This window comes from Engystomops pustulosus, unplaced genomic scaffold (assembly GCF_040894005.1).
Source record: "Engystomops pustulosus unplaced genomic scaffold, aEngPut4.maternal MAT_SCAFFOLD_242, whole genome shotgun sequence".
Classification (NCBI taxonomy): domain Eukaryota; kingdom Metazoa; phylum Chordata; class Amphibia; order Anura; family Leptodactylidae; genus Engystomops; species Engystomops pustulosus.
Genome location: NW_027285121.1, coordinates 1 through 144,179, shown reverse-complemented (window position 1 = coordinate 144,179; position 144,179 = coordinate 1). Strand labels below are relative to the sequence as shown.

The 144,179-nt window shown below is 49.2% G+C and overlaps 2 protein-coding genes across 4 annotated transcripts; one reads left to right on the top strand and one right to left on the bottom strand.

The window, feature by feature from the left end:
• The first annotated feature begins 34,360 nt into the window (after positions 1–34,360).
• LOC140110295 (uncharacterized) lies at positions 34,361–101,010 on the top strand. Of its 2 annotated transcripts, XR_011851406.1 has the most exons (13): positions 34,361–34,500; positions 57,257–57,309; positions 82,699–82,811; positions 91,364–91,438; positions 91,618–91,752; positions 91,823–91,900; positions 92,039–92,190; positions 92,276–92,330; positions 92,833–92,907; positions 93,118–93,244; positions 93,500–99,035; positions 99,327–100,549; positions 100,581–101,010. XR_011851406.1 is itself a non-coding variant. In XM_072132146.1 (12 exons), exons 1-11 carry the CDS (start codon positions 34,415–34,417, stop codon positions 99,010–99,012), a joined length of 6,462 nt encoding a protein of 2,153 aa, XP_071988247.1. In that variant the 5' UTR covers positions 34,361–34,414; the 3' UTR covers positions 99,013–99,035; positions 99,327–101,010. The 2 variants fall into 2 exon arrangements, 1 of the variants encoding a protein (XP_071988247.1); XM_072132146.1 differs by having other exon boundaries at positions 99,327–101,010.
• Positions 101,011–101,097: 87 nt separating this feature from the next.
• On the bottom strand, positions 101,098–131,962 carry RTKN (rhotekin). 2 transcript variants are annotated; one of them, XM_072132148.1, is made up of 13 exons: positions 130,709–131,962; positions 122,214–122,413; positions 122,035–122,096; positions 121,046–121,099; positions 120,708–120,825; positions 120,418–120,630; positions 120,232–120,326; positions 119,611–119,717; positions 119,411–119,530; positions 117,122–117,287; positions 111,305–111,409; positions 102,427–102,529; positions 102,046–102,162 (listed from the first exon to the last, which is right to left on the bottom strand). In XM_072132148.1, exons 1-13 carry the CDS (start codon positions 130,829–130,831, stop codon positions 102,156–102,158), a joined length of 1,473 nt encoding a protein of 490 aa, XP_071988249.1. In that variant the 5' UTR covers positions 130,832–131,962; the 3' UTR covers positions 102,046–102,155. The 2 variants fall into 2 exon arrangements, with proteins under 2 accessions (XP_071988248.1, XP_071988249.1); XM_072132147.1 differs by lacking the exon at positions 102,427–102,529 and having other exon boundaries at positions 101,098–102,162; positions 130,709–131,957.
• Positions 131,963–144,179: the final 12,217 nt, after the last annotated feature.

Below are 144,179 nucleotides of genomic sequence, written 5' to 3'. Positions count from 1 at the left end.
TATATTATACACCGATACATCCTGCAGCATTACACCTATATATCACCACACCTGTGTATTATACACTGATACACCCTGCAGCATTACACCTATATATCACCACACCTGTATATTATACACTGATACATCCTGCAGCATTACACCTATATATCACCACACCTGTATATTATACACTGATACATCCTGCAGCATTATACCTATATATCACCACACCTGTATATTATACACTGATACATCCTGCAGCATTACACCTATATATCACCACACCTGTATATTATACACTGATACATCCTGCAGCATTACACCTATATATCACCACACCTGTATATTATAGACTGATACACCCTGCAGCATTACACCTATATATCACCACACCTGTATATTATACACTGATACATCCTGCAGCATTACACCTATATATCACCACACCTGTATATTATACACTGATACACCCTGCAGCATTACACCTATATATCACCACACCTGTATATTATACACTGATACACCCTGCAGCATTACACCTATATATCACCACACCTGTATATTATACACTGATACATCCTGCAGCATTATACCTATATATCACCACACCTGTATATTATACACTGATACATCCTGCAGCATTACACCTATATATCACCACACCTGTATATTATACACTGATACACCCTGCAGCATTACACCTATATATCACCACACCTGTATATTATACACTGATACATCCTGCAGCATTACACCTATATATCACCACACCTGTATATTATACACTGATACATCCTGCAGCATTACACCTATATATCACCACACCTGTATATTATACACTGATACATCCTGCAGCATTACACCTATATATCACCACACCTGTATATTATACACTGATACATCCTGCAGCATTATACCTATATATCACCACACCTGTATATTATACACTGATACACCCTGCAGCATTACACCTATATATCACCACACCTGTATATTATACACTGATACAGGCTGCAGCATTACACCTATATATCACCACACCTGTATATTATACACTGATACATCCTGCAGCATTATACCTATATATCACCACACCTGTATATTATACACTGATACATCCTGCAGCATTACACCTATATATCACCACACCTGTATATTATACACTGATACACCCTGCAGCATTATACCTATATATCACCACACCTGTATATTATACACTGATACATCCTGCAGCATTACAACTATATATCACCACACCTGTATATTATACACCGATACATCCTGCAGCATTACACCTATATATCACCACACCTGTATATTTTACACTGATACATCCTGCAGCATTATACCTATATATCACCACACCTGTATATTATACACTGATACACCCTGCAGCATTACACCTATATATCACCACACCTGTATATTATACACTGATACATCCTGCAGCATTACATCTATATATCACCACACCTGTATATTATACACTGATACATCCTGCAGCATTACACCTATATATCACCACACCTGTATATTATACACTGATACATCCTGCAGCATTACACCTATATATCACCACACCTGTATATTATACACTGATACACCCTGCAGCATTACACCTATATATCACCACACCTGTATATTATACACTGATACACCCTGCAGCATTACACCTATATATCACCACACCTGTATATTATACACTGATACATCCTGCAGCATTACACCTATATATCACCACACCTGTATATTATACACTGATACACCCTGCAGCATTATACCTATATATCACCACACCTGTATATTATACACTGATACACCCTGCAGCATTATACCTATATATCACCACACCTGTATATTATACACTGATACATCCTGCAGCATTACACCTATATATCACCACACCTGTATATTATACACTGATACACCCTGCAGCATTATACCTATATATCACCACACCTGTATATTATACACTGATACACCCTGCAGCATTACACCTATATATCACCACACCTGTATATTATACACTGATACATCCTGCAGCATTATACCTATATATCACCACACCTGTATATTATACACTGATACATCCTGCAGCATTATACCTATATATCACCACACCTGTATATTATACACTGATACATCCTGCAGCATTACACCTATATATCACCACACCTGTATATTATACACTGATACACCCTGCAGCATTATACCTATATATCACCACACCTGTATATTATACACTGATACACCCTGCAGCATTATACCTATATATCACCACACCTGTATATTATACACTGATACATCCTGCAGCATTATACCTATATATCACCACACCTGTATATTATACACTGATACATCCTGCAGCATTACACCTATATATCACCACACCTGTATATTATACACTGATACATCCTGCAGCATTACACCTATATATCACCACACCTGTATATTATACACTGATACACCCTGCAGCATTATACCTATATATCACCACACCTGTATATTATACACTGATACACCCTGCAGCATTACACCTATATATCACCACACCTGTATATTATACACTGATACACCCTGCAGCATTACACCTATATATCACCACACCTGTATATTATACACTGATACAGGCTGCAGCATTACACCTATATATCACCACACCTGTATATTATACACCGATACTGACTGCAGCATTATACCTATATATCACCACACCTGTATATTATACACTGATACACCCTGCAGCATTACACCTATATATCACCACACCTGTATATTATACACTGATACACCCTGCAGCATTACACCTATATATCACCACACCTGTATATTATACACTGATACACCCTGCAGCATTACACCTATATATCACCACACCTGTATATTATACACTGATACATCCTGCAGCATTACACCTATATATCACCACACCTGTATATTATACACTGATACATCCTGCAGCATTATACCTATATATCACCACACCTGTATATTATACACTGATACATCCTGCAGCATTACACCTATATATCACCACACCTGTATATTATACACTGATACATCCTGCAGCATTATACCTATATATCACCACACCTGTGTATTATACACTGATACACCCTGCAGCATTACACCTATATATCACCACACCTGTATATTATACACTGATACAGGCTGCAGCATTATACCTATATATCACCACACCTGTATATTATACACTGATACAGGCTGCAGCATTACACCTATATATCACCACACCTGTATATTATACACTGATACTGGCTGCAGCATTATACCTATATATCACCACACCTGTATATTATACACTGATACATCCTGCAGCATTACATCTATATATCACCACACCTGTATATTATACACTGATACACCCTGCAGCATTACACCTATATATCACCACACCTGTATATTATACACTGATACACCCTGCAGCATTACACCTATATATCACCACACCTGTATATTATACACTGATACATCCTGCAGCATTACACCTATATATCACCACACCTGTATATTATACACTGATACACCCTGCAGCATTATACCTATATATCACCACACCTGTATATTATACACTGATACACCCTGCAGCATTACACCTATATATCACCACACCTGTATATTATACACTGATACATCCTGCAGCATTACACCTATATATCACCACACCTGTATATTATACACTGATACATCCTGCAGCATTACACCTATATATCACCACACCTGTATATTATACACTGATACACCCTGCAGCATTATACCTATATATCACCACACCTGTATATTATACACTGATACACCCTGCAGCATTACACCTATATATCACCACACCTGTATATTATACACTGATACATCCTGCAGCATTACACCTATATATCACCACACCTGTATATTATACACTGATACACCCTGCAGCATTATACCTATATATCACCACACCTGTATATTATACACCGATACATCCTGCAGCATTACACCTATATATCACCACACCTGTATATTATACACTGATACACCCTGCAGCATTACACCTATATATCACCACACCTGTATATTATACACTGATACATCCTGCAGCATTATACCTATATATCACCACACCTGTATATTATACACTGATACAGGCTGCAGCATTACACCTATATATCACCACACCTGTATATTATACACTGATACACCCTGCAGCATTACACCTATATATCACCACACCTGTATATTATACACTGATACACCCTGCAGCATTACACCTATATATCACCACACCTGTATATTATACACTGATACTGGCTGCAGCATTACACCTATATATCACCACACCTGTATATTATACACTGATACACCCTGCAGCATTATACCTATATATCACCACACCTGTATATTATACACTGATACATCCTGCAGCATTACACCTATATATCACCACACCTGTATATTATACACTGATACACCCTGCAGCATTACACCTATATATCACCACACCTGTATATTATACACTGATACACCCTGCAGCATTACACCTATATATCACCACACCTGTATATTATACACTGATACATCCTGCAGCATTACACCTATATATCACCACACCTGTATATTATACACTGATACAGGCTGCAGCATTACACCTATATATCACCACACCTGTATATTATACACTGATACAGGCTGCAGCATTACACCTATATATCACCACACCTGTATATTATACACTGATACACCCTGCAGCATTACACCTATATATCACCACACCTGTATATTATACACTGATACACCCTGCAGCATTACACCTATATATCACCACACCTGTATATTATACACTGATACACCCTGCAGCATTACACCTATATATCACCACACCTGTATATTATACACTGATACACCCTGCAGCATTATACCTATATATCACCACACCTGTATATTATACACTGATACACCCTGCAGCATTACAACTATATATCACCACACCTGTATATTATACACTGATACACCCTGCAGCATTACACCTATATATCACCACACCTGTATATTATACACTGATACTGGCTGCAGCATTACACCTATATATCACCACACCTGTATATTATACACTGATACACCCTGCAGCATTACACCTATATATCACCACACCTGTATATTATACACTGATACATCCTGCAGCATTACACCTATATATCACCACACCTGTATATTATACACTGATACATCCTGCAGCATTACACCTATATATCACCACACCTGTATATTATACACTGATACTGGCTGCAGCATTACACCTATATATCACCACACCTGTATATTATACACTGATACACCCTGCAGCATTACACCTATATATCACCACACCTGTATATTATACACTGATACTGGCTGCAGCATTACACCTATATATCACCACACCTGTATATTATACACTGATACTGGCTGCAGCATTACACCTATATATCACCACACCTGTATATTATACACTGATACTGGCTGCAGCATTACACCTATATATCACCACACCTGTATATTATACACTGATACACCCTGCAGCATTACACCTATATATCACCACACCTGTATATTATACACTGATACATCCTGCAGCATTACACCTATATATCACCACACCTGTATATTATACACTGATACACCCTGCAGCATTATACCTATATATCACCACACCTGTATATTATACACTGATACATCCTGCAGCATTATACCTATATATCACCACACCTGTATATTATACACTGATACATCCTGCAGCATAACACCTATATATCACCACACCTGTATATTATACACTGATACATCCTGCAGCATTACATCTATATATCACCACACCTGTATATTATACACTGATACACCCTGCAGCATTACACCTATATATCACCACACCTGTATATTATACACTGATACATCCTGCAGCATTATACCTATATATCACCACACCTGTATATTATACACTGATACATCCTGCAGCATTACACCTATATATCACCACACCTGTATATTATACACTGATACACCCTGCAGCATTACACCTATATATCACCACACCTGTATATTATACACTGATACATCCTGCAGCATTACACCTATATATCACCACACCTGTATATTATACACTGATACATCCTGCAGCATTACACCTATATATCACCACACCTGTATATTATACACTGATACATCCTGCAGCATTACACCTATATATCACCACACCTGTATATTATACACTGATACATCCTGCAGCATTACACCTATATATCACCACACCTGTATATTATACACTGATACACCCTGCAGCATTACACCTATATATCACCACACCTGTATATTATACACTGATACACCCTGCAGCATTATACCTATATATCACCACACCTGTATATTATACACTGATACATCCTGCAGCATTACACCTATATATCACCACACCTGTATATTATACACTGATACATCCTGCAGCATTACACCTATATATCACCACACCTGTATATTATACACTGATACACCCTGCAGCATTACACCTATATATCACCACACCTGTATATTATACACCGATACATCCTGCAGCATTACACCTATATATCACCACACCTGTATATTATACACTGATACATCCTGCAGCATTACACCTATATATCACCACACCTGTATATTATACACTGATACATCCTGCAGCATTACACCTATATATCACCACACCTGTATATTATACACCGATACATCCTGCAGCATTACACCTATATATCACCACACCTGTATATTATACACTGATACACCCTGCAGCATTACACCTATATATCACCACACCTGTATATTATACACTGATACATCCTGCAGCATTATACCTATATATCACCACACCTGTATATTATACACTGATACATCCTGCAGCATTACACCTATATATCACCACACCTGTATATTATACACTGATACAGGCTGCAGCATTACACCTATATATCACCACACCTGTATATTATACACTGATACATCCTGCAGCATTACACCTATATATCACCACACCTGTATATTATACACTGATACACCCTGCAGCATTATACCTATATATCACCACACCTGTATATTATACACTGATACATCCTGCAGCATTACACCTATATATCACCACACCTGTATATTATACACTGATACACCCTGCAGCATTATACCTATATATCACCACACCTGTATATTATACACTGATACTGGCTGCAGCATTACACCTATATATCACCACACCTGTATATTATACACTGATACACCCTGCAGCATTACACCTATATATCACCACACCTGTATATTATACACTGATACTGGCTGCAGCATTACATCTATATATCACCACACCTGTATATTATACACTGATACACCCTGCAGCATTACACCTATATATCACCACACCTGTATATTATACACTGATACATCCTGCAGCATTACACCTATATATCACCACACCTGTATATTATACACTGATACATCCTGCAGCATTACACCTATATATCACCACACCTGTATATTATACACTGATACATCCTGCAGCATTACACCTATATATCACCACACCTGTATATTATACACTGATACATCCTGCAGCATTATACCTATATATCACCACACCTGTATATTATACACTGATACACCCTGCAGCATTACACCTATACATCACCACACCTGTATATTATACACTGATACATCCTGCAGCATTATACCTATATATCACCACACCTGTATATTATACACTGATACATCCTGCAGCATTACACCTATATATCACCACACCTGTATATTATACACTGATACTGGCTGCAGCATTACACCTATATATCACCACACCTGTATATTATACACTGATACATCCTGCAGCATTACACCTATATATCACCACACCTGTATATTATACACTGATACATCCTGCAGCATTACACCTATATATCACCACACCTGTATATTATACACTGATACACCCTGCAGCATTATACCTATATATCACCACACCTGTATATTATACACTGATACATCCTGCAGCATTATACCTATATATCACCACACCTGTATATTATACACTGATACACCCTGCAGCATTACACCTATATATCACCACACCTGTATATTATACACTGATACATCCTGCAGCATTACACCTATATATCACCACACCTGTATATTATACACCGATACATCCTGCAGCATTACACCTATATATCACCACACCTGTATATTATACACCGATACATCCTGCAGCATTACACCTATATATCACCACACCTGTATATTATACACTGATACATCCTGCAGCATTATACCTATATATCACCACACCTGTATATTATACACCGATACACCCTGCAGCATTATACCTATATATCACCACACCTGTATATTATACACTGATACATCCTGCAGCATTACACCTATTATACCGTATACCTATACAGAGAGGCAGGTGTTACCTGTGGGGGAAGGCAGTTATTACCTTTTAGGGGGAGGCAGGTTTTATCTACACAGGGAGGCAGCTGTTATGGGGGGCGGAATGTCTTACCCCTAGGGGAGTGAGGTGTTTCCTCTACCGGGAGGAAGGGGTTACCTGTAGGGGGAGGCAGGGGGTTACCTGTAGGGGGAGGCAGGGGGTTACCTGTAGGGGGAGGCAGGGGGTTACCTGTAGGGGGAGGCAGGGGGTTACCTGTAGGGGGAGGCAGGTGTTACATGAGGGAGGAGTCACAATCTGAATGGGGAGGCCGGTGGAATTTATAGAGAGAGGCAGATGTTACCTGTAGGGGGCGGCAGGTGTTACCTGTACAGGGAGGAAGGGGTTACCTGTAGGGGGACGCAGGTGTTACCTATATAGAGGGGTAGGCGTTACCTGTAGGAGGAGTCACAATATGAATGGGGAGGCCGGTGGAGGCAGAGGCCGGTAGAGAGAGGCAGATGTTACCTATACAGGTAAAAAATAACAATGGTGGAAAACCCTGAGGGCGCGTTCACACGTTGTGTTTTGACCTGCGTTTTCATTGCATTTGAAACGCATATACAACAGCTGAGGAGAGGTGATTTGCCTAATTACATCACTGTTAACATTTCCGTTTACAAAACGCATCATAAACGTGATGTTAACGCATGCGTTAACATTGTGTTTACAAACGCAAACGGTAATGTAATTAGGCAAATCACCTCATATCAGCTGTTGTATATGCGTTTCAAACGCAATGAAAACGCAACCAAAATGCAACGTGTGAACGCGCCCTGAGACACTCAGGTCTGGACCGATAGTCACTTATAGAGATTCACATAAAATGCGATTACTGTGGATATAGAAGCAGATCTGTGTGTTATGTGGAGGAGCCGGATCTCATCAGACGATGCAGAGGAGAGGACACAATGCTGGCTGTAGGGGTCTGTTCACACTGGTGCGTTTCTACCGATTATTGTCAGCAATGATTCATTTTCACGTCTGATATTTGGAGCAGAGACATTTCCTGGTTTATTGCAAACCCTGACAGCGAGAATAAACGCTCCGAGCATTAGACCTGCGAGAGTCATTGCTGGACTGTGAGTACGACCAGTGGCGCATGCGCTGCTGTCACTTATTGTTCTCCTTACACGTCAGGTGATCGCTCTGATCTGCACAATATTCTCCCTATAACACTACGACGAAAGACTAAAGACGCTCAAACAGCCCCAATGATGTGAGTCCCCGCCTCTCACACATCGGGGGCTGGTGTAATGTGAGTCCCGCCTCTCACACATCGGGGGCTGGTGTAATGTGAGTCCCCGCCTCTCACACATCGGGGGCTGGTGTAATGTGAGTCCCCGCCTCTCACACATCGGGGGCTGGTGTAATGTGAGTCTCTGCCTCTCACACATCGGGGGGCTGGTGTAATGTGAGTCCCTGCCTCTCACACATCGGGGGCTGGTGTAATGTGAGTCCCCGCCTCTCACACATCGGGGGCTGGTGTAATGTGAGTCCCCGCCTCTCACACATCAGGGGCTGGTGTAATGTGAGTCCCCGCCTCTCACACATCGGGGGCTGGTGTAATGTGAGTCCCCGCCTCTCACACATCGGGGGCTGGTGTAATGTGAGTCCCCGCCTCTCACACATCGGGGGCTGGTGTAATGTGAGTCCCCGCCTCTCACACATCGGGGGCTGGTGTAATGTGAGTCCCCGCCTCTCACACATCGGGGGCTGGTGTAATGAGAGTCCCCGCCTCTCACACATCGGGGGCTGGTGTAATGAGAGTCCCCGCCTCTCACACATCGGGGGCTGGTGTAATGTGAGTCCCCGCCTCTCACACATCGGGGGCTGGTGTAATGTGAGTCCCCGCCTCTCACACATCGGGGGCTGGTGTAATGTGAGTCCCCGCCTCTCACACATCGGGGGCTGGTGTAATGAGAGTACCTTATAACATCGTGTGTACACTGGCTCTCAACACCGCAATTAGGCAAACAATACGAAAAATACTCGAACCAACCGTGCAATCCAACTTAATACTTTATATAGATCTTGGATGACAAATGGACACAAAGTCTTATAAATACATCACCAGCTCATGGCTCAATATGCTGTAGTCCACGTTATGAAGATCTGGCTCCACTGAGACAGGGGTGACACAATTGCTTACAGTTAGAGATGAGCGAACATACTCGTCCGAGCTTGATGCTGGTTGGAGCATTAGCGTACTCGAAACTGCTCGTTGCTCGGACGAATACTTCGCCTGCTCGAGAAAATGGCATCTCCCGCGTTGTGATTTTTGGCGGCCAGAAACAGAGCCAATCACAAGCCAGGAGACTCTGCACTCCACCCAGCATGACGTGGTACCCTTACACGTAGATAGCAGTGGTTGGCTGGCCAGATCAGGTGACCCTGGGATAGACTAGCCCCTGCCTGCGCTGCTCGGATCATTCTGTGTCTGGATGCCGCTAGGGAGAGAGCTGCTGCTGGTCAGGGAAAGCGTTAGCCTGTTCTATTAGAATAGTGTTAGGCAGGAGTGATTCTACAAGAACCCAACAGCCCTTCTTAGGGCTACAATAGCGTTATACTTTTTTTTTTTAATTTGCTTGTGGCTGGGCTTGCTGGCACTAGTAGTGCAGCTAGTACTACACATATCCACCTCAAACACCAAAGTGGGACAATTTATTAGGGGTTTGATTTGAATTAGGCAGAGTCTGCTGATTTATTTTTTTTTACCTTTATTTCTTTTTGTAGCTCAAAGTCATCAGGCACAGCTCAAAATCCAGTTGTGTGCTGTCAGTGTAGGTTAGAAACTAGCCATAGCAATAGGATAGCATCGTTTTGTTAAAAAAAAAAACACAAAAAAAAAAAATTTGAAGTTTACACTTTAATTTTGAAAATGTGGGACGTGGGCGTCCAACTACTGCAGGGGTCAGAGGCCGTGGTCCTGGGCGGGGTGAGACACCACCTGCTGATGAGGGAGCAGGGGAACGCCGCAGAGCTACACTCCCTAGGTTCATCATGTCTCAAGTTACTGGGACTCGTGGTAGAGCACTGTTGAGGCCAGAACAGTGCGAACAGGTGATGTCGTGGATTGCGGACAATGCTTCTAGCCATTTGTCCACCAGTCAGTCTTCCACGCAGTCCACCCATGTCACCGAAATCAGCACTCCTCCAGCTCCTCCACCTCAGCCTCCTCCTCCCCAGTCTGCCCCCTCCCAGCAAAATTTGGCATTTGAACCGGCATACACTGAGGAACTGTTTTCTGGACCCTTCCCACAGTCACAAACCACTTGTCCGGTTGCTGCTGAGCTCTTTTCCGATGCCCAGGTTTTCCACCGGTTGCAGTCTGTGGGTGATGATGACATTATTGACGTAGTGGAAGAAGTGTGTAAAGAGGTGTCGGACGATGAGGAGACACGGTTGTCAGACAGTGGTGAAGTTGTTGTCAGGGCAGGAAGTCCGAGGGGGGAGCAGACTGAGGGATCGGAGGATGATGAGGTGACAGACCCAAGCTGGGTTGATAGGCCGGGTGAACACAGTGCTTCTGATACGGAGGAGAGTCCTCGACCAGAACAGGTTGGAAGAGGCAGTGGTGGGGCCAGACGGAGAGGCAAGCCCAGAGCTGGTGCATCAGCGCCAAATGTTTCACGTAGTCAAGCTCCCGTGGCGAGGGCTAGATTTTCAGAAGTCTGGAGGTTCTTTAAAGAAACACCGGATGACCGACGGACTGTGGTGTGCAACCTGTGCCACACCAGGATCAGCAGGGGTTCCACCACTACTAGCTTAACTACCACCAGTATGCGCAGGCATATGAATGCTAAACACCCCACTCAATGGCACCAAGCCCGTTCACCTCCGGCCGGGCGCACCACTGCTCCTTCCCCTGTGTCATCTGCTAGTCAGCCCCCTGCCCAGGACCCCGGCCCAAACACCTCCCGTGCGAAAACCCCATCTTCGCCTCCACGATCCTCCACAGCATCCACCAGCGTTCAGCTCTCCATACCCCAGACGCTGGAGCGCAAAAGGAAGTATAGCGCAACCCACCCACACGCCCAAGCCCTCAACGTCCACATCTCCAAGTTGCTTAGCCTGGAGATGCTGCCCTATAGGCTGGTAGAGACCGAGGCCTTTCGAAACCTCATGGCGGCGACCGCCCCTCGGTATTCGGTCCCCAGCCGCCACTACTTTTCCCAATGTGCCGTCCCAGCCCTGCACAAGCACATGTCAGATAACATCATCCGTGCCCTGACCAACGCCGTTTCTGACAAGGTCCACCTGACCACGGAAACGTGGACGAGTGCTGCCGGGCAGGGCCAGTATATATCGCTGACGGCACATTGGGTTAACTTGGTGGAGGCTGGGACTGAGTCTGACCCTGGGGCTGGTCATATACTGCCGACGCTGAGGATTGCGGGGCCTACCTCGGTCCAGGTCTCAAAGGTCTACTATACCTCCTCCTCCTTCACCCCTCCTCCACCTCCTCCTCCGAATTACCATCCGTGGGCATGGCGCCATCAGTCGGTAGCTCTAGGCACAGCAGCAGTGCCATTGCTAAGCGACAGCAGGCGGTGCTCAAAATGCTGAGCCTAGGCGATAAAAGGCACACCGCCCAAGAGCTATTACAGGGCATCACGGCGCAGACTGATCTGTGGCTGGCACCGCTGAACCTGAAGCCAGGCATGGTTGTGTGTGACAACGGCCGTAACCTGGTGGCGGCTCTGCAACTCGGCAGACTGACACATGTGCCATGCCTGGCCCATGTGTTAAATCTCATAGTTCAGCGTTTCCTCAAGACCTACCCCAATCTGTCTGATTTGCTCACGAAGGTGCGCCGCATCTGTGCGCATGTCAGGAAGTCCAGCACAGATGCTGCCACTCTCAGGGCAGCGCAGCGCCGCCTCCAACTGCCCGCTCACCAACTGTTGTGCGACGTGCCCACGAGGTGGAATTCAACATTAACCATGTTATCCAGAGTTTACCAGCAGCGCAGAGCGATTGTAGACTGCCAGATGTCAACTTCCACCAGAACTGGTAGTCAGGTCAGTCAGCTTCCTCAAGTCTACAATAAGGAGTGGACGTGGATGTCTGATATCTGTCAGGTGCTGAGTAACTTTGAGGAGTCAACACAGATGGTCAGTGGCGATGCCGCCATCATCAGCCTCACCATCCCGCTGCTTGGCCTCTGGTGAGCATGAAGTCGGAAGCTTTGCGCTCGTCACAAGAGACGGGGGAAGAAGATTCCCTTGTTGATAGCCAAAGCACCCTTAGGTCTATTTCTCAGTGCATATCGGAGGAGGTGGAGGTGGAGGAGGATGAGGAGGATGAGAATGTTGGCGATACAGAAGAGGGGACCATTGTTCAGTCCTTCACTGTTCAGCGTGTATGGGCAGAAGAAGAAGAGTTGGAGGAGGAGGAAATGGGCAGTCAGGCCAGTGAGGGGAGTGAATTCTTGCGCGTTGGGACTCTGGCGCATATGACAGATTTTATGCTAGGCTGCCTATCCCGTGACCCTCGCATTCAAAGAATTTATTCCAGCACCGATTACTGGGTATTCACTCTCCTGGACCCAAGGTACAAGCAAAATCTTTCCACTCTCATCCCTGGAGAGGAAAGGTGTGTGAGAATGCATGAATACGAGCAGGCCCTGGTGCACAAGCTGAAACAGTATTTCCCTTCTGACAGCGCTAGCGGCAGAGTGCGTACTTCTGCGGGACAAGTAGCGAGGGAGAGTAGGCGAGCAGGCAGCTTGTCCATCACTGGCAGGGGTACGCTTTACAAGGCTTTTGCCAGTTTTATGTCACCCCAGCAAGACACTGTCACCTGTCCCCAGTCTCGGCAGAGTAGGGCTGATCTTTACAGAAAGATGGTGAGGGAGTACGTAGCTGACCATACCATCGTCCTAAATGATCACACAGCTCCCTACAACTACTGGGTTTCAAAGCTGGACATGTGGCACGAACTGGCGCTGTACGCTTTGGAGGTTCTCGCCTGCCCTGCCGCTAGCGTGTTGTCCGAGCAGGTTTTCAGTGCAGCTGGTGGCATCATCACCGATAAGCGTACACGCCTGTAGTCTGACAGCGCTGACAGGCTGACGCTTATCAAGATGAATAAAGCCTGGATTTCTCCGGATTTTCATTCTCCACCAGGTGAAAGAAGCTCAACCTGAATAATGTATGCACTCCTCCTCCTCATTGTCCTCCTTCTTCTCCTCTTTGTACACTAAAGCAGAGGAAACTGGCTATTTTTTGCCAGGGCCAACTGGCTCTAGCTATAGTACTCTATGTATTTAATTTTTCTGGAGGGCCACCGACCCGGTCCTCTGTTTTAAACAATTTTGGGAGTGCCACATACAGTCACTTAATCTATTCAATTTTTCTGGAGGACCACCTACCTGCTCCTCTGGTTTGAAAACTTTTTTGGACTGCCACATACAGGCACTATCCAAATTAAATTGTCTCCATCGCAGCCTCCACATGTCGTCTTTTTAGCTGGCTCTACACGTTGTCTCCATTGCTACCTCCACACGTCATCGCCATAGCTGCCTCCAAAAGTCGTCCATATAGCTGCCTCCATACATCGTCCCCTTAGCAAACGAGCTGTGTCAGGCAGAATTTTGGGTTGTTTTCATGGATTCCACATCAAACTTTGTCGCCACCCTGCTGTGTAATCCACAAAATATACTGGCAAACTTTTATCATTTACCAATATTATCTCAGACGCTCCTTGCGCATCTGTTTACATTCCCCTCACCCGGCATATCCTAAACTTATAAGAACGCTACTACACTTGATCTTATACAAAAGGTTCTTAGAAGTGCTGTTTGGGGAGTAGCCTAGAGACAGGGGCTTGGATTGGCGAAAGCTCGCCTGGCAGCGGAGCGCCAGCTCCATCTCAAGATCCAACTAACATAGTTTTAACTGCAGCACCTTTAATCCACTACTAGTTCGATGCCTCCATACATCGTCCGCTTATCAAACGAGCTGTGTCAGGCAGAATTTTCAGGTGTTTCACCAGATACATAGTGGAACTCGGCCCATCTGTCGCCGCCATGCTGGAGACCTGAAGTTGCAATCATAGCAGCGCAATATGAATGCCCCATACTGTCGCTCTTAATCATGGAAGTCGTCTCCATGGCTGCCTCCACATGTCGTCCCCTTATCAAAAGAGCTGTGTCAGGCTCATTTTTCGGGTGTTTCACCAGATACGTTATGGAACTTGGTCACTATGTCGCCACCATGCTGTGTTATCGACTAAATATACCGTCAACCTTTTGTTCACATAGGAAATCATTTCACCTCCTTTGGTGAAACCTGAGTCCATTTATGGTATGTCGCCATGCCACTCTCTAGCCTGCCGCTGCTGCCGCTGCCTCTGCCTCTGCATGCCGTCCCCTATAGTGTCAGGGTCAATTATTGCATGTTTTAGATGCTATCTAGCCTCATTCTGTCACTCTGTCATGGCCATGCTGTTGCCCATAGTTTTGGCATAATGGTGCGATTAAGCAGCCTCAGAGGCATCCATGCATGCTGCCCCTGCTGTTTCCTGTCCATTTCCGTGGTGTTTCCATCCTTTCCTGAGGTTCCCAGGTGTTTGGCCAAGCTTTCCTGTGCAGAGCCTTGGTCCCCTTGAAAAATGCTCGAGTCTCCCATTGACTTCAATGGGGTTCGTTATTCGAGACGAGCACTCGAGCATCGGGAAAAGTTCGTCTCGAATAACGAGCACCCGAGCATTTTAGTGCTCGCTCATCTCTATTCCTGTCCCTTTTAGATACAATATTTTTAGCCCGTTCCAATGTCCAGCCTGGGTAACCCCTGTTGCTTAGACGTGTATGGATGTCATTAACCTCTTGTAGGTAAGTGTCTTCACTACTGCAGTTACGTCTGGCTCTAACTAGTTCGCCCACCGGAATGCTCTTGATGGTGTGTCGTGGGTGCTGTGACTTGGCATGTAAAATCGTGTTACCCGAAGTGGGTTTACAGTAGGTCTGAGAGCTGACGTACTCACCAGGAGTGATGGAAAATTTCAAATCCAAAAACGTCATCTCAACTGGATGTGTTGAAAATGTGAATTTTAAGTTAACAGAATTGTTATTCAGATAGTTAACAAAGAGTGGTATGGCAGACGCTGGACCGTTCCAGACAATGAGTATATCGTCGATGTATCTGCCATACCACTCGATGTTGTCAAGATGGGGATTATTGTGGGAATATATGTGTTGACATGGTGAGGTTGGCTAAAGATGGTGAAAATTTGGCCCCCATGCTTACACCTCTGACTTGCAGGTAGAAAACACCATCATACATAAAGTAATTATGTGACATGAGAAATAAACAAACTTCAATGATGTACTCCTTTAAGTCAGAGGTGTAGGCACTGTAATTATTGAGATGAAATTGCAAAGCAACAATGGCTATCTGATGTGGTATTGACGTGTACAATGACGTCACATCACAGGTAAGCCAGTGAAAGTTGGATTCCCATCTGAGTTTGGATAGAGAGAAAAGTACATCTTTTGAATCTTGCAGGAAACCTGGGACCTGACAGACAAGTGGCTGTAACAGTGAGTCGAGCCATCCACTAAGGTTTTCCAACATAGAGCCAATGCCCGATATTATAGGGCGCATGGGGGGTGGTGTTTGCCCTTTGTGTATTTTGGGGAGGGCATGTATGATAGGAACAACAGGATCCGAGATGTAGATCTTATCCATGAGTGCCTGAGTTATGACACCCAAGGAAACTCCCTCCTGTAGTAGTTTAAATAGCATCCCTTGAAAGCAGTCTGTTGGATTGCTGTGCAATTTTCTATATGTAGAATCATCATTAGAGATGAGCGAGCACTAAAATGCTCGGGTACCCGTTATTCGAGATGAACTTTTCCCGATGCTCGAGTGCTCGTCTCGAATAACGAGCCCCATTGAAGTCAATGGGAGACTTGAGCATTTTTCAAGGGGACCAAGGCTCTGCACAGGGAAGCTTGGCCAAACACCTGGGAACCTCAGAAAAGGATGGAAACACCACGGAAATGGACAGGAAACAGCAGGGGCAGCATGCATGGATGCCTCTGAGGCTGCTTAATCGCACCATTATGCCAAAACTATGGGCAACAGCATGGCCATGACAGAGTGACCGAATGAGGCTAGATAGCATCTAAAACATCCAATAATTGACCCTGACACTATAGGGGACGGCATGCAGAGGCAGCGGCAGCAGTGGCAGGCTAGAGAGTCTCATGGCGACATACCCTAAATGGACTCAGGTTTCACCAAAGGAGGTGAAATGATTTCCTATGTGAACAAAAGGTTGACGGTATATTTAGTCGATAACACAGCATGGTGGCGACATAGTGACCAAGTTCCATAACGTATCTGGTGAAACACCCGAAAAATGAGCCTGACACAGCTCTTTTGATAAGGGGACGACATGTGGAGGCAGCCATGGAGACGACTTCCATGATTAAGAGCGACAGTATGGGGCATCCATATTGCGCTGCTATGATTGCAACTTCAGGTCTCCAGCATGGCGGCGACAGATGGGCCGAGTTCCACTATGTATCTGGTGAAACACCTGAAAATTCTGCCTGATATAGCTCGTTTGATAAGGGGACGACATGTGGAGGCAGCCATGGAGACGACTTCCATGATTAAGAGCGACAGTATGGGGCATCCATATTGCGCTGCTATGATTGCAACTTCAGGTCTCCAGCATGGCGGCGACAGATGGGCCGAGTTCCACTATGTATCTGGTAAAACACCTGAAAATTCTGCCTGATACAGCTCGTTTGATAAGGGGATGATGTGCTGCATATCCTCTCGTGCTCCAGCGTCTGGGGTATAGAGAGTTGAAATGAGACATTGGTGGACGCTGTGGAGGATCGTGGAGGCAAAATGGACAGGAAACAGCAGGGACAGCATGCATGGATGCCTCTGAGGCTGCCTAATCTTGGGATGGAGCTGGCGGTCCACTGCCAGGCGAGCTTTCACCTGTCCAAGCCCCTGTCTCTCGGCTCCTCCCCACCCAAAATGGGCCTGGGGGCCAGAAGCGTTTACTTTGAAAAAATTATAATTTTCAAAGCAGGCCGGGTCGTTTGAATATTTCATCTAGGAATAATGGAATAGCATAGTGGTTCTATTTTTAATTGTTTTTACGGAAATGGTTCCATGATTAAGAGCGACAGTATGGGGCATCCATAATGCGCTGCTATGATTGCAACTTCAGGTCTCCAGCATGGCGGCGACAGATGGGCTGAGTTCCACTATGTATCTGGTGAAACACCTGAAAATTCTGCCTGACACAGCTCGTTTGATAAGGGGACGATGTATGGAGGCAGTGAACTAGTAGTAGATTAAAGGTGCTGCAGTTAAAACTATGTTAGTTGGATCTTGGCATGGAGCTGGCGCTCCGCTGCCAGGCGAGCTTTCGCCAATCCAAGCCCCTGTCTCTAGGCTACTCCCCAAACAGCACTTCTAAGAACCTTTTGTATAAGATCAAGTGTAGTAGCGTTTTTATAAGTTTAGGATATGGCGGGTGAGGGGAATGTAAACAGATGCGCAAGAAGCGCTGAAATAATATTGGTAAATGATAAAAGTTTGCCAGTATATTTTGTGGATTACACAGCAGGGTGGCGACAAAGTTAACAAGTTTGATGTGGAATGCCCTGTAATAGCTCTTGGGCGGTGTGCCTTTTATCGCCTAGGCTCAGCAGTTTGAGCACCGCCTGCTGTCGCTTAGCGACGGCACTGCTGGTGTGCCTAGAGCTACCGACTGATGGCACCATGCCCACGGATGGTAATTCGGAGGAGGAGGAGGTGGAGTTGGGGTGGGAGGAGGAGGAGGTATAGTAGGCCTTTGAGACCTGGACCGAGGTAGGCCCCGCAATCCTCGGCGTCGGCAGTATATGACCAGCCCCAGGGTCAGACTCGGTCCCAGCCTGCACCAAGTTAAGTGTAGTAGCGTTCTTATAAGTTTGGGATATGGCGGGTGAGGGGAATGTAAACAGATGCGCAAGAAGCGCTGAAATAATATCGGTAAATGATAAAAGTTTGCCAGTATATTTTGTGGATTACACAGCAGGGTGGCGACAAAGTTAACAACTTTGATGTGGAATCCATGAAAACAACCCAAATTTCTGCCTGACACAGCTCATTTGATAAGGGGACGATGTATGGAGGCAGCTATATGGACGACTTTTGGAGGTAGCAATGGAGACAACGTGTGGAGGCTGCTATGGAGACAATTCAATTTGGATAGTGCCTGTATGTGGCAGTCCAAAAAATTTTCAAACCAGAGGAGCAGGTAGGTGGCCCTCCAGAAAAATGAAATAGATTGAGTGCCTGTATGTGGCAGTCCAAAAAAGTTTTCAAACCAGAGGAGCAGGTAGGTGGCCCTCCAGAAAAATGGAATAGATTGAGTGCCTGTATGTGGCAGTCCAAAAAAGTTTTCAAACCAGAGGAGCAGGTAGGTGGCCCTCCAGAAAAATTGAATAGATTGAGTGCCTGTATGTGGCAGTCTCAAAAATTGTTTAAAACAGAGGAGCAGGTAGGTGGCCCTCCAGAAAAATTAAATGCATAAAGTACTATAGCTAGAGCCAGTTGGCCCTGGCAAAAAATAGCCAGTTTCCTGCTTTAGTGTACAAAGAGGAGGAGAAGGAGGACAATGAGGAGGAGGAGTGCATACATTATTCAGGTTGAGCTTCTTTCACCTGGTGGAGAATGAAAATCCGGAGAAATCCAGGCTTTATTAATCTTGATAAGCGTCAGCCTGTCAGCGCTGTCAGTCGACAGGCGTGTACGCTTATCGGTGATGATGCCACCAGCTGCACTGAAAACCCGCTCGGACAAGACGCTAGCGGCAGGGCAGGCAAGAACCTCCAAGGCGTACAGCGCCAGTTCGTGCCACATGTCCAGCTTTGAAACCCAGTAGTTGTAGGGAGCTGTGTGATCATTTAGGACGATGGTATGGTCAGCTACGTACTCCCTCACCATCTTTCTGTAAAGATCAGCCCTACTCTGCCGAGACTGGGGACAGGTGACAGTGCCTTGCTGGGGTGACATAAAACTGGCAAAGGCCTTGTAAAGCGTACCCTTGCCAGTGCTGGACAAGCTGCCTGCTCACCTACTCTCCCTCGCTACTTGTCCCGCAGAACTACGCACTCTGCCGCTAGCGCTGTCAGAAGGGAAATACTGTTTCAGCTTGTGCACCAGGGCCTGCTGGTATTCATGCATTCTCACACTCCTTTCCTCTCCAGGGATGAGAGTGGAAAGATTTTGCTTGTACCGTGGGTCCAGGAGAGTGAACACCCAGTAATCGGTGCTTGAATAAATTCTTTGAACGCGAGGGTCATGGGATAGGCAGCCTAGCATGAAATCTGCCATATGCGCCAGAGTACCAACGCGTAAGAATTCACTCCCCTCACTGGCCTGACTGTCCATCTCCTCCTCCTCCAACTCCTCTTCTTCTGCCCATACATGCTGAACAGTGAAGGACTGAACAATGGTCCCCTCTTGTGTCTCGCCAACATTCTCCTCCTCTTCCTCCTCATCCTCCTCCATCACCTCCGATATGCGCTGAGAAACAGACCTAAGGGTGCTTTGGCTATCAACAAGGGAATCTTCTTCCCCCGTCTCTTGTGACAAGCGCAAAGCTTCCGACTTCATGCTGACCAGAGAGTTTTTCAACAGGCCAAGCAGCGGGATGGTGAGGCTGATGATGGCGGCATCGCCACTGACCATCTGTGTTGACTCCTCAAAGTTACTCAGCACCTGACAGATATCAGACATCCACGTCCACTCATCATTGTAGACTTGAGGAAGCTGACTGACCTGACTACCAGTTCTGGTGGAAGTTGACATCTGGCAGTCTACAATCGCTCTGCGCTGCTGGTAAACTCTGGATAACATGGTTAATGTTGAATTCCACCTCGTGGGCACGTCGCACAACAGTCGGTGAGCGGGCAGTTGGAGGCGGCGCTGTGCTGCCCTGAGAGTGGCAGCATCTGTGCTGGACTTCCTGAAATGCGCACAGATGCGGCGCACCTTCGTGAGCAAATCAGACAGATTGGGGTATGTCTTGAGGAAACGCTGAACTATCAGATTTAACACATGGGCCAGGCATGGCACATGTGTCAGTCTGCCGAGTTGCAGAGCCGCCACCAGGTTACGGCCGTTGTCACACACAACCATGCCTGGCTTCAGGTTCAGCGGTGCCAGCCACAGATCAGTCTGCGCCGTGATGCCCTGTAATAGTTCTTGGGCGGTGTGCCTTTTATCGCCTAGGCTCAGCAGTTTGAGCACCGCCTGCTGTCGCTTAGCGACGGCACTGCTGCTGTGCCTAGAGCTACCGACTGATGGCGCCATGCCCACGGATGGTAGTTCGGAGGAGGAGGTGGAGGAGGGGTGGGAGGAGGAGGAGGCATAGTAGGCCTGAAAGACCTGGACCGAGGTAGGCCCCGCAATCCTCGGCGTCGGCAGTATATGACCAGCCGCAGGGTCAGACTCGGTCCCAGCCTCCACCAAGTTAACCCAATGTGCCGTCAGCGATATATAGTGGCCCTGCCCGGCAGCACTCGTCCACGTGTCCGTGGTCAGGTGGACCTTGTCAGAAACGGCGTTGGTCAGGGCACGGATGATGTTGTCTGACACGTGCTGGTGCAGGGCTGGGACGGCACATCGGGAAAAGTAGTGGCGGCTGGGGACTGAATACCGAGGGGCGGCCGCCGCCATGAGGTTGCGAAAGGCCTCGGTCTCTACTAGCCTATAGGGCAGCATCTCCAGGCTAAGCAATCTGGAGATGTGCACATTAAGGGCTTGGGCGTGCGGGTGGGTTGCACTATATTTCTGTTTCCGCTCCAGCGTATGGGGTATGGAGAGCTGAACGCTGGTGGATGCTGTGGAGGATCGTGGAGGCGACGATGGGGTTTTTGTGCCAGGGTCCTGGGCAGGGGGCTGACTATCAGCTGACACAGGGGAAGGAGCAGTGGTGTGCACGGCCGGAGGTGAACGCGCTTGGTGCCACTGAGTGGGGTGTTTAGCGTTCATATGCCTGCGCATACTGGTGGTAGTTAAGCTAGTAGTGGTGGAACCCCTGCTGATCCTGGTTTGGCAAAGGTTGCACACCACAGTCCGTTGGTCATCCGGTGTTTCCTTAAAGAACCTCCAGACTTCTGAAAATCTAGCCCTCGCCGCGGGAGCCCTCGCCACGGGAGCTTCACTACGTGACACATTTGGCGCTGATGCACCTGCTCTGGCCCTGCCTCTCCGTCTGGCCCCACCACTGCCTCTTCCAACCTGTTCTGGTCGAGGACTCTCCTCCGTCTCAGAAGCACTGTGTTCACCCGGCCTCTCAACCCAGCTTGGGTCTGTCACCTCATCATCCTCCGATCCCTCAGTCTGCTCCCCCCTCGGACTTCCTGCCCTGACAACAACTTCACCACTGTCTGACAACCGTGTCTCCTCATCGTCCGACACCTCTTTACACACTTCTTCCACTACGTCAATAATGTCATCATCACCCACAGACTGCGACTGGTGGAAAACCTGGGCATCGGAAAATTGCTCAGCAGCAACCAGACAAGTGGTTTGTGACTGTGGGAAGGGTCCAGAAAACAGTTCCTCAGAGTATGCCGGTTCAAATGCCAAATTTTGCTGGGAGGGGGCAGACTGGGGGGGAGGAGGCTGAGGTGCAGGAGCTGGAGGAGTGCCGATTTCGGTGACATGGGTGGACTGCGTGGAAGTCTGACTGGTGGACAAATTGCTCGAAGCATTGTCCGCAATCCACGACATCACCTGTTCGCACTGTTCTGGCCTCAACAGTGCTCTACCACGATTCCCAGTAACTTCAGACATGAACCTAGGGAGTGTAGCTCTGCGGCGTTCCCCTGCTCCCTCATCAGCAGGTGGTGTCTCACCCCGCCCAGGACCACGGCCTCTGACCCCTGCAGTAGTTGGACGCCCACGTCCCCGCCCTCATCCTCTACCCCTAGCCCTCGGGTTAAACATTTTGAAAATGAAAGTTATAACTTTAATTTTTTTTTAACTTTTTTTTGTGTTTTTTTGTGTTTTTTTGTTTTTAAAACCAAACGATGCTATCCTATTGCTATGGCTATTTTCTAGCCAAGTATGAAAGCACACTGCTATGCCAGATGAGATGACGCTGAGTTATGAAAAAATAAACGTAAAATAAAAAGAAACTGCCAGACTGTGCCTAATTGAAATCCAACCCCTAATAAATTTTCCCACTTCGGTCTTTGCGATGGATATGTGCGTCACTAAGCGCTAAACACAACGGTAGCAAGTCTGACTCCAAATTGCTCCCAATTTGCTAGTAGATGCACTGCAGCAACTACAGCCACCAGCAGATCAACCAGAAATAAAATATATAACGCTATTGTAGGCCTAAGTAAGCTCTTTGTATTCTCCTATGGCTATTTTCTAGCCAAGTATGAAAGCACACTACTATGCCAGATGAGATGACGCTGAGTTATTAAAAAATAAACGTAAAATAAAAAAGGAAATGGCAGACTGTGCCTAATTGAAATCCAACCCCTAATACATTTTCCCACTTCGGTGTTTGAGGTGGATATGTGTGTCACTAAGAGCTAAACACAACGGTAGCAAGTCCCCCTGCTAATTCCTCACAATATGGTACTAGCTGCACTACTAATGCCAGCAAGCCCAGCCACAAGCAAATAAAAAAAAAAAAAAGTATAACGTTATTGTAGCCCTAAGAAGGGCTGTTGGGTTCTTGTAGAATCACTCCTGCCTAACAGTAAGCTAATAGAACACCCTAACGCTTTCCCTGACCAGCAGCAGCTCTCTCCCTAGCGGCATCCAGACACAGAATGATCCGAGCAGCGCAGGCAGGGGCTAGTCTATTCCAGGGTCACCTGATCAGGCCAGCCAACCACTGCTATCGACGTGTAAGGGTACCACGTCATGCTGGGTGGAGTGCAGAGTCTCCTGGCTTGTGATTGGCTCTGTTTCTGGCCGCCAAAAAGCAAAACGGCGAGAGCTGCCATTTTCTCGAGCGGGCGAAGTATTCGTCCGAGCAACGAGCAGTTTCGAGTACGTTAATGCTCCCACCAGCATCAAGCTCGGACGAGTGTGTTCGCTCATCTCTAATCATCATTTAAAAGCGTTATTATTTGTTCATTGTTCAAAATGCTTTTGTCCAGCAAGACAACAGATCCGCCCTTGTCGGACATTCTGACAACAATGTCATCCCAACTTTTAATCTCATGTAGAGCTTCATTTAAAGAGTGTGTCAGATTATGTGTCTGTTTTTGGATGCTATTTTTCAAGCTTTTGAGGTCCCTCTCTATCCTTTCCTGAAAAAGGTCCATGTTATCTGATCGTGAAACCAGAGGGTAAAAATGTGAGTTTTTTACTCTAAAATCTTTAACAATATGCGTTTGTTGTACATTGAGTGTGTCTAGAGACATAAGATTACACAAGGTAAACTGTTCAAGAAAATTGAGCTGCTTAAAGACATTACCCTCTGGAACGGAGACGACCGGCTCTTGGAGTTCTGGATCCTTTTCTGTAAAGAAATGGCGTTTGATGGTTAAGTCTCGAACAAACTTATTGACATCCATTAGAGTATTGTAGACGTCAAAATCTCGATTGGGGACAAAATTGAGTCCAAGAAATAAGAGTTCGATTTGTGCGGCTGTGAGCGAGCGTGAAGAGAGGTTCACCACATCTGGTTCTTTTGTTGTTGTTGTTGACTGCGTAGTTGTCTCGTGGGGATGCCGTCCGTTTTTGGGATGGTGTTTACGCCCCCCGTGTCGTTTTTTGGATTTCTGTTTCTACTTTTTTTGTAGTAAGAGTTCTTCTTTGGGGTACTAGCAAGTTGCACATTCTCAGACTCAAGGGATGTTCCACCTGGCGAGTCAGGGTCTGAGGAAATGAAGCTCACTTTAGAGTTGGTGGATTCGGAACGGGAGCGATGTCTTCCTCTGTGGGTCTTTTTAAGAATAGAACGTGGGGGATGTGTAGATCTCTCCCACTGGACATTGGAACGGGCTAAAAATATTGTATCTAAAAGGGACAGGAAGTCTCTTATTTGTTTCTCCCCCAATCCTAAACACAGGAAGGCTACAAATGCAAAACCTACTCTGGTTCTTCAATACAGCCCTCAGTTTAACGACATATCTCAGATAGTACAAAAGCACCTACCCTTACTCAAATCAGATCCAATACTTGAAAAGGAATTGGACGGGGGATGCAGGATAGTTCCCCGTTGGGGTTTAACTCTTGGTAATCTCCTTTCCCCCTCCGTCCTTCAAAACACTAAACACACAAAACCCACCTGGCTCTCTCATCCTGGCTTCCACAGATGTGGAGCCACACGATGCACCACCTGTAAATTCGTACAGAAAATCGCCTCCTTTTCCAGCAGTGACGGCACTAAGGTGTTCCAAATCAAAAGCTACATTAACTGTAATTCCTTTAATGTAGTTAATGTGGTGCAGTGCATTGAATGTAACTTAATGTATGTCGGCCAAACATCTCGCAAACTTAAAATCAGATTTATGGAACATCTTAATGATATTAATAATCCGGAGAATCGCAATCTATCTGGCGCCTCAAAACACTTTTTACATGCACACGATGCGAAAACTAATTCCCTCCGCATTTATGCCATTGAAAGAATTCACAAACCACTAGGAGGCGGCAATATTAGCGCATTACTTCGAAATCGTGAAGCGTTTTGGATTTTTAATTTGGAGTCCCGGCACCCTTTTGGCCTTAATTTAAAAAAAGAATAAATGTATCATTATGTGTCCTAAAGTGCATCCACGCTAATTGTATCCCACCGTCACACAACTTGTTAACGCATCCTGTTGTTTCTTGAAGATAACTTAATGTCATTCTTACCTTTCCTGGTTGTCAACTTCTTGTTTACAGTCCTTTATCAGATTTCCACATGCAATGTTTTTTCATGTTTTTATACTTCCAGACTTTCGGATACTTTCTCCTTTTGGGTCATCAGAAAGACGCCGCTCAATACTTCTGCGATCGCTGGTTCTCTTCCAATATTAATGACAACCATTACCGCGATCACTCTTCTATGCCTTCATTCGTCTTTCTTGATCCCCCAACAGGATATACCATTGTGTATATTCTATTTTGTTTCTTTTAGTACTCGTTTTGGATTTACACACTTTCCGCCATGTCTTTTTGTGCTGTGATGAAGTGTAATTGCGGTATTTTGAAATATTGATAATACTGTATCTGCAATTGTAACTGTGTCCTCCCCCGTCTCCACCTCCGGATGGAATTCCGGAAATACATCACCCATTACATCACCGGGGGAGTGTCCGATACTTGTATATTTGTATAAAAGTCTGTCTTTAGTTTGTTCACATTAGCCATGACTAAGGACGGCTAGCCCATCCGAAACGCGTCGGCGTTTTTTCCCTGCTGTGGATTTTAAATACATGCCTCAATAAAGAGTTTTTCAATGTCCCGGAACCGGCTGGATATCCGATTTCTTTTCCATGATACTTCGCCCATACAGAGGGGCAATCCGTGCCGTACAACGACACTCACGCTGGAAGGTGAGCTGATTCCCAAATCATATTCCGGACACAAGAGCTTACAGTCTATGAGGATGAGGGGAGGACACAAGAGCTTACAGTCTCTGAGGATGAGGGGGTGACACAAGAGCTTACAGTCTATGAGGATGAGGGGAGGACACAAGAGCTTACAGTCTATGAGGATGAGGGGGGACACAAGAGCTTACAGTCTATGAGGATGAGGGGGACACAAGAGCTTACAGTCTATGAGGATGAGGGGGTGATACAAGAGCTTACAGTCTATGAGGATGAGGGGGAACACAAGAGCTTACAGTCTATGAGGATGAGGGGGTGACACAAGAGCTTACAGTCTATGAGGATGAGGGGGTGACACAAGAGCTTACAGTCTATGAGGATGAGGGGGTGACACAAGAGCTTACAGTCTATGAGGATGAGGGGGTGACACAAGAGCTTACAGTCTATGAGGATGAGGGGGTGACACAAGAGCTTACAGTCTATGAGGATGAGGGGAGGACACAAGAGCTTACAGTCTATGAGGATGAGGGGGTGACACAAGAGCTTACAGTCTATGAGGATGAGGGGGTGACACAAGAGCTTACAGTCTATGAGGATGAGGGGAGGACACAAGAGCTTACAGTCTATGAGGATGAGGGGGTGACACAAGAGCTTACAGTCTATGAGGATGAGGGGGTGACACAAGAGCTTACAGTCTATGAGGATGAGGGGAGGACACAAGAGCTTATAGTCTATGAGGATGAGGGGGTGACACAAGAGCTTACAGTCTATGAGGATGAGGGGGTGACACAAGAGCTTACAGTCTATGAGGATGAGGGGGTGACACAAGAGCTTACAGTCTATGAGGATGAGGAGGACACGAGCTTACAGTCTATGAGGATGAGGGGTGACACAAGAGCTTACAGTCTATGAGGATGAGGGGGTGACACAAGAGCTTACAGTCTATGAGGATGAGGGGGTGACACAAGAGCTTACAGTCTATGAGGATGAGGGGGTGACACAAGAGCTTACAGTCTATGAGGATGAGGGGGGACACAAGAGCTTACAGTCTATGAGGATGAGGGGGTGATACAAGAGCTTACAGTCTATGAGGATGAGGGGGTGACACAAGAGCTTACAGTCTATGAGGATGAGGGGGGACACAAGAGCTTACAGTCTATGAGGATGAGGGGGTGACACAAGAGCTTACAGTCTATGAGGATGCGGGGGACACAAGAGCTTACAGTCTATGAGGATGAGGGGGTGACACAAGAGCTTACAGTCTATGAGGATGAGGTGGTGACACAAGAGCTTACAGTCTATGAGGATGAGGGAGGACACAAGAGCTTACAGTCTATGAGGATGAGGGGGTGACACAAGAGCTTACAGTCTATGAGGATGAGGGGGTGACACAAGAGCTTACAGTCTATGAGGATGAGGGGGTGACACGAGCTTACAGTCTATGAGGATGAGGGGGGATGTGGTGACACAAGAGCTTACAGTCTATGAGGATGAGGGGGGATGTGGTGACACAAGAGCTTACAGTCTATGAGGATGAGGGGGTGACACGAGCTTACAGTCTATGAGGATGAGGGGGTGACACGAGCTTACAGTCTATGAGGATGAGGAGGACACAAGAGCTTACAGTCTATGAGGATGAGGGGAGGACACAAGAGCTTACAGTCTATGAGGATGAGGAGGTGACACAAGAGCTTACAGTCTATGAGGATGAGGGGGTGACACAAGAGCTTACAGTCTATGAGGGTGAGGGGGGACACAAGAGCTTACAGTCTATGAGGATGAGGGGGACACAAGAGCTTACAGTCTATGAGGATGAGGGGGTGACACAAGAGCTTACAGTCTATGAGGATGAGGGGTTGACACAAGAGCTTACAGTCTATGAGGATGAGGGGAGACACAAGAGCTTACAGTCTATGAGGATGAGGGGAGACACAAGAGCTTACAGTCTATGAGGATGAGGGGGGGACACAAGAGCTTACAGTCTATGAGGATGAGGGAGTGACACAAGAGCTTACAGTCTATGAGGATGAGGGGGTGACACAAGAGCTTACAGTCTATGAGGATGAGGGGTGACACAAGAGCTTACAGTCTATGAGGATGAGGGGAGGACACAAGAGCTTACAGTCTATGAGGATGAGGGGGGATACACAAGAGCTTACAGTCTATGAGGATGAGGGGTGACACAAGAGCTTACAGTCTATGAGGGTGAGGGGTGACACAAGAGCTTACAGTCTATGAGGGTGAGGGGTGACACAAGAGCTTACAGTCTATGAGGGTGAGGGGGACACAAGAGCTTACAGTCTATGAGGATGAGGGGAGGACACAAGAGCTTACAGTCTATGAGGATGAGGGGTGACACAAGAGCTTACAGTCTATGAGGATGAGGGGGTGACACAAGAGCTTACAGTCTATGAGGATGAGGGGGGACACAAGAGCTTACAGTCTATGAGGATGAGGGGTGACACAAGAGCTTACAGTCTATGAGGACCAGGGGGTGACACAAGAGCTTACAGTCTATGAGGATGAGGGGGTGACACAAGAGCTTACAGTCTATGATGATAAGGGGGGGACACAAGAGCTTACAGTCTATGAGGATGAGCGGGATGACACAAGAGCTTACAGTCTATGAGGATGAGGGGAGGACACAAGAGCTTACAGTCTATGAGGATGAGGGGTGACACAAGAGCTTACAGTCTATGAGGATGAGGGGTGACACAAGAGCTTACAGTCTATGAGGATGAGGGGGTGACACAAGAGCTTACAGTCTATGAGGATGAGGGGGTGACACAAGAGCTTACAGTCTATGAGGATGAGGGGGACACAAGAGCTTACAGTCTCTGAGGATGAGGGGGTGACACAAGAGCTTACAGTCTATGAGGATGAGGGGTTGACACAAGAGCTTACAGTCTATGAGGATGAGGGGAGACACAAGAGCTTACAGTCTATGAGGATGAGGGGGACACAAGAGCTTACAGTCTATGAGGATGAGGGGAGACACAAGAGCTTACAGTCTATGAGGATGAGGGGGTGACACAAGAGCTTACAGTCTATGAGGATGAGGGGGACACAAGAGCTTACAGTCTATGAGGATGAGGGGAGGACACAAGAGCTTACAGTCTATGAGGATGAGGGGTGACACAAGAGCTTACAGTCTATGAGGATGAAGGGGTGACACAAGAGCTTACAGTCTATGAGGATGAGGGGGTGACACAAGAGCTTACAGTCTATGAGGATGAGGGGGTGACACAAGAGCTTACAGTCTATGAGGATGAGGGGGTGACACAAGAGCTTACAGTCTATGAGGATGAGGGGAGGACACAAGAGCTTACAGTCTATGAGGATGAGGGGAGGACACAAGAGCTTACAGTCTATGAGGATGAGGGGGTGACACAAGAGCTTACAGTCTATAAGGATGTGGGGTGACACAAGAGCTTACAGTCTATGAGGATGAGGAGGTGACACAGGAGCTTACAGTCTATAAGGATGAGGGGTGACACAAGAGCTTACAGTCTATGAGGATGAGGGGGTGATACAAGAGCTTACAGTCTATGAGGATGAGGGGGTGACACAAGAGCTTACAGTCTATGAGGATGAGGAGAGACGCAAGAGCTTACAGTCTATGAGGATGAGGAGAGACGCAAGAGCTTACAGTCTATGAGGATGAGGGGGTGACACAAGAGCTTACAGTCTATGAGGATGAGGGGGACACAAGAGCTTACAGTCTATGAGGATGAGGGGGACACAAGAGCTTACAGTCTCTGAGGATGAAGGGGTGACACAAGAGCTTACAGTCTATGAGGATGAGGGGTTGACACAAGAGCTTACAGTCTATGAGGATGAGGGGAGACACAAGAGCTTACAGTCTATGAGGATGAGGGGGACACAAGAGCTTACAGTCTATGAGGATGAGGGGGGGACACAAGAGCTTACAGTCTATGAGGATGAGGGAGTGACACAAGAGCTTACAGTCTATGAGGATGAGGGGGTGACACAAGAGCTTACAGTCTATGAGGATGAGGGGTGACACAAGAGCTTACAGTCTATGAGGATGAGGGGAGGACACAAGAGCTTACAGTCTATGAGGATGAGGGGTGACACAAGAGCTTACAGTCTATGAGGATGAGGGGGACACAAGAGCTTACAGTCTATGAGGATGAGGGGGCGACACAAGAGCTTACAGTCTATGAGGATGAGGGGAGGACACAAGAGCTTACAGTCTATGAGGATAAGGGGGGATACACAAGAGCCTACAGTCTATGAGGATGAGGGGGGATACACAAGAGCTTACAGTCTATGAGGATGAGGGGGTGAAACAAGAGCTTACAGTCTATGAGGATGAGGGGGACACAAGAGCTTACAGTCTATGAGGATGAGGGGAGCACACAAGAGCTTACAGTCTATGAGGATGAGGGGAGGACACAAGAGCTTACAGTCTATGAGGATGAGGAGAGACGCAAGAGCTTACAGTCTATGAGGATGAGGGGGTGACACAAGAGCTTACAGTCTATGAGGATGAGGGGGACACAAGAGCTTACAGTCTATGAGGATGAGGGGAGGACACAAGAGCTTACAGTCTATGAGGATGAGGGGGGATACACAAGAGCTTACAGTCTATGAGGATGAGGGGGTGACACAAGAGCTTACAGTCTATGAGGATGAGGGGGACACAAGAGCTTACAGTCTATGAGGATGAGGGGTAGACACAAGAGCTTACAGTCCATGAGGATGAGGGGGTGACACAAGAGCTTACAGTCTATGAGGATGAGGGGGACACAAGAGCTTACAGTCTATGAGGATAAGGGGGTGACACAAGAGCTTACAGTCTATGAGGATGAGGGGTGACACAAGAGCTTACAGTCTATGAGGGTGAGGGGTGACACAAGAGCTTACAGTCTATGAGGATGAGGGGAGGACACAAGAGCTTACAGTCTATGAGGATGAGGGGATGACACAAGAGCTTACAGTCTATGAGGATGAGGGGGTGACACAAGAGCTTACAGTCTATGATGATGAGGGGGTGACACAAGAGCTTACAGTCTATGAGGATGAGGAGAGTCGCAAGAGCTTACAGTCTATGAGGATGAGGGGGTGACACAAGAGCTTACAGTCTATGAGGATGAGGGGGGACACAAGAGCTTACAGTCTATGAGGATGAGGGGGTGACACAAGAGCTTACAGTCTATGAGGATGAGGAGGTGACACAAGAGCTTACAGTCTATGAGGATGAGGGAGTGACACAAGAGCTTACAGTCTATGAGGATGAGGGGGTGACACAAGAGCTTACAGTCTATGAGGATGAGGGGTGACACAAGAGCTTACAGTCTATGAGGATGAGGGGAGGACACAAGAGCTTACAGTCTATGAGGATGAGGGGTGACACAAGAGCTTACAGTCTATGAGGATGAGGGGGCGACACAAGAGCTTACAGTCTATGAGGATGAGGGGAGGACACAAGAGCTTACAGTCTATGAGGATAAGGGGGGATACACAAGAGCCTACAGTCTATGAGGATGAGGGGGGATACACAAGAGCTTACAGTCTATGAGGATGAGGGGGTGAAACAAGAGCTTACAGTCTATGAGGATGAGGGGGACACAAGAGCTTACAGTCTATGAGGATGAGGGGAGCACACAAGAGCTTACAGTCTATGAGGATGAGGGGAGGACACAAGAGCTTACAGTCTATGAGGATGAGGAGAGACGCAAGAGCTTACAGTCTATGAGGATGAGGGGGTGACACAAGAGCTTACAGTCTATGAGGATGAGGGGGACACAAGAGCTTACAGTCTATGAGGATGAGGGGAGGACACAAGAGCTTACAGTCTATGAGGATGAGGGGGGATACACAAGAGCTTACAGTCTATGAGGATGAGGGGGTGACACAAGAGCTTACAGTCTATGAGGATGAGGGGGACACAAGAGCTTACAGTCTATGAGGATGAGGGGTAGACACAAGAGCTTACAGTCCATGAGGATGAGGGGGTGACACAAGAGCTTACAGTCTATGAGGATGAGGGGGACACAAGAGCTTACAGTCTATGAGGATAAGGGGGTGACACAAGAGCTTACAGTCTATGAGGATGAGGGGTGACACAAGAGCTTACAGTCTATGAGGGTGAGGGGTGACACAAGAGCTTACAGTCTATGAGGATGAGGGGAGGACACAAGAGCTTACAGTCTATGAGGATGAGGGGATGACACAAGAGCTTACAGTCTATGAGGATGAGGGGGTGACACAAGAGCTTACAGTCTATGATGATGAGGGGGTGACACAAGAGCTTACAGTCTATGAGGATGAGGAGAGTCGCAAGAGCTTACAGTCTATGAGGATGAGGGGGTGACACAAGAGCTTACAGTCTATGAGGATGAGGGGGGACACAAGAGCTTACAGTCTATGAGGATGAGGGGGTGACACAAGAGCTTACAGTCTATGAGGATGAGGAGGTGACACAAGAGGTATTAGAGTTTGTATCAGAGTGTTAAGTGTATGTTTGAAGTTTTACAGTTTGGGATGAAACATTTGCCTGTTGCCTTTGAGTTTTGGTGATACCGCTGATGGAGATGTCAGGGTTAGTTTGGTTAGCAGATGGTGGAAAGGCAAGAAGTTCAGCTTTAGAAAGATTGAGCTTCAGGTGGGGGTTATAGTGGGGACACGGGGAGGCCGTACACTGGGGACACGGGGGAGGCCGTACGCTGGGGACACGGGGGAGGCCGTACGCTGGGGACACGGGGGAGGCCGTACGCTGAGGACACGGGGGAGGCCGTACGCTGAGGACACGGGGGAGGCCGTACGCTGAGGACACGGGGGAGGCCGTACGCTGAGGACACGGGGGAGGCCGTACGCTGAGGACACGGGGGAGGCCGTACGCTGAGGACACGGGGGAGGCCGTAAGCTGGGGACACGGGGGAGCCGTAAGCTGGGGACACGGGGGAGGATGTTAGCTGGGGGAATGTGGAGGGCTCTACACTGGGGTATGGTAGAGGCCGTAAACTTGGGATATGTGAAAGGCTGACAGAGACAGAAGAAAGAGACAGCCAAAAAGGAAGAAAGATACAGGGAGAGCGGGTAGACAAGACAGACGGAGAGGATAGAAAAGAAAGGCGGAGAGGACGGAAGAGACAGACTGTGAGGATGGGAGAAACAGGAAGAGAGACTGGAAAAGACAGAAGACTGGAAGATGCAAGAGACAGCGGGAGAGGAAGGAAGAGACAGACAATGTAGTAGTGAGAGACAGTCAGGCTCAGCAGGAGTGCAGTATGGGTCACACTGGCAGAGAGTGAAGTTGAGAAAGTAGTGCGGGAGGGAGGAGGAGGAGGAGGAGGAGGAGGCCGGGGGTGAGGCTGAGGAGGAGGAGGAGGCAGAGGCACAGCCTGCAGACATTGTAGAGGAAGGAATCTCACAGTCACCCCGACCCTGATGACATGAGCGCCCTGAACCTGGACACCTACAGCCTGTCCCTCATCACTGCCAAGGAGGACATCCTCAGTGACAGGACCTCCACTGACTGGTGAGCAGCCAAGGCACGGTGTGAACTGTCACCTGTACTTTATATAGTGATCCTATAGAGGAGGGTACATCTATACCTGTCTGTACTGTGATGAGTACCTATAGAGGAGGGTACATCTATACCTGTCTGTACTGTGCTGAGTACCTATAGAGGAGGGTGCATCTATACCTGTCTGTACTTTATATAGTGATCCTATAGAGGAGGGTACATCTATACCTGTCTGTACTTTATATAGTGATCCTATAGAGGAGGGTACATCTATACCTGTCTGTACTTTATATAGTGATCCTATAGAGGAGGGTACATCTATACCTGTCTGTACTGTGCTGAGTACCTATAGAGGAGGGTACATCTATACCTGTCTGTACTGTGCTGAGTACCTATAGAGGAGGGTACATCTATACCTGTCTGTACTGTGCTGAGTACCTATAGAGGAGGGTACATCTATACCTGTCTGTACTGTGCTGAGTACCTATAGAGGAGGGTATATCTATACCTCTCTGTACTGTGCTGAGTACCTATAGAGGAGAGCACATCTATACCTGTCTGTACTGTGCTGAGTACCTATAGAGGACGGTACATCTATACCTGTCTGTACTGTGCTGAGTACCTATAGAGGAGGGTACATCTATACCTGTCTGTACTGTGCTGAGTACCTATAGAGGAGGGTACATCTATACCTGTCTGTACTGTGCTGAGTACCTATAGAGGAGGGTACATCTATACCTGTCTGTACTGTGCTGAGTACCTATAGAGGAGGGTATATCTATACCTCTCTGTACTGTGCTGAGTACCTATAGAGGAGAGCACATCTATACCTGTCTGTACTGTGCTGAGTACCTATAGAGGACGGTACATCTATACCTGTCTGTACTGTGCTGAGTACCTATAGAGGAGGGTACATCTATAACTGTCTGTAGTGTGCTGAGTACCTATAGAGGAGCTTTCATCTATACCTGTCTGTACTGTGCTGAGTACCTATAGAGGAGGGTACATCTATACCTGTCTGTACTGTGCTGAGTACCTATAGAGGAGAGCACATCTATACCTGTCTGTACTGTGCTGAGTACCTATAGAGGAGAGCACATCTATACCTGTCTGTACTGTGCTGAGTACCTATAGAGGAGGGTACATCTATAACTGTCTGTAGTGTGCTGAGTACCTATAGAGGAGCTTTCATCTATACCTGTCTGTACTGTGCTGAGTACCTATAGAGGAGGGTACATCTATACCTGTCTGTACTGTGCTGAGTACCTATAGAGGAGAGCACATCTATACCTGTCTGTACTGTGCTGAGTACCTATAGAGGAGAGCACATCTATACCTGTCTGTACTGTGCTGAGTACCTATAGAGGAGGGTACATCTATACCTGTCTGTACTGTGCTGAGTACCTATAGAGGAGGGTACATCTATACCTGTCTGTACTGTGCTGAGTACCTATAGAGGAGGGTACATCTATAACTGTCTGTAGTGTGCTGAGTACCTATAGAGGAGGGTACATCTATACCTGTCTGTACTGTGCTGAGTACCTATAGAGGAGGGTACATCTATACCTGTCTGTACTGTGCTGAGTACCTATAGAGGAGGGTATATCTATACCTGTCTGTACTGTGATGAGTACCTATAGAGGACGGTACATCTATACCTGTCTGTACTTTGCTGAGTACCTATAGAGGAGGGTACATCTATAACTGTCTGTAGTGTGCTGAGTACCTATAGAGGAGCTTTCATCTATACCTGTCTGTACTGTGCTGAGTACCTATAGAGGAAGGTACATCTATACCTGTCTGTACTGTGCTGAGTACCTATAGAGGAGCTTACATCTATACCTGTCTGTACTGTGCTGAGTACCTATAGAGGAGGGTACATCTATACCTGTCTGTACTGTGCTGAGTACCTATAGAGGAGGGTACATCTATACCTGTCTGTAGTGTGCGGAGTACCTATAGAGGACGGTACATCTATACCTGTCTGTACTGTGCTGAGTACCTATAGAGGAGGGTACATCTATACCTGTCTGTACTGTGCTGAGTACCTATAGAGGAGGGTACATCTATACCTGTCTGTACTGTGCTGAGTACCTATAGAGGAGGGTATATCTATACCTCTCTGTACTGTGCTGAGTACCTATAGAGGAGAGCACATCTATACCTGTCTGTACTGTGCTGAGTACCTATAGAGGAGGATACATCTATACCTGTCTGTACTGTGCTGAGTACCTATAGAGGACGGTACATCTATACCTGTCTGTAGTGTGCTGAGTACCTATAGAGGAGGGTACATCTATAACTGTCTGTACTGTGCTGAGTACCTATAGAGGAGGGTACATCTATACCTGTCTGTACTTTATATAGTGATCCTATAGAGGAGGGTACATCTATACCTGTCTGTACTTTATATAGTGATCCTATAGAGGAGGGTACATCTATACCTGTCTGTACTTTATATAGTGATCCTATAGAGGAGGGTACATCTATACCTGTCTGTACTGTGCTGAGTACCTATAGAGGAGGGAATATCTATACCTGTCTGTACTGTGCTGAGTACCTATAGAGGAGGGAATATCTATACCTGTCTGTAGTGTGCGGAGTACCTATAGAGGAGGGTACATCTATACCTGTCTGTACTGTGCTGAGTACCTATAGAGGAGGGTACATCTATACCTGTCTGTACTGTGCTGAGTACCTATAGAGGAGGGTACATCTATACCTGTCTGTACTGTGCTGAGTACCTATAGAGGAGGGTATATCTATACCTGTCTGTACTGTGCTGAGTACCTATAGAGGAGGGTACATCTATACCTGTCTGTACTGTGCTGAGTACCTATAGAGGAGAGCACATCTATACCTGTCTGTACTGTGCTGAGTACCTATAGAGGAGGGTATATCTATACCTGTCTGTACTGTGCTAAGTACCTATAGAGGAGCGTACATCTATACCTGTCTGTACTGTGCTGAGTACCTATAGAGGAGGGTATATCTATACCTGTCTGTACTGTGCTGAGTACCTATAGAGGAGGGTACATCTATACCTGTCTGTACTGTGCTGAGTACCTATAGAGGAGGGTATATCTATACCTGTCTGTACTGTGCTGAGTACCTATAGAGGAGGGTACATCTATACCTGTCTGTACTGTGCTGAGTACCTATAGAGGAGGGTACATCTATACCTGTCTGTACTGTGCTGAGTACCTATAGAGGAGGGTACATCTATACCTGTCTGTACTGTGCTGAGTACCTATAGAGGAGCGTACATCTATACCTATCTACTGTGCTGAGTACCTATAGAGGAGGGTACATCTATACCTGTCTGTACTGTGCTGAGTACCTATAGAGGAGGGTACATCTATACCTGTCTGTACTGTGCTGAGTACCTATAGAGGAGGGAATATCTATACCTGTCTGTACTGTGCTGAGTACCTATAGAGGACGGTACATCTATACCTGTCTGTACTGTGCTGAGTACCTATAGAGGAGGGTATATCTATACCTGTCTGTACTGTGCTGAGTACCTATAGAGGAGGGTACATCTATACCTGTCTGTAATGTGCTGAGTACCTATAGAGGAGGGTACATCTATACCTGTCTGTACTGTGCTGAGTACCTATAGAGGAGGGTACATCTATACCTGTCTGTAATGGGCTGAGTACCTATAGAGGAGGGTACATCTATACCTGTCTGTACTGTGATGAGTACCTATAGAGGAGGGTACATCTATACCTGTCTGTACTGTGCTGAGTACCTATAGAGGAGGGTACATCTATACCTATCTACTGTGCTGAATACCTATAGAGGAGGGTACATCTATACCTGTCTACTGTGCTGAGTACCTATAGAGGACGGTACATCTAAACCTGTCTGTACTGTGCTGAGTACCTATAGAGGAGGGTACATCTATACCTGTCTGTACTGTGATGAGTACCTATAGAGGAGGGTACATCTATACCTGTCTGTACTGTGATGAGTACCTATAGAGGAGGTTATATCTATTACTGTCTGTACTGTGATGAGTACCTATAGAGGAGGTTATATCTATACCTGTCTGTACTGTGATGAGTACCTATAGAGGAGGTTATATCTATACCTGTCTGTACTGTGTTCCTCCATTCTTCTTTGTAGATCTAGAGGCTGGAGGTTCCCCCATTCTTCTATGTACTTCTAGAGGCTGGAGGTTCCCCCATTCTTCTTTGTACATCTAGAGGCTGGAGGTTCCTCCCATTCTTCTTTGTACATCTAGAGGCTGGAGGTTCCTCCATTCTTCTGTGTACATCTAGAGGCGGGAGGTTCCCCCATTCTTCTGTGTACATCTAGAGGCTGGAGGTTCCTCCATTCTTCTCTGTACATCTAGAGGCTGGAGGTTCCCCCATTCTCCTCTGTACATCTAGAGGCTGGAGGTTCCCCCATTCTTCTCTGTACATCTAGAGGCTGGAGGTTCCCCCCATTCTTCTCTGTACATCTAGAGGCTGGAGGTTCCCCCATTCTTCTCTGTACATCTAGAGGCTGGAGGTTCCCCCATTCTTCTCTGTACATCTAGAGGCTGGAGGTTCCTCCATTCTTCTTTGTACATCTAGAGGCTGAAGGTTCCTCCATTCTTCTCTGTACATCTAGAGGCTGGAGGTTCCCCCATTCTTCTCTGTACATCTAGAGGCTGGAGGTTCCCCCATTCTTCTCTGTACATCTAGAGGCTGGAGGTTCCTCCATTCTTCTCTGTACATCTAGAGGCTGGAGGTTCCTCCATTCTTCTCTGTACATCTAGAGGCTGGAGGTTCCCTCATTCTTCTTTGTACATCTAGAGGCTGGAGGTTCCCCCATTCTTCTCTGTACATCTAGAGGCTGGAGGTTCCCCCATTCTTCTTTGTACATCTAGAGGCTGGAGGTTCCTCCATTCTTCTTTGTACATCTAGAGGCTGGAGGTTCCCCCGTTCTTCTCTGTACATCTAGAGGCTGGAGGTTCCCCCATTCCTCTTTGTACATCTAGAGGCTGGAGGTTCCTCCGATTCTTCTTTGTACATCTAGAGGCTGGAGGTTCCTCCATTCTTCTCTGTACATCTAGAGGCTGGAGGTTCCCCCATTCTTCTTTGTACATCTAGAGGCTGGAGGTTCCTCCATTCTTCTCTGTACATCTAGAGGCTGGAGGTTCCCCCATTCTTCTCTGTACATATAGAGGCTGGAAGTTCCCCCATTCTTCTCTGTACATCTAGAGGCTGGAGGTTCCCTCATTCTTCTTTGTACATCTAGAGGCTGGAGGTTCCTCCATTCTTCTTTATACATCTAGAGGCTGGAGGTTCCTCCATTCTTCTTTATACATCTAGAGGCTGGAGGTTCCCCCAATCTTCTTTGTACATCTAGAGGCTGGAGGTTCCTCCATTCTTCTTTGTACATCTAGAGGCTGGAGGTTCCTCCATTCTTCTTTATACATCTAGAGGCTGGAGGTTCCTCCATTCTTCTTTATACATCTAGAGGCTGGAGGTTCCCCCAATCTTCTTTGTACATCTAGAGGCTGGAGGTTCCTCCATTCTTCTTTGTACATCTAGAGGCTGGAGGTTCCTACATTATTCTTTGTACATCTAGAGGCTGAAGGTTCCTCCATTCTTCTCTATACATCTAGAGGCTGGAGGTTCCTCTATTCTTCTCTGTACATCTAGAGGCTGGAGGTTCCCCCATTCTTCTTTGTACATCTAGAGGCTGGAGGTTCCCCCCATTCTTCTCTGTACATCTAGAGGCTGGAGGTTCCCCATTCTTCTCTGTACATCTAGAGGCTGGAGGTTCCTCCATTCTTCTCTGTACATCTAGAGGCTGGAGGTTCCCCCATTCTTCTCTGTACATCTAGAGGCTGGAGGTTCCCCCATTCTTCTCTGTACATCTAGAGGCTGGAGGTTCCCCATTCTTCTCTGTACATCTAGAGGCTGGAGGTTCCCCCATTCTTCTCTGTACATGTAGAGGCTGGAGGTTCCTCCATTCTTCTTTGTTCATCTAGAGGCTAGAGGTTCCTCCATTCTTCTTTGTACATCTAGATGCTGGAGGTTTCTCCATTCTTCTCTGTACATCTAGATGCTGGAGGTTCCCCCATTCTTCTTTGTACATCTAGAGGCTGGAGGATCTCCCATTCTTCTCTGTACATCTAGAGGCTGGAGGTTCCCCCCATTCTTCTCTGTACATCTAGAGGCTGGAGGTTCCTCCATTCTTCTTTGTACATTTAGAGGCTGGAGGTTCCCCCATTCTTCTCTGTACATCTAGAGGCTGGAGGTTCCTCCATTCTTCTTTGTACATTTAGAGGCTGGAGGTTCCCCCATTCTTCTTTGTACATCTAGAGGCTGGAGGTTCCCCCCATTCTTCTTTGTACAACTAGAGGCTGGAGGTTCCCCCCATTCTTCTTTGTACATCTAGAGGCTGGAGGTTCCCCCCTTTCTTCTTTGTACATCTAGAGGCTGGAGGTTCCTCCATTCTTCTCTGTACATCTAGAGGCTGGAGGTTCCTCCATTCTTCTCTGTACATCTAGAGGCTGGAGGTTCCCCCATTCTTCTTTGTACATCTAGAGGCTGGAGGTTCCTCCATTCTTCTCTGTACATCTAGAGGCTGGAGGTTCCCCCATTCTTCTCTGTACATCTAGAGGCTGGAGGTTCCTCTATTCTTCTCTGTACATCTAGAGGCTGGAGGTTCCTCCATTCTTCTCTGTACATCTAGAGGCTGGAGGTCCCCCCATTCTTCTTTGTACATCTAGAGGCTGGAGGTTCCTCCCATTCTTCTTTGTACATCTAGAGGCTGGAGGTTCCCCCCATTCTTCTCTGCACATCTAGAGGCTGGAGGTTCTCCCATTCTGCATTGTAGCTGCCGCTCAGTGCCTTTGTTTGGAGAACGTTTTTAAAGCATCAGATTCTCATTGAGATTTGGGTCTCTACTGTGACTGGACATTGCACACACATGGTTCTGCTGTGATGTCTCTTCCATTGTAGTTGTGGTGGTATGCTTAGTTGTAAGCTTGGTTATGATCCTGTATCTATGCATAAAATGTGATCATGGTACTGTATCTATGTAGTAAGTGTGGTTATGGTCCAGAGTCTATGTTGAAAGCTTGGTTCTGGTCCTGTATCTGTGCTGTAAGCATAGTTCTGGTCCTGTACTAGTTACTGTGGTTCTGGTCCTATATCTTTGTAGTGAATGTGGTTCTTTTCTTGTATTTATGTTGTAAGCTTGTTTCTGGGCCTGTATCTATGTAGTAAGTGTGGTTCTGTATCTATATTGTGAGCTTGGTTCTGTATCTATATTTTGAACTTGGTTTTGTATCTATATTGTGAGCTTGGTTCTGTATCTATATTGTGAGCTTGGTTCTGTATCCATATTGTAAGCTTGGTTCTGTATCCATATTGTGAGCTTGGTTCTGTATCTATATTGTGAGCTTGGTTCTGTATCTATATTGTGAGCTTGGTTCTGTATCCATATTGTGAGCTTGGTTCTGTATCCATATTGTGAGCTTGGTTCTGTATCTTTTATGTGAACTTGGTTCTGTATCTATATTGTGAGCTTGGTTCTGTATCTATATTGTGAGCTTGGTTCTGTATCTATATTGTCAGCTTGGTTCTGTATTTATATTGTGAGCTTGGTTCTCTATCCATATTGTGAGCTTGGTTCTGTATCTATACTGTGAGCTTGGTTCTGTATCTATATTGTGAGCTTGGTTCTGCATCTATATTGTGAGCTTGGTTCTGTATCTATATTGTGAGCTTGGTTCTGTATCTATATTGTGAGCTTGGTTCTGTATCTATATTGTGAGCTTGGTTCTGTATCCATATTGTGAGCTTGGTTCTGTATCAATATTGTGAGCTTGGTTCTGTATCCATATTGTAAGCTTTGTTCTGTATCCATATTGTGAGCTTGGTTCTGTATCTATATTGTGAGCTTGGTTCTGTATCTATATTGTGAGCTTAGTTCTGTATCTATATTGTGAGCTTGGTTCTGTATCTATATTGTGAGCTTGGTTCTGTATCTATATTGTGAGCTTGGTTCTGTATCCATATTGTGAGCTTGGTTCTGTATCAATATTGTGAGCTTGGTTCTGTATCCATATTGTAAGCTTTGTTCTGTATCCATATTGTGAGCTTGGTTCTGTATCTATATTGTGAGCTTGGTTCTGTATCTATATTGTGAGCTTGGTTCTGTATCTATATTGTGAGCTTGGTTCTGTATCTATATTGTGATATTTTTTTATTTGCACATTTTACACTTCATAGAGGGCGAAAACATTTAACGAGGAACAAATTTTATCTTTGGAAAACGACATTTCTCCTATTATCATTTTTCTACGATTATTGAGAAGAATAATTTACATAGATGGGAAATTTATGACAATTCACAAACCATCAGGACTATAAAATGACGGATTAATGGGAAAGGTAAACAGAAAATCTCCGCAGCCGATTGTTAGGAAATAAACTTTGTGAGATAAGACACAAGGGAACTTGCGGGACATTATGGATCAGTACAAGAAGCGGGGCGGAGGATGTCCACGACCTCGGGTTCTGGAGCGCTGATGGTGGAGGCCGCCATATTGGGATGTAAGAGGTGGGGGTCTGTATATTTTTGGTTATTGTTAGGGGTTTTTGGGTTTTATTTTTGCAAATAGTAATAGAATAGCAATAATGATAATAGTGAATATGTTCTGTGCCAGTTGGGGCAGAGAATATTGTATTACAGGCGGTCCCCTACTTAAGGACACCCGACTTACAGACAACCAATAGTTACAGACGGACCCCTGTGACCTCTGGTGACCTCTCTGGATGTTACTATAGTCCCAGGCTGCAGTGATTGGCTGTAAGATGTCTGTAATGAAGATTTATTCATAATCCTTGGTCCCATTACAGCAAAAAATGTTTAAACTCCAATTGTCACTGGGGCAAAAAAATTTTTATCTGGATCTACAATTATAAAATATACAGTTTCGACTTACATACAAATTCAACTTAAGAACAAACCTCCGGACCCTATCTTGTACGTAACCCGGGGACTGCCTGTATTGGTGTCCAAAAACTTTTTAAATCAAATTTGTAAAGTTGTAAAATGTAAAGTTTTTTAAAAAGCCTTAGTTTTAAGGAACACATCTATTTATTAACCCTATGAATATATTAATCTTAGTTCTGGTACCGTACTTATGAATTAATCTTGCTTCTGGTAACGTATCTAGGCATCAGGACAATGCCTAGATATGTTTGTAGATATGTATGTAATCCTGTATCTATCTAGTAATATTGGTTCTGGTACCGTATGTATGTAGTCCTGTATCTATCTAGTAATATTGGTTCTGGTACCGTATGTATGTAATCCTGTATCTATCTAGTAATATTGGTTCTGGTACCGTATGTATGTAGTCCTGTATCTATGTAGTAATATTGGTTCTGGTACCGTATGTATGTAGTCCTGTATCTATGTAGTAATATTGGTTCTGGTACCGTATGTATGTAGTCCTGTTCTGGTCCGGTAATCTTGATTCTGGTAACATATCTGTGCAGTAAGCTTGTTTCTGGTGCTGTATCAATGTAGTAAATGTCAAATTTTGCAGAAATAGGATAGGAAGCTAATGAGGGGGGGGGGGGTAAACGTGTGCAGGTCGTGCCCGACTCCCCCAGCAGGATGAGAAGTTCTGTCCTATGCAGGAGGTACCACCAGAATATGGAGGAAGAGGAGGCCGAAACTAAGACAACTAAACGCCCTGGCAGAGTTTCATCACGAGTCTCACAGTGCAGAATGAGACAGGCAGCCTTATACAGCAGCAGATCTGTCACAGTGTGTGACGCTGGATGATAAATCTGGTGCAGGACCGTGGTGTTGTACTTTGCACCACCTATTAGTTGGACCAGTTTGGAGCATGGCTGGCCGGCTCAGTGGGTGCCATTTTCTTGCAGGGGGGACCAGAAACAATCCCATAACCTGGGGTGTCCCAGAATATTCAATGGCCCCCACCTATGATCAGGTGTGGACCTATCCATCAACCTGACCCTTATCTGGGGTGCACCTGCGACTGTATAATGGCAGCACATTCCAGTGAGGAGATCAGGACAAAGGTCTGTGTGTCACCGGTCACCGGAGGAGGGACTGGAAAGAGGAAGCCGAAGACAACCGGAGGGAGGGAATCAGGACACACAGGACATGGCAGCTGGCTGTGTATGGGGGGTGTAGTCACAGGCGGGTCAGAGCCCCCATGCTGACCCCTGACCACTGCTGGCTATGATAGAAAGGTGTCAGGACACAGGACATGGCAGCTCGCTGTGTATGGGGGATGTAGTCACAGAGGGGTCAGAGCGCCCATGCTGACCCCTGACCACTGCTGGCTATGATAGAAAGGTGTCAGGACACAGGACATGGCATCTCGCTGTGTATGGGGGGTGTAGTCACAGGGGGGTCAGAGCCCCCATGCGGACCCCTGACCACTGCTGGCTATGATAGAAAGGTGTCAGGACACACAGGATATGGCAGCTCGCTGTGTATGAGGGGTGTAGTCACAGAGGGGTCAGAGCCCCCATGCGGACCCCTGACCACTGCTGGCTATGATAGAAAGGTGTCAGGACACACAGGACATGGCAGCTCGCTGTGTATGGGGGTGTAGTCACAGAGGGGTCAGAGCACCCATGCTGACCCCTGAACACTGCTGGCTATGATAGAAAGGTGTCAGGACACACAGGACATGGCAGCTCGCTTTGTATGGGGGGTGTAGTCACAGAGGGGTCAGAGCACCCATGCTGACCCCTGACCACTGCTGGCTATGATAGAAAGGTGTCAGGACACAGGACATGGCAGCTCCCTGTGTATGGGGGTGTAGTCACAGAGAGGTCAGAGCACCCATGCTGACCCCTGACCACTGCTGGCTATGATAGAAAGGTGTCAGGACACAGGACATGGCAGCTCGCTGTGTATGAGGGGTGTAGTCACAGAGGGGTCAGAGCCCCCATGCGGACCCCTGACCACTGCTGGCTATGATAGAAAGGTGTCAGGACACACAGGACATGGCAGCTCGCTGTGTATGGGGGTATAGTCACAGAGGGGTCAGAGCGCCCATGCTGACCCCGGGCCACTGCTGGCTATGATAGAATGGTGTCAGGACACACAGGACATGGCAGCTCGCTGTGTATGGGGGGTGTAGTCACGGAGGGGTCAGAGCGCCCATGCTGACCCCTGACCACTGCTGGCTATGATAGAAAGGTGTCAGGACACACAGGACGTGGCAGCTCGCTGTGTATGGGGGTGTAGTCACAGAGAGGTCAGAGCGCCCATGCTGACCCCTGACCCCTGCTGGCTATGATAGAAAGGTGTCAGGACACACAGGACATGGCAGCTCGCTGTGTATGGGGGGTGTAGTCACAGAGGGGTCAGAGCGCCCATGCTGACCACTGCTGGCTATGATAGAAAGGTGTCAGGACACACAGGGCATGGCAGCTCGCTTTGTATGGGGGGTGCAGTCACAGAGAGATCAGAGCGCTCATGCTGACCCCTGACCACTGCTGGCTATGATAGAAAGGTGTCAGGACACACAGGACATGGCAGCTCGCTGTGTATGGGGGGTGTAGTCACAGAGGGGTCAGAGCGCCTATGCTGACCCCTAACCACTGCTGGCTATGATAGAAAGGTGTCAGGACACACAGGACATGGCAGCTCGCTGTGTATGGGGGGTGTAGTCACAGAGGGGTCAGAGCGCCCGTGCTGACCACTGCTGGCTATGATAGAAAGGTGTCAGGACACACAGGACATGGCAGCTCGCTGTGTATTGGGGGTGTAGTCACAGAGGGGTCAGAGCGCCCATGCTGATCCCTGACCACTGCTGGCTATGATAGAAAGGTGTCAGGACACAGGACATGGCAGCTCGCTGTGTATGGGGGTGTAGTCACAGAGGGGTCAGAGCACCCATGCTGACCCCTGACCACTGCTGGCTATGATAGAAAGGTGTCAGGACACAGGACATGGCAGCTCGCTGTGTATGGGGGGTGTAGTCACAGAGGGGTCAGAGCACCCATGCTGACACCTGACCACTGCTGGCTATGATAGAAAGGTGTCAGGACACAGGACATGGCAGCTCGCTGTGTATGGGGGTGTAGTCAGAGGAGTCAGAGCGCCCATGCTGACCCCTGACCACTGCTGGCTATGATGGAAAGGTGTCAGGACACAGGACATGGCAGCTCGTTGTGTATGGGGGTGTAGTCACAAAGAGGTCAGAGCGCCCATGCTGACCCCTGACCACTGCTGGCTATGATAGAAAGGTGTCAGGTTACAGGACATGGCAGCTCGCTGAGAATGGGGGGGTGTAGTCACAGAGGGGTCAGAGCGCCCATGCTGACCCCTGACCACTGCTGGCTATGATAGAAAGGTGTCAGGACACACGGGACATGGCAGCTCGCTGTGTATGGGGGGTGTAGTCACAGAGGGGTCAGAGCACCGTTGCTGACCCCTGACCACAGCTGGCTATGTTAGAAAGGTGTCAGGACACAGGACATGGCAGCTCGCTGTGTATGGGGGGGTGATAGTCACAGAGGGGTCAGAGCACCCATGCTGACCCCTGACCACTGCTGGCTATGATAGAAAGGTGTCAGGACACACAGGACATGGCAGCTCGCTGTGAATTGGAGATGTAGTCACAGAGGGGTCAGAGCGCCATTGCTGACCCCTGACCACTGCTGGCTATGATAGAAAGGTGTCAGGACACACAGGACATGGCAGCTCGCTGTGTATGGGGGGTGTAGTCACAGAGGGGTCAGAGCGCCCATGCTGACCCCTGACCACTGCTGGCTATGATAGAAAGGAGTCAGGACACACAGGACATGGCAGCTCGCTGTGTATGGGGGGTGTAGTCACAGAGGGGTCAGAGCACCCATGCTGATCCCTGACCACTGCTGGTCATGATAGAAAGGTGTCAGGACACAGAACATGGCAGCTCGCTGTGTATGGAGGGTGTAGTCACAGAGGGGTCAGAGCGTCCATGCTGACCCCTGAACACTGCTGGCTATGATAGAAAGGTGTCAGAACACATAGGACATGGCAGCTCGCTGTGTATGGAGGGTGTAGTCACAGAGGGGTCAGAGCACCCATGCTGACCCCTGACCACTGCTGGCTATGATAGAAAGGTGTCAGGACACACAGGACATGGCAGCTCCCTGTGTATGGGGGTGTAGTCACAGAGAGGTCAGAGCGCCCATGCTGACCCCTGACCACTGCTGGCTATGATAGAAAGGTGTTAGGACACACAGGACATGGCAGCTCCCTGTGTATGGGGGGTGTAGTCACAAAGGAGTCAGAGCACCCATGCTGACCCCTGACCACTGCTGGCTATGATAGAAAGGTGTCAGGACACAGGACATGGCAGCTCCCTGTGTATGGGGGGTGTAGTCACAGAGGAGTCAGAGCACCCATGCTGACCCCTGACCACTGCTGGCTATGATAGAAAGGTGTCAGGACACACAGGACATGGCAGCTCCCTGTGTATGGGGGGTGTAGTCACAGAGGAGTCAGAGCACCCATGCTGACCCCTGACCACTGCTGGCTATGATAGAAAGGTGTCAGGACACACAGGACATGGCAGCTCGCTTTGTATGGGGGTGTAGTCACAGAGGGGTCAGAGCGCCCATGCTGACCCCTGACCACTGCTGGCTATGATAGAAAGGTGTCAGGACACACAGGACATGGCAGCTCGCTGTGTATGGGGGTGTAGTCACAGAGGGGTCAGAGCACCCATGCTGACCCCTGACCACTGCTGGCTATGATGGAAAGGTGTCAGGACACACAGAACATGGCAGCTCGCTATGTATGGGGGGTGTAGTCACAGAGAGGTCAGAACACCCATGCTGACCCCTGACCACTGCTGGCTATGATAGAAAGGTGTCAGGACACACAGGACATGGCAGCTCACTGTGTATGGGGGGTGTAGTCACAGGGGGGTCAGAGCGCCCATGCTGACCCCTGCTGGCTATGATAGAAAGGTGTCAGGACACACAGGACATGGCAGCTCTCTGTGTATGGGGGGAAGGGGGTGTAGTCACAGAGGGGTCAGAGCACCCATGCTGACCCCTGACCACTGCTGGCTATGATAGAATGGTGTCAGGACACACAGAACATGGCAGCTCGCTGTGTATGGGGGGTGTAGTCACAGAGGGGTCAGAGCATGCATGCTGACCCCTGACCACTGCTGGCTATGATAGAAAGGTGTCAGGACACAGGACATGGTAGCTCGCTGTGTATGGGGGGTATAGTCACAGAGGGGTCAGAGCACCCATGCTGACCCCTGACCACTGCTGGCTATGATAGAAAGGTGTCAGGACACACAGGACATGGCAGCTCGCTGTGTATGGGGGGTGTAGTCACAGAGGGGTCAGAGCGCCCATGCTGACCCCTGCTGGCTATGATAGAAAGGTGTCAGGACACACAGGACATGGCAGCTCGCTGTGTATTGGGGGTCTAGTCACAGAGGGGTCAGAGCGCCCATGCTGACCCCTGACCACTGCTGGCTATGATGGAAAGGTGTCAGGACACACAGGACATGGCAGCTCGCTATGTATGGGGGGTGTAGTCACAGAGAGGTCAGAACACCCATGCTGACCCCTGACCACTGCTGGCTATGATAGAAAGGTGTCAGGACACACAGGACATGGCAGCTCACTGTGTATGGGGGGTGTAGTCACAGAGGGGTCAGAGCGCCCATGCTGACCCCTGCTGGCTATGATAGAAAGGTGTCAGGACACACAGGACATGGCAGCTCTCTGTGTATGGGGGGAAGGGGGTGTAGTCACAGAGGGGTCAGAGCACCCATGCTGACCCCTGACCACTGCTGGCTATGATAGAAAGGTGTCAGGACACACAGAACATGGCAGCTCGCTGTGTATGGGGGGTGTAGTCACAGAGGGGTCAGAGTATGCATGCTGACCCCTGACCACTGCTGGCTATGATAGAAAGGTGTCAGGACACAGGACATGGTAGCTTCCTGTGTATGGGGGGTATAGTCACAGAGGGGTCAGAGCACCCATGCTGACCCCTGACCACTGCTGGCTATGATAGAAAGGTGTCAGGACACACAGGACATGGCAGCTCGCTGTGTATGGGGGGTATAGTCACAGAGGGGTCAGAGCGCCCATGCTGACCCCTGCTGGCTATGATAGAAAGGTGTCAGGACACACAGGACATGGCAGCTCGCTGTGTATTGGGGGTCTAGTCACAGAGGGGTCAGAGCGCCCATGCTGACCCCTGACCACTGCTGGCTATGATAGACAGGTGTCAGGACACACAGGACATGGCAGCTCACTGTGTATGGGGGGTGTAGTCACAGAGGGGTCAGAGCACCGTTGCTGACCTCTGACCACTGCTGGCTATGATAGAAAGGTGTCAGGACACACAGGACATGACAGCTCGCTGTGTATGAGGGGTGTAGTCACAGAGGGGTCAGAGCCCCCATGCTGACCCCTGACCACTGCTGGCTATGATAGAAAGGTGTCAGGACACACAGGACATGGCAGCTCCCTGTTTATAGGGGTTGTAGTCACAGAGGGGTCAGAGCACCCATGCTGACCCCTGACCACTGCTGGCTATGATAGAAAGGTGTCAGGTTACAGGACATGGCAGCTCGCTGAGAATGGGGGGGTGTAGTCACAGAGGGGTCAGAGCGCCCATGCTGACCCCTGACCACTGCTGGCTATGATAGAAAGGTGTCAGGACACACAAGACATGGCAGCTCGCTGTGTATGGGGGGTGTAGTCACAGAGAGGTCAGAGCGCCCATGCTGACCCCTGACCACTGCTGGCTATGATAGAAAGGTGTCAGGACACACAGGACATGGCAGCTCACTGTGTATGGGGGGTGTAGTCACAGAGAGGTCAGAGCGCCCATGCTGACCCCTGACCACTGCTGGCTATGATAGAAAGGTATCAGGACACACAGGACATGGCAGCTCGCTGTGTATGGGGGGGTGTAGTCACAGAGGGGTCAGAGCGCCCATGCTGACCCCTGACCACTGCTGGCTATGATAGAAAGGTGTCAGGACACACAGGACATGACAGCTCGCTGTGTATGACTTGAATATTGTGTTATTGCCTGGTACCATCCCCCGGCCCTTGGCCACCGCTCCGCACTCAGTGCTGCTTCTCCTTCAAGATAAATAATTAATACAGGTTTTACTTAAGCAGAAAAGAATGTGACCCCCCCCCCCCCCGTCATCCTCCCACTTCTTCATGCGACATCCACATCCACTCACCTTGTTTTATTTGGCTGCAGGATCATCTTTCCTACAAGCTCCAATCATCAATTATTGAAAAGGATGTTTCAATCATATATCTGCCATGTGTCTGTCATGGGTCAGCCGTCTACCTCATGTATCAGCCGTCTACCTCATGTATCAGCCGTCTACCTCATGTATCAGCCGTCTACCTCATGTATCAGGCGTCTACCTCATGTATCAGGCGTCTACCTCGTGTATCAGCCGTCTACCTCATGTATCAGCCGTCTACCTCATGTATCAGCCGTCTACCTCGTGTATCAGCCGTCTACCTCATGTATCAGCCATATATACAAAATGTATCAGCCATATATACAAAATGTATCAGCCGTCTACCTCATGTATCAGCCGTCTACCTCGTGTATCAGCCTTCTACCTCGTGTATCAGCCGTTTACCTCGTGTATCAGCCGTCTACCTCGTGTATCAGCCGTCTACCTCGTGTATCAGCCGTTTACCTCGTGTATCAGCCGTCTACCTCGTGTATCAGCCGTCTACCTCGTGTATCAGCCGTCTACCTCTTGTATCAGCCGTCTTGTATCAGCCATATATACAAAATGTATCAGCCGTCTACCTCATGTATCAGCCGTCTACCTCATGTATCAGCCATCTACCTCATGTATCAGCCGTCTACCTCATGTATCAGCCGTCTACCTCATCTATCAACCTTGGACTTTTAGAGTCTTGGTAACGTCTGATCCCATGAATATCCGGTTGAATTTCATGTGCAGTAGAGGAAACTCCATGACACGTAGACTGTGGTGGAACACATTTCTCTGTAGACAAGAAGGTTTAGGGCAAGGGCAGGGGAGGGCTCTGATGCGTAGGATTGTTGTAGGCTCCTATTCATGGTGTGAGGGTTTCTCCAAGGCCTCAGCTATAGGTGGTTTCCTGGTACATGGTGGATGTAGACTGTAGTAGGACACATTAGTACGGAGACAGGGAGGGCGAGAGGCTCTGTTGTGTAGGATTGTTTTAGGCTCCTATTTATTGTGGTCTCTCCAGGCCTCAGCTATAGGTGGTCTCTGGATCTAGCCTGGTGGGATACACTGGGATGGAGATGGGAAGGTTTAGGGGCAAGGTTGGCGAGAGGCTCTGTTGTGTAGGATTGTTTTAGGCTCCTATTTATTGTGGTCTCTCCAGGCCTCAGCTATAGGTGGTCTCTGGATCTAGACTGGTGGGATACACTGGGATGGAGACAGGATGGTTTAGGGCCAGGGATGGCGAGAGGCTCTGTTGTGTAGGATTGTTATAGGCTCCTATTTATTGTGGTCTCTCCAGGGCTCTGCTATAGGTGGTCTCTGGATCTAGCCTGGTGGGATACACTGGGATGGAGACGGGAAGGTTTAGGGCCAGGGATGGCGAGAGGCTCTGTTGTGTAGGATTGTTGTAGGCTCCTATTTATTGTGGTCTCTCCAGGGCTCTGCTATAGGTGGTCTCTGGATCTAGCCTGGTGGGATACACTGGGATGGAGACGGGAAGGTTTAGGGGCAAGGTTGGCGAGAGGCTCTGTTGTGTAGGATTGTTGTAGGCTCCTATTTATTGTGGTCTCTCCAGGCCTCAGCTATATGTGGTCTCTGGATCTAGCCTGGTGGGATACACTGGGATGGAGACGGGAAGGTTTAGGGGCAAGGTTGGCGAGAGGCTCTGTTGTGTAGGATTGTTGTAGGCTCCTATTTATTGTGGTCTCTCCAGGCCTCAGCTATATGTGGTCTCTGGATCTAGCCTGGTGGGATACACTGGGATGGAGACGGGAAGGTTTAGGGGCAAGGTTGGCGAGAGGCTCTGTTGTGTAGGATTGTTGTAGGCTCCTATTTATTGTGGTCTCTCCAGGCCTCAGCTATAGGTGGTCTCTGGATCTAGCCTGGTGAGATACACTGGGATGGAGATGGGAAGGTTTAGGGGCAAGGTTGGCGAGAGGCTCTGTTGTGAAGGATTGTTGTAGGCTCCTATTTATTGTGGTCTCTCCAGGGCTCTGCTATAGGTGGTCTCTGGATCTAGACTGGTGGGATACACTGGGATGGAGATGGGAAGATTTAGGACCAGGGTTGGCGAGAGGCTCTGTTGTGTAGGATTGTTTTAGGCTCCTATTTATTGTGGTCTCTCCAGGCCTCAGCTATAGGTGGTCTCTGGATCTAGACTGGTGGGATACACTGGGATGGAGACGGGAAGGTTTAGGGGCAGGGTTGGCGAGAGGCTCTGTTGTGTAGGATTGTTGTAGGCTCCTATTTATTGTGGTCTCTCCAGGCCTCAGCTATAGGTGGTCTCTGGATCTAGCCTGGTGGGATACACTGGGATGGAGACGGGAAGGTTTAGGGGCAGGGTTGGCGAGAGGCTCTGTTGTGTAGGATTGTTGTAGGCTCCTATTTATTGTGGTCTCTCCAGGGCTCTGCTATAGGTGGTCTCTGGATCTAGACTGGTGGGATACACTGGGATGGAGACGGGAAGGTTTAGGGGCAGGGTTAGCGAGAGGCTCTGTTGTGTAGGATTGTTGCAGGCTCCTATTTATTGTGGTCTCTCCAGGCCTCAGCTATAGGTGGTCTCTGGATCTAACCTGGTGGGATACACTGGAATGGAGACGGGAAGGTTTAGGGGCAGGGTTGGCGAGAGGCTCTGTTGTGTAGGATTGTTGTAGGCTCCTATTTATTGTGGTCTCTCCAGGGCTCTGTTATAGGTGGTCTCTGGATCTAGCCTGGTGGGATACACTGGGATGGAGACGGGAAGGTTTAGGGGCAGGGTTGGCGAGAGGCTCTGTTGTGTAGGATTGTTTTAGGCTCCTATTTATTGTGGTCTCTCCAGGCCTCAGCTATAGGTGGTCTCTGGATCTAGCCTGGTGGGATACACTGGGATGGAGATGGGAAGGTTTAGGGGCAAGGTTGGCGAGAGGCTCTGTTGTGTAGGATTGTTTTAGGCTCCTATTTATTGTGGTCTCTCCAGGCCTCAGCTATAGGTGGTCTCTGGATCTAGACTGGTGGGATACACTGGGATGGAGACAGGATGGTTTAGGGCCAGGGATGGCGAGAGGCTCTGTTGTGTAGGATTGTTATAGGCTCCTATTTATTGTGGTCTCTCCAGGGCTCTGCTATAGGTGGTCTCTGGATCTAGCCTGGTGGGATACACTGGGATGGAGACGGGAAGGTTTAGGGCCAGGGATGGCGAGAGGCTCTGTTGTGTAGGATTGTTGTAGGCTCCTATTTATTGTGGTCTCTCCAGGGCTCTGCTATAGGTGGTCTCTGGATCTAGCCTGGTGGGATACACTGGGATGGAGACGGGAAGGTTTAGGGGCAGGGTTGGCGAGAGGCTCTGTTGTGTAGGATTGTTGTAGGCTCCTATTTATTGTGGTCTCTCCAGGGCTCTGCTATAGGTGGTCTCTGGATCTAGACTGGTGGGATACACTGGGATGGAGACGGGAAGGTTTAGGGGCAGGGTTAGCGAGAGGCTCTGTTGTGTAGGATTGTTGCAGGCTCCTATTTATTGTGGTCTCTCCAGGCCTCAGCTATAGGTGGTCTCTGGATCTAACCTGGTGGGATACACTGGAATGGAGACGGGAAGGTTTAGGGGCAGGGTTGGCGAGAGGCTCTGTTGTGTAGGATTGTTGTAGGCTCCTATTTATTGTGGTCTCTCCAGGGCTCTGTTATAGGTGGTCTCTGGATCTAGCCTGGTGGGATACACTGGGATGGAGACGGGAAGGTTTAGGGGCAGGGTTGGCGAGAGGCTCTGTTGTGTAGGATTGTTGTAGGCTCCTAGTTATTGTGGTCTCTCCAGCCCTCAGCTATAGGTGGTCTCTGGATCTAGCCTGGTGGGATACACTGGGATGGAGACGGGAAGGTTTAGGGGCAGGGTTGGCGAGAGGCTCTGTTGTGTAGGATTGTTGTAGGCTCCTATTTATTGTGGTCTCTCCAGGGCTCTGCTATAGGTGGTCTCTGGATCTAGACTGGTGGGATACACTGGGATGGAGACGGGAAGGTTTAGGGGCAGGGTTGGCCAGAGGCTCTGTTGTGTAGGATTGTTGTAGGCTCCTATTTATTGTGGTCTCTCCAGGGCTCTGTTATATGTGGTCTCTGGATCTAGCCTGGTGGGATACACTGGGATGGAGACGCGAAGGTTTAGGGGCAGAGTTGGCGAGAGGCTCTGTTGTGTAGGATTGTTGTAGGCTCCTATTTATTGTGGTCTCTCCAGCCCTCAGCTATAGGTGGTCTCTGGATCTAGCCTGGTGGGATACACTGGGATGGAGACGGGAAGGTTTAGGGGCAGGGTTGGCCAGAGGCTCTGTTGTGTAGGATTGTTGTAGGCTCCTATTTATTGTGGTCTCTCCAGGGCTCTGCTATAGGTGGTCTCTGGATCTAGCCTGGTGGGATACACTGGGATGGAGACGGGAAGGTTTAGGGTTGGCGAGAGGCTCTGTTGTGTAGGATTGCTGCAGGCTCCTATATCCGGTGCTGGCTGTGGGACAATAGGACATTCCAGGAATATTAACATCTTATGGCGTCCTGAAATAAAACTACAAGTAACTGTGTGTGGAGAGGGTCCTGGAAGCCCGTGTTTAACTCTGCCCATGCCGGGCGGCCCTGTGTACATGGGGGGTGGCAGGGGGTGTACAGACTTCTCTGGTGACATTCCTCACAGAGTAAATCTCATGGTATTGTATGACATTATTTACTTTGCTGATCACACCACTCCACCAGCTGCACAGCACTGACTCCCACACCCAGGGACTGAAAGAGTTAAAGCTACACCCCACTGATTACTGCAGCTAATTACAGGAAGGAAGAGGTGAGGGACAATGTGCAGGGGCTATAGGACCCACCAGCCCTCTGCCTCTAGTAGCCACAGACCACTGTCCTCCACCTGCCCAGTTATCAGGACTTCTATCCAGGTGTCACTAGTTCCAATACGTTATCCAGGCTCCTGCAGTGGTACCTGGGGCTGTATCAGATATCCGAAATTATTTATAATTATTAGGGACCCTGATCTATTATCAGCAGATCTCTCCAGTTACCAGAAGCCCTCTCTAGTTACTAAGGGTCCTCTATAGTTACAAAGTGTCTTTTTCAGTTACCAAGAGTTCTCTGTAGTTACCAGGAGTCCTCTCCATTAGTGTTCCTCTCCAGTGACCGGAGTTCCTTTCCAGTTACTAGTTGTCCTCTCCATTGATCTAGGTTCTTCTTCAGTGACACAATTCCTGCTCCAGTCACTGAGGCCCTTCCTACTTAATATGGTTCTTTTTTGTGATCAGGGGTCCTCTCCAGAGATTGAGGGTCTTCTCCAGTGATCAGGGGTCCCCTCCACTGATTAGGAACCCTGTCCAGTCAACAGGAGTCAACTCAGTCATTTGTGGTCCTCAAATGATCAAGAGTTCTGTTGAGTGATCAGAGGTCTTCTCTAGCAATCAAGGGTCCTCCCCAGTGACCTGGAGTCCTCCCCAGTGACCTGGAGTCCTCCCCAGTGACTTGGAGTCCTCCCCAGTGACGGGGTGTCCTCCCCAGTGACGGGGTGTCCTCCCCAGTGACGGGGTGTCCTCTTCAGTGACATGGAGTCCCCTCCAGTGATGTGGAGTCCTCTCCAGTGACATGGTGTTCTCTCCAGTGAGATGGCGTCCTCTCCAGTGACGGGGTGTCTTCTCCAGTGAGATGGCGTCCTCTCCAGTGACGTGGTGTCTTCTCCAGTGAGATAGCGTCCTCTCCAGTGACGTGGTGTCTTCTCCAGTGAGATGGCGTCCTCTCCAGTGACGTGGTGTCTTCTCCAGTGAGATGGCGTCCTCTCCAGTGACGTGGTGTCTTCTCCAGTGAGATGGCGTCCTCTCCAGTGACGTGGTGTTCTCTCCAGTGAGATGGCATCCTATCCAGTGACGTGGTGTCTTCTCCAGTGAGATGGCGTCCTCTCCAGTGACATGGTGTTCTCTCCAGTGAGATGGCGTCTTCTCCAGTGACATGGTGTTCTCTCCAGTGAGATGGCGTCCTCTCCAGTGACGTGGTGTCTTCTCCAGTGAGATGGCGTCCTCTCCAGTGACGTGGTGTTCTCTCCAGTGAGATGGCGTCTTATCCAGTGACGTGGTGTCTTCTCCAGTGAGATGGCGTCCTCTCCAGTGACATGGTGTTCTCTCCAGTGAGATGGCGTCTTCTCCAGTGACATGGTGTTCTCTCCAGTGAGATGGCGTCCTCTCCAGTGACATGGTGTTCTCTCCAGTGAGATGGCGTCCTCTCCAGTGACATGGTGTTCTCTCCAGTGAGATGGCGTCCTCTCCAGTGACATGGTGTTCTCTCCAGTGAGATGGCGCCCTCTCCAGTGACATGGTGTTCTCTCCAGTGAGATGGCGTCCTCTCCAGTGACGTGGTGTCTTCTCCAGTGAGATGGCGTCCTCTCCGGTGATCAGGATTATGCTCTAGTTAGCAATATTCTTCCCCAGAGTCCTTTGTTTACTATTCACTTTATACGGAGATTCAGACTTTTCCATTACTGGTTAATAGTAGAAGATGTATTTTGCACTGATGATCTTATTTCATGATCTTTTCCCAATATAGGGCTGTTTTCACGTATGAGAAGAAATGGAGCCTGAAGCTGTTGGACTCTGGAGGTAAGAGACAGCGGAAGGTGGATGTCCTGCACCTTCTCACCTTCCTATTGGGGGTTCCTCCAGCTTTGTTTCACAATGTTTTTAAAGGGTTTCAAAAGGTTTTTCCAAAATAAATACAGATCAATATTGTGTGAAATCAGCAGATCAAGCTCCATAAAGTAATATAGGAAAATAGCAAAGGAAGGGGAAGATCTGAGAGGGCAGCAGGGGGAAGGACCCGAAGGGGAATGAAGAGCAATGTTTTCAGATTCTCGACTGGTAGTCACACTGAAATACGTCCTCTTTATCATTAGGCAGTAAAGTCTGATATTTACTACAATCCACATTAGTTTGGTTCAAACTAAATCCACGAGGTCGCGATAGTGATCATTGCTGCAAGAAAAAATAAAAATAGGAAAATATTAATGGAATAAAATATATAAGAACCTGCCGATCCTAGAAGTTTCCTTTCCTATATAAGCAAAATGGCTGAGGCTGTAATCCCGGAACGAATCTGCGGTTGCAGGGAGCGTAGCCACAGGGGTATGTGGAGAAAGAGGAGAGGAGCGGCATATAATCAATGGTCGCCCTTGGGCAGGGCTTCTAGGGGCAGCTGTGGGCAGGCAGATTCCTCCACTCAGGTATAGTCGCCTTTCTTTGTAAGATTACTAGGGGCGTTAGCCTAGAAGCATAGTAGTATTTGAGTAAGTTGGGTACCCCCAGTCTCCCTTGAACTTTAGCAGAGTACAAAGTGGAAGCCTCCACCCTACCCCGTCTAGGGCCCGATCAAACTTGATTTCCATCTTGAAGGATTTTCAAACATAAAGGAGGTAAAACACGGGAACAGTTTGAAAACAGCACAAGAGACGCGGAGAGAGTCATCCCCATCACCGCATCCATGACAGGTTCGGGCTAGCCCATTGGTTCATATCCTTCTCAGTCTACGTAAAGAAGGGCTCCATCATCTTGGACTTGATTTGAACCCTAATCTCTGTTCTTTGTGATTTTTTGTAAATTTATGATGCATATGGTTCAGAAACCCTGGAGATACGGAGATGCCTTGGTTATACAATGATGGATCAGATATCTGCTTAGGGTTAGCCTGACATGGAGGGTCACTGTGGCTCCTCAGAAAGTCCTCTGTGTACTGAAGTTCTATATTCTTTATGTATTTCCATGTACGAACACCTAGTGGTAGTCAGGTAGGTGGAAAGTATTGGTCCTTATTTGCTATGGAAACTTGCAGCAAGTAACGAGCTCTGCTAACTGGTTATAGCTCCAGGGAAGGCCAATGATTAATCAAAGCTTCTCAAGTCTATAACGTCGGTCATGCCCAATCCCACGCACGCAGCACCTCCCAGTTCTACACCACTATCTCTAGTTCCGCTCTTGATGGCCTCATTAGTTACTGTGGGAATGTAGAGATACTATCTGGGTTCCCACACAACTCAGGGGCTACAAATATTTGTGGAAGCATCGGAGAGTTGCATAGTCCTTGCCTCGAGGTTCCTACAGATCCATTCCTCCTGGTGACAGACGCTCTCTACCCACAGATCACTCGCTCGCACGTCCACATATCTCCTGAGGTTCTGAGCTCACGTTCATTTGTGGATAGACTTTTCCATGTTTACTATCACCAGAAACAAGTCTATAACTAATGGTGGCCATGCGGATACCAGACTGGCTGATGGGTTCCCTTTCCTAAGGCTTCCTACGCATGAAAGTCCTCAGTCCATGCAAACGCATCCCCCCGAGCGAGCGCAGACGGACAGGGACTCCCTGTGATTTCTCTATGATGTAAGGACCCCCGGCCTCTGGTTTCATGTCTCTACTAGGGGGCTTCCTTATAACGTAGCCAGAAGTCAAAGTTTTGCTTATCTTACTCAGAAAAACATATTTGCATATTTACTTCCCAGAATCCTTAGTGGAACATGCTTGACCTCTCCGCACACCTGCAGAGGTGGCAAGTTTCTTCCCTCACCTGCAGAACTATATACATCGGTATTTATGTATATTATATATGAAGTATGGTGAGTGGGGGCTGGGGCCTCACGGACCTGGTAAGTATTTTCTCACGTACTACATAGAGTAGTTATGGAGGATGTTGTACGTCATCTCCCGGGATTATGTAGTCGTTCCCATTATAGCTCAGTCCTGTAGTCTCCTGTCCTGGGAATCAGCATGGAGGAACGCGCCTGACCTCCTCCCTCACACTGACAGCTGGGACAGTTCACCAGAGTCACAGCATCTCCCCCAATATATAAACACTACCCCCTCCTCACATTCCTCGGGTGATTGTCCCTGTGTTAATGGCTGTGGCGTCCTGTAAACATCGGCTTCCTTGTATATTACTTTCCCCGGGCCGGGATTTTCACTTATGTCTCTTGGTACAGAATTATAGGAGATGCTCAGATCTGTTCATGGGAATGTGAGGGACACAAGGGTCTTGAGGGAACCCGAGGACCACAGGAGAAGGAACCTACAAATCAGACTCAAACATTGCCTCCATATGTGTCCAAAGAATCTCTGTGTTCTTGTGCAAACCCATTAGCATGTAGGGATATGAAGAAGCCCCAACACATCTGCAGCACACCATGTGCAGTCCCCGGGTTAGAGGTGGCCCCTATGTGATTTTGGTTCCACCAGGCACCATCAAGGTGTCTCCACCTTTTGCTGCTCTCTGGAAGGCGTGATGCACCCTAATGGAAAATAAGTCATGAAGGTGGGATGAGGGACAGAAGACGTCCTCATTATTATCAGCTGCACCCCATGAAGGTGGGATGAGGGACAGAAGACGTCCTCATTATTATCAGCTGCTCCCCATGAAGGGGGGATGAGGGACAGAAGACGTCCTCATTATTATCAGCTGCTCCCCATGAAGAGGGGATGAGGGACAGAAGACGTCCTCATTATTATCAGCTGCTCCCCATGAAGGTGGGATGAGGGACAGAAGACGTCCTCATTATTATCAGCTGCTCCCCATGAAGGTGGGATGAGGGACAGAAGACGTCCCCATTATTATCAGCTGCTCCCCATGAAGGTGGGATGAGGGACAGAAGATGTCCTCATTATTATCAGCTGCTCCCCATGAAGAGGGGATGAGGGACAGAAGATGTCCTCATTATTATCAGCTGCTCCCCATGAAGAGGGGATGAGGGACAGAAGACGTCCTCATTATTATCAGCTGCTCCCCATGAAGAGGGGATGAGGGACAGAAGACGTCCTCATTATTATCAGCTGCTCCCCATGAAGGTGGGATGAGGGACAGAAGACGTCCTCATTATTATCAGCTGCTCCCCATGAAGGTGCGATGAGGGACAGAAGATGTCCTCATTATTATCAGCTGCTCCCCATGAAGGGGGGATGAGGGACAGAAGACGTCCTCATTATTATCAGCTGCTCCCCATGAAGGGGGGATGAGGGACAGAAGATGTCCTCATTATTATCAGCTGCTCCCCATGAAGGTGGGATGAGGGACAGAAGATGTCCTCATTATTATCAGCTGCTCCCCATGAAGGGGGGATGAGGGACAGAAGACGTCCTCATTATTATCAGCTGCTCCCCATGAAGGTGGGATGAGGGACAGAAGACGTCCTCATTATTATCAGCTGCGCCCCATGAAGGTGGGATGAGGGACAGAAGACGTCCTCATCATTATCAGCTGCTCCCCATGAAGGGGGGATGAGGGACAGAAGACGTCCTCATTATTATCAGCTGCTCCCCATGAAGGGGGGATGAGGGACAGAAGACGTCCTCATTATTATCAGCTGCTCCCCATGAAGGTGGGATGAGGGACAGAAGACGTCCCCATTATTATCAGCTGCTCCCCATGAAGGTGGGATGAGGGACAGAAGACGTCCCCATTATTATCAGCTGCTCCCCATGAAGGTGGGATGAGGGACAGAAGACGTCCCCATTATTATCAGCTGCTCCCCATGAAGGTGGGATGAGGGACAGAAGACGTCCCCATTATTATCAGCTGCTCCCCATGAAGGTGGGATGAGGGACAGAAGACGTCCTCATTATTATCAGCTGCGCCCCATGAAGGGGGGATGAGGGACAGAAGATGTCCTCATTATTATCAGCTGCTCCCCATGAAGGTGGGATGAGGGACAGAAGACGTCCTCATTATTATCAGCTGCTCCCCATGAAGGGGGGATGAGGGACAGAAGATGTCCTCATTATTATCAGCTGCTCCCCATGAAGGGGGGATGAGGGACAGAAGATGTCCTCATTATTATCAGCTGCTCCCCATGAAGGTGGGATGAGGGACAGAAGACGTCCTCATTATTATCAGCTGCTCCCCATGAAGGGGGGATGAGGGACAGAAGACGTCCTCATTATTATCAGCTGCTCCCCATGAAGAGGGGATGAGGGACAGAAGACGTCCTCATTATTATCAGCTGCTCCCCATGAAGGGGGGATGAGGGACAGAAGACGTCCTCATTATTATCAGCTGCTCCCCATGAAGGGGGGATGAGGGACAGAAGATGTCCTCATTATTATCAGCTGCTCCCCATGAAGGTGGGATGAGGGACAGAAGACGTCCTCATTATTATCAGCTGCTCCCCATGAAGGTGGGATGAGGGACAGAAGACGTCCTCATTATTATCAGCTGCTCCCCATGAAGGGGGGATGAGGGACAGAAGATGTCCTCATTATTATCAGCTGCTCCCCATGAAGGTGGGATGAGGGACAGAAGACGTCCTCATTATTATCAGCTGCCCCCCATGAAGGTGGGATGAGGGACAGAAGACGTCCTCATTATTATCAGCTGCTCCCCATGAAGGTGCGATGAGGGACAGAAGATGTCCTCATTATTATCAGCTGCTCCCCATGAAGGGGGGATGAGGGACAGAAGATGTCCTCATTATTATCAGCTGCTCCCCATGAAGGTGGGATGAGGGACAGAAGATGTCCTCATTATTATCAGCTGCTCCCCATGAAGGTGGGATGAGGGACAGAAGACGTCCTCATTATTATCAGCTGCTCCCCATGAAGATGGGATGAGGGACAGAAGACGTCCTCATTATTATCAGCTGCTCCCCATGAAGATGGGATGAGGGACAGAAGATGTCCTCATTATTATCAGCTGCTCCCCATGAAGGTGAGATGAGGGACAGAAGATGTCCTCATTATTATCAGCTGCTCCCCATGAAGAGGGGATGAGGGACAGAAGACGTCCTCATTATTATCAGCTGCTCCCCATGAAGGTGGGGATGAGGGACAGAAGACGTCCTCATTATTATCAGCTGCTCCCCATGAAGAGGGGATGAGGGACAGAAGATGTCCTCATTATTATCAGCTGCTCCCCATGAAGGGGGGATGAGGGACAGAAGACGTCCTCATTATTATCAGCTGCTCCCCATGAAGGTGGGATGAGGGACAGAAGATGTCCTCATTATTATCAGCTGCTCCCCATGAAGGGGGGATGAGGGACAGAAGACGTCCTCATTATTATCAGCTGCTCCCCATGAAGGTGGGATGAGGGACAGAAGACGTCCTCATTATTATCAGCTGCTCCCCATGAAGAGGGGATGAGGGACAGAAGACGTCCCCATTATTATCAGCTGCTCCCCATGAAGGGGGGATGAGGGACAGAAGATGTCCTCATTATTATCAGCTGCTCCCCATGAAGAGGGGATGAGGGACAGAAGATGTCCTCATTATTATCAGCTGCTCCCCATGAAGGGGGGATGAGGGACAGAAGACGTCCTCATTATTATCAGCTGCTCCCCATGAAGAGGGGATGAGGGACAGAAGACGTCCCCATTATTATCAGCTGCTCCCCATGAAGGGGGGATGAGGGACAGAAGATGTCCTCATTATTATCAGCTGCTCCCCATGAAGAGGGGATGAGGGACAGAAGACGTCCTCATTATTATCAGCTGCTCCCCATGAAGGGGGGATGAGGGACAGAAGATGTCCTCATTATTATCAGCTGCTCCCCATGAAGGTGGGATGAGGGACAGAAGACGTCCTCATTATTATCAGCTGCTCCCCATGAAGAGGGGATGAGGGACAGAAGACGTCCCCATTATTATCAGCTGCTCCCCATGAAGGGGGGATGAGGGACAGAAGATGTCCTCATTATTATCAGCTGCTCCCCATGAAGGTGGGATGAGGGACAGAAGACGTCCTCATTATTATCAGCTGCTCCCCATGAAGGTGGGATGAGGGACAGAAGACGTCCTCATTATTATCAGCTGCTCCCCATGAAGGGGGGATGAGGGACAGAAGATGTCCTCATTATTATCAGCTGCTCCCCATGAAGAGGGGATGAGGGACAGAAGATGTCCTCATTATTATCAGCTGCTCCCCATGAAGTGGGGATGAGGGACAGAAGATGTCCTCATTATTATCAGCTGCTCCCCATGAAGGGGGGATGAGGGACAGAAGACGTCCTCATTATTATCAGCTGCGCCCCATGAAGAGGGGATGAGGGACAGAAGACGTCCTCATTATTATCAGCTGCGCCCCATGAAGAGGGGATGAGGGACAGAAGATGTCCTCATTATTATCAGCTGCTCCCCATGAAGGTGGGATGAGGGACAGAAGATGTCCTCATTATTATCAGCTGCTCCCCATGAAGGGGGGATGAGGGACAGAAGACGTCCTCATTATTATCTGCTGCTCCCCATGAAGGTGGGATGAGGGACAGAAGATGTCCTCATTATTATCAGCTGCTCCCCATGAAGGGGGGATGAGGGACAGAAGACGTCCTCATTATTATCAGCTGCTCCCCATGAAGGTGGGATGAGGGACAGAAGACGTCCTCATTATTATCAGCTGCTCCCCATGAAGGTGGGATGAGGGGCAGAAGATGTCCTCATTATTATCAGCTGCGCCCCATGAAGGGGGGATGAGGGACAGAAGACGTCCTCATTATTATCAGCTGCTCCCCATGAAGGGGGGATGAGGGACAGAAGATGTCCTCATTATTATCAGCTGCTCCCCATGAAGAGGGGATGAGGGACAGAAGACGTCCTCATTATTATCAGCTGCTCCCCATGAAGGGGGGATGAGGGACAGAAGACGTCCTCATTATTATCAGCTGCTCCCCATGAAGGTGGGATGAGGGACAGAAGATGTCCTCATTATTATCAGCTGCTCCCCATGAAGGTGGGATGAGGGACAGAAGATGTCCTCATTATTATCAGCTGCTCCCCATGAAGGTGGGATGAGGGGCAGAAGATGTCCTCATTATTATCAGCTCCTCCCCATGAAGGGGGGATGAGGGACAGAAGATGTCCTCATTATTATCAGCTGCTCCCCATGAAGGTGGGATGAGGGACAGAAGATGTCCTCATTATTATCAGCTGCTCCCCATGAAGAAGGGATGAGGGACAGAAGACGTCCTCATTATTATCAGCTGCTCCCCATGAAGAAGGGATGAGGGACAGAAGACGTCCTCATTATTATCAGCTGCTCCCCATGAAGGGGGGATGAGGGACAGAAGACGTCCTCATTATTATCAGCTGCTCCCCATGAAGGTGGGATGAGGGGCAGAAGATGTCCTCATTATTATCAGCTGCTCCCCATGAAGAGGGGATGAGGGGCAGAAGACGTCCTCATTATTATCAGCTGCTCCCCATGAAGGGGGGATGAGGGACAGAAGATGTCCTCATTATTATCAGCTGCGCCCCATGAAGGTGGGATGAGGGACAGAAGACGTCCTCATTATTATCAGCTGCGCCCCATGAAGGTGGGATGAGGGACAGAAGATGTCCTCATTAGTATCAGCTGCTCCCCATGAAGGTGGGATGAGGGACAGAAGACGTCCTCATTATTATCAGCTGCTCCCCATGAAGGTGGGATGAGGGACAGAAGACGTCCTCATTATTATCAGCTGCTCCCCATGAAGGTGGGATGAGGGGCAGAAGATGTCCTCATTATTATCAGCTGCTCCCCATGAAGGTGGGATGAGGGACAGAAGACGTCCTCATTATTATCAGCTGCTCCCCATGAAGGGGGGATGAGGGACAGAAGATGTCCTCATTATTATCAGCTGCTCCCCATGAAGGTGGGATGAGGGACAGAAGATGTCCTCATTATTATCAGCTGCTCCCCATGAAGGTGGGATGAGGGACAGAAGATGTCCTCATTATTATCAGCTGCACCCCATGAAGGTGGGATGAGGGACAGAAGACGTCCCCATTATTATCAGCTGCTCCCCATGAAGGTGGGATGAGGGACAGAAGACGTCCTCATTATTATCAGCTGCGCCCCATGAAGGTGCGATGAGGGACAGAAGATGTCCTCATTATTATCTGCTGCGCCCCATGAAGGTGGGATGAGGGGCAGAAGATGTCCTCATTATTATCAGCTGCTCCCCATGAAGGTGGGATGAGGGACAGAAGATGTCCTCATTATTATCAGCTGCTCCCCATGAAGGTGCGATGAGGGACAGAAGATGTCCTCATTATTATCTGCTGCGCCCCATGAAGGTGGGATGAGGGGCAGAAGATGTCCTCATTATTATCAGCTGCTCCCCATGAAGGTGGGATGAGGGACAGAAGATGTCCTCATTATTATCAGCTGCTCCCCATGAAAGTGGGATGAGGGACAGAAGATGTCCTCATTATTATCAGCTGCTCCCCATGAAGGTGGGATGAGGGACAGAAGATGTCCTCATTATTATCAGCTGCTCCCCATGAAGAGGGGATGAGGGACAGAAGACGTCCTCATTATTATCAGCTGCTCCCCATGAAGGGGGGATGAGGGACAGAAGATGTCCTTATTATTATCAGCTGCACTCCATGAAGGTGGGATGAGGGACAGAAGATGTCCTCATTATTATCAGCTGCTCCCCATGAAGGTGCGATGAGGGACAGAAGATGTCCTCATTATTATCAGCTGCTCCCCATGAAGGGGGGATGAGGGACAGAAGACGTCCTCATTATTATCAGCTGCTCCCCATGAAGGTGGGATGAGGGACAGAAGATGTCCTCATTATTATCAGCTGCTCCCCATGAAGGGGGGATGAGGGACAGAAGACGTCCTCATTATTATCAGCTGCTCCCCATGAAGGTGGGATGAGGGACAGAAGATGTCCTCATTATTATCAGCTGCTCCCCATGAAGGTGGGATGAGGGACAGAAGACGTCCTCATTATTATCAGCTGCCCCCCATGAAGAGGGGATGAGGGACAGAAGACGTCCTCATTATTATCAGCTGCTCCCCATGAAGGGGGGATGAGGGACAGAAGATGTCCTCATTATTATCAGCTGCTCCCCATGAAGAGGGGATGAGGGACAGAAGACGTCCTCATTATTATCAGCTGCTCCCCATGAAGGGGGGATGAGGGACAGAAGATGTCCTCATTATTATCAGCTGCTCCCCATGAAGAGGGGATGAGGGACAGAAGATGTCCTCATTATTATCAGCTGCTCCCCATGAAGTGGGGATGAGGGACAGAAGATGTCCTCATTATTATCAGCTGCTCCCCATGAAGGGGGGATGAGGGACAGAAGACGTCCTCATTATTATCAGCTGCTCCCCATGAAGGTGGGATGAGGGACAGAAGATGTCCTCATTATTATCAGCTGCTCCCCATGAAGAGGGGATGAGGGACAGAAGACGTCCTCATTATTATCAGCTGCGCCCCATGAAGGTGGGATGAGGGACAGAAGATGTCCTCATTATTATCAGCTGCTCCCCATGAAGGTGGGATGAGGGACAGAAGACGTCCTCATTATTATCAGCTGCTCCCCATGAAGAGGTGATGAGGGACAGAAGACGTCCTCATTATTATCAGCTGCTCCCCATGAAGGTGGGATGAGGGGCAGAAGACGTCCTCATTATTATCAGCTGCTCCCCATGAAGGTGGGATGAGGGACAGAAGACGTCCTCATTATTATCAGCTGCTCCCCATGAAGGTGGGATGAGGGGCAGAAGATGTCCTCATTATTATCAGCTGCTCCCCATGAAGGTGGGATGAGGGGCAGAAGACGTCCTCATTATTATCAGCTGCTCCCCATGAAGGTGGGATGAGGGACAGAAGACGTCCTCATTATTATCAGCTGCTCCCCATAACGAGGTGATGAGGGACAGAAGATGTCCTCATTATTATCAGCTGCTCCCCATGAAGGTGGGATGAGGGACAGAAGATGTCCTCATTATTATCAGCTGCTCCCCATGAAGGTGGGATGAGGGACAGAAGACGTCCTCATTATTATCAGCTGCTCCCCATGAAGGTGGGATGAGAGACAGAAGACGTCCTCATTATTATCAGCTGCTCCCCATGAAGGTGGGATGAGGGACAGAAGATGTCCTCATTATTATCAGCTGCTCCCCATGAAGGGGGGATGAGGGACAGAAGACGTCCTCATTATTATCAGCTGCTCCCCATGAAGGTGGGATGAGGGACAGAAGATGTCCTCATTATTATCAGCTGCTCCCCATGAAGGTGGGATGAGGGACAGAAGACGTCCTCATTATTATCAGCTGCTCCCCATGAAGGTGGGATGAGGGACAGAAGATGTCCTCATTATTATCAGCTGCGCCCCATGAAGGTGGGATGAGGGACAGAAGATGTCCTCATTATTATCAGCTGCTCCCCATGAAGGTGGGATGAGGGACAGAAGACGTCCTCATTATTATCAGCTGCTCCCCATGAAGGTGGGATGAGAGACAGAAGACGTCCTCATTATTATCAGCTGCTCCCCATGAAGGTGGGATGAGGGACAGAAGATGTCCTCATTATTATCAGCTGCGCCCCATGAAGGTGGGATGAGGGACAGAAGATGTCCTCATTATTATCAGCTGCTCCCCATGAAGGTGGGATGAGGGACAGAAGATGTCCTCATTATTATCTGCTGCGCCCCATGAAGGTTGGATAAGGGACAGAAGATGTCCTCATTATTATCAGCTGCTCCCCATGAAGGTGGGATGAGGGACAGAAGATGTCCTCATTATTATCAGCTGCTCCCCATGAAGGTGGGATGAGGGACAGAAGACGTCCTCATTATTATCAGCTGCTCCCCATGAAGGGGGGATGAGGGACAGAAGATGTCCTCATTATTATCAGCTGCTCCCCATGAAGAGGGGATGAGGGACAGAAGATGTCCTCATTATTATCAGCTGCTCCCCATGAAGTGGGGATGAGGGACAGAAGATGTCCTCATTATTATCAGCTGCTCCCCATGAAGGGGGGATGAGGGACAGAAGACGTCCTCATTATTATCAGCTGCGCCCCATGAAGAGGGGATGAGGGACAGAAGACGTCCTCATTATTATCAGCTGCGCCCCATGAAGAGGGGATGAGGGACAGAAGACGTCCTCATTATTATCAGCTGCTCCCCATGAAGGTGGGATGAGGGACAGAAGACGTCCTCATTATTATCAGCTGCTCCCCATGAAGGTGGGATGAGGGGCAGAAGATGTCCTCATTATTATCAGCTGCGCCCCATGAAGGGGGGATGAGGGACAGAAGACGTCCTCATTATTATCAGCTGCTCCCCATGAAGGGGGGATGAGGGACAGAAGATGTCCTCATTATTATCAGCTGCTCCCCATGAAGAGGGGATGAGGGACAGAAGACGTCCTCATTATTATCAGCTGCTCCCCATGAAGGGGGGATGAGGGACAGAAGACGTCCTCATTATTATCAGCTGCTCCCCATGAAGGTGGGATGAGGGACAGAAGATGTCCTCATTATTATCAGCTGCTCCCCATGAAGGTGGGATGAGGGACAGAAGATGTCCTCATTATTATCAGCTGCTCCCCATGAAGGTGGGATGAGGGGCAGAAGATGTCCTCATTATTATCAGCTCCTCCCCATGAAGGGGGGATGAGGGACAGAAGACGTCCTCATTATTATCAGCTGCTCCCCATGAAGGTGGGATGAGGGGCAGAAGATGTCCTCATTATTATCAGCTGCTCCCCATGAAGAGGGGATGAGGGGCAGAAGACGTCCTCATTATTATCAGCTGCTCCCCATGAAGGGGGGATGAGGGACAGAAGATGTCCTCATTATTATCAGCTGCGCCCCATGAAGGTGGGATGAGGGACAGAAGACGTCCTCATTATTATCAGCTGCGCCCCATGAAGGTGGGATGAGGGACAGAAGATGTCCTCATTAGTATCAGCTGCTCCCCATGAAGGTGGGATGAGGGACAGAAGACGTCCTCATTATTATCAGCTGCTCCCCATGAAGGTGGGATGAGGGACAGAAGACGTCCTCATTATTATCAGCTGCTCCCCATGAAGGTGGGATGAGGGGCAGAAGATGTCCTCATTATTATCAGCTGCTCCCCATGAAGGTGGGATGAGGGACAGAAGACGTCCTCATTATTATCAGCTGCTCCCCATGAAGGGGGGATGAGGGACAGAAGATGTCCTCATTATTATCAGCTGCTCCCCATGAAGGTGGGATGAGGGACAGAAGATGTCCTCATTATTATCAGCTGCTCCCCATGAAGGTGGGATGAGGGACAGAAGACGTCCCCATTATTATCAGCTGCTCCCCATGAAGGTGGGATGAGGGACAGAAGATGTCCTCATTATTATCAGCTGCACCCCATGAAGGTGGGATGAGGGACAGAAGACGTCCCCATTATTATCAGCTGCTCCCCATGAAGGTGGGATGAGGGACAGAAGACGTCCTCATTATTATCAGCTGCGCCCCATGAAGGTGCGATGAGGGACAGAAGATGTCCTCATTATTATCTGCTGCGCCCCATGAAGGTGGGATGAGGGGCAGAAGATGTCCTCATTATTATCAGCTGCTCCCCATGAAGGTGGGATGAGGGACAGAAGATGTCCTCATTATTATCAGCTGCTCCCCATGAAGGTGCGATGAGGGACAGAAGATGTCCTCATTATTATCTGCTGCGCCCCATGAAGGTGGGATGAGGGGCAGAAGATGTCCTCATTATTATCAGCTGCTCCCCATGAAGGTGGGATGAGGGACAGAAGATGTCCTCATTATTATCAGCTGCTCCCCATGAAAGTGGGATGAGGGACAGAAGATGTCCTCATTATTATCAGCTGCTCCCCATGAAGGTGGGATGAGGGACAGAAGATGTCCTCATTATTATCAGCTGCTCCCCATGAAGAGGGGATGAGGGACAGAAGACGTCCTCATTATTATCAGCTGCTCCCCATGAAGGGGGGATGAGGGACAGAAGATGTCCTTATTATTATCAGCTGCACTCCATGAAGGTGGGATGAGGGACAGAAGATGTCCTCATTATTATCAGCTGCTCCCCATGAAGGTGCGATGAGGGACAGAAGATGTCCTCATTATTATCAGCTGCTCCCCATGAAGGGGGGATGAGGGACAGAAGACGTCCTCATTATTATCAGCTGCTCCCCATGAAGGGGGGATGAGGGACAGAAGACGTCCTCATTATTATCTGCTGCTCCCCATGAAGGTGGGATGAGGGACAGAAGATGTCCTCATTATTATCAGCTGCTCCCCATGAAGGGGGGATGAGGGACAGAAGACGTCCTCATTATTATCAGCTGCTCCCCATGAAGGTGGGATGAGGGACAGAAGATGTCCTCATTATTATCAGCTGCTCCCCATGAAGGTGGGATGAGGGACAGAAGACGTCCTCATTATTATCAGCTGCCCCCCATGAAGAGGGGATGAGGGACAGAAGACGTCCTCATTATTATCAGCTGCTCCCCATGAAGGGGGGATGAGGGACAGAAGATGTCCTCATTATTATCAGCTGCTCCCCATGAAGAGGGGATGAGGGACAGAAGACGTCCTCATTATTATCAGCTGCTCCCCATGAAGGGGGGATGAGGGACAGAAGATGTCCTCATTATTATCAGCTGCTCCCCATGAAGAGGGGATGAGGGACAGAAGATGTCCTCATTATTATCAGCTGCTCCCCATGAAGTGGGGATGAGGGACAGAAGATGTCCTCATTATTATCAGCTGCTCCCCATGAAGGGGGGATGAGGGACAGAAGACGTCCTCATTATTATCAGCTGCTCCCCATGAAGGTGGGATGAGGGACAGAAGACGTCCTCATTATTATCAGCTGCTCCCCATGAAGGTGGGATGAGGGACAGAAGACGTCCTCATTATTATCAGCTGCTCCCCATGAAGAGGTGATGAGGGACAGAAGACGTCCTCATTATTATCAGCTGCTCCCCATGAAGGTGGGATGAGGGGCAGAAGACGTCCTCATTATTATCAGCTGCTCCCCATGAAGGTGGGATGAGGGACAGAAGACGTCCTCATTATTATCAGCTGCTCCCCATGAAGGTGGGATGAGGGGCAGAAGATGTCCTCATTATTATCAGCTGCTCCCCATGAAGGTGGGATGAGGGGCAGAAGACGTCCTCATTATTATCAGCTGCTCCCCATGAAGGTGGGATGAGGGACAGAAGACGTCCTCATTATTATCAGCTGCTCCCCATAACGAGGTGATGAGGGACAGAAGACGTCCTCATTATTATCAGCTGCTCCCCATGAAGAGGTGATGAGGGACAGAAGACGTCCTCATTATTATCAGCTGCACCCCATGAAGGTGGGATGAGGGACAGAAGACGTCCTCATTATTATCAGCTGCGCCCCATGAAGGTGGGATGAGGGGCAGAAGATGTCCTCATTATTATCAGCTGCTCCCCATGAAGAGGTGATGAGGGACAGAAGATGTCCTCATTATTATCAGCTGCGCCCCATGAAGGTGGGATGAGGGGCAGAAGATGTCCTCATTATTATCAGCTGCTCCCCATGAAGGTGGGATGAGGGACAGAAGATGTCCTCATTATTATCAGCTGCTCCCCATGAAGGTGGGATGAGGGACAGAAGACGTCCTCATTATTATCAGCTGCTCCCCATGAAGGTGGGGATGAGGGACAGAAGACGTCCTCATTATTATCAGCTGCTCCCCATGAAGGGGGGATGAGGGGCAGAAGACGTCCTCATTATTATCAGCTGCTCCCCATGAAGGTGGGATGAGGGACAGAAGACGTCCTCATTATTATCAGCTGCTCCCCATGAAGGTGGGATGAGGGACAGAAGACGTCCTCATTATTATCTGCTGCGCCCCATGAAGGGGGGATGAGGGACAGAAGACGTCCTCATTATTATCAGCTGCTCCCCATGAAGAGGTGATGAGGGACAGAAGACGTCCTCATTATTATCAGCTGCGCCCCATGAAGGTGGGATGAGGGGCAGAAGATGTCCTCATTATTATCAGCTGCTCCCCATGAAGGGGGGATGAGGGACAGAAGATGTCCTCATTATTATCAGCTGCGCCCCATGAAGGTGGGATGAGGGGCAGAAGATGTCCTCATTATTATCAGCTGCTCCCCATGAAGGGGGGATGAGGGACAGAAGATGTCCTCATTATTATCTGCTGCGCCCCATGAAGGTGGGATGAGGGACAGAAGACGTCCTCATTATTATCAGCTGCTCCCCATGAAGGTGGGATGAGGGACAGAAGATGTCCTCATTATTATCAGCTGCCCCCCATGAAGGGGGGATGAGGGACAGAAGATGTCCTCATTATTATCAGCTGCTCCCCATGAAGGTGGGATGAGGGACAGAAGATGTCCTCATTATTATCAGCTGCTCCCCATGAAGGTGGGATGAGGGGCAGAAGACGTCCTCATTATTATCAGCTGCTCCCCATGAAGGTGGGATGAGGGACAGAAGACGTCCTCATTATTATCAGCTGCTCCCCATGAAGGGGGGATGAGGGACAGAAGACGTCCTCATTATTATCAGCTGCTCCCCATGAAGGTGGGATGAGGGACAGAAGACGTCCTCATTATTATCAGCTGCGCCCCATGAAGGTGGGATGAGGGACAGAAGACGTCCTCATTATTATCAGCTGCGCCCCATGAAGGTGGGATGAGGGACAGAAGATGTCCTCATTAGTATCAGCTGCCCCCCATGAAGAGGGGATGAGGGACAGAAGATGTCCTCATTATTATCAGCTGCGCCCCATGAAGAGGGGATGAGGGACAGAAGACGTCCTCATTATTATCAGCTGCTCCCCATGAAGGTGGGATGAGGGACAGAAGATGTCCTCATTATTATCAGCTGCTCCCCATGAAGGTGGGATGAGGGACAGAAGTTGTCCTCATTATTATCAGCTGCTCCCCATGAAGGTGGGATGAGGGACAGAAGATGTCCTCATTATTATCAGCTGCTCCCCATGAAGGGGGGATGAGGGACAGAAGACGTCCTCATTATTATCAGCTGCTCCCCATGAAGGTGGGATGAGGGACAGAAGACGTCCTCATTATTATCAGCTGCTCCCCATGAAGGGGGGATGAGGGACAGAAGATGTCCTCATTATTATCAGCTGCACCCCATGAAGGTGGGATGAGGGACAGAAGACGTCCTCATTATTATCAGCTGCACCCCATGAAGGTGGGATGAGGGACAGAAGACGTCCTCATTATTATCAGCTGCTCCCCATGAAGGTGGGATGAGGGGCAGAAGATGTCCTCATTATTATCAGCTGCTCCCCATGAAGAGGGGATGAGGGACAGAAGACGTCCTCATTATTATCAGCTGCTCCCCATGAAGGGGGGATGAGGGACAGAAGATGTCCTCATTATTATCAGCTGCTCCCCATGAAGAGGGGATGAGGGACAGAAGACGTCCTCATTATTATCAGCTGCTCCCCATGAAGGGGGGATGAGGGACAGAAGATGTCCTCATTATTATCAGCTGCTCCCCATGAAGGGGGGATGAGGGACAGAAGATGTCCTCATTATTATCAGCTGCTCCCCATGAAGGTGGGATGAGGGACAGAAGACGTCCTCATTATTATCAGCTGCTCCCCATGAAGGTGGGATGAGGGACAGAAGACGTCCTCATTATTATCAGCTGCTCCCCATGAAGGTGGGATGAGGGACAGAAGTTGTCCTCATTATTATCAGCTGCTCCCCATGAAGGTGGGATGAGGGACAGAAGACGTCCTCATTATTATCAGCTGCTCCCCATGAAGAGGGGATGAGGGACAGAAGATGTCCTCATTATTATCAGCTGCTCCCCATGAAGGTGGGATGAGGGACAGAAGACGTCCTCATTATTATCAGCTGCTCCCCATGAAGGTGGGATGAGGGACAGAAGATGTCCTCATTATTATCAGCTGCTCCCCATGAAGGTGGGATGAGGGGCAGAAGACGTCCTCATTATTATCAGCTGCGCCCCATGAAGGGGGGATGAGGGACAGAAGATGTCCTCATTATTATCAGCTGCCCCCCATGAAGGGGGGATGAGGGACAGAAGATGTCCTCATTATTATCAGCTGCTCCCCATGAAGAGGGGATGAGGGACAGAAGATGTCCTCATTATTATCAGCTGCTCCCCATGAAGAGGGGATGAGGGACAGAAGATGTCCTCATTATTATCAGCTGCTCCCCATGAAGGTGGGATGAGGGACAGAAGACGTCCTCATTATTATCAGCTGCTCCCCATGAAGGTGGGATGAGGGGCAGAAGACGTCCTCATTATTATCAGCTGCTCCCCATGAAGGTGGGATGAGGGACAGAAGACGTCCTCATTATTATCAGCTGCTCCCCATGAAGGGGGGATGAGGGACAGAAGATGTCCTCATTATTATCAGCTGCTCCCCATGAAGGTGGGATGAGGGACAGAAGACGTCCTCATTATTATCAGCTGCTCCCCATGAAGGTGGGATGAGGGGCAGAAGATGTCCTCATTATTATCAGCTGCGCCCCATGAAGGTGGGATGAGGGGCAGAAGACGTCCTCATTATTATCAGCTGCTCCCCATGAAGGTGGGATGAGGGGCAGAAGACGTCCTCATTATTATCAGCTGCTCCCCATGAAGGGGGGATGAGGGACAGAAGTTGTCCTCATTATTATCAGCTGCTCCCCATGAAGGTGGGATGAGGGACAGAAGACGTCCTCATTATTATCAGCTGCTCCCCATGAAGGTGGGATGAGGGGCAGAAGATGTCCTCATTATTATCAGCTGCGCCCCATGAAGGTTGGATAAGGGACAGAAGATGTCCTCATTATTATCAGCTGCTCCCCATGAAGGTGGGATGAGGGACAGAAGATGTCCTCATTATTATCAGCTGCTCCCCATGAAGGTGGGATGAGGGACAGAAGATGTCCTCATTATTATCAGCTGCTCCCCATGAAGGTGGGATGAGGGACAGAAGACGTCCTCATTATTATCAGCTGCTCCCCATGAAGGTGGGATGAGGGACAGAAGATGTCCTCATTATTATCAGCTGCTCCCCATGAAGGGGGAATGAGGGACAGAAGACGTCCTCATTATTATCAGCTGCGCCCCATGAAGGTGGGATGAGGGACAGAAGTTGTCCTCATTATTATCAGCTGCTCCCCATGAAGGTGGGATGAGGGACAGAAGATGTCCTCATTATTATCAGCTGCTCCCCATGAAGGTGCGATGAGGGACAGAAGATGTCCTTCAGAAAATCTGCCATCACCTGCTCAAATTACCTCTGGCCAAACCTGAACCTTCACATACAATCATTGATGGACATTTATAAATCTACTTGGGCAAGAATTCTGGCGTCATTCGCTCCCCTCCCCCGCTTCTCCCTACTACAAGACTCTAAGAGGTGCAGGGCCTCTAAAGGGGGTGCGGTTTGCAGGGATAGATAACTAGACCAACTTATAGATGATAAAAAGTATGACCCAACCAGGGGCGTAACTTGAGGGGGTGCAGAGGGTGCGGTTGCACCTGGGCCCAAGAGGCTTAGAGGGCCCATAAGGTGTCACTTTCCCATATGAGAAGACTAGTACTAGAAACAATACATTTTAGTCGGGGGCCTGGCACAGACTTTGCACTGGGGCCCATCAGCTTCTAGTTACGCCACTGGACCCAACAGTCCCATACTAGTCCTGGTTTATCATCCAGCATCAGACACTGATAAATCTTGGGTAGTCTGGTCTAGTCCTGTTATGCACGGAATCCCCAGGTTACCACCACATTGGTGATATCAGATTGGGGATGAGGGCCTTCACTGTGTTACATATGCAACATCCCCCACCGGGGCCTAGCCTCTTCCTGGGGCCTGGAGACTGCCGGGGCCCGCAGTACCTGAGTGGCTGGCGGTTGCGGCCTAGGCACGCTTGTGTCACGGTGCTTTGTATGGGGAACCAGAGGGCTGTCCTACAGCCTGGCAGCTCTCCAGCAGGTGGTGTTGGCAAGAAATGATGAGGGAGAGGCTGCTGTAGCGGTTCTCCCTGGGGCAACCCTTTGGTGTCTGGAGTATGAGTCCCTGTGTGATGGATAGGGTGCCCGTGATGGTGACAGCCGTAGTAGCAGGGACCAGATGGAGGCAGACATTGACAAATGGTAGCAGGCTGGGGCTGCAGTTGGAGAGGAACCACAGGAATGGTTCATCAGCCTGGATGCAATGGCAGGCTGGGAGATAGTTGTGTCCTAGTAGGATGCTTCAGCTTGTCCTGGGTTACTTCAGATATCACCCTTAAAGGTAGGATGATACCCCTTTGCTCTCACTGACTAACTTCTCAGAGCTGCTCAGGCAGTGAGCTGAGCTCTCGCAGCACTCTGGTCTACTTGTCTAACTAGACTGGAACTGAGCTGTTCAGACTCCCTGGTCTGACTGGACTGGAACTCTATTATTCTGCCTCTAGAACTTTCCTGACCAGGGGTTTTATTACTCCCACTGGTCAGGTGGTGGTTCCTCCTCCAATTGCATCCCAGCTTACAGATACAATAGGATAACACATGTGATTGGTTGACACATATTACCTCACATAAAACAATTAACTCCTGCCTTACCAGGCAGACTCTACCGCTGCAGTGTTCCCCTGTGTTATGTAGTGTCATGCTGTGGGGTTGATCAGACCCTACACAGGCTGCAAGCTACATGGTGGGACGTATTTGCAACAACCCCTCTGCCTTGCATCGGCAGGGGTGTTGCATACCCCCGGGCAGTTGAAAGAGCCGCCCTTGGCTCGACTACGGACTGGTTGGGGGCGCAGAGTACCAACCGCTGGCCAGCAGCGGGGGACCTCCGGAGGGTCCGTGTAAGCAATGGACGGTAGAGGGAAATTACAAAAAGGGCACTTCTGTGAAGTGCAGGCTACATGATCTGTAGGGACAAACCGCCCATGGTCCTGGAGACAGGCACCTGGGTTGGTGTCGGACTAAGACAAGACACATGTATGCTAAGTACGACAGTTGGTCGCTGACACCGTTAAACCAAACTGTACAGTAGGAAAGGTGTGGTGTCATGTACTGTAATCCACTCCTTGCACCAAGGCCTATATATTTGTTTTATGAACACTTCTTCCCTGGTGACAACTATATAGTGTATATATGCATTACATTGGCATATGTGACACAATAAGACATTAAACAATGTACAAGTACCTGCCGACTGACATTCTTACCCCTGTGTGAGTGGTATCCAGGTGCTACATCTTTAACAACTGCAGTTTACGAACTACCCACAGTTACGAAGCTTCGGTTTGAGGCATAAGATTGCGGTCAGGGTTTACATATAAACGGTTCGGCACAGCCACACTACAATCTGGAAAGCCTATAAAAGGTTAGTGCAAACTACTGACATAACATTGACAGTGTGCAAACATATTGGTAAACTCTCATTGGCTTAGGAGCCCAATGGGTACACATCTTATAACATTAACGTTGCAAACGTTACAAAGGTAGGCTACTCAGGGTAGCAGGATAAAATGTCTCTTTACCTAAAAAGGAAGGCATTAAATGCAATACAAGAAGTCAATAGCAACTTTTCCTTTGAGTTGGCAAAAGTCTCTCAGAAGGTCTTTAATAGCAAAGTCCATCTTCTGGGTACAGCCCTTGATGTGGGGAAAAGTGCAAGAAATATGGTAGTGCAGTTCAAGGAGAGTCTCTTGACTGAGATAAATAGGGGAAAGAGTCTCAGGAAAGTTTCTGGCTCTATAGGTTAGCGGGCTCTCAGCCCAATTGGGATAGCAATAATAAGCATATGTACAATATATTTACATAGTACCTGTTAAGGCTTTCAGCCCATCAGGGGTTACTCGGTATCTTCTTTTCCAGCAACAGCAGGATTCAGGATCAGAACAGGATCCTGTGTAGAAGAATCAGTAGAAGCCGGCTGAGGACACCGGTGGCAGTTGCAGGTACTGCAGGCTCAGCAACATCCTCCTGACATTCAGTGGGAGGGGCGCTGTCGCCCGGGGTGTCGGCTGTTCCAGCTGGGGGCTCAACAGAGCCGGGGACCAAGGAGGGGTCCAGGAATAAATAAATGGGAACCTGCGGCAGCGCCGCGGCTCCTTCCAGCACCAATTCTTCTGGGGCCGGGTCATCACCCCACTTTTAGCCGCCAGGTGGAGATGGTGGTCTAGTTGGAGCCTCTAGATAAGGCTCACCAGCCGGGATATCTTCCACCACGGAGGAAGCGCGGGATCCGGCAGCGTTCCCTGCAGGGGAGACGGTGGGGGTGGCTCCCTGAATCATGCCCAGCCGGTGGATGGCAATGGGGCCTGTACTAACGATGACCGTGGATGGGGCATTCACATGGGTCACCACCGAGGAGGAAGACGAGTACGGAGACTCCGCCCATTCGTCGTCCTCATACAGCTCTTCACAAGATGGGTAGTGGTCCTCATCAGGGTCCGGGATCCGGATCAGGCCAGCCGGCCATGGTCCTCGGGGTCCATCCTGGAGGGAAAATTCTATGTACTCCCAGGTTATGGAGTCTCTGCGGCAAATCGGGCCTTTTGACAGACCAGCGGGGAATAAATACCTCTCGTCCGGTATAGTCCTGGGTGGCGAAGCCATAACCTCGCTGACGGTCTAAGTAGCGGACCATGCCGGTGGTTCGATTCTGCTTTACCCAGGCGCCTTCTTTAGATTGGCCGGCCATGAAGCGCTGGGCCTCCTTCACCGGCGACCGTCGTCACCTCGGCCTCGAGGCTCCGGAGGTGCCGGTGCTGCAGATGGTCTCTCTGGTGCAGGCTCTGGTCTCGCAGACGGTCGGGCAGGTGCTGGAACTGGAGCAGGAGCAGCCGGAGGATCAGGAACCACAGTAGGAGCCATAACAGGAACCGCAGGATGGTCCACAACTGTAGTAGGCCTCGGTGCAGGTTTGACAGCAGTAGTAGGCCCAAGCGCTGGCTCAGCAGGAGTCGGGGCCTCCCCACGTGGCACCTCCATGTGGGCCCACGGTACCAGCATGGTAGCCGGGAGAGGCCACAGGAACCGCCCGGGTGGTGCTTGGTGCTCCGTCACTGACTGGAGGTATGTCCTCATGACTGAAGCTCGGGTCAGTCCGCGGTGCAGTCGGTGCCCAGCAAAGGGCCTCCGGACCGGCTGAGCAGAGACCACATTCACGGTCTCGAGGGCTTCCAGAAACTCCGGTTGTTCCATGGAGGGAAATGGCCGAGGACCCCACATGGTGTTGACCTCACTGCACAAAGTCCACACTAATTCTGGCACTTCGTTGAGGCAGGGCAGGAAGTTCGCTTCGTGCCAGAGGGAGGAGTCCAAGCCTTTCCCACCAAGAGCTGTGGCGGCCACTATTTTCCCCTGCGCCACAGGAGGCGGGGTGCGCGCCATTCGCGCGTGGGTGGAGCTTGGTGAGTCATCTGGATTTCCCGCCAGTGCAGATTTTGGCAGGCTGGAAATACTTGCTGCGCCACAGCCTCTGAGGTAAATGCTTCAGGTGCGGCAGCGCCGGATGTAGCAGAGCTGACAAAGTTCTTTGCAGGCTTTAACCTCTTGAGTGCTGGAGCGGAGCTCGACAGCACGTGGCAGCAGTAACACAGTTCAATGTAGAAATGCACACAATCACTTGGGCTTAAACCCGGATGGCAGCAGGGTTAGGCAGCACAGTCTTTGTAATAAAGCACAGTTTTTAGTGCCAGAATAAGGCACAGAAGTATAAATCCTGTTCGTGACGCCACTTGCAACATCCCCCACCGGGGCCTAGCCTTATCTTGGGGCCTGGAGACAGCCGGGGCCCGCAGTACCTGAGTGTCTGGCGGTTGCGGCCTAGGCACGCTAGTGTCATGGTGCTTGGTATGGGGAACCGGAGGGCTGTCCTACAGCCTGGTAGGTCTCCAGCAGGGTGGTGTTGGCAAGAAATGATGAGGGAGAGGCTGCTGTAGCAGTTCTCCCTGTGGCAACCCTTTGGTGTCTGGAGTATGAGTCCCTGTGTGATGGATAGGGTGCCCGTGATGGTGACAGCCGTAGTAGCAGGGACCAGATGGAGGCAGACGTTGAACACAAATAACTTACAGTTCTTTATTGGAACCGACAGGAACAGTAGCAACGTGCCTTGACAAATGGTATCAGGCTGGGGCTGCAGTTGGAGAGGAAGCACAGGAATGGATCATCAGCCTGGATGCAATGGCAGGCTGGGAGATAGTTGTGTCCTAGTAGGATGCTTCAGCTTGTCCTGGGTTGTTTCAGATATCTCCCTTAAAGGTAGGATGATACCCCTTTGCTCTCACTGACTAACTTCTCAGAGCTGCTCAGGCAGTGAGCTGAGCTCTCGCAGCACTCTGGTCTACTTGTCTAACTAGACTGGAACTGAGCTGTTCAGACTCCCTTGTCTGACTGGACTGGAACTCTCTTGTTCTGCCTCTAGAACTTTCCTGACCAGGGGTTTTATTACTCCCACTGGTCAGGTGGTGGTTCCTCCTCCAATTGCATCCCAGCTTACAGATACAATAGGATAACACATGTGATTGGTTGACACATATTACTTCACATAAAACAATTAACTCCTGCCTTAACAGGCAGACTCTACCGCTGCAGTGTTCCCCTGTGTTATGTACTGACATGCTGTGGGGTTGATAAGACCCTACACAGGCTGCAAGCTACATGGTGGGACGTATTCGCAATAAACCCTCTGCCTTGCATCGGCAGGGGTGTTGCACATAAAATGCTGGATGGGATCACTAAGAACAACCATCATGTTCTTCATCAAGAGCATCATCGAAGTCACAGTCAGTCTTATGTCAGATTTCAGAGGATCCCTGATAGGATGCGGACAGAATAGCAAAGACTTGTACTGCTGTTATGTGATATTCGCCGCAGGTGGAAGACATCTACTTTTATGGCCAGTTGGCTCATGCACGGGGCAATGGAATACATGGTCATGTGCATGGATGAAAATGAGAATGTGTTATGGCAGGAATACGCCACAGGTCCCCAATCTCATGTTGTGTGCATCGGCGGGTGCGTATCGCAAACAGGGCACAGGATCAATGCTTGTGCAGCACCCCTGCCAACGCAACGCATGCATGAAACTAGTGTTGCAAAAACAAATTTCCTCTCCAATTAATAGGGTTTTCCTCTATGGCCTGATCAACCTAGGGGGACCTCAAGTGTTTGGAAGCGGTAATGCACCTGAAAAGGAATGTTAATAATGTTGACCAATCAGATGAACTGTTATTTTTGCAATACAAAGAGAGAGCTGGTTGGATAACACACTTGCCACTTCCCAAGGGGAGTTTATAAAACCCCTAGTGGCTGGAAACTTCCAGGTCCTTTGGTCTTCACGGAAACCCAGGTGTCTGTGGAACACTGCCCTGAAACACTTGGCCGGTTTGGAGACCGGGCCCAAGCAGACATCCACAGTCAAGAGTCTGTCTTACCCTCCTGCTAAAGCAGAGGTAATGGACCCACTGGACCACCATGAGCGATGACATAAGCCAACACCTGGGACTGGAGTCTGAGTAGCACCCGGTTTTCACCAGAGCCCGTCCCAAAGCAGGTTGGACTTGCTGTTGCAGGACACCACCCGTTCACTCTACAGGGGCAACTTTGTCCGTGTTGGTGGCCAAGGTGAAGTACTGAATCGGCAGGCAGAATTGGAGTCATGGTCAGACAGGTGGTCATGCAGGTGGTCAGTCAGGTGGTCAGGGCAGGCGGCACAGGATCGGAGTCAGGAACAAAGCAGAAGTCAGAAATGAGAATCGGAGTCACAGCGGGAAATCACACTAAACGCAGCTTTCTCTAAGGCACAAGGCTCGAAGATCTGGCAGGGGTCACAGGAAGAGGCCGGCGACTTAACAGGTCAACGGCCGGACAGCGCCAATTAGCAGTGCACTGGCCCTTCAAATCTTACAGCTGGAGCCCGGAGAGGTAAGTGAGGCTCTCTGTAATCTCAGAGACAGTCGGGTCCATGACATGACTAGGACACGTGTTCTGTATGTGAAGTCACGTTACGGCTGTAGTCACCCACCTAGTGGCAGCTTGTGGCATCACATTGCACTGTTTTACAAGGTTTACAGTTTATCAGATCACATGGTAGTAGGAAACATTTTCCATTGGCTGATGTGAACCAGAACCTTTTACAAGGTGAAGTTTCTTGGGTCTGCAGAACTGAGAGAAAAGTAAGTTTGTGTTGTAGCAGAACGGAGACCATCCGTGAAAGACAGTCCCAGATGACCATGGTTACAGACCGTGACCCCTAATCTTGTAATTTATGTAATGTTTTGCAGTTGGTGGTCTGGAAGAACTGACCACGAAATTTAATAAGAACTTGATCCAGTATGGACTGTGCCGAGTCACCGACCCAAATGCTGGAGTCACTAGAGTCATCCTCATACACTGGGTAAGTACCATCCAAGTAATCATCATGACTATTACACTCCACATTATCCAGTGTACCCCAAAACATTTACAAATCAAATGACCATAGATGGTGACCTCCAGTGTAACTATCAATGGCCTGAGGCCTGGATAATGATAGTGACCTCTAGTGTGGTTATCCATGACTTGAGGCATGGATACTGATAGTGACCTCTAGTGTGACCATCCATGGCCTGAGGCCTGGATACTGATAGTGACCTCTAGTGTGACCATCCATGACCTGAGGCCTGGATACTGATAGTGACCTCTAGTGTGACCATCCATGACCTGAGGCCTGGATACTGATAGTGACCTCTAGTGTGACCATCCATGACCTGAGGCCTGGATACTGATAGTGACCTCTAGTGTGACCATCCATGGCCTGAGGCCTGGATACTGATAGTGACCTCTAGTGTGAGCATCCATGGCCTGAGACCTGGATACTGATAGTGACCTCTAGTGTGACCATCCATGACCTGAGACCTGGATACTGATAGTGACCTCTAGTGTGACCATCCATGGTCTGAGGCCTGGATACTGATAGTGACCTCTAGTGTGGTTATCCATGACCTGAGGCCTGGATACTGATAGTGACCTCTATTGTGACCATCCATGAGCTGAGGCCTGGATACTGATAGTGACCTCTAGTGTGGTTATCCATGAGCTGAGGCCTGGATACTGATACTGACCTCTAGTGTGACCATCCATGACCTGAGGCCTGGATACTGATAGTGACCTCTAGTGTGGTTATCCATGACTTGAGGCCTGGATACTGATAGTGACCTCTAGTGTGACCATCCATGACCTGAGACCTGGATACTGATAGTGACCTCTAGTGTGACCATCCATGGCCTGAGACCTGGATACTGATAGTGACCTCTAGTGTGACCATCCATGGCCTGAGACCTGGATACTGATAATGACCTCCGGTGTCAACATTTATGGCCTGAGGCCTGGATACTGATAGTAACCTTCAGTGTGATCATCCATGACCTGAGACCTGGATACTGATAGTGACCTCTAGTGTGACCATCCATGACCTGAGACCTGGATCCTGATAATGACCTCTAGTGTGACCATCCATGACCTGAGACCTGGATACTGATAGTGACCTCTAGTGTGGTTATCCATGACTTGAGGCCTGGATACTGATAGTGACCTCTAGTGTGACCATCCATGACCTGAGACCTGGATACTGATAGTGACCTCTAGTGTGACCATCCATGACCTGAGGCCTGGATACTGATAGTGACCTCTAGTGTGACCATCCATGGCCTGAGGCCTGGATACTGATAGTGACCTCTAGTGTGACCATCCATGGCCTGAGACCTGGATACTGATAGTGACCTCTAGTGTGACCATCCATGGCCTGAGACCTGGATACTGATAATGACCTCCGGTGTGAACATTTATGGCCTGAGGCCTGGATACTGATAGTAACCTTCAGTGTGATCATCCATGACCTGAGACCTGGATACTGATAGTGACCTCTAGTGTGACCATCCATGACCTGAGACCTGGATCCTGATAATGACCTCCGGTGTGAACATTTATGGCCTGAGGCATGGATACACATAGTAACCTTCAGTGTGATCATCCATGGCCTGAGGCCTGGATACAGATAGTAACCTTCAGTGTGACCGTCCATGGCCTGAGGCTTGGATACTGATCATCAATGACCTGAGGCCTGGATACTGATAGTGACCTCTAGTGTGACCATCAATGGCCTGAGACCTGGATACTGATAGTGACCTCTAGTGTGACCATCAATGGCCTGAGGCCTGGATACAGATAGTAACCTTCAGTGTGACCATCCATGGCCTGAGGCCTGGATACAGATAGTAACCTTCAGTGTGACCATCCATGGCCTGAGGCTTGGATACTGATCATCAATGACCTGAGGCCTGGATACTGATAGTGACCTCTAGTGTGACCATCAATGGCCTGAGACCTGGATACTGATAGTGACCTCTAGTGTGGTTATCCATGACCTGAGACCTGGATACTGATAATGACCTCCGGTGTGAACATTTATGGCCTGAGGCCTGGATACACATAGTAACCTTCAGTGTGATCATCCATGACCTGAGGCCTGGATACAGATAGTAACCTTCAGTGTGACCATCCATGGCCTGAGGCTTGGATACTGATCATCAATGACCTGAGGCCTGGATACTGATAGTGACCTCTAGTGTGGTTATCCATGACCTGAGGCCTGGATACTGATAGTGACCTCTAGTGTGACCATCCATGACCTGAGACCTGGATACTGATAGTGACCTCTAGTGTGACCATCCATGACCTGAGACCTGGATACTGATAGTGACCTCTAGGGTGGTTATCCATGACCTGAGGCCTGGATACTGATAGTGACCTCTAGTGTGACCATCCATGACCTGAGACCTGGATACTGATAGTGACCTCTAGTGTGACCATCCATGACCTGAGACCTGGATCCTGATAATGACCTCCGGTGTGAACATTTATGGCCTGAGGCCTGGATACACATAGTAACCTTCAGTGTGATCATCCATGACCTGAGGCCTGGATACAGATAGTAACCTTCATTGTGACCATCCATGGCCTGAGGCTTGGATACTGATCATCAATGGCCTGAGGCCTGGATACTGATAGTGACCTCTAGTGTGACCATCAATGGCCTGAGACCTGGATACTGATAGTGACCTCTAGTGTGACCATCCATGGCCTGAGACCTGGATACTGATAGTGACCTCTAGTGTGACCATCCATGGCCTGAGACCTGGATACTGATAATGACCTCCGGTGTCAACATTTATGGCCTGAGGCCTGGATACTGATAGTAACCTTCAGTGTGATCATCCATGACCTGAGACCTGGATACTGATAGTGACCTCTAGTGTGACCATCCATGACCTGAGACCTGGATCCTGATAATGACCTCTAGTGTGACCATCCATGACCTGAGACCTGGATACTGATAGTGACCTCTAGTGTGGTTATCCATGACTTGAGGCCTGGATACTGATAGTGACCTCTAGTGTGACCATCCATGACCTGAGACCTGGATACTGATAGTGACCTCTAGTGTGACCATCCATGACCTGAGGCCTGGATACTGATAGTGACCTCTAGTGTGACCATCCATGGCCTGAGGCCTGGATACTGATAGTGACCTCTAGTGTGACCATCCATGGCCTGAGACCTGGATACTGATAGTGACCTCTAGTGTGACCATCCATGGCCTGAGACCTGGATACTGATAATGACCTCCGGTGTGAACATTTATGGCCTGAGGCCTGGATACTGATAGTAACCTTCAGTGTGATCATCCATGACCTGAGACCTGGATACTGATAGTGACCTCTAGTGTGACCATCCATGACCTGAGACCTGGATCCTGATAATGACCTCCGGTGTGAACATTTATGGCCTGAGGCCTGGATACACATAGTAACCTTCAGTGTGATCATCCATGGCCTGAGGCCTGGATACAGATAGTAACCTTCAGTGTGACCGTCCATGGCCTGAGGCTTGGATACTGATCATCAATGACCTGAGGCCTGGATACTGATAGTGACCTCTAGTGTGACCATCAATGGCCTGAGACCTGGATACTGATAGTGACCTCTAGTGTGACCATCAATGGCCTGAGGCCTGGATACAGATAGTGACCTCCGGTGTGACCATCCATGGCCTGAGGCCTGGATACAGATAGTAACCTTCAGTGTGACCATCCATGGCCTGAGGCTTGGATACTGATCATCAATGGCCTGAGGCCTGGATACTGATAGTGACCTCTAGTGTGACCATCAATGGCCTGAGACCTGGATACTGATAGTGACCTCTAGTGTGACCATCAATGGCTTGAGGCCTGGATACAGATAGTAACCTTCAGTGTGACCATCCATGACCTGAGGCCTGGATACAGATAGTAACCTTCATTGTGACCATCCATGGCCTGAGGCTTGGATACTGATCATCAATGGCCTGAGGCCTGGATACTGATAGTGACCTCTAGTGTGACCATCAATGGCCTGAGACCTGGATACTGATAGTGACCATCAATGGCCTGAGGCCTGGATACTGATAGTGACCTCTAGTGTGACCTTCAATGGCCTGAGGCCTGGATACTGATAGTAACCTTCAGTGTGACCATCAATGGCCTGAGGCCTGGATACAGATAGTAACCTTCAGTGTGTCCATCAATGGCCTGAGGCCTGGATACTGATAGTAACCTTCAGTGTGACCATCCGTTGCCTGAGACCTGGATACTGATAGTGACCTCTAGTGTGACCATCCATGACCTGAGGCCTGGATACTGATAGTAACCTTCAGTGTGATCATCCATGACCTGAGGCCTGGATACAGATAGTAACCTTCAGTGTGACCATCCATGGCCTGAGGCTTGGATACTGATCATCAATGACCTGAGACCTGGATACTGATAGTAACCTTCAGTGTGACCATCCATGACCTGAGACCTGGATCCTGATAATGACCTCAGGTGTGAACATTTATGGCCTGAGGCCTGGATACAGATAGTGACCTTCAGTGTGACCATCCATGGCCTGAGGCTTGGATACTGATCATCAATGACCTGAGGCCTGGATACTGATAGTGACCTCTAGTGTGACCATCCATGACCTGAGACCTGGATACTGATAGTGACCTCTAGTGTGACCATCCATGACCTGAGACCTGGATCCTGATAATGACCTCCGGTGTGAACATTTATGGCCTGAGGCCTGGATACACATAGTAACCTTCAGTGTGATCATCCATGACCTGAGGCCTGGATACTGATAATGACCTCCGGTGTGAACATTTATGGCCTGAGGCCTGGATACTGATAGTAACCTTCAGTGTGATCATCCATGACCTGAGACCTGGATACTGATAGTGACCTCTAGTGTGACCATCCATGACCTGAGACCTGGATCCTGATAATGACCTCCGGTGTGAACATTTATGGCCTGAGGCCTGGATACACATAGTAACCTTCAGTGTGATCATCCATGGCCTGAGGCCTGGATACAGATAGTAACCTTCAGTGTGACCGTCCATGGCCTGAGGCTTGGATACTGATCATCAATGACCTGAGGCCTGGATACTGATAGTGACCTCTAGTGTGACCATCAATGGCCTGAGACCTGGATACTGATAGTGACCTCTAGTGTGACCATCAATGGCCTGAGGCCTGGATACAGATAGTGACCTCCGGTGTGACCATCCATGGCCTGAGGCCTGGATACAGATAGTAACCTTCAGTGTGACCATCCATGGCTTGAGGCTTGGATACTGATCATCAATGGCCTGAGGCCTGGATACTGATAGTGACCTCTAGTGTGACCATCAATGGCCTGAGACCTGGATACTGATAGTGACCTCTAGTGTGACCATCAATGGCTTGAGGCCTGGATACAGATAGTAACCTTCAGTGTGACCATCCATGACCTGAGGCCTGGATACAGATAGTAACCTTCATTGTGACCATCCATGGCCTGAGGCTTGGATACTGATCATCAATGGCCTGAGGCCTGGATACTGATAGTGACCTCTAGTGTGACCATCAATGGCCTGAGACCTGGATACTGATAGTGACCATCAATGGCCTGAGGCCTGGATACTGATAGTGACCTCTAGTGTGACCTTCAATGGCCTGAGGCCTGGATACTGATAGTAACCTTCAGTGTGACCATCAATGGCCTGAGGCCTGGATACAGATAGTAACCTTCAGTGTGTCCATCAATGGCCTGAGGCCTGGATACTGATAGTAACCTTCAGTGTGACCATCCGTTGCCTGAGACCTGGATACTGATAGTGACCTCTAGTGTGACCATCCATGACCTGAGGCCTGGATACTGATAGTAACCTTCAGTGTGATCATCCATGACCTGAGGCCTGGATACAGATAGTAACCTTCAGTGTGACCATCCATGGCCTGAGGCTTGGATACTGATCATCAATGACCTGAGACCTGGATACTGATAGTAACCTTCAGTGTGACCATCCATGACCTGAGACCTGGATCCTGATAATGACCTCAGGTGTGAACATTTATGGCCTGAGGCCTGGATACAGATAGTGACCTTCAGTGTGACCATCCATGGCCTGAGGCTTGGATACTGATCATCAATGACCTGAGGCCTGGATACTGATAGTGACCTCTAGTGTGACCATCCATGACCTGAGACCTGGATACTGATAGTGACCTCTAGTGTGACCATCCATGACCTGAGACCTGGATCCTGATAATGACCTCCGGTGTGAACATTTATGGCCTGAGGCCTGGATACACATAGTAACCTTCAGTGTGATCATCCATGACCTGAGGCCTGGATACAGATAGTAACCTTCATTGTGACCATCCATGGCCTGAGGCTTGGATACTGATCATCAATGGCCTGAGGCCTGGATACTGATAGTGACCTCTAGTGTGACCATCAATGGCCTGAGACCTGGATACTGATAGTGACCATCAATGGCCTGAGGCCTGGATACTGATAGTGACCTCTAGTGTGACCTTCAATGGCCTGAGGCCTGGATACTGATAGTAACCTTCAGTGTGACCATCAATGGCCTGAGGCCTGGATACAGATAGTAACCTTCAGTGTGTCCATCAATGGCCTGAGGCCTGGATACTGATAGTAACCTTCAGTGTGACCATCCGTTGCCTGAGACCTGGATACTGATAGTGACCTCTAGTGTGACCATCCATGACCTGAGGCCTGGATACTGATAGTAACCTTCAGTGTGATCATCCATGACCTGAGGCCTGGATACAGATAGTAACCTTCAGTGTGACCATCCATGGCCTGAGGCTTGGATACTGATCATCAATGACCTGAGACCTGGATACTGATAGTAACCTTCAGTGTGACCATCCATGACCTGAGACCTGGATCCTGATAATGACCTCAGGTGTGAACATTTATGGCCTGAGGCCTGGATACAGATAGTGACCTTCAGTGTGACCATCCATGGCCTGAGGCTTGGATACTGATCATCAATGACCTGAGGCCTGGATACTGATAGTGACCTCTAGTGTGACCATCAATGGCCTGAGACCTGGATACTGATAGTGACCTCTAGTGTGACCATCCATGACCTGAGGCCTGGATACTGATAGTAACCTTCAGTGTGACCATCAATGGCCTGAGGCCTGGATACTGATAATAACCTTCAGTGTGACCATCAATGGCCTGAGGCCTGGATACTGATAGTAACCTTCAGTGTGACCATCCGTTGCCTGATACCTGGATACTGATAGTGACATCTAGTGTGGTTATCCATGACCTGTGGCCTGGATACAGATAGTGACCTCTAGTGTGACCATCCATGACCTGTGGCCTGGATACTGATAGTAACCTTCAGTGTGACCATCCATGGCCTGAGGCCTGGATACAGATAGTAACCTTCAGTGTGACCATCCATGGCCTGAGGCTTGGATACTGATCATCAATGACCTGAGGCCTGGATACTGATAGTGACCTCTAGTGTGACCATCAATGGCCTTAGACCTGGATACTGATAGTGACCTCTAGTGTGGTTATCCATGACCTGAGACCTGGATACTGATAATGACCTCCGGTGTGAACATTTATGGCCTGAGGCCTGGATACTGATAGTGACCTCTAGTGTGACCATCCATGACCTGAGACCTGGATCCTGATAATGACCTCCGGTGTCAACATTTATGGCCTGAGGCCTGGATACACATAGTAACCTTCAGTGTGATCATCCATGACCTGAGGCCTGGATACAGATAGTAACCTTCAGTATGACCATCCATGGCCTGAGGCTTGGATACTGATCATCAATGACCTGAGGCCTGGATACTGATAGTAACCTTCAGTGTGACCATCAATGGCCTGAGGCCTGGATACTGATAGTAACCTTCAGTGTGACCATCAATGGCCTGAGGCCTGGATACTGATAGTGACCTCTAGTGTAACCATCAATGGCCTGAGACCTGGATACTGATAGTGACCTCTAGTGTGACCATCCATGACCTGAGGCCTGGATACTGATAGTAACCTTCAGTGTGATCATCCATGACCTGAGGCCTGGATACAGATAGTAGCCTTCAGTGTGACCATCCATGGCCTGAGGCTTGGATACTGATCATCAATGGCCTGAGGCCTGGATACTGATAGTAACCTTCAGTGTGACCATCAATGGCCTGAGGCCTGGATACTGATAGTAACCTTCAGTGTGACCATCCGTTGCCTGATACCTGGACCTCTGTAATTATTCACTAAACAACAATAACAGATCTTCTATCATCTCTATTCATTTCCACTGACTTGTATTGGCTTCTGTTGGCGTTTGTTTCCTTTACTTCTGTTATTTGAGCTTCCGTCAGACACTGGGGGAAGCCATTCAAAGTGAATTGAAATCATGGGACAATTTATCAGATCCATGAAACTTCTGAATAATAATGAAGGTCTGAATGCAGGTGTGAACTGAAGAATATGAAGGTGTTGGTCATGCGTACAATGGGGGACAATGGTTTCTCCTGTATGACATCTCTGTGGCCTCTGTTCTTGGCAGGTCGGGGAGGATGTGGACGCCTTCCGCAGAGAAATCACTGCTCAGCATATTCCCTCCATCCGTAAATTCTTTAAGGTGAGAATCATCATGGTGGGACAATATGTGGGATCTGAGGATTGGAGAGCGGACACAGTGTCCGAGTCCGTGGCACCGGGAGCTCAGGTGGTGGATTTTCTGTGGTTCTCATCTGAGGGTATAAAATAGTCCCACCTCTTAGGTGATTGATTTCTTCATGCCTGTTTCTACCCCACCAGGAGGCAAATGTGGTGCTTGCTGCCAAGAAGATAGAAGACATCACCCAGGAGGTGGTGGCACAGGTTCTGAGCAGGGTACCACCACCTGCCAGGGCCTTCCAGAAACCTCGTATTCCTGGATCTCATGAGTTGGTGGTAAGTCCGTAACTGAGGGTATCTAGAGGTGTCATATTGGTCATTATTGAGGAGACTTCCTGTTGTGTAGGGGACAAAGTACATGAAGACAAACCCAGCTGTAGAGATGAAGATCAGCAAGAGGGAGGCATTCTGGCAGAGGTCAGAGGTAAGTAGCTATGCATCAGGTCAGTGTATGATGTCACAGCCCCTGATTAGTGGCCCTACATCCCTTGCCTGGCACCCCGGGTGTAATTATATATTGGGGTGGGTACAGGAAGGTAAGTGACACCTGACTACTGTGTAGAGAGAAGAGGAAAGGAGGAAAGAGATGGAACGACTGAGACTGCAAGAAGAGAGGATTGCGCTGGAGAGAGAGAGAATACAGAGAGAGAGACTGGAGGAGGAGGAACGAGAGCGCCGCATCCAGGAGAAGGAAAGGCTGGTGGAGGAGCAGAGGTATCTAAGCTTGGCCTGTGTGATACTCCAGGCTCAGGCCACTGGAGTTTAGTCTCATCAGTGTCCTTCCCTTGTGTCTGTACAGGAAGGAGCAGGCGCGGTTGGAAGCTGAACGCCGGAGACTCGAGAAGGAGCGATGGGTAAGTGTGTCCTGACATGGAAACGTCTACCCCAGTATCAGCACCAGCCAAAGTATCGGCCTGCTCCCACCTCCATCTTGTACACATCTCCCACATCCACACCACCCTTTTTTTTATTGTTTCCTACTCCTAAGCACTGACATCAGGATCTCTTCCCCCATCATAGCCTCCTCCTGATACATATACCATCTGACCATGATGAGATCCTGCCGCTCTACCTTATACCACCCTCAAGATACCTGCCTCTTATAGACATCTATTCATTCTACCCTTGTCGTCTGTAGTAATGCTCCTAATTCTGCTAGGAGACCTACCTCTTCCAGCATCCTCCACCTACCTATCCTCTCATATCATGATGATCTCCTCATATCACTCATGATAACCACCTCGTGAGGAGATTCAAAAATACCTTGAATCTACCCTTTGTGTAGGTTTCCCCGAAAACTCTGGCTGGGTAAATTGCTAGTGGGAATAATGGGGCCTGGTGGTTCATTTTATACAGGTGCAGCAGCAGAAAGAATATGAGGATGAGCTGAAGGGACGGTTCAAGCGCAGTCAGTCCATTGAAATGGCAGCGGTGAGTGTCCATGAGATGCTGGTTCACCCATCACCCTCCAAGATGGCAGCCATTTCTGTACCATATCATACAGATTTGTCAGTTAGCTCACTGACTAGACCATCATATTCCAGAAGAGTAAAAGGACGTCATGCATGTAATCTGTGTGCACATATGTGCATCTAGATATGGTCACAGCAACCTCAGGTAATAGATGTCTCATTCCCACAGGAAGCAGCGGCTCTTGTATCGGGCAGATCCCTTCACCCTCGGGACTTCTTTCGTCAGCATGAGCGGTCCGTGTCTAGCTCATTCTCACCCCCGTCCACACCCAGCTCTCCATGCAAGTCCTCTTCAGGTGAGTAGAAAGTGATCCAATACAAGTCTATTAGATCGCAGCACTGACTATGCTGTTGAAGGAGCCAAGGGGAGATGGGGACGGGGAGGTTGTTGACAACCTGACGGCTTTAGATCTGTTAGGGTCCAATATCAGTTTCCGAGGTCTCTGTGCAGGATAGTTAGTTATAGTTGTGTAAGGGGTCGTATCTGTTCTGCTGTAGATGTTTCTTAATTGGTGAAATTCAAGATTTAGCATTTTCAATTTTTTCTCCAGGGTTTTTCAACAGGACGACTCCACGATATCAGCGCAGCATGACTGAGACCATCCTTACCCCAACAAGCAGGAGTCCCACTTTCTTCCAAGGTTTCCACAAAAGAGATTCCTTCAGGCCCATTTCTCCCAGCACCCCTCAGCAGTGCTCACCAGCCTTCATCTTCTCCAAGTCTCCCCTTCCAGGCACATCTCCCAAGGTTGATTCCTTACCGCCTTACATCCCTCCTCCAATAACTTCTACCCGAGTGACCACAGCACAGATCAAAGGAAGTCCTCTTCCTTACACACAGCAAACCCCACCTGGATCCAGCTCCAACAATCAAGCAGTGAGAGCTGAATATGTAACCGTAAGTTCAGAAGAGCACAATTCTAAGGACACCATTGAGCAGGCAAGTCCCCAGCAGCAAGACCTCCATAGTAGGGAATCTCCTATCAAGTCTGGTGATCTGTTTAGGGCTGAGCTTGTTGCGGTTGAATCATCATCGACATCCCTTTCTGAAGTACAGGATCTCCCAAATAAAGCAGCAAAATCTACTTCAAGCTTCACAGCAGACAAACCAACAGCAATAAAGGCCACGGTGTCCACTTCTGCTCTAACCACAGAGATGGCAGTCACTAGGCCGGCACCAGCCTCAGAGGCCAAAATACCTGCTGACCCACAGAACACAGAGACTTTATTGTCAATGCCTCCATATGCTGCTGGGGCTACACAGTCATCTAAAGCAGAAGTCACTACACCCACCCAATCTGCTCAGGTCTCCTTATCTGTGGCTCCACAACCTCACAAAACTACAAATAAGTCTTCAAAACTCAACTGCACTGATGGATCTATTCAGTTAGCTGACTCAGCTTCATCATATGAACCCAGAATAACTCCTGGATCGACCTCTTTAGTGTCATTGTTGGCTCCAACCCCCTATACCCCTTATCGCACACAAAAAGTGGAGACCACCATCATGAAGAGTTTGCCTAGCACTGCATCTATAAGTGACCATGCTCTTCTTCCTTCTCTGGAAACCCCATCAGTTGCCACTCAGGGTAGTCCAAGACTTGATGTTTTGCCCAGTTTTGATGTTGACTTTCCTAGGATATCAGTTGAAACTGGAAATCCATCACCTGGTGTATACAATCAGAGTGTCTCACCTGTATCGGTATCTGACCAGCCACACATAGATAGCTTCCCCGAATCCCAGTGCTGTATACCACAAGCCCCACCATCTACTAGTGTTCCCTACACTTCAGAGTCTCAACCCAGTCCTTCCCAAACAGAAGTCCCACTAATAGACCCGGCACCTGCATCGACCTCCCTTCCTGTCTATGAAGCCACTACTCAACCACGTTATAGCCTAGTTGATGTGCCAGATTCTTTATCTATGAGTCTTCCTTTAAAGAACTCCTCTCAATCTCAACTATATGATCTTCAATCTAATATTCCACTACCAGAAACTTCATGTGTTTCTCCAGAACTTTTCACACAGAATTCAGCAGAAACAGAGCTCAACAATAACCAAAGTGAAGTATTGTCTACTTCTGAGAGAACATCTGACACTCAAGCCAACAATAACATTGATGAGATATCACTTCCAATTCTACCGCTTCACACAGCAAACTTAGCAGGATCTCTGCTGAATAAAACCCAAACTGATCCTCTTATGTCAGGGGCTTCAGCTTCTCCCTTCCAAATTTCTAATGAACATCAACCAAATACTGATCCACCTGAAGTTGATTTGACAGAGATAATACCCGTATCTCCCCCTTTTACCAATAGTTGTGATGGACCTCAAGCTAATAACATCCCAGCTGATATCCCGTTAGTAGAGACTTCATGTGAATTGTCATCAATCTCATCAGAATTATATTCTGGACATCAACAAACTAATATTCCAGCTGATATTCCATTACATCAGCCGCAATTTAATACTATAAAAGACCCCTATGGACCTGAGATAAATGTCCAAGCTAATATTCCATTAGTGAAACTTTCACATGAAGCTGCATCCATAGCCATCAAAGACGGTGCTAGACCACAACTAAACATGGTCCAAACAGACAACGGTTTGGAATACGGCCAGTCTTCACTCCTTACCAGTGAGAGCACAACGAATCTGAACAGAGATCAAGTCAAAGCTGATATTTCATCTGTGACCCCATCCACTGCTCCTAAACTCTCTGCTGGACTTCAACTAAATACCCATGCTGATATACTTCTAGTAGAGTCTTCACTTGAGTCTTCATTAATCACCACCAAAGATTCTTCTGGATCTCAACTAACTGATATCTCAACTGATATTCCATTAATGGAGGCTTCACATGACCCTCCATCCATTACTACCAAAGAGCCTTCTGGATCTCAACTAACTGATATCTCAACTGATATTCCATTAATGGAGGCTTCACATGAACCTCCTTCCATTACTACCAAAGAGTCTTCCGGAAATCCACTAATGGACATTACAGCTGATATTCCATTAATAAAGCCTTCAGATGAACCTCCATTCATCATTACTGAAGAGTCTTCTGGATCTCAACCAGCCGATATTCCATTAATAGAGTCTTCACATGAACCTCCATTCATCACTACTGGTGAGTCTTCTGGGCCTCAACTAACTGATATCATGACTGACATTACATTATTAAAGTCTTCACATGACCCTCCATCCATTACTACCAAAGAGTCTTCTGGATCTCAACTAACTGATATCACGGCTGACAAAACTTTACTAAAGCCTTTACATGAATCTTCATCCATTACTACCGAAGAGTCTTCTGGATCTCAACTTACTGATATTCCAGCTGATATTACATTATTAAAGTCTTTACATGACCCTCCATCCATTACTACCGAAGAGTCTCCCGGATCTCAACTAACTGATACTCCAGCCAATATACCATTAATAGAGTCTTCACATGAACCTCCATCCATTACTACCGAAGAGTCTCCCGGATCTCAACTAACTGATACTCCAGCTGATATGCCATTAATAGAGTCTTCACATGAACCTCCATCCATTACTACCGAAGAGTCTCCCGGATCTCAACTAACTGATACTCCAGCTGATATGCCATTAATAGAGTCTTCACATGAACCTCCATCCATTACTACACAAGAGTCTTCTGGATCTCAACTAACTGATATCACGGCTGATATTACATTATTAAAGTCTTCACATGAACCTCCATCCATTACTACCGAAGAGTCTCCCGGATCTCAACTAACTGATATCACAGCTGACAAAACTTTACTAAAGCCTTCACATGAATCTTCATCCATTACTACCGAAGAGTCTTCTGGACCTCAACTAACTGATATCATGGCTCATATTACATTATTAAAGTCTTCACATGACCCTCCATCCATTACTACCAAAGAGTCTTCTGGATCTACACTAACGGATATCACAGTTGATAATCCATTAATAGAGTCTTTACATGAAACTCCATCCATCACTTCTGGTGAGTCTCCTGGACCTCAATTAACTGATACCCCAGTGGATATTATATTATTAAAGTCTTCACATGAACCTCCATCCATTACTAATAAAGAGTCTTCTGGATTTCCACTAATGGACATTACAGCTGATATTCCATTAATAGAGTCTTTACATGAACATCCATCCATCACTTTTGGTGTGTTTTCTAGACCTCAATTAACTGATATCCCAGCTGATATTACATTATTAATGTCTTCACATGAACCTCCATCCATTACTACTGAAGAGTCTTCTGGACCTCAACTAACTGATACTCCAGCCAATATACCATTAATAGAGGCTTCAAATGAACAACCATCCATTACCAATGAACAGTCCTCTGGACCTCAACTCAATGTCCATTCTGATATTACACTGACTGTGTCTTTCTCTGGATCTTCATCTCTTTGTCCTGAGAGTTCAGCCGAATCTCTATCAAATCGTGTCCCACCTGAATGTTTTCCAGAACCTCCATCCTTGACTGGTGAAGACTATGTCACATCTACATTGATTGATGTCCAAACAGATTCTGTGTCATCATCCTTTCCTGCTCCAAGCTCTTCAGGATCACAATCAACTAAATTCCAAGAGTCTTTAGCTGAAGAACCGTTAATTTTAACTGAAAACTTGTCTGGACCTCAGCTACATAATACCGAAGAATATATTCCATTACCCGAGTCTCCACTAGTATCCTCATCCCTTCCCACTCAGAGCTCAGCCCAACCTCAGATTAATCGTCCTCAAGATGTTCTGTTTCCAGAGTCTTCCTATATAAGCACATTTCCTGAGAGCTATGAAGAACCTCATGTGAATAATATCAAATCAGAGCTTCAGGTATTAGAGTCTTCACCAGATTTATTTTCCACTAAGAGCTTAACTGAACCTCAGTCAGAGTCAATTCAATCCATTGCATCAGTGGGATCTTCTTCGGTGTCTTCATCACTCCAAACCTTCAGCTACTCTGAGCCTCATTCAAACGAGATTCTGGCGGACATTCCATTCCTGGCATCTTCCCCTTCACCCTTAACCAATGAAAATCTCACCGAATCTCAGCTCAATAATGACGTGAAATTAGAAGTCTCACACCCTCCATCTGAAAGTTCAATAGTCTCTGAGCATGACAAGGTGGACAATCCAGTGCTAGAATCTCCTATCGTCACCACTGTGTCTATTCCTGGAACACAATCCATTCATACTGGACTTGATGCTCAATCAGCAGAAGCTATGACTACATCTACTTTAACTTTAATTGAAAGCTCAAAGGAATCTCAAGTAATTGATGACCCACAGGAGCCTCTGACTGCTCCTTTCCCCATTATCACAAGTGGTTCCACTGAGCCTCAACCAAGTAACATGGAAGTCAACATTACACAAGAGCTTCCACGAGCAGAGCCTCAACCTTCTAAAGAGATTTTACTTCCAGAGTCTTCCTCTGCAGAAGAGTCCTCACCCATTACTATTGATACCTGTACTGAATGCCGACCCCATGATGTTCTTCAAAATATTTTATCCATAGGAACATCACCTTATAATAATGACCATGACACTCAGCCGTTCTCCATTCCCATCACATGTGATAATCAGCCTTTACTCAATATTTTACAAACTGAGGTGCCATCATCAGTGTCTACCTGCCCTCCTGATAACACTTCATCATATGATGATTGTCAAATCTTTCCTGTTGTAGAAGAAGTTCTCCCCGGGCACGGGGAAAGCTCACACAAATCTCCCTTTAGAAGCTTATCTCCATCTTCTGACACTGTGTATGCTGAGAAAGTCATTCTAGTTGAGGATCAGCATCCGGGTAGTCCTCCAGTTAATGGAAATGTTATTGCACTTGAGTCTTCTCCAGAAATCCACCCTGGTGATGGTGAGGTAAAGCCCATGGTGAAAATTTTACATGATGCATCCCAAGTACCTGTCTGTGATGCGCTTTCCTCCAGTAACATAACTGTAGGTGAAGATGAAGCATCTCAGCCCCCAGGAATCTCCAGCTGCGAACAACGTCTCAACAACAGCTCTTCTGAAACTTCACTTTTATAGAGTCTATTTCAAGTCTAACATAGGTAAGTGGCCACATGGTCCTAGTCTTGTTACTTTATCACAGTATGTCCTATTTACGCATTTGATTACCCTTCAGCTTCACATCAGACACTTGACCCTGAGGGAACATTACACCATAATCTGCATTTTTCTAATATACAATCTATCTTTCTATCATTACCAAAGTGTTGGAGTCCTTTCTTGACTGTATGTCCATGAGGTTCTTACACCCAATCAATTGAGTTGATAAGTCAGATAATTTTCCTATAATTATGTTGAATATGTCTGATCGGAGACTTGTTTATTCTCTACAGATCAGGTGACATACCCAGAATGAGAATCACTTCAATATATGGTCTTTCATTGAGATGATGCTATAACTGCCAATTATGAAGGAGACGGTCATTTATACACCTGTGGTCACGGTCAACTATCAACTTAAAACCACTTCCTTACACTGTGACCAACAATGCAGCTCTAGCTATAATGCATCTATCATTCAAGGAAACACCTCCAGTCTATGGGCATCGATCAACCAGACACCTCCAGTCTATGGGCATCGATCAACCAGACACCTCCAGTCTATGGGCATCGATCAACCAGACACCTCCAGTCTATGGGCATCGATCAACCAGACACCTCCAGTCTTTGGGCATCGATCAACCAGACACCTCCAGTCTATGGGCATCGATCAACCAGACACCTCCAGTCTATGGGCATCGATCAACCAGACACCTCCAGTCTATGGGCATCGATCAACCAGACACCTCCAGTCTATGGGCATCGATCAACCAGACACCTCCAGTCTATGGGCATCGATCAACCAAGTGGACTCTTTCTGTCAATGACTTCACATTTATAAAACAAACTCCTCTTATAATTAAGCGTCCTTTAATCCTGTAGATGCCTTTAGTCAATTAGTACCATAAATAATAACACACCTCTAATGACTGAGCATTCAATGAGAAGATACATCCAGTGAATGAGCCCCACTAAAGCCACTGGGCCCTCAACAATTGGGAACATACAGCCATTCATTGACCACCTGTAGATGAAGAAGATGCCTCCATTTTGTGTCAACAGTCATTAAGGGAATTTCTGATTATTTACGTATTAATTTTTTTAGGAAACATTGTAATTTTCGGAATGTAGAGCCTGAACCACAAGTGCACTTATTTATGTAAACCAATGCAAGATCATGACTTCACTTCATTGTAGACCCACAACCCTGCATCACTGTAGGCCAAACACGTCAACCATCAAACCCAAGCCTCGAAATGGATCATCAACTTATATGTGTATTTCTGCTATCACATGGGTAAAGGGGGATAAGAGCATTACATGGTCACATGATGGGGGGGTAAGAGCATCACATGGTCACATGATGGGCTAAAAGCATCACATGGTCACATGATGGGGGTAAGAGCATCACATGGTCACATGATAGGTAGTAAAAGTATCATATGGTCACATGATGGGCTAAAAGCATCACATGGTCACATGATAGGGGTAAGAGCATCACATGGTCACATGATAGGTAGTAAAAGCATCACATGGTCACATGATAGGTAGTAAAAGCATCATATGGTCACATGATAGGTAGTAAAAGCATCATATGGTCACATGATGGGGGTAAGAGCATCACATGGTCACATGATAGGGGTAAGAGCATCACATGGTCACATGATGGATGGAAGAGCATCACATGGTCACATGATGGGGGGCAAGAGCATCACATGGTCAGATTGCAGGGGGTTGCACATTATTTTGTGATAGACACTGCACCATCAGATGAGGCACCACACTTTCCCCATATGAGGTTGCAGGAGGGCACACACTATTGTAACGTGGTGCGGGGGTGGCACATGTATGGTGTGGCTGGTTCACACTACGCTTTGTGGATATTTTTGGGCGCTTACTTTCCATGTCACATATATGTAACCTGTCACCTAATGTCTATAATGGCAGAGCTGAATAAAGGCACAGTATGGGAAGTGACTACACGTGTACATGCGCCGCCTCATGGTGTCAGCACCTCCAGAGGGTAGGTCTGGGGCCACAAACCACACGTCCTGGACTAAAGCCTCGGCATTAACCATTTATTGACATATGTAATGGTCTGTTAGTAGATATTTGGTTCGGCTGTTATCATCATAAAGCTTTCATTCTGCCACCAACCCAAACAGGACGCACCAGAGGATTGGGGTGACCCGGTAATAGTCAGCAGGGTAGGCCAGCTCCATCCCCAGCAGCATCCCCTGTACCTCCATGCCTCATACCTCCCTCCTGTATATAAATAATAGCCATGCAGTTCTGTGGGGGAGGTCTGTGTAGGCCACTGCCTGGCACCCTCTGTCTTGGCTATGACCACAGGGGGCATCCTCAGGGTATCCCTCTCCGGCCCTTTGGCTGTGACTGGGGCGAGTTTTGACACTACCGAGCTCTGGTTTCTCTTCTTCGCATGTCAGGAGAGACTCCCGCACTGATCTCATGCATATTCCATGTAAGAAGCGGTGAGATACCAGCCTCAATGACAGGAGGTGGTGAGGACAAACCCCCACAACGAAGGAGACTGAAGCCCAATGGCAGGAGGTGGGAAGCACCAATACCCACCAGGAAATGAGTACACAACCTGGGCAGGGGGCAGGTGCAATACCCCAAGCAGACCGCAGGCAGCTCCAGCAGCCATGACCTGGCAGCCTCTCCTTCTGCTGAAGGCCTCTCACACTTGGCTTTGGAGCCAGTTTCGAGGGTCCAGTTTGGTTCTGAGGCTTTTAATGCTCTTGCGGCTATGACACCCTCTTTCTAGGTCGGGCGTGCTGCTTCCGCTGCTGCTGTTGCTGTTCCTCGCCTCCGGGCAGGGAATTTTATCACTGGTTCCCGATGATCCATGAGTAGATGGTCTCTCGGACATTTTCAGGCCTCGGCTCTTCAGGGACGTCAGCTTGGCATCCAGGGAAAGTGTTCGGGGTCTGTACTTAGAAGTCCGAGCAGGAGGACTGTCACATTCAGAGGAAGAAGAAGAAGGATGACCTGGGGGAGGGCTGTGGAAAAAAGACGTCCAAGGTGGTGGGTCCAGACCCCTCTCAAGCTCAAATTCCTTCATCCTCTGGGAAAGGAGGTCAGGAATGGGGCAAAGGCCTTCAATAGCTGTGGGGGGGACAGAAAGATGATATTAGCAGATATGTCTTCACAGGCCAAAGATCTACGAGACTGACACACCCTACTGTACCACAACTAGATCTAGATACATAACCTGCAGGGGAGGACTCACCTACCCCAAGGAAGGTCCTCACTAGTGAAAAGCAGACGACACTGCTGCAAGGTCTCCTTGCCGTCACATGTATCTTACTAGGTGAACCCCTGCACCCATAGCTTATAGCTGCACACGGCGGGGTGGGATGTCTTACAAACCTTTCTGTGTAATAGGTGGAGAGCAGTGATCGGATCTCAGCAGACACTGCATTATCCTGCAGCAGCAGCCCCTCATCACTGGACAAGGGGGCAGCAGAGACAACTGAGAGCAAGGAAGGACATGGACCATGCAAAGAGAAGAGAGGACACCATGCAACACATGCAGGACACAGGAGAAGAGAGAAAAAGAGAATGTTATCATGAGTCTAAAAAGACAGACCAGTGTAAGGTTAGTGGCCATGACAGGAGCAACGTGTAACCATCACTCATACAGGACTCCAGATACTAGAAACCACTACTTCCTTACTCTCCCCAACCTCATAGTGCACCTCCTCCCTGTCACATCTCATCATACTCATCCACCAGCTCTGGATCTGTCTCACATAACCCATATCTTTCCCTTAACTCTTCACATCAAGCTTCACTCTCTTCATCATCCTCACCAAACTCAGCCTTCTCATCCAACCCTCTCCTCATCATCCTACTCATCGAGCCCTCTCCTCATCATCCTACTCATCCTTCTCATCGAGCCCTCTCCTCATCATCCTACTCATCCTTCTCATCGAGCCCTCTCCTCATCATCCTACTCATCGAGCCCTCTCCTCATCATCCTACTCATCGAGCCCTCTCCTCATCATCTTCATCATCCTACTCATCGAGCCCTCTCCTCATCATCTTCATCATCCTTCTCATCGAGCCCTCTCCTCATCATCCTACTCATCGAGCCCTCTCCTCATCATCCTACTCATCGAGCCCTCTCCTCATCATCCTACTCATCGAGCCCTCTCCTCATCATCCTACTCATCGAGCCCTCTCCTCATCATCTTCATCATCCTACTCATCGAGCCCTCTCCTCATCATCTTCATCATCCTTCTCATCGAGCCCTCTCCTCATCATCCTACTCATCGAGCCCTCTCCTCATCATCCTACTCATCGAGCCCTCTCCTCATCATGCTACTCATCGAGCCCTCTCCTCATCATCCTTCTCATCGAGCCCTCTCCTCATCATCCTTCTCATCGAGCCCTCTCCTCATCATCCTTCTCATCGAGCCCTCTCCTCATCATCCTTCTCATCGAGCCCTCTCCTCATCATCCTCATCATCCTTCTCATCGAGCCCTCTCCTCATCATCCTCATCATCCTTCTCATTGAGCCCTCTCCTCATCATCCTTCTCATCGAGCCCTCTCCTCATCATCCTCATCATCCTTCTCATCGAGCCCTCTCCTCATCATCCTTCTCATCGAGCCCTCTCCTCATCATCCTCATCATCCTTCTCATCGAGCCCTCCCCTCATCATCATCATCCTTCTCATCGAGCCCTCTCCTCATCATCCTCATCATCCTTCTCATCGAGCCCTCCCCTCATCATCATCATCCTTCTCATCGAGCCCTCTCCTCATCATCATCATCCTTCTCATCGAGCCCTCTCCTCATCATCATCATCCTTCTCATCGAGCCCTCTCCTCATCATCCTCATCATCCTTCTCATCGAGCCCTCTCCTCATCATCCTCATCATCCTTCTCATCGAGCCCTCTCCTCATCATCCTCATCATCCTTCTCATTGAGCCCTCTCCTCATCATCCTTCTCATCGAGCCCTCTCCTCATCATCCTCATCATCCTTCTCATCGAGCCCTCTCCTCATCATCCTTCTCATTGAGCCCTCTCCTCATCATCCTACTCATCGAGCCCTCTCCTCATCATCCTCCTCATCGAGCCCTCTCCGCATCATCCTACTCATCGAGCCCTCTCCGCATCATCCTACTCATCGAGCCCTCTCCTCATCATCCTCATCATCCTACTCATCGAGCCCTCTCCTCATCATCCTACTCATCGAGCCCTCTCCTCATCATCCTACTCATCGAGCCCTCTCCTCATCATCTTCATCATCCTACTCATCGAGCCCTCTCCTCATCATCCTCATCATCCTTCTCATCGAGCCCTCTCCTCATCATCCTACTCATCGAGCCCTCTCCTCATCATCCTTCTCATCGAGCCCTCTCCTCATCATCCTTCTCATCGAGCCCTCTCCTCATCATCCTTCTCATCGAGCCCTCTCCTCATCATCCTCATCATCCTTCTCATCGAGCCCTCTCATCATCCTCATCATCCTTCTCATTGAGCCCTCTCCTCATCATCCTTCTCATCGAGCCCTCTCCTCATCATCCTACTCATCGAGCCCTCTCCTCATCATCCTCCTCATCGAGCCCTCTCCGCATCATCCTACTCATCGAGCCCTCTCCGCATCATCCTACTCATCGAGCCCTCTCCTCATCATCCTCATCATCCTACTCATCGAGCCCTCTCCTCATCATCCTACTCATCGAGCCCTCTCCTCATCATCCTACTCATCGAGCCCTCTCCTCATCATCTTCATCATCCTACTCATCGAGCCCTCTCCTCATCATCCTCATCATCCTTCTCATCGAGCCCTCTCCTCATCATCCTACTCATCGAGCCCTCTCCTCATCATCCTTCTCATCGAGCCCTCTCCTCATCATCCTTCTCATCGAGCCCTCTCCTCATCATCCTTCTCATCGAGCCCTCTCCTCATCATCCTTCTCATCGAGCCCTCTCCTCATCATCCTCATCATCCTTCTCATCGAGCCCTCTCATCATCCTCATCATCCTTCTCATTGAGCCCTCTCCTCATCATCCTTCTCATCGAGCCCTCTCCTCATCATCCTCATCATCCTTCTCATTGAGCCCTCTCCTCATCATCCTTCTCATCGAGCCCTCTCCTCATCATCCTCATCATCCTTCTCATCGAGCCCTCTCCTCATCATCCTCATCATCCTTCTCATCGAGCCCTCCCCTCATCATCATCATCCTTCTCATCGAGCCCTCTCCTCATCATCATCATCCTTCTCATCGAGCCCTCTCCTCATCATCATCATCCTTCTCATCGAGCCCTCTCCTCATCATCATCATCCTTCTCATCGAGCCCTCTCCTCATCATCATCATCCTTCTCATCGAGCCCTCTCCTCATCATCCTCATCATCCTTCTCATCGAGCCCTCTCCTCATCATCCTCATCATCCTTCTCATTGAGCCCTCTCCTCATCATCCTTCTCATCGAGCCCTCTCCTCATCATCCTCATCATCCTTCTCATCGAGCCCTCTCCTCATCATCCTTCTCATCGAGCCCTCTCCTCATCATCCTACTCATCGAGCCCTCTCCTCATCATCCTCCTCATCAAGCCCTCTCCGCATCATCCTACTCATCGAGCCCTCTCCGCATCATCCTACTCATCGAGCCCTCTCCGCATCATCCTACTCATCGAGCCCTCTCCGCATCATCCTACTCATCGAGCCCTCTCCGCATCATCCTACTCATCGAGCCCTCTCCTCATCATCTTCATCATCCTACTCATCGAGCCCTCTCCTCATCATCTTCATCATCCTACTCATCGAGCCCTCTCCTCATCATCCTTCTCATCGAGCCCTCTCCTCATCATCCTCATCATCCTTCTCATCGAGCCCTCTCCTCATCATCCTCATCATCCTTCTCATTGAGCCCTCTCCTCATCATCCTACTCATCGAGCCCTCTCCTCATCATCCTCATCATCCTACTCATCGAGCCCTCTCCTCATCATCCTCATCATCCTACTCATCGAGCCCTCTCCGCATCATCCTACTCATCGAGCCCTCTCCGCATCATCCTACTCATCGAGCCCTCTCCGCATCATCCTACTCATCGAGCCCTCTCCGCATCATCTTCATCATCCTACTCATCGAGCCCTCTCCTCATCATCCTTCTCATCGAGCCCTCTCCTCATCATCCTCATCATCCTTCTCATCGAGCCCTCTCCTCATCATCCTCATCATCCTTCTCATCGAGCCATCTCCTCATCATCCTCATCATCCTTCTCATCGAGCCCTCTCCTCATGATCCTCATCATCCTTCTCATTGAGCCCTCTCCTCATCATCCTTCTCATCGAGCCCTCTCCTCATCATCCTTCTCATCGAGCCCTCTCCTCATCATCCTACTCATCGAGCCCTCTCCTCATCATCCTACTCATCGAGCCCTCTCCTCATCATGCTACTCATCGAGCCCTCTCCTCATCATGCTACTCATCGAGCCCTCTCCTCATCATCCTTCTCATCGAGCCCTCTCCTCATCATCCTCATCATCCTTCTCATCGAGCCCTCTCCTCATCATCCTCATCATCCTTCTCATTGAGCCCTCTCCTCATCATCCTTCTCATCGAGCCCTCTCCTCATCATCCTCATCATCCTTCTCATCGAGCCCTCTCCTCATCATCCTTCTCATCGAGCCCTCTCCTCATCATCCTTCTCATCGAGCCCTCCCCTCATCATCATCATCCTTCTCATCGAGCCCTCTACTCATCATCATCATCCTTCTCATCGAGCCCTCTCCTCATCATCATCATCCTTCTCATCGAGCCCTCTCCTCATCATCATCATCCTTCTCATCGAGCCCTCTCCTCATCATCCTCATCATCCTTCTCATCGAGCCCTCTCCTCATCATCCTCATCATCCTTCTCATTGAGCCCTCTCCTCATCATCCTTCTCACCGAGCCCTCTCCTCATCATCCTCATCATCCTTCTCATCGAGCCCTCTCCTCATCATCCTTCTCATTGAGCCCTCTCCTCATCATCCTACTCATCGAGCCCTCTCCTCATCATCCTACTCATCGAGCCCTCTCCTCATCATCCTACTCATCGAGCCCTCTCCTCATCATCCTCCTCATCGAGCCCTCTCCGCATCATCCTACTCATCGAGCCCTCTCCTCATCATCCTCCTCATCGAGCCCTCTCCGCATCATCCTACTCATCGAGCCCTCTCCGCATCATCCTACTCATCGAGCCCTCTCCTCATCATCCTACTCATCGAGCCCTCTCCTCATCATCCTCATCATCCTACTCATCGAGCCCTCTCCTCATCATCCTACTCATCGAGCCCTCTCCTCATCATCCTACTCATCGAGCCCTCTCCTCATCATCTTCATCATCCTACTCATCGAGCCCTCTCCTCATCATCTTCATCATCCTTCTCATCGAGCCCTCTCCTCATCATCCTACTCATCGAGCCCTCTCCTCATCATCCTACTCATCGAGCCCTCTCCTCATCATGCTACTCATCGAGCCCTCTCCTCATCATCCTTCTCATCGAGCCCTCTCCTCATCATCCTCATCATCCTTCTCATCGAGCCCTCTCCTCATCATCCTCATCATCCTTCTCATTGAGCCCTCTCCTCATCATCCTTCTCATCGAGCCCTCTCCTCATCATCCTCATCATCCTTCTCATCGAGCCCTCTCCTCATCATCCTCATCATCCTTCTCATCGAGCCCTCTCCTCATCATCCTCATCATCCTTCTCATCGAGCCCTCCCCTCATCATCATCATCCTTCTCATCGAGCCCTCTCCTCATCATCATCATCCTTCTCATCGAGCCCTCTCCTCATCATCATCATCCTTCTCATCGAGCCCTCTCCTCATCATCATCCTTCTCATCGAGCCCTCTCCTCATCATCATCATCCTTCTCATCGAGCCCTCTCCTCATCATCCTCATCATCCTACTCATCGAGCCCTCTCCTCATCATCCTCATCATCCTACTCATCGAGCCCTCTCCTCATCATCCTCATCATCCTACTCATCGAGCCCTCTCCGCATCATCCTACTCATCGAGCCCTCTCCGCATCATCCTACTCATCGAGCCCTCTCCGCATCATCCTACTCATCGAGCCCTCTCCGCATCATCTTCATCATCCTACTCATCGAGCCCTCTCCTCATCATCCTTCTCATCGAGCCCTCTCCTCATCATCCTCATCATCCTTCTCATCGAGCCCTCTCCTCATCATCCTCATCATCCTTCTCATCGAGCCATCTCCTCATCATCCTCATCATCCTTCTCATCGAGCCCTCTCCTCATGATCCTCATCATCCTTCTCATTGAGCCCTCTCCTCATCATCCTTCTCATCGAGCCCTCTCCTCATCATCCTCATCATCCTTCTCATCGAGCCCTCTCCTCATCATCCTTCTCATTGAGCCCTCTCCTCATCATCCTACTCATCGAGCCCTCTCCTCATCATCCTCCTCATCGAGCCCTCTCCGCATCATCCTACTCATCGAGCCCTCTCCGCATCATCCTACTCATCGAGCCCTCTCCGCATCATCCTACTCATCGAGCCCTCTCCGCATCATCCTACTCATCGAGCCCTCTCCGCATCATCCTACTCATCGAGCCCTCTCCTCATCATCTTCATCATCCTACTCATCGAGCCCTCTCCTCATCATCTTCATCATCCTACTCATCGAGCCCTCTCCTCATCATCCTTCTCATCGAGCCCTCTCCTCATCATCCTCATCATCCTTCTCATCGAGCCCTCTCCTCATCATCCTCATCATCCTTCTCATTGAGCCATCTCCTCATCATCCTCATCATCCTTCTCATCGAGCCCTCTCCTCATGATCCTCATCATCCTTCTCATTGAGCCCTCTCCTCATCATCCTTCTCATCGAGCCCTCTCCTCATCATCCTCATCATCCTTCTCATCGAGCCCTCTCCTCATCATCCTCATCATCCTACTCATCGAGCCCTCTCCTCATCATCCTCATCATCCTACTCATCGAGCCCTCTCCGCATCATCCTACTCATCGAGCCCTCTCCGCATCATCCTACTCATCGAGCCCTCTCCGCATCATCCTACTCATCGAGCCCTCTCCGCATCATCCTACTCATCGAGTCCTCTCCGCATCATCCTACTCATCGAGCCCTCTCCGCATCATCCTACTCATCGAGCCCTCTCCGCATCATCCTACTCATCGAGCCCTCTCCTCATCATCTTCATCATCCTACTCATCGAGCCCTCTCCTCATCATCCTTCTCACCGAGCCCTCTCATCATCCTCATCATCCTTCTCATCGAGCCCTCTCCTCATCATCCTTCTCATCGAGCCCTCTCCTCATCATCCTCATCATCTTTCTCATCGAGCCCTCTCCTCATCATCTTTCTCATCGAGCCCTCTCCTCATCATCTTCATCATCCTACTCATCGGGCCCTCTCCTCATCATCCTTCTCATCGAGCCCTCTCCTCATCATCCTCATCATCCTTCTCATTGAGCCCTCTCCTCATCATCCTCATCATCCTTCTCATCGAGCCCTCTCCTCATCATCCTTCTCATCGAGCCCTCTCCTCATCATCCTCATCATCCTTCTCATCGAGCCCTGTCCTCATCATCCTTCTCATCGAGCCCTCTCCTCATCATCCTTCTCATCGAGCCCTCTCCTCATCATCCTTCTCATCGAGCCCTCTCCTCATCATCCTTCTCATCGAGCCCTCTCCTCATCATCCTTCTCATCGAGCCCTCTCCTCATCATCCTTCTCATCGAGCCCTCTCCTCATCATCCTTCTCATCGAGCCCTCTCCTCATCATCCTTCTCATCGAGCCCTCTCCTCATCATCCTTCTCATCGAGCCCTCTCCTCATCATCCTTCTCATCGAGCCCTCTCCTCATCATCCTCATCATCGAGCCCTCTCCTCATCATCCTCATCATCGAGCCCTCTCCTCATCATCCTCATCATCGAGCCCTCTCCTCATCATCGAGCCCTCTCCTCATCATCCTTCTCATCGAGCCCTCTCCTCATCATCCTTCTCATCGAGCCCTCTCCTCATCATCCTTCTCATCGAGCCCTCTCCTCATCATCCTTCTCATCGAGCCCTCTCCTCATCATCCTTCTCATCGAGCCCTCTCCTCATCATCCTTCTCATCGAGCCCTCTCTTCATCATCCTTCTCATCGAGCCCTCTCCTCATCATCCTTCTCATCGAGCCCTCTCCTCATCATCCTTCTCATCGAGCCCTCTCCTCATCATCCTTCTCATCGAGCCCTCTCCTCATCATCCTTCTCATCGAGCCCTCTCCTCAAGCCCTCTCCTCATCATCCTCATCATCGAGCCCTCTCCTCATCATCCTCATCATCGAGCCCTCTCCTCATCATCGAGCCCTCTCCTCATCATCGAGCCCTCTCCTCATCATCGAGCCCTCTCCTCATCATCCTTCTCATCGAGCCCTCTCCTCATCATCCTTCTCATCGAGCCCTCTCCTCATCATCCTTCTCATCGAGCCCTCTCCTCATCATCCTTCTCATCGAGCCCTCTCCTCATCATCCTTCTCATCGAGCCCTCTCCTCATCATCCTTCTCATCGAGCCCTCTCCTCATCATCCTTCTCATCGAGCCCTCTCCTCATCATCCTTCTCATCGAGCCCTCTCCTCATCATCCTTCTCATCGAGCCCTCTCCTCATCATCCTTCTCATCGAGCCCTCTCCTCATCATCCTTCTCATCGAGCCCTCTCCTCATCATCCTTCTCATCGAGCCCTCTCCTCATCATCCTTCTCATCGAGCCCTCTCCTCATCATCCTTCTCATCGAGCCCTCTCCTCATCGAGCCCTCTCCTCATCATCCTCATCATCCTACTCATCGAGCCCTCTCCTCATCATCCTTCTCATCGAGCCCTCTCCTCATCATCCTTCTCATCGAGCCCTCTCCTCATCATCCTTCTCATCGAGCCCTCTCCTCATCATCCTTCTCATCGAGCCCTCTCCTCATCATCCTTCTCATCGAGCCCTCCCCTCATCATCCGCACCAATCTTCTCACCTTCCTATCATCATACACATCACATGACCCTTCTCCTCATCACAACCATTTTGGGGATGCCACCACTATATCATTTCGGTCCTTTTGTCCTGAATGTCCACCCCGTTTTACCTCCTCATATCTATCGACCTTGAAATCCCCCTAATGTCTCCATTACGCTTCTAGTCACTGCCGTCACCCTCCCTTCTCCTCATCCACCTTCCAGCTCAGGACCCCGTGATCTATACTGTATGTAGAGTACTCACCCATCTCATGGTAAAGGGAGCCGTGTTTGGCAATGGCTGCAGCAGTCCTCCTAGGTGGTGGGGTTTCTATTTTCATCAAGTCATCACAACATTGCTTCCACTGACCTGAAGAACATGAGATGATGAGGAGAAGAAGATCCTGGCCCAGGCACTAAGAAAGGCAAAGGTACATATATCCAGGACTAAGTCTTAATTAATTTAGGCCACGTGACAAAGAAGTTCTGCCACACAGCAGGAGAGATCCCAGCCCATGTACTGGAAGGAAGGATGAGGAGACTTATTCATGTCATAGAAGTGCTGGCCGACGGGAGAAGACCCCAGACCATGTGATAGGGAAGAAGAAGGAGAGGAGACCAAGGACTAAACCATGGATGACCAGCAACACACATTCATGTCATAGAAGAGCTGGCCAACAGGAGAAGAACCAGACCATGTGACAGGGAAGAAGGAGGAGAGGAGACCAAGGACTGCACCATGGATGACCATGGTGAAGAGCTGGCCGACAGGAGAAGACTCCAGACCATGTGATAGGGAAGAAGGAGGAGAGGAGACCAAGGACTGCACCATGGATGACCAGCAACACATATTCAAGTCATAGAAGAGCTGGCCGACTGGAGAAGACCCCAGACCATGTGATGGGGAAGAAGGAGAGGAGACCAAGGACTGCACCATGGATGACCAGCAACACATATTCAAGTCATAGAAGAGCTGGCCGACTGGAGAAGATCCCAGACCATGTGATAGGGAAGAAGGAGGAGAGGAGACCAAGGACTGCACCAAGGATGACCATGGTGAAGAGCTGGCCGACAGGAGAAGACTCCAGACCATGTGATAGGGAAGAAGGAGGAGAGGAGATCAAGGACTAAACCATGGATGACCAGCAACACATATTCAAGTCATAGAAGAGCTGGCCGACTGGAGAAGACCCAGACCATGTGATAGGGAAGAAGAAGGAGGAGAGGAGACCAAGGACTGCACCATGGATGACCATGGTGAAGAGCTGGCTGACTGGAGAAGACCCAGACCATGTGATAGGAAAGAAGGAGGAGAGGAGACCAAGGACTGCACCATGTATGACCAGGGGCACACACATTCATGTCATAGAAGAGCTGGCCGACTGGAGAAGACCCAGACCATGTGATAGGGAAGAAGAAGGAGGAGAAGAGACCAAGGACTGCACCATGGATGACCAGGGGCACACATACTCATGTCATAGAAGTGCTGGCCGACGGGAGAAGACCCAGACCATGTGATAGGGAAGAAGGAGGAGACCAAGGACTAAACCATGGATGACCAGGGGCACACACATTCATGTCATAGAAGAGCTGGCCGACTGGAGAAGACCCAGACCATGTGATAGGGAAGAAGAAGGAGGAGAGGAGACCAAGGACTGCACCATGGATGACCAGGGGCACACACATTCATGTCATAGAAGAGCTGGCCGACAGGAGAAGACCCAGACCATGTGATAGGGAAGAAGGAGGAGACCAAGGACTGCACTATGGATGACCAGCAACACATATTCAAGTCATAGAAGAGCTGGCCGACTGGAGAAGACCCAGACCATGTGATAAGGAAGAAGGAGAGGAGACCAAGGACTGCACCATGGATGACCAGCAACACATATTCAAGTCATATAAGAGCTGGCCGACGGGAGAAGACCCAGACCATGTGATGGGGAAGAAGGAGGAGAGGAGACCAAGGACTGCACCATGGATGACCAGGGGCACACACATTCATGTCATAGAAGACCCAGACCATGTGATAGGGAAGAAGAAGGAGACCAAGGACTAAACCATGGATGACCAGCAACACATATTCATGTCATAGAAGAGCTGGCCAACTGGAGAAGACCCAGACCATGTGATAGGGAAGAAGGAGGAGAGGAGACCAAGGACTAAACCATGGATGACCAGGGGCACACATACTCATGTCATAGAAGAGCTGGCCGACTGGAGAAGACCCAGACCATGTGATAGGGAAGAAGGAGGAGAGGAGATCAAGGACTAAACCATGGATGACCAGCAACACATATTCAAGTCATAGAAGAGCTGGCCGACTGGAGAAGACCCAGACCATGTGATAGGGAAGAAGAAGGAGGAGAGGAGACCAAGGACTGCACCATGGATGACCAGGGGCACACACTATTCATGTCATAGAAGAGCTGGTCGACTGGAGAAGACCCCAGACCATGTGATGGGGAAGAAGGAGAGGAGACCAAGGACTGCACCATGGATGACCAGCAACACATATTCAAGTCATAGAAGAGCTGGCCGACTGGAGAAGACCCCAGACCATGTGATGGGGAAGAAGGAGAGGAGACCAAAGACTGCACCATGGATGACCAGCAACACATATTCAGGTCATAGAAGAGCTGGCCGACTGGAGAAGACCCAGACCATGTGATAGGGAAGAAGGAGGAGAGGAGACCAAGGACTGCACCATGGATGACCAGGGGCACACACATTCATGTCATAGAAGAGCTGGCCGACTGGAGAAGACCCCAGACCATGTGATGGGGAAGAAGGAGAGGAGACCAAAGACTGCACCATGGATGACCAGCAACACATATTCAGGTCATAGAAGAGCTGGCCGACTGGAGAAGACCCAGACCATGTGATAGGGAAGAAGGAGGAGAGGAGACCAAGGACTGCACCATGGATGACCAGGGGCACACACATTCATGTCATAGAAGAGCTGGCCAACTGGAGAAGACCCAGACCATGTGATAGGGAAGAAGGAGGAGAGGAGACCAAGGACTGCACCATGGATGACCATGGTGAAGAGCTGGCCGACAGGAGAAGACTCCAGACCATGTGATAGGGAAGAAGGAGGAGAGGAGACCAAGGACTGCACCATGGATGACCATGGTGAAGAGCTGGCTGACTGGAGAAGACCCAGACCATGTGATAGGAAAGAAGGAGGAGAGGAGACCAAGGACTGCACCATGTATGACCAGGGGCACACACATTCATGTCATAGAAGAGCTGGCCGACTGGAGAAGACCCAGACCATGTGATAGGGAAGAAGAAGGAGGAGAAGAGACCAAGGACTGCACCATGGATGACCAGGGGCACACACATTCATGTCATAGAAGAGCTGGCCAACTGGAGAAGACCCAGACCATGTGATAGGGAAGAAGAAGGAGGAGAGGAGACCAAGGACTGCACCATGGATGACCAGGGGCACACACATTCATGTCATAGAAGAGCTGGCCGACAGGAGAAGACCCAGACCATGTGATAGGGAAGAAGGAGGAGACCAAGGACTGCACTATGGATGACAAGCAACACATATTCAAGTCATAGAAGAGCTGGCCGACTGGAGAAGACCCAGACCATGTGATAAGGAAGAAGGAGAGGAGACCAAGGACTGCACCATGGATGACCAGCAACACATATTCAAGTCATATAAGAGCTGGCCGACGGGAGAAGACCCAGACCATGTGATGGGGAAGAAGGAGGAGAGGAGACCAAGGACTGCACCATGGATGACCAGGGGCACACACATTCATGTCATAGAAGACCCAGACCATGTGATAGGGAAGAAGAAGGAGACCAAGGACTAAACCATGGATGACCAGCAACACATATTCATGTCATAGAAGAGCTGGCCAACTGGAGAAGACCCAGACCATGTGATAGGGAAGAAGGAGGAGAGGAGACCAAGGACTAAACCATGGATGACCAGGGGCACACATACTCATGTCATAGAAGAGCTGGCCGACTGGAGAAGACCCAGACCATGTGATAGGGAAGAAGGAGGAGAGGAGATCAAGGACTAAACCATGGATGACCAGCAACACATATTCAAGTCATAGAAGAGCTGGCCGACTGGAGAAGACCCAGACCATGTGATAGGGAAGAAGAAGGAGGAGAGGAGACTAAGGACTGCACCATGGATGACCAGGGGCACACACTATTCATGTCATAGAAGAGCTGGTCGACTGGAGAAGACCCCAGACCATGTGATGGGGAAGAAGGAGAGGAGACCAAGGACTGCACCATGGATGACCAGCAACACATATTCAAGTCATAGAAGAGCTGGCCGACTGGAGAAGACCCCAGACCATGTGATGGGGAAGAAGGAGAGGAGACCAAAGACTGCACCATGGATGACCAGCAACACATATTCAGGTCATAGAAGAGCTGGCCGACTGGAGAAGACCCAGACCATGTGATAGGGAAGAAGGAGGAGAGGAGACCAAGGACTGCACCATGGATGACCAGGGGCACACACATTCATGTCATAGAAGAGCTGGCCGACTGGAGAAGACCCCAGACCATGTGATGGGGAAGAAGGAGAGGAGACCAAAGACTGCACCATGGATGACCAGCAACACATATTCAGGTCATAGAAGAGCTGGCCGACTGGAGAAGACCCAGACCATGTGATAGGGAAGAAGGAGGAGAGGAGACCAAGGACTGCACCATGGATGACCAGGGGCACACACATTCATGTCATAGAAGAGCTGGCCAACTGGAGAAGACCCAGACCATGTGATAGGGAAGAAGGAGGAGAGGAGACCAAGGACTGCACCATGGATGACCATGGTGAAGAGCTGGCCGACAGGAGAAGACTCCAGACCATGTGATAGGGAAGAAGGAGGAGAGGAGACCAAGGACTGCACCATGGATGACCATGGTGAAGAGCTGGCTGACTGGAGAAGACCCAGACCATGTGATAGGAAAGAAGGAGGAGAGGAGACCAAGGACTGCACCATGTATGACCAGGGGCACACACATTCATGTCATAGAAGAGCTGGCCGACTGGAGAAGACCCAGACCATGTGATAGGGAAGAAGAAGGAGGAGAAGAGACCAAGGACTGCACCATGGATGACCAGGGGCACACACATTCATGTCATAGAAGAGCTGGCCAACTGGAGAAGACCCAGACCATGTGATAGGGAAGAAGAAGGAGGAGAGGAGACCAAGGACTGCACCATGGATGACCAGGGGCACACATACTCATGTCATAGAAGTGCTGGCCGACGGGAGAAGACCCAGACCATGTGATAGGGAAGAAGGAGGAGACCAAGGACTGCACTATGGATGACCAGCAACACATATTCAAGTCATAGAACAGCTGGCCGACTGGAGAAGACCCAGACCATGTGATAAGGAAGAAGGAGAGGAGACCAAGGACTGCACCATGGATGACCAGCAACACATATTCAAGTCATATAAGAGCTGGCCGATGGGAGAAGACCCAGACCATGTGATGGGGAAGAAGGAGAGGAGACCAAAGACTGCACCATGGATGACCAGCAACACATATTCAGGTCATAGAAGAGCTGGCCGACTGGAGAAGACCCAGACCATGTGATAGGGAAGAAGGAGGAGAGGAGACCAAGGACTGCACCATGGATGACCAGGGGCACACACATTCATGTCATAGAAGAGCTGGCCAACTGGAGAAGACCCAGACCATGTGATAGGGAAGAAGGAGGAGAGGAGACCAAGGACTGCACCATGGATGACCAGGGGCACACACATTCATGTCATAGAAGAGCTGGTCGACTGGAGAAGACCCAGACCATGTGATAGGGAAGAAGAAGGAGACCAAAAACTAAACCATGGATGACCAGCAACACATATTCATGTCATAGAAGAGCTGGCCAACTGGAGAAGACCCAGACCATGTGATAGGGAAGAAGGAGGAGAGGAGACCAAGGACTAAACCATGGATGACCAGGGGCACACACATTCATGTCATAGAAGAGCTGGCCAACTGGAGAAGACCCAGACCATGTGATAGGGAAGAAGAAGGAGAGGAGACCAAGGACTGCACCATGGATGACAAGGGGCACACATACTCATGTCATAAAAGTGCTGCCAGAAGGCCTCCATCCAGCGACGCAGGTCTTCCCGCGTCTCAGCTTTGGCAGTGTGGGTCATTTCCTCACAACCATAGCGGTTAGTGATGGACAATGTGTGCACCAGGGATGGACCTTCACGATCTGAACAACGAATCCTTGTTTCCTGAAAAGAAAAGTAAATTGGAAAAACGTCCAAGAGCAGCCAAAAGTAAAGTGACATCTCCATGTAATACACCCCCTCCCCCCATGTAATATCACACATGTAATACACCCCCCTCCCCCCATGTAATATCACACATGTAATACACCCCTCCCCCCATGTAATATCACACATGTAATACACCCCTCCCCCCATGTAATATCACACATGTAATACACCCCTCCCCCCATGTAATATCACACATGTAATACACCCCTCCCCCCATGTAATATCACACATGTAATACACCCCTCCCCCCATGTAATATCACACATGTAATACACCTCCTCCCCCCATGTAATATCACACATGTAATACACCCCTCCCCCCATGTAATATCACACATGTAATACACCCCTCCCCCCATGTAATATCACACATGTAATACACCCCCTCCCCCATGTAATATCACACATGTAATACACCCCCCTCCCCCCATGTAATATCACACATGTAATACATCCCCCTCCCCCCATGTAATATCACACATGTAATACATCCCCCTCCCCCCATGTAATATCACACATGTAATACATCCCCCTCCCCCCATGTAATATCACACATGTAATACATCCCCCTCCCCCCATGTAATATCACACATGTAATACACCCCCCTCCCCCCATGTAATATCACACATGTAATACACCCCCCTCCCCCCATGTAATATCACACATGTAATACACCCCCCTCCCCCATGTAATATCACACATGTAATACACCCCCCTCCCCCATGTAATATCACACATGTAATACACCCCCTCCCCCATGTAATATCACACATGTAATACATCCCCCTCCCCCCATGTAATATCACACATGTAATACACCCCCCTCCCCCATGTAATATCACACATGTAATACACCCCCCTCCCCCCATGTAATATCACACATGTAATACACCCCTCTCCCCCCATGTAATATCACACATGTAATACACCCCCTCCCCCATGTAATATCACACGTGTAATACCCCCCTCCCCCATGTAATATCACACGTGTAATACACCCCTCCCCCCATGTAATATCACACATGTAATACACCCCCTCCCCCCCATGTAATATCACACATGTAATACACCCCCCTCCCCCCATGTAATATCACACATGTAATACACCCCCTCCCCCATGTAATATCACACATGTAATACACCCCCTCCCCCCATGTAATATCACACATGTAATACACCCCCTCCCCCCCATGTAATATCACACATGTAATACACCCCTCCCCCCATGTAATATCACACATGTAATACACCCCCCTCCCCCCATGTAATATCACACATGTAATACACCCCCCTCCCCCCATGTAATATCACACATGTAATACACCCCCCTCCCCCATGTAATATCACACATGTAATACACCCCCTCCCCCATGTAATATCACACATGTAATACACCCCCTCCCCCATGTAATATCACACATGTAATACACCCCTCCCCCCATGTAATATCACACATGTAATACACCCCCCTCCCCCCATGTAATATCACACATGTAATACACCCCCCTCCCCCCATGTAATATCACACATGTAATACACCCCCTCCCCCCATGTAATATCACACATGTAATACACCCCCCTCCCCCCCATGTAATATCACACATGTAATACACCCCCCTCCCCCATGTAATATCACACATGTAATACACCCCCTCCTCCCATGTAATATCACACATGTAATACACCTCCCTCCCCCCATGTAATATCACACATGTAATACACCCCCTCCCCCCATGTAATATCACACATGTAATACACCCCCCTCCCCCATGTAATATCACACATGTAATACACCCCCCTCCCCCATGTAATATCACACATGTAATACACCCCCTCCCCCCCATGTAATATCACACATGTAATACACCCCTCCCCCCATGTAATATCACATATGTAATACACCCCCCTCCCCCATGTAATATCACACATGTAATACACCCCCTCCCCCCATGTAATATCACACATGTAATACACCCCCCTCCCCCCATGTAATATCACACATGTAATACACCCCCTCCCCCCATGTAATATCACACATGTAATACACCCCCCTCCCCCATGTAATATCACACATGTACCTTATTCACAGAGATGGTGATATCCGGGTCGGTCTCTTGATGACTTTGTTCTTTGTAGCAGAGGAGTCGACATCCACGTAACACACAGAACATGCGCTGCCAGCTCTCCTGTACTCGCGCCTGTGAATTTCACCAGATTACATGCAGTCTCCACATGATGACATAAGTACAGGATATCACCGCGTGTGACCCCGTGTTACCTGTATGTGCAGGACCCCGGACATCATGTCTTGGTTCATACAGTCCGGCTGTGCAGTCAAGCGGCAGCACACGCTTCCATATAACGGCAGCCAATAGGAACTTTCCTCTATGGAAACACCAGCAGGTGATCAGCTACATAGGTACCGCCCCTCGCCTGCGCGCTGCCGCCCCTCGCCTGCGCGCTGCCGCCCCCCGCCTGCGCGCTGCCGCCCCTCGCTTGCGCGCTGCCGCCCCTCGCCTGCGCGCTGCCGCCCCTCGCCTGCGCGCTGCCGCCCCTCGCCTGCGCGCTACAGCCCCTCGCCTGCGCGCTACAGCCCCTCGCCTGCGCGCTACAGCCCCTCGCCTGCGCGCTACAGCCCCTCGCCTGCGCGCTACAGCCCCTCGCCTGCGCGCTATAGCCCCTCGCCTGCGCGCTACAGCCCCTCGCCTGCACACTTCCACCGCCACTTAGTGTGTATGTGAGTGATGGTAGTGTGTATCTACCAGAGGTCCCGCCATGGGGTCTCCACACATGTCACTTATGGCTCAGCTGTAAACCTCACATTGCAGTAGCCCCGCCCTCACATACAAATGGGTATGCTCTTGTCTGACTTTGGGGACAGGGAGGGAATGCTACTTACCTGAGCTGCTGATGGAGAGGTCATGAGTCCTGAAGCCGTCCTGCACTTGGTCTAAGGTCAGCTTAGTGTGGGCCAACAGCTGAAATTTAGGGCCCCTATAGCAGAAGAAATACACAAGACAATGTCATACATGTTCTCAGAGGTCCGGTCCTGGACACAGATCCATAGCCCCCCCGCAGTACTCACGGGAAGCTCGGTGGTGGCAGCAGGATGGGGCTCCCTCCTCCATTGCTGCAGGCTCCATCCATGGCCACTCGTAGTCTGCGCCCAGAGGACCTCCCCAGGGAGCTGCCCAGTCGGGTGGATAGCCTTCGTGGGGTGCCCGAGAGGGAGGAATCTTCATCTACAGCGCAGCTATACAACTGCAGACTGAGCTCAAAGCCGGGGTCCACATCCGAGCTGGGGGGACAACAGAACGATGGTGACTACGTGAGGAGAGACCCGGGGGGACGCGGGGGCAGGGAGGAGACACTCACAAGACGATTGCATTCTCCAAACAGATATCTGTGGAGGTCCGATCTACAAAGACCATCTCTGTGTCGTGGACCTCTCCCCGGATCTGCAGAGCGCAGAACACCGCACAACGATGGAGCTCTGCAAGACACGAAGGCTCCGCTGAGGAACGTACACACAAGAGGCAGCAGAGCTCTGGCCATAACATGTGGCTACCTGCCAGAGACCTCCAGGTGTGTCCAGGTAAGAGGGTGTGGCCGGGGGCGTGTCTGCTGAAGGCAGATGTGAGGTAACATTACAGACACCACCGACCCGGTTACCTGTCTACACCTGCCACTAGCCCCTCCCCCAAGACACTCACCACCTTTATTCTTAAAGTATTCACTGTCCTTCCACATCAGAGGGATCCGCAGATCTACGAGAGAAAAGGAGACAAGATGGCAGCCGGGTAATGGAGGGCCCCAGCACAGCGCCAACTACAGGAAACACCCCAGATATACACATGACCCAGAAATACCCAGGAGGGCAAAGGAAGAGACCCCTCCAGGGGGGCAGGAGGGAACAGAGGCCCCTCCAGGGGGCAGGAGGGAACAGAGGCCCCTCCAGGGGGCAGGAGGGAACAGAGGCCCCTCCAGGGGGCAGGAGGGAACAGAGGCCCCTCCAGGGGGCAGGAGGGAACAGAGGCCCCTCCAGGGGGCAGGAGGGAACAGAGGCCCCTCCAGGGGGCAGGAGGGAACAGAGGCCCCTCCAGGGGGCAGGAGGGAACAGAGACCCCTCCAGGGGGCAGGAGGGAACAGAGACCCCTCCAGGGGGCAGGAGGGAACAGAGACCCCTCCAGGGGGCAGGAGGTAACAGAGACCCCTCCAGGGGGCAGGAGGGAACAGAGACCCCTCCAGGGGGCAGGAGGGAGCAGAGACCCCTCCAGGGGGCAGGAGGGAGCAGAGACCCCTCCAGGGGGCAAGAGGGAGCAGAGACACCCCCAGGGGGCAGGAGGGAGCAGAGACACCCCCAGGGGGCAGGAGGGAGCAGAGACACCTCCAGGGGGCAGGAGGGAACAGGACACCTCCAGGGGGCAGGAGGGTACAGATATACCCTCAGTGAACAGGAAGAGATGGAGACACCCCCAGGGAGACAGAAAAACATAGACACCCCTCAAGGAACGTAAGGACTCAGAGACAGAGACACCCCCGAGGAGGCTCGACAATATCAGAACAAAGCCAGGAGAAAGCAGAGAGAGCAGGAGGACATGAAAAGACGAAATCCAAGGCTCTGACACCACGTCCTCTACCAAAGATGCCAATTATTACAGAAACCCAAGACCCCCACCCGTAATCCCCAAATATCACCCACCTGATATAGAAAGCTTCCCTTTACATGGCAGACGTTCATCAACACATCCACCATCAGAAGGTCTAGGGGACAAATATTGTAATATAATAATACTGAGGAGCAGGGGTGGGGGGGTCACTGATAATATATATACACAGTCAGTACATGTTCCTCCGATTATTGGATATTTCGGGTCGTACCTGCGTGCGCTGTGCTGGAGGACCTGTTCCTCCTTTCGGTGCTGGAGTTCTGACATATAAGTCATGATGCGACTGTTACAGACCAGTAGAGTCTTTGCGGCCTCCAGCGCCTGTTCTCTCTGAGTGCACGCTCCTAAGAGCTTTACAGCGCCCTCTCGTATCCGCACCTCATGGTCTATTCGCTTTTGGATGTCTGTATCCTGCAAGAACAAAAACCTGCCTTCAAAAAAAGAAATAAACCAAGTGTCAGGCAGAGCGATACACCCGGCGTCGGGCAGAGGGATACACCCGGCGTCGGGCAGAGCGATACACCCGGCGTCGGGCAGAGCGATACACCCGGCGTCGGGCAGAGCGATACACCCGGCGTCGGGCAGAGCGATACACCCGGCGTCGGGCAGAGCGATACACCCGGCGTCGGGCAGAGCGATACACCCGGCGTCGGGCAGAGCGATACACCCGGCGTCGGGCAGAGCGATACACCCGGCGTCGGGCAGAGCGATACACCCGGCGTCCGGCAGAGGGATACACCCGGCGTCCGGCAGAGGGATACACCCGGCGTCCGGCAGAGGGATACACCCGGCGTCGGGTAGAGGGATACACCCGGCGTCGGGCAGACTGATTGGAGACACTTACTGTTCTGGGGTTGTCTCTGTTCATAATTTATTAAGTGGTTGTCACAATGTGCTGTGTGTTGTGTGTGAGTGACATCGGGTGACAATACATGCACAGCCTGTGAGTGGTCAGTGCCTGAGAGGAGGAGGGAGGGGCACATGCTGTAAGTGGTCAGTGCCTGAGAGGAGGGAGGGGGCACAGGCTGTAAGTGGTCAGTGCCAGAGAGGAGGGAGGGGGCACAGGCTGTAAGTGGTCAGTGCCTGAGAGGAGGGAGGGGGCACAGGCTGTAAGTGGTCAGTGCCTGAGAGGAGGGAGGGGGCACAGGCTGTAAGTGGTCAGTGCCTGAGAGGAGGGAGGGGGCACAGGCTGTAAGTGGTCAGTGCCTGAGAGGAGGGAGGGGGCACAGCCTGTGAGTGGTCAGTGCCTGAGAGGAGGGAGGGGGCACAGGCTGTAAGTGGTCAGTGCCTGAGAGGAGGGAGGGGGCACAGGCTGTAAGTGGTCAGTGCCTGAGAGGAGGGAGGGGGCACAGGCTGTAAGTGGTCAGTGCCTGAGAGGAGGGAGGGGGCACAGCCTGTGAGTGGTCAGTGCCTGAGAGGAGGACGGGGGCACAGGCTGTAAGTGGTCAGTGCCTGAGAGGAGGGAGGGGGCACAGGCTGTAAGTGGTCAGTGCCTGAGAGGAGGGAGGGGGCACAGGCTGTAAGTGGTCAGTGCCTGAGAGGAGGGAGGGGGCACAGCCTGTGAGTGGTCAGTGCCTGAGAGGAGGACGGGGGCACAGGCTGTAAGTGGTCAGTGCCTGAGAGGAGGAGGGAGGGGCACATGCTGTAAGTGGTCAGTGCCTGAGAGGAGGGAGGGGGCACAGGCTGTAAGTGGTCAGTGCCTGAGAGGAGGGAGGGGGCACAGGCTGTAAGTGGTCAGTGCCTGAGAGGAGGGAGGGGGCACAGGCTGTAAGTGGTCAGTGCCTGAGAGGAGGGAGGGGGCACAGGCTGTAAGTGGTCAGTGCCTGAGAGGAGGAGGGAGGGGCACAGGCTGTAAGTGGTCAGTGCCTGAGAGGAGGGAGGGGGCACAGGCTGTAAGTGGTCAGTGCCTGAGAGGAGGGAGGGGGCACAGGCTGTAAGTGGTCAGTGCCTGAGAGGAGGGAGGGGGCACAGGCTGTAAGTGGTCAGTGCCTGAAAGGAGGGAGGGGGCACAGGCTGTAAGTGGTCAGTGCCTGAGAGGAGGGAGGGGGCACAGGCTGTAAGTGGTCAGTGCCTGAAAGGAGGGAGGGGGCACAGGCTGTAAGTGGTCAGTGCCTGAGAGGAGGGAGAGGGCACAGGCTGTAAGTGGTCAGTGCCTGAGAGGAGGGAGGGGGCACAGGCTGTAAGTGGTCAGTGCCTGAGAGGAGGACGGGGGCACAGGCTGTAAGTGGTCAGTGCCTGAGAGGAGGGAGGGGGCACAGGCTGTAAGTGGTCAGTGCCTGAAAGGAGGGAGGGGCACAGGCTGTAAGTGGTCAGTGCCTGAGAGGAGGGAGGGGGCACAGGCTGTAAGTGGTCAGTGCCTGAAAGGAGGGAGGGGCACAGGCTGTAAGTGGTCAGTGCCTGAGAGGAGGGAGGGGGCACAGGCTGTAAGTGGTCAGTGCCTGAAAGGAGGGAGGGGCACAGGCTGTAAGTGGTCAGTGCCTGAGAGGAGGGAGGGGGCACAGGCTGTAAGTGGTCAGTGCCTGAAAGGAGGGAGGGGCACAGGCTGTAAGTGGTCAGTGCCTGAGAGGAGGGAGGGGGCACAGGCTGTAAGTGGTCAGTGCCTGAAAGGAGGGAGGGGCACAGGCTGTAAGTGGTCAGTGCCTGAGAGGAGGGAGGGGGCACAGGCTGTAAGTGGTCAGTGCCTGAAAGGAGGGAGGGGGCACAGGCTGTAAGTGGTCAGTGCCTGAAAGCAGGGAGGGGGCACAGGCTGTAAGTGGTCAGTGCCTGAGAGGAGGGAGGGGGCACAGGCTGTAAGTGGTCAGTGCCTGAGAGGAGGACGGGGGCACAGGCTGTAAGTGGTCAGTGCCTGAGAGGAGGGAGGGGGCACAGGCTGTAAGTGGTCAGTGCCTGAGAGGAGGGAGGGGGCACAGGCTGTAAGTGGTCAGTGCCTGAGAGGAGGGAGGGGGCACAGGCTGTTAGTGGTCAGTGCCTGAGAGGAGGGAGGGGGCACAGGCTGTAAGTGGTCAGTGCCTGAGAGGAGGGAGGGGGCACAGGCTGTAAGTGGTCAGTGCCTGAGAGGAGGGAGGGGGCACAGGCTGTAAGTGGTCAGTGCCTGAGAGGAGGGAGGGGGCACAGGCTGTAAGTGGTCAGTGCCTGAGAGGAGGGAGGTGGGGGCACAGTGGCACAGTCTGTAAGTTGTCAGTACCTGATAAGAAAGGACAGTTACTTATCTGGACAAGACACAAATGTTTGAGCTAAAAATATAAGTGAAATGGAAGACCCCCAGCAGCTGACACCAAGCCCCCCCCCCCCCCCTGCAACCACACACACACACAACACACAGCAATATAACCAAAGACTATGTAAACACAGCACATAATAGTACAACACATACACACACATTCTCCTCTGTACATCTAGAGGCTGGAGGTTCCCCCATTCTTCTCTGTACATCTAGAGGCTGGAGGTTCCCCCATTCTTCTCTGTACATCTAGAGGCTGGAGGTTCCTCTATTCTTCTTTGTAAATCTAGAGGCTGGAGGTTCCTCTATTCTTCTCTGTACATCTAGAGGCTGGAGGTTCCCCCATTCTTCTCTGTACATCTAGAGGCTGGAGGTTCCCCCATTCTTCTCTGTACATCTAGAGGCTGGAGGTTCCCCCATTCTTCTCTGTACATCTAGAGGCTGGAGGTTCCCCCATTCTTCTCTGTACATCTAGAGGCTGGAGGTTCCTCCATTCTCCTCTGCACATCTAGAGGCTGGAGGTTCCCCCCATTCTTCTCTGTACATCTAGAGGCTGGAGGATCTCCCATTCTTCTCTGTACATCTAGAGGCTGGAGGTTCCCCCATTCTTCTCTGTACATCTAGAGGCTGGAGGTTCCCCCATTCTTCTTTGTACATCTAGAGGCTGGAGGTTCCCCCATTCTTCTCTGTACATCTAGAGGCAGGATGTTCCCCCATTCTTCTCTGTACATCTAGAGGCTGGAGGTTCCCCCATTCTTCTTTGTACATCTAGAGGCTGGAGGTTCCCCCCATTCTTCTCTGTACATCTAGAGGCTGGAGGTTCCCCCATTCTTCTCTGTACATCTAGAGGCTGGAGGTTCCCCCATTCTTCTCTGTACATCTAGGCTGGAGGTTCCCCCATTCTTCTCTGTACATCTAGAGGCTGGAGGTTCCCCCATTCTTCTCTGTACATCTAGAGGCTGGAGGTTCCCCCATTCTTCTCTGTACATCTAGTGGCTGGAGGTTCCTCCATTCTTCTCTGTACATCTAGAGGCTGGAGGTTCCCCCATTCTTCTCTGTACATCTAGAGGCTGGAGGTTCCCCCCATTCTTCTCTGTACATCTAGAGGCTGGAGGTTCCCCCCATTCTTCTCTGTACATCTAGAGGCTGGAGGTTCCTCCATTCTTCTCTGTACATCTAGAGGCTGGAGGTTCCCCCATTCTTCTCTGTACATCTAGAGGCTGGAGGTTCCCCCATTCTTCTTTGTACATCTAGAGGCAGGATGTTTCCCCATTCTTCTCTATACATCTAGAGCAGGGGTAGGGAACCTATGGCTCGGGAGCCAGATGTGGCTCTTTTGTTGGCTGCATCTGGCTCTCAGACAGATCTTTAATACATAGTGATGGCTGCTGTGTGTGTCTTAGGCCCCTTCCACACTTGCGTTGCAGATCACGTCAGAGTTTGATCAGGGTGCGATCAGGGTTTGGTCAGTGAAAAATGCACATTTTGCATCAGAGTTCAATCAGTTTTCAGTCTCAGTTTGTTCAGTGTCTCAGTTTTTCACGCGCATTTTCAATGCAATTTCAATGCGTTTTTCACGCACAGATAATGGCAATTGATGTGTGAAAAACGCATTGCACTTGCAAGTGTCTCAGTGTGCAATGCGTTTTTGATGCGTGTGACTTGCAAAAGTAGAGCATGTCGAGATTTAAACGCACGTAAAAAAAAAAAACGCGCGTGTGTGCGTGAAAAAATATGCAAGTCTGCAAAGACCCATTGATTACAATGGGTCAGAGTGCAATGCAAGTTCTGCGCGTCAAAAGCACCTGCAGAAAACACGCGTGAAAAACTCAAGTGTGAAAGGGGCCTTAGACTGATCACTGGACACAGGCAGCGATGTAACCGCAGCCTACATCCTTTGTATGACCCAGGCACCATCGCCTGGCTCAAAGAGAAGAGCGTGGGAGTGATGAGGAGCTGGCTGCAGGGAGCCCTTGTAAGTGAATATTCTTTTTTTTTTTTTTTGCTGTGACTACCTATCTACTCGGAGTATGTGCTGTGGCTACTTATCTACTTGGGGGCATGTGCTGTGGCTACCTATCTACTGGCAGTATGTGCTGTGGCTACATATCTACTGGGAGTATGTGCTGTGGCTACATATCTACTGGGAGTATGTGCTGTGGCTACTTATCTACTTGGGGGCATGTGCTGTGGCTACCTATCTACTGGCAGTATGTGCTGTGGCTACTTATCTACTTGGGGGCATGTGCTGTGGCTACCTATCTACTGGCAGTATGTGCTGTGGCTACATATCTACTGGCAGTATGTGCTGTGGCTACATATCTACTGGGAGTATGTGCTGTGGCTACATATCTACTTGGGGGCATGTGCTGTGGCTACCTATCTACTGGCAGTATGTGCTGTGGCTACATATCTACTGGGAGTATGTGCTGTGGCTACTTATCTACTTGGGGGCATGTGCTGTGGCTACATATCTACTCGGAGTATGTGCTGTGGCTACATATCTACTGGCAGTATGTGCTGTGGCTACATATCTACTGGCAGTATGTGCTGTGGCTACATATCTACTGGCAGTATGTGCTGTGGCTACATATCTACTGGCAGTATGTGCTGTGGCTACATATCTACTGGCAGTATGTGCTGTGGCTACTTATCTACTTGGGGGCATGTGCAGTGGCTACCTATCTACTGGCAGTATGTGCTGTGGCTACCTTTCTACTGGGAGTATGTGCTGTGGCTACCTTTCTACTGGGAGTATGTGCTGTGGCTACCTTTCTACTGGGAGTATGTGCTGTGGCTACCTTTCTACTGGGAGTATGTGCTGTGGCTACCTTTCTACTGGGAGTATGTGCTGTGGCTACCTATCCAACGGGAGTATGTGCTGCAGCTACCTATCTAACGGGAGTATGTGCTGCAGATACCTATATACTGGGGGCATGTGCTATGGCTACATATATACTGGGGGACATGTGCTATGGCTACCTATCTGGTAGCCCCTGGTCTTTATAGGAACTGCGAAAGTGGGAAGTGCCCCTTTAAATCCGCGAGTGATGGCGCATGTGCTGGCCAGCCGGGAGGCGGAAAGTGGTGAGTTGAATGAGCTCGGAAAGGGGCGCCGCCACAGAGAGGGGCACAGGTGTGCCTGCGATCCGAGACCTAGATTGCAGGGGCCCGTGACCCTGGGACTACCTATCTACTAGGGGGCATGTACACATGATATGGCTCTTCCGGAATAACATTTTAAAGTATGTGGCGTTCATGGCTCTCTCGGCCAAAAAGGTTCCTGACCCCTGATCTAGAGGCTGGAGGTTCCCCCCATTCTTCTTTGTACATCTAGAGGCTGGAGGTTCCCCCATTCTTCTCTGTACATCTAGAGGCTGGAGGTTCCTCCATTCTTCTCTGTACATCTAGAGGCTGGAGGTTCCCCCATTCTTCTTTGTACATCTAGAGGCTGGAGGTTCCCCCATTCTTCTTTGTACATCTAGAGGCTGGAGGTCCCCCCATTCTTCTTTGTACATCTAGAGGCTGGAGGTTCCACCATTCTTCCTCACTACATCTCCATCATCAGTCATAACCTCATCTAGGACTTCTCCAGCACTAAGTGTCCATCATCAGTTATGACCTTATCTCTTCTCAGGACTTCATCTCATCTAGGACTTCTCCAGTTCTACATCTCTATCATCAACTCATCTAGAACTTCTCCTGTGCTGCATCTCCACCATAAGTTATAAACTCAACTCATCTAGGACTCTTCCAGTGCTACATCTCCATCATCAGTTATGACCTAATCTCCTCTGGGACTTCTCCAGTACTACACGTCAATCATAACCTCATCCCATCAAGGAATTCGCTTGTCCTACACCTCTATCATCAGGCGTAACCTCATCTTATCTAAGAGTTCTCCAGTACTAGATCATCAGAAGTAACTCCATCTCTAAGACTTCTCTAGTACTAAATATCCATCATCAGCTATGACCTCATCTCATCTAGGACTTCATCAGTCCCAACCCTTATGATCAGCAATAATCAATCCATGGTGGCTCCATGACTTCTCTGATACTTCACTTCTACTATCAGCTATAACCTGGTCTTAGCCAGGACTTCTCCTGCGCTGTACTCCATCATCAGCCTTTAACTATTCTCAGTTCTGCTATGTTACCCCTCCTGGTTGTCAACCAAATGTTTCCTATTCATTTATTTTAAAAATTATTAGAATTCATTAGAGTCCTTGTCAAGCGCAGCCACCACCCATGACACAAGCCTGCAGAACGTCCTCGCCTCTTCCAAAGGGCTTCAGACATGGTCACATGTAACACTATGGGGCACATTTACTTACCCGGTCCATTCGCGTTCCAGCGGCGGCTTCTCCGCTCTGGATTCGGGTCCGGCCGGGATTTAATAAGGTAGTTCTTCCGCCGTCCACCAGGTGGCGCTGCTGCGCTGAAAGTAAACTCATCGCGCCGGAATGCACCGAGCTGGACCAGGTGAAGGTAAGCGGTCCTTATGCGACACAATTCGGTTTTTAAATTCAGGGGCTTGTCCGAATAATTCGGGTTGCTCGAAAACCACGCCCCCTATTTGTGGCGCACGGAAGCTGGTGCGCGCGCGACACAATCCAAACCCGTGCGCCACAATCCCGGGGCAATTCAAGGAAACTCGGCGCAAATCGGAAATATTCGGGTAACACATCGGGAAAACGCGATTCGGGCCCTTAGTAAATGACCCCCTATATGTGGTAATTGTGTCCTTCCACCAACCTGCTTTTACCCCCAACATAAGCCAAGAAAGGGTTACGCTTGTGACGTTAGCAGTGCGGGGGCACCACAGACCCCATGTCTTCGTAAAATGTCAGGACACGAGGAGAAACACAGAAACCATTGTGTCATTGGCATTCAAGAGCAACTTTGGTGGACTCTAACAATCCTCCAGATGTCCACTCAGACCCCTCATACTGGGATCATTATGTATGATATGCATAAGGCTACATCAAGGTTTATGGGGGTAATGGGGCTCAGGTCCCACACTCCTGTGGGGCTCAGGTCCCACACTCCTGTGGGGCTCAGGTCCCACACTCCTGTGGGGCTCAGGTCCCACACTCCTGTGGGGCTCAGGTCCCACACTCCTGTGGGGCTCAGGTCCCACACTCCTGTGGGGCTCAGGTCCCACACTCCTGTGGGGCTCAGGTCCCACACTCCTGTGGGGCTCAGGTCCCACACTCCTGTGGGGCTCAGGTCCCACACTCCTGTGGGGCTCAGGTCCCACACTCCTGTGGGGCTCAGGTCCCACACTCCTGTGGGGCTCAGGTCCCACACTCCTGTGGGGCTCAGGTCCCACACTCCTATGGGGTCAGGTGTTCTATGTCGGAGCTCTTCTCCTTCTGTTTCTGGCAATGACCACCCCCAGCACACACGGCTACCCCAGCAGATGCCATGCATTGATCATCAGGTGACACCCCCCCCCCCCCCCATCCCCAGGTCGGAGGTTACCTGCAGGCTCAGGGCGATCTGCCGGATGTATAACATGTTCATATCTTGAAGGATCCACAGCTTCTCCTCCATATCGGACCACAAGTCCGGAGGCTCCCAGGGACGTCCTTTGTCCTGCGCCATCACTGTACACCGATCCCCAGGAAACTAACATCTGTCACCGCTGGATGTCCCCTAGACCCTCACCCCGGGGAGCCGGCACAGCCACAACTGCCTCAACGGTGTTATCCAGGGAGCCGGAGGTTATAGTGTTACAGAGACTTCTATTCAGTGTTATATGGAGGGAAGGTTAGAGCTGGATGTTATACACAGAGAGCAGGTTATTATATGCAGTGGTTTATAATGGGATGTACGGAGGGTTATACAGGAGCAGGATATAATGTACGGAGGGTTATACAGGAGCAGGATATAATGTACGGAGGGTTATACAGGAGCAGGATATAATGTACGGAAGGCTATACAGGAGCAGGATATAATGTACGGAAGGCTATACAGGAGCAGGATATAATGTACGGAAGGCTATACAGAAGAAGGAGTTTAGTGATTATACAGAGGAGGTTATAATGGGACGGTCTGGTTATTAGGAGTTTAGTGATTATACAGAGGAGGTTATAATGGGACGGTCTGGTTATTAGGAGTTTAGTGATTATACAGAGGAGGTTATAATGGGATGGTCTGGTTATTAGGAGTTTAGTGATTATACAGAGGAGGTTATAATGGGACGGGCTGGTTATTAGGAGTTTAGTGATTATACAGAGGAGGTTATAATGGGACGGGCTGGTTATTAGGAGCGGGGGCACTATCTGGGGGTCCCCTGTATACACATACACGTAGGGTCCGGCTTGCTGCCGTCTCAGTGTCCACGTCCTTCTCCTTCTCCCTCTTCCTCTCTCCAGCACTTTCCTTCCGCCTCCTGTCTGTCCCTCCTGCTCAAAGACCTCCATTCATCCAGCCTCCCCTCCCCCGCTCGTGTATTAACCCTTCATACACCAGTCAGTGTGCAATCCCATTACACATTATATACTGCAACCCCAAGAGTCAGGAGGAGGGGGATCTGCAGAATTGGGAGGGTAAGAGGATGTGAGAGTTATAGATTGTTATATTAACCCACTTCATTACAGAGTAATATAAAGTAGAGGAATGGGAGGAGACGTCTGACGTGATGGGATTGATGGCTGATACCTGGAGTAGTAGGTGGACAGACATCCCACAATAACACGAAGAACGTTCCTCATCCAGTGTAGTTCTAAAGAATGAGAAATGGGGGTGACTGGATTCAGACACCCCCCCATGTTCACAACCTAAAAATGATGAGAGGTGTCCCACTATCTATTCCATCCTCCAGGGTACTGCCATGGGCACCCACACCACCCCCATATCTGCTCATGATGCCCACCTCTGCCTGCCGTACCCAAACAGTTATATAAGGTGATGCCCTAAATATCTCACATAAAGTGAAGGGGGGAGGGGGTAAATGAAATGGTGGTGGTGGTGGAGGAGAGGGATAGATGTAGACGATAATGGTGGTGGTGGAGGAGAGGGATAGATAATGGTGGTGGTGGAGGAGAGGGATAGATAATGGTGGTGGTGGAGAAGAGGGATAGATGTAGATGATGATGATGGTGGTGGAGAGGGATAGATGTAGATGATGATGATGGTGGTGGAGGAGGGGGATAGATGTAGATGGTGGTGGGAGGAGAGGGATAGATGTAGAGAGATGATGATGGTGAGGAGAGGGATAGATGTAGACGGTGGTGGTGGAGGAGAGGGATAGATGATAGATGATGATGATGGTGGTGGAGAGGGATAGATGTAGACGGGTGGTGGTGGAGGAGAGGGATAGATGTAGACGATGATGATGGTGGTGGAGAAGGGATAGATGTAGATGATGGTGGTGGTGGAGGAGAGGGATAGAAGTAGATGGTGGTGGTGGAGGAGAGGGATAGATGTAGACGATGGTGGTGGTGGTGGAGGAGAGGGATAGATGTAGATGGTGGTGGTGGAGGAGAGGATAGATGTAGATGGTGGTGGAGGAGAGGGATAGATGTAGATGGTGGTGGAGGGAGAGGGATAGATGTAGATGGTGGTGGGGAGAGGGATAGATGTAGATGGTGGTGGAGGAGAGGGATAGATGTAGATGGTGGTGGAGGAGAGGGATAGATGTAGATGGTGGTGGAGGAGAGGGATAGATGTAGATGGTGGTGGAGGAGGGAGATGTAGAAGGTGGTGGAGGAAGGGATAGATGTAGATGGTGGTGGAGGAGAGGGATAGATGTAGATGGTGGTGGAGGAGAGGGATAGATGTAGATGGTGGTGGAGGAGAGGGATAGATGAGATGGTGGTGAGATATATATTTCTAGATTAAAATAGAATGATGTGGTGGAGGAGTCAGAATAATGTTATGGTGTGTGGAGGGAGGGATAGATGTAGATGGTGGTGGAGGAGAGGATAAGATGTAGATGGTGGTGGAGGAGAGGGATAGATGTGATGGTGGTGGAGAGAGGGCTAGATGTAGATGGTGGTGGAGGAGAGGGATAGATGTAGATGGTGGTGGAGGAGAGGGATAGATGTAGATGGTGGTGGAGGAGAGGGATAGATGTAGATGGTGGTGGAGGAGAGGGATAGATGTAGATGGTGGTGGAGGAGAGGGATAGATGTAGATGGTGGTGGAGGAGAGGGATAGATGTAGATGGTGGTGGAGGAGAGGGATAGATGTAGATGGTGGTGGAGGAGAGGGATAGATGTAGATGGTGGTGGAGGAGAGGGATAGATGTAGATGGTGGTGGAGGAGAGGGATAGATGTAGATGGTGGTGGAGGAGAGGGATAGATGTAGATGGTGGTGGAGGAGAGGGATAGATGTAGATGGTGGTGGAGGAGAGGGATAGATGTAGATGGTGGTGGAGGAGAGGGATAGATGTAGATGGTGGTGGAGGAGAGGGATAGATGTAGATGGTGGTGGAGGAGAGGGATAGATGTAGATGGTGGTGGAGGAGAGGGATAGATGTAGATGGTGGTGGAGGAGAGGGATAGATGTAGATGGTGGTGGAGGAGAGGGATAGATGTAGATGGTGGTGGAGAAGAGGGATAGATGTAGATGGTGGTGGAGGAGTGGGATAGATGTAGATGGTGGTGGAGGAGAGGGATAGATGTAGATGGTGGTGGAGGAGAGGGATAGATGTAGATGGTGGTGGAGGAGAGGGATAGATGTAGATGATGATGATGGTGGTGGAGAGGGATAGATGTAGATGATGATGATGGTGGTGGAGAGGGATAGATGTAGATGATGATGATGGTGGTGGAGAGGGATAGATGTAGATGGTGGTGGTGGAGGAGAGGGATAGATGTAGAAGGTGGTGGTGGAGGAGAGGGATAGATGTAGAAGGTGGTGGTGGAGGAGAGGGATAGATGTAGAAGGTGATGGTGCTGGAGAGGGATAGATGTAGAATGTGATGGTGGTGGAGGAGAGGGATAGATGTAGATGGTGATGGTGGAGGACAGGGATAGATGTAGATGATGATGATGGTGGAGGAGAGGGATAGATGTAGACGATGAGAAGATGAAGAGCCACCTTTGGTTGGTGAGAAGTGTAGCCTCTACATGGGAAGGGGGGGTTGGTCAATGTGTCGTGTACACAGGGTGGAACATGAAGACTTGCACAGGGTGATAGGGAGGTACAACAGTTAGAGAAGGCCAGAAGAACCGGAGTGTGACCTATGTGTATACAAGCTGGAGCAGGCCCCACGATGGAGACGTCATACCCGACCTGTGAGACAAGCACCAACTGGAGGAGTCATATGGAATCTCCCGGGGAGCAGCTCTATGAATGCTCTATTGTTGGGAAATCTGATTTCCTGATAAGATAATAAGTGGGAGGAGCTGGAGTATGAGGGGATATACAGTGGGTATGCAGAGTATTTACACCCCTTTACAGTTTTCACTCTTTGTTTCATTTGTAATTCATTAAAGAAAACCCGTCATGCAAAATAACCCCCCTAATCTAAATATATTTTCATAAACTGCCATTAGAGAGCATTGCCTCTAGCCCTTCATTTTCCCTCTACATGCCTGTAAACTTAAGCAATGAGGTCCTAAAGCTGTATGCAAATGACCTGTGAAATGTCCAATGAGTCATTAGCATATTCAAGCTGTCCAGCTTATTCATGAGTGGGAGGCACAGCCACACCCCCAGTGCTGGACTGACAGCCTGCATAATGATGCGAGGCTGTTTAATGATGTGCTTCCTGTGGCTGACGGCCACACCCCCTGCAGCCTGTGTGTGTGTATAGGAAAGATGTCATAGCAGAGCTTGACGGGTACTTGTGTAGTTGATGTCTGTGTCTCACACATGTGTATAGGAGGTTAGAACATGTCAGGTACTTGTGTAGTTGATGTCTGTGTCTCACACATGTGTATAGGAGGAGAGAACACGTCGGGTACTTGTGTAGCTGATGTCTGTGTCTCTCACATGTGTATAGGAGGAGAGAACATGTCAGGCACTTGTGTAGCTGATGTATGTGCCTCTCACATGTGTATAGCAGAACATGTCAGGTACTTGTGTAGCTGATGTCTGTGTCTCTCACATGTGTATAGGAGGAGAGAACATGTCAGGTACTTGTGTAGCTGATGTCTGTCTCTCATATGTGTACAGGGGGAGAGAACATGTCAGGTACTTGTGTAGTTGATGTCTGTGTCTCACACATGTGTATAGGAGGAGAGAACATGTCAGGTACTTGTGTAGCTGATGTCTGTCTCTCACATGTGTATAGGAGGAGAGAACATGTCAGGTACTTGTGTAGCTGATGTCTGTGTCTCACTTGTGTATAGGAGGAGAGAACATGTCAGGTACTTGTGTAGCTGATGTCTGTGTCTCTCACATGTGTATAGGGGGAGAGAACATGTCAGGTACTTGTGTAGCTGATGTCTGTGTCTCACATGTGTATAGAAGGAGAGAACATGTCAGGTACTTGTGTAGCTGATGTATGTGCCTCTCACATGTGTATAGGGGGAGAGAACATGTCAGGTACTTTTTAGCTCATGTCTGTGTCTATCACAGGTGTACAGGAGGAGAGAACATGTCAGGTACTTGTGTCGCTGATGTCCGTGTCTCACACATGTGTATAGCAGAGCATGTCAGGTACTTGAGTAGCTGATGTCTGTATATTATATGTGTATAGGAGGAGAGGACATGTCAGGCACTTGTGTAGCTGATGTCTATGTCTCTCACATGTGTATAGGAGGAGAGAACATGTCAACTACTTGTGTAGCTGATGTCTGTGTCTCTCACATGTGTATAGGAGGAGAGAACATGTCAGGCACTTGTGTAGCTGATGTATGTACCTCTCACATGTGTATAGGGGGAGAGAACATGTCAGGTACTTTTTAGCTCATGTCTGTGTCTATCACAGGTGTACAGGAGGAGAGAACATGTCAGGTACTTGTGTCGCTGATGTCCGTGTCTCACACATGTGTATAGCAGAGCATGTAAGGTACTTGTGTAGCTGATGTCTGTGTCACATGTGTATAGGAGGAGAGAACATGTCAGGTACTTGTGTAGCTGATGTCTGTGTCACATGTGTATAGGAGGAGAACATGTCAGGTACTTGTGTAGCTGATGTCTGTGTCTCTCACATGTGTATAGGAGGAGAGAACATGTCAGGCACTTGTGTAGCTGATGTATGTGCCTCTCACATGTGTATAGGGGGAGAGAACATGTCAGGTACTTTTTAGCTCATGTCTGTGTCTATAACAGGTGTACAGGAGGAGAGAACATGTCAGGTACTTGTGTCGCTGATGTCCGTGTCTCACACATGTGTATAGCAGAGCATGTAAGGTACTTGTGTAGCTGATGTCTGTGTCACATGTGTAAAGGAGGAGAGAACATGTCAGGTACTTGTGTAGCTGATGTCTGTGTCACATGTGTATAGGAGGAGAACATGTCAGGTACTTGTGTAGCTGATGTCTGTGTCTCTCACATGTGTATAGGAGGAGAGAACATGTCAGGCACTTGTATAGCTGATGTATGTGCCTCTCACATGTGTATAGCAGATCATGTCAGGTACTTGTGTAGCTGATGTCTGTGTCTCACATGTGTATAGGATGAGAGAACATGTCAGGTACTTGTGTAGCTGATGTCTGTGTCTCACACATGTGTAAAGCAGAACATGTCAGGTACTTGTGTAGCTGATGTCTCTGTCTCACACATGTGTATAGGAGGAGAACATGTCAGGTACTTGTGTAGCTGATGTCTGTGTCTCACATGTGTATAGGAGGAGAGAACATGTCAGGCACTTGTATAGCTGATGTATTTGCCTCTCACATGTGTATAGCAGATCATGTCAGGTACTTGTGTAGCTGATGTCTGTGTCTCTCACATGTGTATAGGAGGAGAGAACATGTCAGGTACTTGTGTAGCTGATGTCTGTGTCTCACATGTGTATAGGAGGAGAGAACATGTCAGGTACTTGTGTAGCTGATGTCTGTGTCTCACAAGTGTATAGGAGGAGAGAACATGTCAGGTACTTGTGTAGCTGATGTATGTGCCTCTCACATGTGTATAGCAGAACATGTCAGGTACTTGTGTAGCTGATGTCTGTGTCTCACATGTGTATAGGAGGAGAGAACATGTCAGGTACTTGTGTAGCTGATGTATGTGCCTCTCACATGTGTATAGCAGAACATGTCAGGAACTTGTGTAGCTGATGTCTGTCTCTCACATGTGTATAGGGGGAGAGAACATGTCAGGTACTTGTGTAGCTGATGTCTGTGTCTCTCACATGTGTATAGGGGGAGAGAACATGTCAGGTACTTGTGTAGCTGATGTCTGTGTCTCACATGTGTATAGGAGTAGAGAACATGTCAGGTACTTGTGTAGCTGATGTCTGTGTCTCACATGTGTATAGGAGGAGAGAACATGTCAGGTACTTGTGTAGCTGATGTATGTGCCTCTCACAAGTGTATAGCAGAACATGTCAGGTACTTGTGTAGCTGATGTCTGTGTCTCACATGTGTATAGGAGGAGAGAACATGTCAGGTACTTGTGTAGCTGATGTATGTGCCTCTCACATGTGTATAGCAGAACATGTCAGGTACTTGTGTAGCTGATGTCTGTCTCTCACATGTGTATAGGGGGAGAGAACATGTCAGGTACTTGTGTAGCTGATGTCTGTGTCTCACATGTGTATAGAAGGAGAGAACATGTCAGGTACTTGTGTAGCTGATGTCTGTGTCTCACATGTGTATAGGGGGAGAGAACATGTCAGGTACTTGTGTAGCTGATGTCTGTGTCTCTCACATGTGTATAGGGGGAGAGAACATGTCAGGTACTTGTGTAGCTGATGTCTGTGTCTCTCACATGTGTATAGGAGGAGAGAACATGTCAGGTACTTGTGTAGCTGATGTCTGTGTCTCACTTGTGTATAGGAGGAGAGAACATGTCAGGTACTTGTGTAGCTGATGTCTGTGTCTCTCACATGTGTATAGGGGGAGAGAACATGTCAGGTACTTGTGTAGCTGATGTCTGTGTCTCACATGTGTATAGAAGGAGAGAACATGTCAGGTACTTGTGTAGCTGATGTATGTGCCTCTCACATGTGTATAGGGGGAGAGAACATGTCAGGTACTTTTTAGCTCATGTCTGTGTCTATCACAGGTGTACAGGAGGAGAGAACATGTCAGGTATTTGTGTCGCTGATGTCCGTGTCTCACACATGTGTATAGCAGAGCATGTCAGGTACTTGAGTAGCTGATGTCTGTATATTATATGTGTATAGGAGGAGAGGACATGTCAGGCACTTGTGTAGCTGATGTCTGTGTCACATGTGTATAGGAGGAGAGAACATGTCAGGTACTTGTGTAGCTGATGTCTGTGTCACATGTGTATAGGAGGAGAACATGTCAGGTACTTGTGTAGCTGATGTCTGTGTCTCTCACATGTGTATAGGAGGAGAGAACATGGCAGGCACTTGTATAGCTGATGTATGTGCCTCTCACATGTGTATAGCAGATCATGTCAGGTACTTGTGTAGCTGATGTCTGTGTCTCACATGTGTATAGGAGGAGAGAACATGTCAGGTACTTGTGTAGCTGATGTCTGTGTCTCACACATGTGTAAAGCAGAACATGTCAGGTACTTGTGTAGCTGATGTCTCTGTCTCACACATGTGTATAGGAGGAGAACATGTCAGGTACTTGTGTAGCTGATGTCTGTGTCTCACATGTGTATAGGAGGAGAGAACATGTCAGGCACTTGTATAGCTGATGTATGTGCCTCTCACATGTGTATAGCAGATCATGTCAGGTACTTGTGTAGCTGATGTCTGTGTCTCTCACATGTGTATAGGAGGAGAGAACATGTCAGGTACTTGTGTAGCTGATGTCTGTGTCTCACATGTGTATAGGAGGAGAGAACATGTCAGGTACTTGTGTAGCTGATGTATGTGCCTCTCACATGTGTATAGGGGGAGAGAACATGTCAGGTACTTTTTAGCTCATGTCTGTGTCTATCACAGGTGTACAGGAGGAGAGAACATGTCAGGTACTTGTGTCGCTGATGTCCGTGTCTCACACATGTGTATAGCAGAGCATGTAAGGTACTTGTGTAGCTGATGTCTGTGTCACATGTGTATAGGAGGAGAGAACATGTCAGGTACTTGTGTAGCTGATGTCTGTGTCACATGTGTATAGGAGGAGAACATGTCAGGTACTTGTGTAGCTGATGTCTGTGTCTCTCACATGTGTATAGGAGGAGAGAACATGTCAGGCACTTGTATAGCTGATGTATGTGCCTCTCACATGTGTATAGCAGATCATGTCAGGTACTTGTGTAGCTGATGTCTGTGTCTCACATGTGTATAGGAGGAGAGAACATGTCAGGTACTTGTGTAGCTGATGTCTGTGTCTCACACATGTGTAAAGCAGAACATGTCAGGTACTTGTGTAGCTGATGTCTCTGTCTCACACATGTGTATAGGAGGAGAACATGTCAGGTACTTGTGTAGCTGATGTCTGTGTCTCACATGTGTATAGGAGGAGAGAACATGTCAGGCACTTGTATAGCTGATGTATGTGCCTCTCACATGTGTATAGCAGATCATGTCAGGTACTTGTGTAGCTGATGTCTGTGTCTCTCACATGTGTATAGGAGGAGAGAACATGTCAGGTACTTGTGTAGCTGATGTCTGTGTCTCTCACATGTGTATAGGAGGAGAGAACATGTCAGGTACTTGTGTAGCTGATGTCTGTGTCTCACATGTGTATAGGAGGAGAGAACATGTCAGGTACTTGTGTAGCTGATGTCTGTGTCTCACATGTGTATAGGAGGAGAGAACATGTCAGGTACTTGTGTAGCTGATGTATGTGCCTCTCACAAGTGTATAGCAGAACATGTCAGGTACTTGTGTAGCTGATGTCTGTGTCTCACATGTGTATAGGAGGAGAGAACATGTCAGGTACTTGTGTAGCTGATGTATGTGCCTCTCACATGTGTATAGCAGAACATGTCAGGTACTTGTGTAGCTGATGTATGTGCCTCTCACATGTGTATAGCAGAACATGTCAGGTACTTGTGTAGCTGATGTCTGTCTCTCACATGTGTATAGGGGGAGAGAACATGTCAGGTACTTGTGTAGCTGATGTCTGTGTCTCACATGTGTATAGAAGGAGAGAACATGTCAGGTACTTGTGTAGCTGATGTCTGTGTCTCTGACCTGTGTATAGGAGGAGAGAACATGTCAGGTGCTTGAGTAGCTGATGTCTGTATATTATATGTGTATAGGAGGAGAGGACATGTCAGGCACTTGTGTAGCTGATGTCTATGTCTCTCACATGTGTATAGGAGGAGAGAACATGTCAGCTACTTGTGTAGCTGATGTCTATGTCTCTCACATGTGTATAGGAGGAGAGAACATGTCAGGCACTTGTATAGCTGATGTATGTGCCTCTCACATGTGTATAGCAGATCATGTCAGGTACTTGTGTAGCTGATGTCTGTGTCTCTCACATGTGTATAGGAGGAGAGAACATGTCAGGTACTTGTGTAGCTGATGTCTGTGTCTCACATGTGTATAGGAGGAGAGAACATGTCAGGTACTTGTGTAGCTGATGTCTGTGTCTCTCACATGTGTATAGGAGGAGAGAACATGTCAGGTACTTGTGTAGCTGATGTCTGTGTCTCTCACATGTGTATAGGAGGAGAGAACATGTCAGGTACTTGTGTAGCTGATGTCTGTGTCTCACATATGTATAGAAGGAGAGAACATGTCAGGTACTTGTGTAGCTGATGTCTGTGTCTCGGACCAGTGTATAGGAGGAGAGAACATGTCAGGTGCTTGAGTAGCTGATGTCTGTATATTATATGTGTATAGGAGGAGAGGACATGTCAGGCACTTGTGTAGCTGATGTCTATGTCTCTCACATGTGTATAGGAGGAGAGAACATGTCAGCTACTTGTGTAGCTGATGTCTGTGTCTCTCACATGTGTATAGCAGAGCATGTCAGGTACTTGTGTAGCTGATGTCTCTGTCTCACACATGTGTATAGCAGAGCATGTCAGGTACTTGTGTAGCTGATGTCTCTGTCTAACACATGTGTATAGGAGGAGAGAACATGTCAGGTACTTGTGTAGCTGATGTCTCTGTCTCACACATGTGTATAGGAGGAGAGAACATGTCAGGTACTTTTTAGCTCATGTCTGTGTCTATCACAGGTGTACAGGAGGAGAGAACATGTCAGGCACTTGTATAGCTGATGTATGTGCCTCTCACATGTGTATAGCAGATCATGTCAGGTACTTGTGTAGCTGATGTCTGTGTCTCACATGTGTATAGGAGGAGAGAACATGTCAGGTACTTGTGTAGCTGATGTCTGTGTCTCACATGTGTATAGGGGAGAGAACATGTCAGGTACTTGTGTAGCTGATGTTCTGTGTCTCTCACATGTGTATAGGAGGGAGAGAACATGTCAGGTATTTGTGTAGCTGATGTCTGTGTCTCACATGTGTATAGGAGGAGAGAACATGTCAGGTACTTGTGTAGCTGATGTATGTGCCTCTCACATGTGTATAGCAGAACATGTCAGGTACTTGTGTAGCTGATGTCTGTGTCTCACATGTGTATAGGAGGAGAGAACATGTCAGGTACTTGTGTAGCTGATGTATGTGCCTCTCACATGTGTATAGCAGAACATGTCAGGTACTTGTGTAGCTGATGTCTGTGTCTCACATGTGTATAGGGGGAGAGAACATGTCAGGTACTTGTGTAGCTGATGTCTGTGTCTCACATGTGTATAGGGGAGGAGAACATGTACAGGTACATGTGTAGCTGATGTCTGTGTCTCACATGTGTATAGGAGGAGAGAACATGTCAGGTACTTGTGTAGCTGATGTATGTGCCTCTCACATGTGTATAGCAGAACATGTCAGGTACTTGTGTAGCTGATGTATGTGCCTCTCACATGTGTATAGCAGAACATGTCAAGTACTTGTGTAGCTGATGTCTGTGTCTCTCACATGTGTATAGGGGAGAGAGAACCATGTCAGGTACTTGTGTAGCTCATGTCTGTGTCTCTCACATGTGTAATAGGGGAGAGAAACATGTCAGGTACTTGTGTAGCTCATGTCTGTGTCTCTCACATGTGTATAGGGGGAGAGAACATGTCAGGTACTTGTGTAGCTCATGTCTGTGTCTCTCACATTTGTATAGGGGGAGAGAACATGTCAGGTTACTTGTGTAGCTCATGTCTGTGTCTCTCACATGTGTATAGGAGGAGAGAACATGTCAGGCACTTGTGTAGCTGATGTATGTGCCTCTCACATGTGTATAGCAGATCATGTCAGGTACTTGTGTAGCTGATGTCCGTGTCTCTCACATGTGTATAGGGGGAGATAACATGTCAGGTACTTGTGTAGTTGATGTCTGTGTCTCACATGTGTATAGGAGGAGAGAACATGTCAGGTACTTGTGTAGCTGATGTATGTGCCTCTCACATGTGTATAGCAGAACATGTCAGGTACTTTTGTAGCTGATGTCTGTGTCTCTCACATGTGTATAGGGGAAGAGAACATGTCAGGTACTTGTGTAGCAGATGTCTGTGTCTCTCACATGTGTATAGGAGGAGAGAACATGTCAGGCACTTGTGTAGCTGATGTCTGTGTCTCTCACATGTGTATAGGAGGAGAGAACATGTCAGGTACTTGTGTAGCTCATGTCTGTGTCTAACACAGTCTGAGGTCCAGAGCATCTGGAAGAGGTTCTCATCCAGGAGATCTATGTACTTGGTCACATGCATCTCTCCTTCCATTACACCCGGTGGTCCTGTCCACCCCCATAGCCTGATGATGCTCCCCCCCCCCATAGCCTGATGCTCCCCCCCCCATAGCCTGATGCTGCCCCCCCCCATAGCCTGATGCTGCTCCCCCCCCCATAGTCTGATGCTGCTCCCCCCCCCATAGCCTGATGCTGCTCCCCCCCCCCATAGCCTGATGCTGCTCCCCCCCCCCATAGCCTGATGCTGCTCTTCCCCCATAGCCTGATGCTGCCCCCCCTCATAGCCTGATGCTGCCCCCCCCTCATAGCCTGATGCTGCCCCCCCCTCATAGCCTGATGCTGCCCCCCCCTCATAGCCTGATGCTGCCCCCCCCTCATAGCCTGATGCTGCCCCCCCCCTCATAGCCTGATGCTGCCCCCCCTCATAGCCTGATGCTGCCCCCCCCTCATAGCCTGATGCTGCCCCCCCTCATAGCCTGATGCTGCCCCTCCCCTTCATAGCCTGATGCTGCCCCCCCCCCCTTCATAGCCTGATGCTGCCCCCCCCTTCATAGCCTGAAGCTGCCCCCCCCTCATAGCCTGATGCTGCCCCCCCCCTCATAGCCTGATGCTGCCCCCCCCCCTCATAGCCTGATGCTGCCCCCCCCCGCCATGCGTCACGCAGTGCCGGGTTTTCAATCTTCATGTCATCAGAGCAGAGAATCTTATTCCTCATAGTCCGGCTCCTCCATGTGTTTTGCACCCTGTATGCAGCTTCCAGACTCTGCCATAAAGTGATAGGTGACCCCCATCTCCCTCTCCTGCAGTGATAGTGACCCCCATCTCCCCCCCTCCTGCAGTGATAGGTGACCCCCATCTCCCTCCTGCAGTGATAGGTGACCCCCATCTCCCTCCTGCAGTGATAGGTGACCCCCATCTCCCTCCTGCAGTGATAGGTGACCCCCATCTCCCCTCCTGCAGTGATAGGTGACCCCCATCTCCCTCCTGCAGTGATAGGTGACCCCCATCTCCCTCCTGCAGTGATAGGTGACCCCCATCTCCCTCCTGCAGTGATAGGTGACCCCCATCTCCCTCCTGCAGTGATAGGTGACCCCCATCTCCCTCCTGCAGTGATAGGTGACCCCCATCTCACCTCCTGTAGTGATAGGTGACCCCATCTCCCTCCTGCAGTGATAGGTGACCCCCATCTCCCTCCTGCAGTGATAGGTGAC

What these genes read in the sequence shown, in the direction of transcription:
- LOC140110295 (XM_072132146.1), top strand. Translation starts at nt 34,415, where the DNA reads ATGAGCGCCCTGAACCTGGACACCTACAGCCTGTCCCTCATCACTGCC. An exon ending in AGGCTGGTGGAGGAGCAGAG is followed by an intron (nt 92,191 to 92,275) that starts GTATCTAAGCTT and finishes GTGTCTGTACAG; the next exon opens with GAAGGAGCAGGCGCGGTTGG. An exon ending in GACTCGAGAAGGAGCGATGG is followed by an intron (nt 92,331 to 92,832) that starts GTAAGTGTGTCC and finishes CATTTTATACAG; the next exon opens with GTGCAGCAGCAGAAAGAATA.
- RTKN (XM_072132147.1), bottom strand. Translation starts at nt 130,831, where the DNA reads ATGGCGCAGGACAAAGGACGTCCCTGGGAGCCTCCGGACTTGTGGTCC. An exon ending in ATACTTTAAGAATAAAGGTG is followed by an intron (nt 120,826 to 121,045) that starts GTGAGTGTCTTG and finishes CGTGTCTTGCAG; the next exon opens with AGCTCCATCGTTGTGCGGTG. An exon ending in CTGCCACCACCGAGCTTCCC is followed by an intron (nt 120,327 to 120,417) that starts GTGAGTACTGCG and finishes CTTCTGCTATAG; the next exon opens with GGGCCCTAAATTTCAGCTGT.